The 144,179-nt window shown below is 35.7% G+C and overlaps 8 protein-coding genes and 1 pseudogene across 15 annotated transcripts; 5 read left to right on the forward strand and 4 right to left on the reverse strand.

Moving 5' to 3' along the window:
* Positions 1-512: 512 nt before the first annotated feature.
* Positions 513-23,318, forward strand: LOC109068371 (G protein-coupled receptor kinase 4-like). Of its 2 annotated transcripts, none has more exons than XM_042716822.1 (16): positions 513-882; positions 6,364-6,459; positions 9,111-9,223; positions 9,599-9,676; positions 9,834-9,934; positions 11,583-11,675; positions 11,910-11,973; positions 12,241-12,381; positions 15,761-15,951; positions 16,900-16,937; positions 17,280-17,369; positions 17,454-17,662; positions 19,080-19,217; positions 19,365-19,502; positions 20,243-20,373; positions 22,534-23,318. In XM_042716822.1, the coding sequence occupies exons 1-16, from the start codon at positions 831-833 to the stop codon at positions 22,622-22,624; spliced, it is 1,764 nt and encodes a 587-aa protein (XP_042572756.1). In that variant the 5' UTR covers positions 513-830; the 3' UTR covers positions 22,625-23,318. The 2 variants fall into 2 exon arrangements, with proteins under 2 accessions (XP_042572756.1, XP_042572754.1); XM_042716820.1 differs by having other exon boundaries at positions 515-882; positions 20,243-20,422.
* A 5,405-nt stretch (positions 23,319-28,723) lies between these two features.
* On the reverse strand, positions 28,724-34,793 carry LOC109081661 (sorting nexin-8-like). The gene is made up of 12 exons (XM_042717602.1): positions 34,550-34,793; positions 34,126-34,194; positions 32,936-33,081; positions 32,740-32,860; positions 32,521-32,657; positions 32,338-32,418; positions 32,036-32,196; positions 31,156-31,285; positions 30,879-30,947; positions 30,527-30,658; positions 29,860-30,009; positions 28,724-29,168 (listed from the first exon to the last, which is right to left on the reverse strand). Exons 3-12 carry the CDS (start codon positions 33,071-33,073, stop codon positions 29,031-29,033), a joined length of 1,257 nt encoding a protein of 418 aa, XP_042573536.1. The 5' UTR covers positions 33,074-33,081; positions 34,126-34,194; positions 34,550-34,793; the 3' UTR covers positions 28,724-29,030.
* A 1,236-nt stretch (positions 34,794-36,029) lies between these two features.
* LOC109081662 (IQ domain-containing protein E-like) lies at positions 36,030-47,489 on the forward strand. 5 transcript variants are annotated; one of them, XM_042716823.1, is made up of 21 exons: positions 36,030-36,461; positions 36,711-36,756; positions 36,904-36,949; positions 37,620-37,772; positions 38,345-38,452; positions 38,557-38,627; positions 39,096-39,200; positions 40,211-40,261; positions 40,384-40,454; positions 40,811-40,883; positions 40,977-41,017; positions 41,100-41,269; positions 41,627-41,732; positions 42,135-42,242; positions 42,671-42,764; positions 42,864-42,986; positions 43,068-43,169; positions 45,554-45,648; positions 45,884-46,005; positions 46,276-46,377; positions 46,810-47,489. In XM_042716823.1, the coding sequence occupies exons 1-21, from the start codon at positions 36,412-36,414 to the stop codon at positions 46,959-46,961; spliced, it is 1,989 nt and encodes a 662-aa protein (XP_042572757.1). In that variant the 5' UTR covers positions 36,030-36,411; the 3' UTR covers positions 46,962-47,489. The 5 variants fall into 5 exon arrangements, with proteins under 5 accessions (XP_042572757.1, XP_042572758.1, XP_042572760.1 ...); XM_042716824.1 differs by having other exon boundaries at positions 46,813-47,489; XM_042716826.1 differs by lacking the exon at positions 43,068-43,169.
* Positions 47,490-48,975: 1,486 nt separating this feature from the next.
* Positions 48,976-83,108, forward strand: LOC109082656 (protein tweety homolog 3). Of its 2 annotated transcripts, none has more exons than XM_042716829.1 (15): positions 48,976-49,418; positions 49,756-49,896; positions 60,554-60,723; positions 66,695-66,806; positions 67,370-67,590; positions 67,861-67,956; positions 70,140-70,212; positions 70,969-71,044; positions 72,750-72,805; positions 72,892-72,984; positions 73,107-73,199; positions 74,924-75,060; positions 77,245-77,424; positions 77,893-77,968; positions 80,468-83,108. In XM_042716829.1, exons 2-15 carry the CDS (start codon positions 49,771-49,773, stop codon positions 80,639-80,641), a joined length of 1,683 nt encoding a protein of 560 aa, XP_042572763.1. In that variant the 5' UTR covers positions 48,976-49,418; positions 49,756-49,770; the 3' UTR covers positions 80,642-83,108. The 2 variants fall into 2 exon arrangements, with proteins under 2 accessions (XP_042572763.1, XP_042572762.1); XM_042716828.1 differs by having other exon boundaries at positions 48,977-49,418; positions 49,750-49,896.
* A 1,925-nt stretch (positions 83,109-85,033) lies between these two features.
* Positions 85,034-88,577, forward strand: LOC109082657 (neuropeptide FF receptor 1-like). Its single transcript, XM_042716830.1, has 2 exons — positions 85,034-86,033; positions 86,680-88,577. The coding sequence occupies exon 2, from the start codon at positions 87,058-87,060 to the stop codon at positions 88,393-88,395; it is 1,338 nt and encodes a 445-aa protein (XP_042572764.1). The 5' UTR covers positions 85,034-86,033; positions 86,680-87,057; the 3' UTR covers positions 88,396-88,577.
* Positions 88,578-104,841: 16,264 nt separating this feature from the next.
* Positions 104,842-106,471, reverse strand: LOC109081356 (carbohydrate sulfotransferase 12-like). The gene is made up of 2 exons (XM_019096340.2): positions 106,278-106,471; positions 104,842-106,195 (listed from the first exon to the last, which is right to left on the reverse strand). The coding sequence occupies exon 2, from the start codon at positions 106,097-106,099 to the stop codon at positions 104,903-104,905; it is 1,197 nt and encodes a 398-aa protein (XP_018951885.1). The 5' UTR covers positions 106,100-106,195; positions 106,278-106,471; the 3' UTR covers positions 104,842-104,902.
* A 2,201-nt stretch (positions 106,472-108,672) lies between these two features.
* LOC122135883 lies at positions 108,673-112,581 on the reverse strand. The gene is made up of 6 exons (XM_042716831.1): positions 111,503-112,581; positions 111,098-111,367; positions 110,875-110,996; positions 109,623-109,774; positions 109,441-109,528; positions 108,673-109,165 (listed from the first exon to the last, which is right to left on the reverse strand). The coding sequence occupies exons 4-6, from the start codon at positions 109,760-109,762 to the stop codon at positions 108,791-108,793; spliced, it is 603 nt and encodes a 200-aa protein (XP_042572765.1). The 5' UTR covers positions 109,763-109,774; positions 110,875-110,996; positions 111,098-111,367; positions 111,503-112,581; the 3' UTR covers positions 108,673-108,790.
* A 1,050-nt stretch (positions 112,582-113,631) lies between these two features.
* LOC109081354 lies at positions 113,632-121,666 on the reverse strand (annotated as a pseudogene).
* A 148-nt stretch (positions 121,667-121,814) lies between these two features.
* Positions 121,815-130,938, forward strand: LOC109081355 (BRCA1-associated ATM activator 1-like). Of its 2 annotated transcripts, none has more exons than XM_042716832.1 (13): positions 121,815-121,951; positions 122,185-122,393; positions 122,506-122,660; positions 123,108-123,255; positions 125,408-125,801; positions 127,282-127,401; positions 127,514-127,694; positions 128,004-128,187; positions 128,586-128,659; positions 128,780-128,861; positions 129,229-129,327; positions 129,437-129,606; positions 130,127-130,938. In XM_042716832.1, the coding sequence occupies exons 2-13, from the start codon at positions 122,267-122,269 to the stop codon at positions 130,868-130,870; spliced, it is 2,478 nt and encodes an 825-aa protein (XP_042572766.1). In that variant the 5' UTR covers positions 121,815-121,951; positions 122,185-122,266; the 3' UTR covers positions 130,871-130,938. The 2 variants fall into 2 exon arrangements, with proteins under 2 accessions (XP_042572766.1, XP_042572768.1); XM_042716834.1 differs by lacking the exon at positions 121,815-121,951 and adding an exon at positions 121,969-122,151 and having other exon boundaries at positions 122,215-122,393.
* Positions 130,939-144,179: the final 13,241 nt, after the last annotated feature.

Below are 144,179 nucleotides of genomic sequence, written 5' to 3' on the forward strand. Positions count from 1 at the left end.
ATTTTTCTTGTGAAAATAATTTTCTCATGCCTTAAAATAGCTTGAATGCAACTCTACACCCTTGCCTCATTTACTATACGCGGAAATACTTAAGTATATACTTAAGTGTATCTGATTGTGCAAAAGTGGAACTCTTGCACGTATACTTTAGGTACACTTTAAATATTACATTTAAATACCAATATTATTCAAAGATCATACAATCCTCATAAATATATTTATGCATGAATAGTGAATTAGACATTTGCAATAGTGTTGGGTATTTACTATTTTTGCATAATAATAATAATTATATATATATATATATATATATATATATATATATATATATATATATATATATATATATATGAATATGTATGTGTGTGTGTGTGTGTGTGTGTGTGTGTGTGTGTGTGTGTGTGTGTGTGTGTGTGTGTGTGTGGGTGGGTGTGTGTGTGTTTTTGGCAGTAATGTAAATGCCCTGATGACTCTGAGATAAAGAGCAAGACTGTTGGGTTACATTCTGGTTGTAAGATGATCCCTCCTCCTCCAGAGCTGACGGAGTACGCGAGTGCTGCTCGAGACAGGAAGGACTGCTGAGCACTGAATGCTAACAAGGGGGAGAGAGAGTACATGTCCACGGCGAGCGGAAAGGTGGGGGGTTCAACAGCGAGATATGGAGAAATACAATTAACCTGCAATGTGCCAACGCCAAATTCACGCCGATCACAACCATCCTCACCACCGATCATCATCCTCATCCTCACCGCCACCAACAGCGCGAGCGTCCTCGTCTTTTTTCGCCTGAGTGAAATGTATCGGGACTGCATGGGATCTTTTTTCTGACAATGGAGATTGAGAATATCGTGGCCAACACCGTGCTGCTGAAGGCGAGGGAAGGTAAGAGGCGCGCAATGGCGCAATCAATTATCGCTGAACGCGTCTTAACTTTATCACGGACGCGGCTGAATTCAGCGTCTTGTCGGATCTGAGTATATTCGCCACATCTGTACACAGTCTTGAATGGGCTTTCAAAAGTGCTCTCTGATAAATAGCATCTTATTTAGTATGCTAGTACACACTTAATACGCTCAGCCTCCCCTGTCATACCCCTAATGGAGGTTTCTGTGTATTTTTCCCTGGATTCATAACGCAGAGACCGCAGTGTGCACCCATCCCCGTCTCTTCACCTGAGAGGGAGCTTGAACTGCAGTTGCAGGCCGCAAGGTTGCCCCTCCGTCTGCGCACAAAGGAGTGCACAGTGATTAGAGTTCGCTCGGTTTGCTCCTTGCTGGACCACTTTCTTATATGTGATAAAATAGGTATTACTAGACCACTCGATTCTGATTGGGCAAGCGCGGCATTGAGCGCTCAAATGTGTTATTTTTTTTAATATAAACCCTGTCTGACAGGATATTTTAGCGTTGCCCATGGCAACGTTGCTGCGCTACTTTAATGTTTCATGTATCACTCCGCATCGACGCAAGTTTGGCGAATCAAAAGTTTAGGACAAACACAGTAATACAAACAGTATTTATTTGAAAGTCAGCATGAAATTAAAATTCAGCTTTTTTTGTGGCCTCGTAATTTTTAATTGAAATGTCATAACTGGATTCTCTAGTGCAAACAGCAGTCTTTCTAAATTCACATGAGGCTGAGAATATAATTTGTTATTCACAGTTAATTCACACTTGTCTCGTACAAATATGTCACTTTGTTTCATAATTACAGTGTATACGTTTTTCTTTATCTACCCTCAAAAATGGAAGTGAAATGTGACAGCACACACAGTAACATCTGAAGGGCACGTTGTAACATGAGCATATGACAGCTTAAAATGTTATCTGATCTCATGAAGAAAAAAATACAAGACAAACTAAAATATTTAGTCGATAAAATAATTATTTTTTTCAAATAAAATAATGGTGTTTTTTAAGAATTGAAAATAACCTGACGGCCCCCATTAATGAGGAACTGAATTGTATTGTGGTTAAATAAATGTTCAGCAATATCTTCAAAAGATTTTTGTATTTTGGAACACTTTTTTTATATAATGTTGATATGGTAACTAGTAAATACTGCACATTTTGTTATGTTAGCATGTGTGGAAATATTTAACCTCTTAAGATCCGACAAAACATTTTAGGAAAAAATTATTTTTTTTCATGTCACTACATAGCATAAAAAAAATTAAAATTATTTTAAAAAAAATGATATTTCATTCATAAGTTATGCTACATCCTTGGTAGAGGACATCGGACTCAATTTAAAAAAAAAAAAACCATGAATGAACATGCATAGGCAAAAACAATAGATTTTTTTTTTTAAATCACCAATACATTTTTAGTTTTCATGATTTTTTTTTTTTTGTATAAAGTTTGTATAAAGATATTTCTCAACTATGTTATAACAGAATGATTTGATATACCATTTTTCTTTATGCAAAATGTGTGTAAAATGGCCATAAACATGTTTTCTTATGATATACAATGTATCTATAAACTAAATCTAATTTGCATATTAATGTGTTTTTGGGCCAACATATAATAAAAAAAGAAGTGTAATAATGAGAGTAGTAATTGACAAGCTTTTCATAATAATATATAATAGTATATATATATATAAAGTTTCATAGGAATATTGAAATATAATTTCTTTCCCTGTTCATTTGTTGTGTCTCCCAAAATGCGTAATAAACATGCTTTTAGTCCCGGTGTCCTCATATGAGGACATGTAAGAAATCAACATCATATTATCATATTTCCTCCATAAGAGTGTCACTAAAATTAATATCAGACATTTTTGAAGATGAAGGAGAGAGAGTGGTCACGGTGAAACATCCAAACATTTAGTATCTCTGAAAAGCCCTGAATGTGCTCTGTACAGGACATCCAGACTGTGGCATGTATAGACTCTCATGTGAATAGAAATTGACTAAAATATAATGTCCTCATATGAGGATGCAGGGTCTCAGGAGGTTAAACCATGTGTGTTACAACTACCCCCCCCTGACAAAAATTATGTAATATTAATGTGCGCATGCCCAGTAAGACCTGGTGGCCGTAGCTGTATCCCTTCTAGCCTTAAGCGCAATAAAGGGGCAGTCACACTTTTAATTCAGTTGAATTCCATTCATATGGATGCAAATGTGAAGATGTTTTGCGAATTTGTGTCATGTAAAGCCATATGACCAATATATCAATACTTCATTTGTAATGTGATGAAATTATGAAACTGCAGAGCATGACGTCATATTATGACCATTGCAGCGTCAGAAGAAATTTAGCTTTCTCAAAGTTTAGTGTGACCATGGCTTAATGCCCATATCTCAAAATCTATTCAAAAACCAAGAACACTCAGATGTACATCGTAAAATAGAGGAAAAAATGTGTCCGTACTTCCATTTCATTGCAGCTTTGATATATTCTGTGCATAAAACTTTTGATAAATATTTAGTAGAAGTGGCTCAGGTGCCCCAAGAAAATAAAATGATAAAACTAAGACAGAAGCTTTAAACTTGAGATGAAACCGAAGTAGCCACAGATCTTTTCTACCATTTTGTGGTTTATATCTGAGTGTATTGTATAATAGATTATCAAAAAATAGAAAATGTCGGGGACTTTGTTCTATGCATCAGTTGTTGATTTGATTTTGCAAAATGTACTAAAGGTCAAAGTAATCATGTAGAATAAGATCTATAACATGCTTTCAAAGAAAGTAGCATGAATTTTCATTTCATGCCGATTTTAAGATAATGTACTATTAATCTACTATTACTGTTAATAATTGAGTATCTTCAAAACAGCAGCTTTCAACCTGGGACATAGAGGGCCTCAGCAAAGATTAAAACAATCTGACTAACTTAACCACTTAAAATGCTAAAAGACTTTAAAATGAATGTGTAAACTGACATTAGATGTCCCCACAGAATAATTGGTGTTGTTGTGGTTTTTGCAGAGCATACCGTTCTTGAAACTTCTGGAATAACATTAAATTATGCTTCATTATTTTAACCAATTGACACTCCTAGTTTCTGTTAATAAAAAATTCAGAAAACAAGCAGTATTGTTATCATTACAGCAGAAGTACTCAAAGAAATCTCTTAGCCTACATAGGAGGCAGCTTTGTATAGTCTTGGACAATCGTGGTCTTGGTGTTAAACAGATTGAGAACCACTGCTTCTTTAAAACGCATTTTTTGTTCACAGTTGCGTCAGTAGCTTTCTGTTTTCTTTGAGTGTGTTAGTTTTTTTTTAAAAATTTTCTTCATTTCTTGTCTTGTTATAAGCAAGTATCAGGTTGTGCATAGTTATCTCACATAGGCCGTGGCTTTCAAAAATAGGGCTGTTCTTTATGATAGGGCCGAAAAATGCATATCTGAGGTCGTCTAAAATGATTACATTAATAAAGTTTACAAATGGAAAGGTTTCATCAAATGATTTAGGTATTTAGCATTTTCTGGGATCTATCTTTCCTCAAATGATTTAGGTATTTAGCATTTTCTGGGATCTATCTTTCCTCAAATGATTTAGGTATTTGGCATTAAATTTATTTTTGATTATTTATTTTGTACATTTTATTAGATTTTTGCTATTTTTTTTATTTGATAGATTTTATATATCTTTAAAATTAGATTAATTTATAGAGTTTATTTTTATTTTATACATTTTATATATTTTTAATTTAGATTTATATTTAATTTGTAGATTTTATTAAGATTTTTAGATTAGATTTTATTTTTATTTTAAAAACTTTATACATTAGGTTATGATTCATACGAATGTACAAAGGAAAGCAACAGGTCATTTTTTCTTTTAAGTTTTTCCACTGTTTTTAAACTCCTCATTGCCATAATCTTGCAATTATTATGAGCTCATAAATGCTTTAAGCACAGTAATTTTTTTCATTAAAAGCAAGATGCCGTTTAAAATATTTAGAGCAGGACATGCCAACTTTCCAAAAGTGTTTTATGTGAACTTCCCAAATACATTTTAGAGGAATGCTGAAATGGCATAATCTTTGTGTTTCTGTTTGTGTCAAATAATGAGGAAATAGTTGGAGTTATTGCATGTCTGTAGGCAAATTGATTTGCAGTGAAAGTGATCTGATTTTCTTGTTTTCAGCCAGTCATCTTGCTCTTCTTCCTGTTTATCTTGTTGTGCCATTATGTAAATATAGAAAATATGTTTGTCTACCTTTACATGAACTGTTCCAAAAACTGCTTATAGCCTTGCATAGACAGACCTTTAACTTGTGGCATGAAGGATGTTTATTATAGTCTCTTTCTTTGTCTCACTTCAGCGGGTGCTACAGTAATTTCTGTACTTCTACTGTAGATTGCACAAAGTGTATCATGTGTGAGGGTTTGACTGGTCAAATAGCTCAGTGTTTGTGTATGTGCATATTATTGCATTAGTATTGAGAGAGTGATGTGTTGTCAATGTATAATCAAATGCAAGAATGAACATGTTGTACTATGTGCATCTGTGCAGTCACTGTGAATTTACATCTTAGATCTTAATTAGAATTAGGAGAGACTGCTGTTTATATTAGATGGTGATCACAATGCCACTATATAAGCAAACTAAATATTTGTAATGGATGTAAATGTAGTTAATTACGTTATAAAGTTAGCTGAAGGTTAGATGGGATGCAACAGCCAAAGACATTTGTATGCATGTGTACATAGACCAACAACCGCTCTCTCTCAGACAGATTTGCAAAACACATTGCTATGGGTTACATAAGGAAATGATACAAACAATAAGATGCAGATTAATCACCCACATCTTACCCCAAAAGTATTTGGCCGTCCAAGGGTAATTTCAGAGGCCAGCGGTTCTCAGTCTGTGTGTTTTTTCAAGAGCATGACTTGTATGTAAGGCTGTCTGTAATGTTGCTGGAATTTGCAGTCACTGAAATTACAGTAAATCCTGGAGGATAGACTCTTCTCATTCCTCTGTTTTGAGGAAAACTGTTTTCCCGGGAATGCTTTTGGCCTCAAGACGGCAAGCTTTTGATTACACTCTTGAATGCTGCTTGCATATTTTGCATTAAAACAAGAAATGATTTCTGGAAAACTTGTGTTTCTGGCCTTTGTGACAGGGGGTTATTAAATGTTTTAAAAACATTTTATGTATATGAATATTTTATGTATCCGTTTACTGATTGTCAATAAAGCAAAGTATGTACACGTATGTACACGTTTTTTATTCACACTTGTGTGGGATAAGTCAATGCCAAACAAACCTGTATCTGTCTGTTTATTTGAACCACAGATACAGACTGACAAATAATAGTAAAGAGGCATGGTGTCAATTTTAATTGTAATTAAACATTTACAGTATTTCATCTTAACAGTTTCTCACCTTCTCTCTCATAGGAGGAGGAGGGAAACGGAACGGGCGGAGCAAGAAATGGAAGGAGATGCTCAAACTGCCTCATATAAGCCTCTGTGAGGAACTTAGACGCACTGTTGGTAAGATGGATGTATGAAAGAGAGCATTCAGAAAATGTGCATTCAGACTCGCAAAAACATGGTACTTCACGCTTGAATTACTTTGAGGGTAGGAAAATCCCTCCAAACAGAATTTAGATACGGGTCAAGGGGCATGATTAATTGTGTTCATTTTTTTATCGCTTTTCAAGGTTTTTTTATTGTTTATTTATATAATTAATTGGACTAAACTGACAGTCCTAGTTTAAAGGTATTAAAAATACAAGTTTGTATTTGTATACAAGCAAACAGTCCTAGTAGTGCAGGACTGGATACCTTCCAACCACACTGGGTTTTTTAGTGGCTTAAATGAATGTTTGCAAGTATCCTCTCTCATTAGTGTGATTTGATGTTACTTAAGAGTTGTCCGTCTATATATATATATATATATATATATATATATATATATATATATATATATATATATATATATATATATATATATATATATTTATTTATCAGATTTATAATATTAGCCATTATTAGCAATTAAAACTGTCTGTTGTTATGGGTCAATTTTTTTTAATTCAATTGTTTCCATTAAATTAAGGCTTAAATAATTATGTGCAAATACTATTGCACCCATAATAAATGAATTTCACAAAAAAGATTTTTTTTTTTTTTACTTGTTGCACCTTGTGTACCCTAAAAGGAGTACATTTAAAAAAAAATGTATTTTAATTTGATTCCTTAAAAGGGATGGTTTATTTTGTGGTTGCTAGTGTATTCCTCATTAAATGCTTTAAATTCTTTAGAATGTTGCTGTCAGTTAAAAATGTATTCTGGTGTGTGGGCAGGTGTGTGTGTGTTTGCGTCAGACAGCTGTAGACCTTGGCTCAGAGAGGAAGTCCCGGCTGAGGCCGTTTCCTCTTGGCCCAGAATGCACCAGGCCCGTAGGGTTCCAGAGAGTCCTGCAGCACAGGGCTCAGCTTGAGCTCTGCTCACCATCACTGTGATTTAGTGTCGTGGCTGTATGCTGAGTTTTGCACTTTGTGTGTGTATGGAGGAAATATTTTATTAAAGGGGTAGTATCATACATTTAAAGCATTTATATTTTTTTTCCTAAGGTCCACAAAAATGTTAGTCGAGGGCTTTGCACCTCAAACACTCTGAATTAGGTTTTTCGCCTGATTTTCCACCCTCTCTGGTACATTCCATGATTATTGTACAATTTTGTGTCTGGTGACTTTTTTTTTATTTGCTGTGAGAACTATTATATATGTTGAGAAATTATTATCTAACATTGAATTAAAAGTATCTAATATTAAACGGATAATGATCTTCCTTTTTAAAATAGGGATTTTAGTCCATTCCTCAAAAAATAAAAATGTCATAATTTTGACACAATCTGTTAAATGGAGTGCAACATTGAGGATCAGAAAGTAAAATATATATTTTTTTTCACAGAGGAATTGATTTTTAATGGTAACTTGATAATGATAACTACGAGGTTGTTAAACGATAGTATAAGCTTTTGTTGAAGCTATAAGCCTGCATTATTTCAACTCATTTTTTTGAATAATCGTATCTAACAATGAAATTCCTTTTGAAAAAATGACATTACCCATGATTATGCAAAGAAATACGGTGAGTGAGAGAATCGTGACAAGCAAATCGTGACAAAAGAACACTTTAGCACTTACCCACTTTCATGAAATAAATAAATACATATAAATATAAATACATATAAATATATATATATATATATATATAGTTATGGTCAAATTTTTACATATACTTTGCAGTATCTGCAAAATGTTAATTATTTTACCAAAATAAGAGGGATCATATAAAATGCATGTTAATTTTTATAGTACTGACCTGAAACTGACATTTCACATAAAAGACGTTTACATATAGTCCACAAGCGAAAATAATAGTTGAATTTATAAAAATGACCCTATTCAAAACTTTACATAGACTTAGTTCTTAAAACTGTGTTGTTACCTGGATGGTTCACAGCTTTTTTTTTTTTTTTTTTTTTGTGAAAGTTGTTCATGAGTCCCTCGTTTGTCCTAAACCGTTAAACTGCTCCCTTTTCTTCAGAAAATCCTTCTTTTGCCACAAATTCTTTGGTTTTCCAGCATCTTTTGCACAATTAAACCTTTTCCAATAGTGATTGTATGATTTTGAGATCCATCTTTTCACACTGAGGATAACTGAGGGACTCAGTTTAGATCAGGGTAAACTGAACAGATTTTGTCTTCTGGGAAACACATAAGTATCTTCTGTAGCCTCTGAAGGGCAGTACTAAGTGAAAAAATATGATATTTTTTCAAAATAATGTATGTATCTTTATTCTTTTCAAAAGTTTACACCCCTGGCTTTTAATGCATCGTTTTTCCTTCTTGAGCCTCAGGGACAATTAGAGCCTTTTGTAATAGTGCATTTTGCAAATGCAAATAACATGCATTTTGGATGATCCCTCTTATATTTAATTAACATGTTGCAGATACTGTAGCTAAAAAAAACTTTTGATTTGTGAAAGTTTCACTGCATTTTCATAATACAATGAACTCTTTTCTTTCAAAAGGTCAATTTAATATTTAACAATATGACCCTTTAAAGGAAACTCATCATGTGACAATGATAGGTTTAACCCTCTCTCTGTCTCTCTTGTTTATCACTCTCAGAGAGGGATTACACTAGCCTTTGTGAGAAGCAACCAATTGGTCGACAGTTGTTTCGGCAGTTTTGTGACACGCAGCCCAAATTACAGCGGTGCATAGAGTTCCAGGATGCCGTGGTATGAAACCTCTGCACAAACTTACATATAGTCTGCACCTCTCTTTAACTTCTCTTTTTCTCCCAGAGTGACACACACATACAACCATCTCCATGTCAAAACTTTAATAGTTCTCTTACCTTCACTATAACGGAATACACATTTTTTGCACCCTAATAACACTCATAAAAATAAAGGTTACAAAAGGGTTCCCCAAAGACCCTTTTAGTGAACAGTTCTTAAAAGAAACACTTTTTTTCTTAGTGAAGAACATTTGAATAATCTCAAGAATAAAGGACCTTTTGTGCAACCAAAAGATTCCAATGAAGAACCTTTACTAAATTCTGTGATTTCATCTCTAATTTCAGCATTATTTGTGTGTGTGTGGTTGTTTAGGCAATGTATCAGTTGGCTCCGGATGAGAAGAGAAGAGACGTTGGTTTAAATATTTTAGACACATATTTTAATAATGGGGTAAATATTGTTCTCGCTCTCTCCTACATGCATGTGCACATTGAAAGAATTGCTGAATTAATGATTGAACTTGAACTTGAAATTCTCTCACCCTTTTTTTTAATTGCACCCTATCAACCGCTCTTCCTGTTTTCTCTCCCTCCTCCCCATACTGTAGTCGGCAGCTCATCTACCAGAGATGGCTCAGGATGTGGTTGGGGAATGCAGGCAGAAACTGGAACAGAGTCCCTGTAAAGAGCTGTTCCAGGAGTGTACCAGGTAATAACAATGCTATTTTGAATCAAGCCAGTTCATTTGCCAGCCATCTACTGTAAGTAACAGCTATTTTGCTGTCAAGCAACATTCATGCAACTACTTTTGGTGGAATAATAATCTTTAAGACACTTTCCCAAGTTTGATTCAATATTATACTACCGATCGATAATTTGGGGTCAGGTTCTGAAAGAAGTCTCATACTCACCAACTCTATTTCTCACCAAGGCTGCATTTATTTGATCTAAAATACAGTAAAACCGTAATATTGGTAAATATTTAAACTATATTTTAAAAAGTTATTTTCAGTTTACAGAGTCATTACGCCAGTCTTCGGTGTCATTATCCTTTAAAAACATTCTAATATGTTGATTTGGTGCTTAAGAGAGCTTTCTTATTCTTGTCAGTGTTGAATGATGTGAACAGATGTGCTGCTTAATATTTTTGTGAAAACCATAACAATTTTTTCAGGATTCTTTGATGCATCGAAAGTTCAAAAGAACAGCATAATATTTTGTAACATTATCAATGTCTTTACTGTCACTTTTCAATTTAATGCATCCTTGTTTAAAAAGTATTATTAACTCCAAAAGGGCTAGTGGTGGCGTATATTCCTGATCAACAATTTGTTTTGCTCAAATCAGGCACAATTTTTTGGGGTCATTTTGGTACTTCAAAGACTGTCCACATTATTTTTTAAAAACAAAGTACCACCATGAGAGTAATTAAATATTGCCAGACCTTTAATTTTTTGGGTGAACTATTCCTTTAAGATAATGCAGTAGGCTTGTCCATGTGTTACACATGCTTGTTATTAAGTTTATGTTTGGAATGTCAAGACCGAAGTGGAGTCACTGGTTTATCCACCTGTTTGTGGTGATACGTTTATGGATCTCAGTTTGTGTTTTTTACTGGTATTAGTGTGAAGACTTACGGTTCTAGAATGAACCGTTAGCTGTAGTCATACTGTTTGTCCGAGTAAAGTAAACACGTGACTTTGAATCTAAACAGTGTTTTGTGTGTTTGTGTTTTGCGTCATTCAGTCTTTTAGTTCTGTTTAGTTTAGGCTTCCTTTCTGTTTGAGAGGGGGTGAGGCGGAGTACTTTAACCCTTCCTGTTCAATCTCTATGGGCACTATATTTGTTAAAGTGTATGTTTATGTATTTGAGTGTGATACTGTAGCATGTGTTACATTAGAGGAGATAATCATTGATGATCACACGCCATCATTCAAGTTTGGACGAGTTGCAACCAACAAGTAGAGATGCTGCAAACATAATTACATTTTTCATGGCATACCTTATTTATTTATTTATTTATTTTTTTAAACATCAAGGTACAAGTTGTTTTGTTTGGAGAAGTTTTAGAATTTGTTGCATGATATTCCATCTTATTTTTAACAAAATAAATATTTAATTTATTTCTGTTTGGAATTCATTTATATCAATTAAATGTATTTATTTATGATAAGTAGCTTGTCTGTAATTTAACTCCTTGAATAACAATAATAAATAGCTTGTAGCAAACCGAGTATTATAGCATAATACTAAAATAGAGCCTATTTTGATGTATACTGTATAATTGTCATATTCACGTACCATGGCATTTGTATGGTCTCTGCATCTTCCTCAGGCATTCCTTCTCTTTTTTTCAGGATAGTTCGTGAATATTTAAGCGGAGAGCCATTCTCAGCATATCAGGAGACTATGTACTTTTCCCGTTTTCTTCAGTGGAAGTGGTTGGAGAGGTGAGTAGCATCTCTATCAGCCTTTCTGATTTTATGATGAATTTCACTTTTATGACAGATTATATACTCCTATATACTGTCTGTTTCTAAGTTTTAACATGACCTACATACAGTGAATTTTAGTTGTAATGAAATCATCTTTTTTGCAATGGCAAATTATATTGCATCAAGTTCTATTTCTGAAATGATTGAGTTTTGTGCATTGAATTGACTTGAACTGTATTTTATTTGCAGGCAACCAGTTACCAAAAACACTTTTAGACACTACAGGGTATTGGGCAAGGGCGGATTTGGTGAGGTGGGTAATTTCATTATTGTTAGGATCTGACATGACATATTGGAATATAAAGTGAAAATGTTGTGTATTTCAAAATCATCTTCGACTATTCTAAACAAGTCTGTTATTTTGTAATGATTGTGAGTGCTGTTTTTATGACCTCCCACACAGCAGGACTAATTTATTTTTTGCTAGGTGAAAAAGTGTTACACATAGAAATGAATAATACTTTAGAGAAATTACATGAATAATTAGGTGCACTAATTGCTGCCTGATTCTTTCCACTAGGTTTGTGCCTGCCAGGTTCGTGCCACTGGTAAGATGTACGCCTGTAAAAAGCTGGAGAAGAAACGGGTGAAGAAAAGAAAAGGTGAAGCAATGGCATTAAATGAAAAACGCATTTTAGAAAAAGTTAACAGTAGTTTTGTAGTAAGTACTACTTTCTTTTTATTCCTCATTTTTACTTTTATCTTAACCTGTCATGTCAGTTGCATGCTGGTCTTGTCTGTGTTATTTGTGCCACAAACATTTGACTCCACTCTTTGTGATTCAGTTTCTGTGAGGTTCTCAACAGATGGAAAATATTCCAAATATTTCAGGCAAATATTACTGTACTTATCATGGGATAAATCTCGTCTGGAGTAGTAGTTCATAACGAATAGCTATGACCTCCTGACTAGCTAAATCATAGAGAGATGCAGCTATTTGGCTGTGATCCCAAATATCAACCATAAAAATTAATTTAATATTTGCAGTGTAAAAACAGAATTTAAGCTATTTACATGGTAAACAAATATTCAAACAAAGCATATATCACCAAGCAGTCCTATTACAACCTTGAAATGGTCACAACACAACACATCCCTGATTTGTTCATATGTTCCTCTCATTATTTTCACTAGTACCACTTGTAAGGAATGGTCTATTCCAAGTTTGTTTATTTGCCACTTTGTGATGTTTCAAACAAAAATGGAGGAATCAAGGGATACTATTCCATTGTATGGTTCTCATTTACCCTTTCAATAGATTGCAACTGGGTTATTGGAGTATTTTTCCCATTCACTTTCTCCATTTAAAAACTTCTTGAAGAAAGTGGCTGAAGCTTTGAACCAAACCAGTCAGAAAAATTTGATTTTTCAGTGTGATTTCTCTTTTTATTGTATGAGTTTGTATTATTTATTTTCTTCAATGGAACTCTTTACACTTCAGTATTGTTTATATACTATTAAAGTAACTCTATGTGATTTTGTCATTTTTATTTTTTACTTTTGGACCACTTTTATGATGATTTTTGGGTCATTATTGGAGCAGTTCCCATTTACTTTTACTGAATGGAGAAGAGTGGCCAGGACATTCTGCAAAGTTTCCACAGATGAAAAAAAAGTAAATAATTGTATTTTTGGCTGAACCATTCCGATGCCTTGGTAACTTTTTCTTTTGGAATTCTAAACATTCTACATTTTAAAAATGTTTTTTTTTTTAGGATTTCATTAAAGCCGTAGCATTTGATTAAAAACACAGTAACATGATAAGAATTTGAAATCTTTATATATATATATATATATATATATATATATATATATATATATATATATATATATATATATATATATATATATATATATATATATATATTTTAGAAACTAATTTTTTCCTGTGGTGGCATAGCTACATTTTTAGCAGGCATTACTTCAGCCTTTTTTCATTATCTGCTGGAATTTGGTAACACAGTAAACATTCTAGAACCTCTAAAACAATGGATTTTAAAAGAGAACGTGTACAGACATAGCACACAGTGCCTGCAGTGTAATGTCAGCCTCTGATTCATTCCACTACAGCTGTAGAGCACCTGAGCCTCTGTCCACCCACCCACGCACTAACACACAAGCTCACACAGACACACACGGCCACATACACACACAGGTTAGCTTTGCTTAGCATTGCAGCTGTGTGCAAATGTCTTTTAGGCATGTAACATGCATCTAAATTAAAAAAGAAAGACTGTGTGTGTGTGTGTGTGTGTGTGTGTGTGTGTGTGTGTGTGTGTGTGTGTGTGTGTGTGTGTGCGCAAGAGCGTGTGTGTGTGTGTGTGTGTGTGTCTCTGTGCGCATTCATGATACAGGAAGGAGCTATTGCTCCTCATGAACTACTTCACAAATGAGAACATCTCTGTTTCCTAGCAACGCTGACCAAACAGCAGCGTTAAAGAGCGGAGTCAAGTGCTCTAAACCCTAAACCCACACTCACACACATGCGTGCACACTCACACTCCAGCCCCAGAGTTCATTCAGTATGTATAAACAGACTCATGTTTAAAAGTTGGGGATGACAAGTAAACTCTAACAGTATAAAGTGACATAATGCTGTGACTAATATGAGCTATGTTTGATGGGAAACAGCTTGTGCTGTCTTCACTGCTTCTCTGACTTTGTCTTCACCCTACTGTTACATTGTAAACTAACTAAATAGATAACTGATTATCTGTATGATTATGTGTGTGTGTGTGTGTGTGTGTGTGTGTATATATAATGAAGAGTTAATTTGCAAAAACAGATAACTCCATTTTTATTAATTTTCATAAATCATGTTTTTTATTGTTGCCATGTTTGTATTGTGTTTAATTGTGTTAGTTAGCTGTATTTTTAGTTATTATTATTTAATCAAAACAACCCAACTGCAGTTTGATTTATATTAATTGGAATGAAGGATAAAAAAAAACATGATTTTTGACTATTTTTAAAAACTGAGTTATCTGTTTTTCCAAATGAACTCTTCATATGTCTTTATATAGTTACTTTTGATTGCTCTTGACTTAAATGTTATGTTTGAGGTTGGTAATATATATATATATATATATATATATATATATATATATATACACACACACACACACACACACACAATATATATCTTCATTCTATAGAATTAGCATCTACAGTATAATACACTCCAGCGTCATTTATTTGTTTCAAATTTCAAAACCACTGCTGACATAATAAATGACCCGACTGCTTTAGTTTGTAAGCACTCATATTGGCTCCCATTGGCGTTATGTTTCACATAATGATGTGAAGGGTCCTTTGATAGTCCTCACGGTCTTGTGGAGCTGCAGGTTCCCACAGTAACATCAGCTTCTTGTTTGAGTTCACAGCCCTTTCCCACATCTGTCTACTTCTGAAACCTAGCCACCCACAATGTTGGGTGTAACCGCTGAACAGTAAGAACCCCTCCTTAACACAGCGGTTTTCAGCTTCAGCAGTGGTTCTCCTCACGCGTCACTCAGCAGATCACAAGACATGCTAGTGTAAAATTATAATACACTGCATAATGTATGATGTAGCTTTTGTGGTTTGCGAAAAGTCAAACATCACAATCATTACCACAACTTCACATTTCAGAACATATAATACTAGCTATGAAACTTAGTTAGTCCTGCACTGTTCTATAGAAATGAATGATGCCTTAAATTGCATGACCGAGATGTGTGGTTACTCTATGCTAGTAAAACAAAACTCTAAATAAATACAGTAAAGGAGATGCCGTAATGGCTAAAATCATATACAGTACATTTCCTGTGTGTCTATTTTGGATGGTATAGTTTAGTCTGTTTCTCCAGGCATAACGCTGTGAAGTTTTGAAATGTGTTTCTGCATATTACAGGTGCCAGTCATCCAGATGATTTATGTGAAAGTGTTCACACCTGAAAAAACATCCTCATGAGCTACATTTGACTGTTTGACATGCACCACTAAGTTTCATGTATTCTTTCTTCATGAATAGATAACATGCACCTCTTTTTCCTTCCTAGGTTAGTTTGGCATATGCATATGAGACTAAGGACGCTCTATGTTTGGTGTTGACTATAATGAACGGTGGTGACCTGAAGTTTCATATCTATAACATGGGAAACTCGGGCTTTGATGAACAGCGTGCCATCTTTTATGCAGCAGAGATCTGCTGTGGCTTAGAGGACCTTCATCGAGAGAGGATCATCTACAGGTGTGTTTATTCATCTCAACACACTCACATTTTACAGTGTTTATATGCATTTCACAGAAATCTGCAAATTTTCCGGGATGTGAATGATAAGGTCTACAGATTCTGTCTAGTTTTAACTCAGGACTTTTTTCTTTGTTTTGCATGAACATTTTTTTGAAGATACTGAGCAGTGGAAGGCATAGCGATGTTTGGCTGCGTGATTTGAATATATTTAAATTTTTAAGTATATTTTTGAATGTAAAGCTTTGTTTTCCGTCTGTATTGGCAGGCATCGTATTCTATGCAAAATGAATATAAACAAATTTAGATTTTTTGCATTGTGTCTACGCCTGTAATTCAAAGCAGGCAGATTCAGGAAACAGTTTGGATGGAATTACCTGGTCACAGCAGTGCTAGTAATAGAGCAGGATTATTATATCATCTTCTATCAAATTACTTGGTCAACAGTATCCAGATTTGCACCATGTGTTACAATACTGTTCAAAAGTTTGGGATTTTAATTTTTTTTTAAAGAAATTAATACTTAGTCAGCAAGGACACATTAAATTGATCAAAAAGACATTCATAATCTTACAAAAGATTCCTGTTTCAAGTAGATGTGGTTGTTTTGAACTTTATATTTATAAAAGAATCCAGATTTTTTTTTTTTTTCATGCACCACGGTTTCCATAAAAATATTATGCAGCAAAAACTTATCAGCATTGATAATAAAAAGAATGTATCTTGAGCACTAGATCAGCATATTAGAATAATTTTGAAGGATCGTGTGACACTGAAGACTGGAGCGATGATGCTGAAAATTCAGTTTTGCCATCAAAGGAATAAATTACATTTTAATATATATAATATATATAAAATAAAGTGTAACCGAAGACTTCTCCAAAAAAAAAAAAAAAAAAAAGGTTAGATTTCAGCTGTGTAAAATAATTGAATTCCCTGTTTTTGCAGAGACTTGAAGCCTGAGAATATTCTCCTTGATGACCGTGGTAAGCCGTTTTTATTCACTACTGTTTTTTATGGAGTGTTTTTGCTTCTGTTTACCTTATTTACACATATCTACACTTGGGGGTGGACTCTTGACTTTTGCTAGTAGGGAACAACATAGCAACTACCTAGCAACCACATAGCAAATACTTGGCGTTCACCCAGAACACCTTTGCATTGTGGCAGCAGAGTTTTGCACAAGCAAAATAAAATGTAAACACCTTATTCAGATCATTAACCTCTAAGGGGAACATTCTTTTTACCTGTGCCATTTTTAAGTATGTCATGTTTGAGCATGCTAGGAATGATAATACTGCAGGTTTTAATGAGATGCTGTTCTCCAGGGCACATCCGTATTTCTGATCTGGGACTGGCCGTCCAAATTCCAGAGGGTGAGACGATACGAGGGCGCGTTGGCACGGTGGGATACATGGGTATGAGCCAAACGCATTCCGTATCTCTTAAGCAGTACTTGTCCTGGAGTGTTTGACCTCATGCTTCTCTCTATGTGTTTTTAGCACCGGAGGTCATTCAGAATGAGAGCTACACCTTCAGTCCCGACTGGTGGGGTTTGGGCTGCCTGATATACGAAATGATTCAAGGACAGTCTCCTTTCCGTCGCCGCAAAGAGCGTGTGAAGCGAGAGGAGGTGGACCGCCGTGTATGCGAGGACCAGGAGGAATACACTGACAAGTTCTCTGAAGATGCTAAAGACATATGCCGACAGGTGCAGACCTAATGCTCTTTGGGGTTTTTCTGCTGATGTGACCTTAAAATAATGTCAGAATGGTCATATTTATGAGTTGAGAACACATGAACAATGCCATAGTGGCATTTTAACCAGTGGGAAACTCTTCTACTTTTCAAGTTGGGGCTGTCAAATAAAGAATTATGGGGAATTAAATTGGTATTGAGGTCAGTGACATAATGCTATTTTTTTACCTTAATTAATTCAAAGAAACATAAAAATGTAATTCATAAATGCAGTGCATCTCTATTATTAACCTTATTATTAAATTATTAACTTTTTTTGGCAGGCATTCATATATTATTATATTATTATTTATCATGAATAAATTAAGTAGTTATGTTAAAATATATTACTACTATATGACATAAATCTATGATCAGAAAATCAAAGTAATGTGGAAATAAGCAACATTTATTAAAGAATTTATGATATTTGTAAATACCTTGAAAATTTTATTTAAGAATTTTTTTTTAAGTAATGACTAGAATGTGTATATTCACATGTATTTAAGGTGCAAGGAAAATTATATTTTACTTAATGGTACTCCACATGACTATTATATAATAATATAATATTTTATTAATATTTTAAATTGTATTGTAAAGCTTTTATATATATATATATATATATATATATATATATATATATATATATATATATATATATATATATATATATATATATATATATATATATATATATATATATATAAGCTTTACAATACAATTTAAAATATTAATAAATATTATATTATACTGTATATATTATATTATCATATATTTGTAAAGCTTTTATATATATATATATATTTATATCAGTTTTCATTTTAGCTTTGTTTTATAAATTCTAAAGAATTCTGTTTAGCTTTAATTTATTTGATTTCATAAGTTAAACTTATTTTAATTCAGTTATTTGCCAAAGCAGTTTTTTTCCATTTATTATTTGTTTTATTTCAGCTTTATTTCAGTAAGCAAAACAATTTTAATAGTCTTAGTTTTACAGTAGTTAATGAAAACAATACTTTTTAGAGTCATTCTTTTTAAACTTTTTTTTGAAAGTGCAAGGTTTTTTTTTTTGTTGTTTTTTTTTTAAAGCAGCAGCAAGTTATAAATATCTAAAAACTTGTCATGTGTTTAAACTAGGTTTTATTTTTTGTCCTTTTTGTTATCATAGACACTCAGAATGAAGATGAAATGTTGAATGTTGGCTGTAATATGTAATATTTTCCACATGGGAAAAGTTCATGTGTAGTTGTGGAGGAGTGTGTGTTGTTTAGTCCTCTCTCATGGTGTCATGGAAGACTGCGACCTCAGGGTCACTTTTACTTCCACTGGGATTTCTCCTCTTCTGTGTCAGCCTCACTTCTTCCCCTCTCTTTTCTTGGGCTCCACAGTTGTTATGTAAAGATCCGAAGGAGCGCTTGGGGAGTCGAGGTTGTGGAGCGGCTGAAGTCAAACTGCATCCTATTTTCCGAAACATCAACTTCAAGCGATTGGAGGCCAACATGCTAGACCCGCCGTTCTGTCCTGATGTGAGTTATTCATGGGCATTTATTAGTTTTTACCTGCTTGATTAAAAAGACTTCTATTGGACTAAGCATGTAGGATTTTCTAAGTGGATGTTTTTTGTTTCATATATATATATATATATATATACATATATATATATATATATATAGCCACGTGCTGTGTATTGCAAGGATGTTCTGGACATAGAGCAGTTTTCTACAGTCAAAGGTGTAAACCTGGACCCTACTGATGATGACTTCTACCACAAGTTTGTAACAGGAAGTGTCTCCATCCCATGGCAAAATGAGGTACTACACTCTGGTCACTAGGGGTTAATAATGTTCATACTACCCTTTGGGTCGGCAACATTTGTTAGTATTTTTAAAAGAAGTCTTTTGCTCAGCAAGGCCACATTTAATTAATGCAGTAATATTATGAAATATTTTTGCAATTTAAAACAACTGTTTTCCACATCAGTATATTTTAAAATGTAATTTATTCCTGTGATGCAAAGCTGAATTTTCAGCATCATTACTCCCATATTAAGTGTCACATGATCCTTCAGAAATCATTTTAATATACTGATTCGTTGCTCAAGAATTATTTTTTTTTTAATCAATATTGTAAACGTGCTCTGATTAATTATTTTGAGGGAACCGTGATCCTTTTTTCAAGGTTTTTTTAATCAATAAATAGAAAGTACAAAAGAACAGCGTTTATTTAAAATAAAAAATATTTTATAAAATTATGCGTTTTATAAGTTACTGTCACTTTAGATCTATTTGATTTTATAGCTCTGTGCTCTTATTTTGTCAATATGTCACCTTTTAAGGATTTTTTAGGAGAAACATCTGAGGCATCCAAGTTAAATGAGAGACCACTCCAATAAATCAATAAAAGAGTAGTTTCTTACAACTAATTTTTTTTCTCTAGACATGATAGATAAAACTGTTGATTAGTGTGAATGGTAATGTAGTCGTGATGTGAAATAGAGATGGACTGTGCACTGTACAGTTGTGTATTGTGTGTGTGTGTGTTTGTATTTCAGATGATTGAGATGGAGTGCTTTAAAGAGATTAATGTGTTCGAGATGGACGGAGCACTGTGTTCTGATCTGGATGTGAACAACCCAAATCCAGCTCCCAAGCGAGGATTCTTCTATCGTTATTCCGCCGAGAGGCAAGTGCTAGCGTGCCGCCCGCTGCAGTCAGAGGGGGTGGGGCTTGAGGTATTTTCTGGCTCTTTACAAACAGACCATACTACCTTCATCATTTGATTTTATTGCCTATTTTGCTTCTGTAATGTTACATATTACAACTAAAACAGGATATAAAACAAAAAAGAGTTTTGATTTCATGTCGACTTTAAGCCTTGCAGTATGTATGTTGTCAGTCTCTTTCTGAGTGTGTGTGTGTGTGTGTGTGTGTGTGTGTGTGTGTGTGTGTGTGTGTGTGTGTGTGTTTTTGTGGTGATGGGGACAAACCTCTACAACATTGTTATAAACTGAGCCTTTAATGTAGGTTTATTCTGACTAACCCTAACCAGAGTAATACAAACCTCAGAGCTGATGACTAGTCAGTTTGACATTTGAATTTTTGTGGATTACCACTGTTACTGAAATTATATTAAAATTATTTTATAGTAGATTACACATAATGTGAATAATCACATGCACTCTACTTTATGAAGTCTTCCTGCATTTCATTAAAAATACTTAATCGACACTTGTTTTTTTGTTTTTATAGGTATGTTTTGGTAAATGATTTAAATATAAAATACTACTTTTTATACTTACTTTTATGATGTTTTATAATCATCAAACAAATTTAAATATTAGTCAAAGATAACACAAGTAAACACAACATGCAGTTTTTAAATGAAGGTTTTTATTATTAAGGGAAAACAAAATCCAAAACTACATGGCCCTGTGTAAAGAAGTGTTTGCCCCCCTGTTAAAACTGTGGTTTATCACACCTGAGTTCAATATCTCTAGCCACACTCAGGCCTGATTACTGCCACACCTGTTCACAATCAAGAAATCTCTTAAATAGGACCTGCCTGACAAAGTGAAGTAGACCAAAAGATTCTCAAAAGCTAGACATCATGCCGAGATCCAAAGAAATTCAGAAACAAATGAGAAAGAAAGTAACTGAGATCTATCAGTCTGGAAAAGGTTATAAAGCCATTTCTAAAGCTCTGGGACTCCAGCGAACCACAGTGAGAGCCATTATTCACAAATGCAAAACATGGAACAGTGAAGAACATTCCCAGGAGTGGCCGGCTGACCAAAATTACCCCAAGAGCACAGCGACGTCTCATCCAGGAGGTCACAAAAGACCCCACAGCAACATTCAAAGAACTGCAGGCCTCACTTGCCTCAGTTAAGATCAGTGTTCATGACTTCACCATAAGAAAGAGACTGGGCAAAAATGGTCTGCATGGCAGAGTTCCAAGATGAAAACCGCTGCTGAGCAAAATGAACATAAAGGCTAGTCTCAGTTTTGCCAGAAAACATCTTGATGATCCCCAAGACTTTTGGGAAGGTGTGTGTCCCATTACGTCTGGCGTAAAAGTAATACCGCATTTCAGAAAAAGAACATCATACCAACAGTAAAATATAGTGATGGTAGTGTGATGGTCTGGGGCTGTTTTGCTGCTTCATGACCTGGAAGACTTGCTGTGATAAATGGAACCATGAATTCTGCTGTTTACCAAAAAATCCTGAAGGAGAATATCCGGCCATCTGTTCGCGACCTCAAGCTGAAACAAACTTGGTTTCTGCAGCAGGACAATGATCTAAAACACACCAGCAAGTCCACCTCTGAATGGCTGAAGAAAAACAAAATGAAGACTTTGGAGTGGCCTAGTCAAAGTCCTGACCTGAATCCTAATGAGATGCTGTGGCATGACCTGAAATAGACGGTTCATGCTCGAAAACCCTCCAATGTGGCTGAATTACAACAATTCTGCATAGCTGAGTGGACCAGAATTCCTCCACAGCGCTGTAACAGACTCATTGCAAGTTATCACAAACGGTTGATTGCAGTTGTTGCTGCTAAGGGTGGCCCAACCATGTAGTTTTGGATTTTGTTTTCCCTTAATAATAAAAACATTCATTTAAAATCTGAATGTTGTGTTCACTTGTGTTATCTTTGACTAATATTTAAATTTGTTTGATCTAAAACATTAAAGTGTGACAAACATGCAAAAAAATAAGAAATCAGGAAGGGGGCCAACAATTTTTCACACCACTGTAGAAACACTAGTGTTTGCCATGTTAGGGTGTGTAATCTTCACTACATCTGATATATTGTTACTGTGCTCTTCATCATTTTACAGGTTTGTTTTAGGAGTGCCAACAGTGAGGAGGAGGAGCCATCTTGACTTAAAACCACTCCCACTTCCCATCAGCTGCCAGTCAGAATGCTAAACGTATGAATGTTCAACTGTATTTATGAACTGTATTAAACTGTATCATAATTAAAGAAAAGGGTATGAGTTTAAAGAATTTTGTACATTTGTACTTGAATTATGTGTAGATGTATATTTTCACTAAAGGTTGTATTGTACAAAAAGCCATAGAAATACCACTTGAATGCATATATAATGTTTTTATTGTTATTATTTTTCATCTGTACTGAATATGAAATGTGTGTTTCTTTTTAAGCACAATATAAACCCTCACTTTTATTTTTTAATGCTAACCTCCTGTTAGCACTGCCTTTGTTTGTATGTTAGATTGTCTGGCTGGACAGATTTGGTGCACTTGTTTTGTACAGTGGGGTAAGATAAATGAACATAAAGAAAGGAGTACAAATGATCTATTCATCATTATCGTTTCTAGTGGTCAGCTGAAATGGGTTGATGGCTGATGGTCAATTGCTGATAAAATGCTATAGCCTAAATATACTGTACAGTGGGGTCCAAAAGTCTGACAACACTTAGCAAAATGCTTCTGTTTTTTATATTTCTAATTCAGTACAATTAAAAATTTAAATACAAATTATATGATCAGCATAACAATTTGGGTAAAGGTTGAACTGAAAATTAACCAGAATATTCAGAATGTCATAGTATAACCAAATTTGCTTATTTGATTAGTAAACTACAAAAAAAAAAAAAAAGATTTCACTCAGAAATTGCAAGTAAATTTCTACAAAGTAAGAGAAAGAAACAGTGAATTAAACATGAAATTGTGACGTAGAAAGACTGAAATAGTATTTTCTGTTTCACAAGAATACGAGATGCTTAATGTTCATTTTAGATGACTCTACTTTGTTTTAAATGTTCTTATTCTTCTAAAGCATTCTGTTTATTTCTAGTTTTAAATTATAATGTAGAACCTTAGATTTGCAGTGTAGCCTCAGACTTATGGACTCCACTGTGTAAGTTATGTTTTTGAAACGAAAAATGTCTTTTGACAAAGCTGTTGGTGGATTTTTGTACTGAAACAAGGAAGCGTTAACACTTATGTTACTGATAATGGGAGTGCCCATAGCTAGTGCCAGTAGCCTCAAAATGACCAAATATCAGACAGTTAATTAGCTTGATTGATATATCAGTCTGTTTCTAGTCATGATCATTTCCCCGTAGCTTCCGTGCAGTTCATGCAGCTGTTAAGTATGTCTTATGACCATGACACAATGGTCACATCCTTTAGGAGGTACAGAGAAGAGCACAGGATGTTCTAGAATCTTACAGCGTGAAACAAGTAATTTCTACATCTTGGATCTCTGTGCATCAGGTGACTAATACCTGTTTTGGTCATGTGCATAAACAAGAAAAAAACACACATTTGTTCTAATTTTGAAACAGAAGAACATATTACGCAATTGCCCACTGATAAATAGTTTACAGTGGCTGATACCTGTGCCGATATCTAGAGAACAGAATATATACTAATGTCATTTAAAGAAATAGTTCATCCAAAAATCTAAATTTAGTCCCCCTCATCCAGGTCATCCAAGATGTAGATGAGTTTGTTTCTTCATCAGAACAGATTTGCATTCTATCACTTGCTCACCAATGGATCCTCCTGCATTGGTGAATGGGTACCGTCAGAATGAGATTCCTAACAGCTGATAAAAACATCACAATAATCCACAAGTAATCCACATGACTTCAGTCCAGCAATTAACTTGTGAAGTGAAAAGCTGTAAACAAACCCATCATTAAGATGTTTCTAACTCCAAATCATTGCTTTCAGCTGAAATGCTTTCTCTAGTGTCTTAATCAGGAGAGGAATATGCACGGATCAAGCACCATTTCAAAGTAAAAACAGCCCTAACAGATCTAAATGAATATGTCAGTACATTATAGACTGGTATTTTAGCCAGAAGCAACAGTTTAAGGTTAAAGCGCCTTGATGGATTTGTTTCTTAACTTCAGCTGTTTAAAAACTCATTCTGACGGCACCCATTCACTGCAGAGGATTTATTGTTGAGCAAGGGATAGAATGCTACATTTCTCCAAATCTGTTCCAATAAATAAACAAACTCATCTACATGTTGGATGGCCTTAGGGGGAGTGTATTTTCAGCAAATGTTCATTTTTGGGTGAACTATTCCTTGAATGATATCATAGTACACTATATTTACTAATCCACATAAAATTGAAAATAGAAAATGCTTGTTATTCTTTAACAAAGCTTTTGTTAGATTTTGGACCAGACGCAGGGGAATACCAATAATAAAAGTGACTATAGTTATGGACTGATAATGATAATCTCAAAATGAACCAAATATTGTCCAATGAATCAATTTTGTTGACTGTTTGCTGATATCCACCACATTCAGTTCAGCTTTCTGCCTCTGCTCTCATGGTTACCTTTAGTGCCATCAGGAATATTTACAGTGGTTTCAAGCAGGCCGGTGTAAACCACCTAAATAAGCTTCATCTTCAAATTTGCTCACATGATGGCTCTTAAATGAGCTGTTGATTTTGCCTTAGGTATCATATGTTCAGTTAATATTCCAAATGGAGTAATGAATGATCTGTTAATGATAATCATATAATGTAATTAATGACTTTGCACAGAACTGTGCAATCTGTTTATCATACACATGCACATTTTAAATGTTACATTGTTTATTAATTTGTTTTGCATTTGTGTGTATTTGTATGCCATTATTTCAGGCACAACGAGGTAATGCTTCCATTCAGAGATGGGAATTAGTCTCAGATGTATCATTCCTAAATGTGTAGAGAGAAATCCCACTGAAATGTCCCACTTTATATAGGATATTTTATTTTGATGCATTTCTTTAAAGCAGAAATGTCATTTTTTGATCTTAAATTTTTATTCTCCTAGCCCGTTGTAATATGCAGAGGCAAAATAACCATTCATATGATGATTCCATCTCTGGCGCGATCAAAACACTGCTCTGTTTGTTGGAGCATCCCAACCAATGGCAAGAGTTGGGGGGCGGGGTTATGACACTGCAGCATTGACAGTAAAGCTCAAATGGGAAGCACTGTTTTACCTTTGACTGCTCCATCACCCATATTTGTTTCTATCTTTATGAGGATCTTTATGGTCCCTTTTGCAAAGCTGTGAACTTAAACTCCTCTTCTGTTATTCCCACATGTGTGCATGTTCTACTGTATCCATGGTTTTACAAGAGGAAGAGCACTCACTTTAGTTGACAATAAAATTATGAGTTGACATGGCCATTAAAATGTACTTTTCATTCTCTATAAAAACTCACAAGGCTGTTTGTGTTTTTAAACCTTGTATATTTGAAGATTACACTGCCTTTTCCCTTGTTTTCTTTGATTCAATTATTCTATATATAGCGATAATAAAAAATAATTTAATTTGAATTGGAGTGAATTAAAAGTAGTTTTGACATGTCGTGGCTTAACCAAAAACAGACCCACTTCGTGTGTATTTGATCTATATTTGGCACTTTGTGAAGTTTAGAGACTGTAATTTGTCTATAATTTGACTATAAAAGAGTTTGATGTATTTGGACAGAAGGTTCAAAATAAAGAGATTTAATCTAAAATGTACACAAAAACACAACTGTATGACTTCAGATTGACACTACTGGTAAAAATGATAGAAATGACAAATTATTTCATCTTAACCTTACTGCTGTTTTATTTATTTATTTATTTAATTCTTACACAGTTGATAGTTGGTTTCATTTTTCCTTTTTTGATTGACAATAGTCCACCGCAATTATCTGTACAAAGTACTTTTTTTAATCATTTACTGATAAAGCATTTGCCATAAATGGTTCAGTTGATGAAGCACTGAGCTGCAAGCTTAAAGAAATAGTTCAAATGAAAATTTGCTGAAAATGTACTCACCCTCAGGCCATCCAACATGTAGATGTGTTTGATTATTGTTGGGACAGATTTGGAGAAATGGAACATTCCATCAGTTGCTCACCAATAAATCCTCTGCAGTGAATGGGTGCCGTCAGAATGAGAGTCCAAACAGCTGATAAAAACATCATAATAATCCTCAAGTATTCCACATGACTCCAGTCCATCAGTTAATGTCTTGTGAACCAAAAAGCTGTCTTTATAATAATAAAATTATAATAATAATAAGGCATTTTATGAACTTTAAACTGCATTTGGCTGTGATCTTTATGGTAAAGCATCTTCCAATGGAAAAGTCCATCATCTCTTGTCCTCTCACATCAAAATCCACTGATGTACTTGTTCAGAACTGTTTTGGAATGTTTTTTCACTTGTAAATGGTGTTTATTCTGTGCATATTTCTCCCCTGATTCAGATTTGGACTCTCATTCTAATGGCACCCATTCACTGCAGAGAATCCATTGGTGCACAAGTGATGTAATGCTACATTTCTCCAAATTTATTCCGATGAGGAAACAAACACATCTACATCTTGGATGGCCAGAGTGAGAGTCAATTTTCAGAAAATGAAATTTTTTAAGTGAACTATTTCTTTAATTTGCATGCCATATAATGCCAACGTGTCAGAAACTGGATGCCGTGATGTTTAGATTTTATGAGGTACAGATATGTTGCTCAGAACAGTCTGGTGTTGTATCATACCTGACATCCAGAACTATTCAATTATACACAGCATTTTATAAAACTTATTAATCTTTTCTTGTGTATGTGTGATGCCTGTGGATAGTTTTCAAGATCCGGTGCTTTCTCAACATTAAATCAGCTAGTTTTGCTTGAAAAATATTTTTCCAGGATAATCTTGGTCTTTCTTTGGATTTCTTCAAATGGGCGATTTCTGATTAACTTTTTCATTCATACTCAAATTGTGGCCTTATATTTTAAGGATAACACATGTAATCTTTGAATATTATGTAAGTTCTTGCCAAAATAAAAAAATATTTTGGGTTACCTGAAGAGAGATGTATGAACTGACATCGGGTTCTGGAAGATCTGGGATTATTTATTTGAATATGTAATCACATGCTGCATTAAAACATATTAAAAGAATAAGAAAACAAATGAAAAATAAATGAAAAAGACAAAAATGATGTTGGTCTCAAAGGGTGTCTTTCTACAACATTTTTAAAATAAATATATTCTTCTAATATTCAGTGGCCTCAAAATGTATTTGGACACTTAGGTGGTATTATAAATGTCTGAATATCATTGTTTAAAAAAAAATATCTCAAATAAAGTTTTTTTTTAAATAAAGATACCACAAGCCCACAAAATAAGTTGTTTGAAAAAAAAAAAAATTCCGGTTGTCAAATATTGCACGGACCAATTGGTTAAAAGCAGTGTTATTTTAGTATCATTGAGATACTATTATAGTTTTTATTCATATTTTGAATTAGTTTTAATAATAGGGTTGTGCTTTTTTTTAATTTTTTTTTTTTTTATTTACATTTTTTTTGTCATTTTAAATATGTCTGTATAGTATAGATCAAGTTAAACTCAATGAAAATGAAAAAATGTTGCCTTGGTTCCTATCTCAAATAAAATAAATGTAAAGTTTATTTTATTTTACTTTGGTGTATTTTATTTAAAATAAAGAAAATCTTATGCTTTTTTAGTTAACTAGAGACTATATAAAACAGTTCTAAAGCCGTCATTGAGTCTGTCCTGTGCACTTCAATAACTGTGTGGTTTGGTTCAGCTACAAAATCAGACATCAGAAGACTACAGAGAACGGTTCGGACTGCTGAAAATTATTGGTACTCCCCTCCCACCCTTCAAGAACTGTAAATGAAAAAATCACTCTGTTCCCTCACACCCAAGTTTTCTTTGAACTCCATTGCCATCTGGCCGGCGCTTCAAACAAGAACAGTTTCTTCCCCCAGTGAACAGTTAAATGTTCCCCACTTATACCAATAAAAAAATGTGCAATATCCTTATATTTATTTGTTACCCCTTCATCTAGTACATCCCTGCATCTTACTCAATAATTCCATTATCATTTATAAATTGTTTAAACTTATTTATCTGCAAAAGGTTTTTATTTTTTTATTTTTTTTGCTGTGTGTTTAGTCTTTTGTGTACTGGAAGCTTATGAGTATAATAATCCGCAAGATACTTGGCAATAAAGCTCTTTCTGATTCTGATTCTGATTCTGAATAATCCTGATAAAAAATTATGTGCAAAATTTTTTAACAAAAATGTAGTTAATTTTGAATGCATCATTTGTTAGCATACACTTATATTTTGTATCTAATGAAATGTTATATTTTATGTGTTCAAACATGTTTTGGGGCCACTATTTTCTCTGTATTTACATATCTGAAAAAAGTCATGAAGAAAGGTGTTAAACAGTCAAGAGAAGGAAAACACATGGCATGAAGAAATACACTGAGTTCTTGGGTTTTTGAGAAAAGGCTGGGAATTTCCCCTCATATTTGCTGTCCTGGTTATGCGGGACCAATGACGGCACAGGTCTTCTGTCCTCTGGAGGTGTGTGTCTGAGATGAAGAGCGAATGGAAGCTTCACTAGCACTTTCAAAAAGGTCCTTCAGTTTTGGATGAAGGTCACCCCACACATTACCCATCTGAGGAATGAAAAAAATAAATTAATTAATTAAAGCTGCAGGCAGCAAAAAAAAAGGGCCCTCGCAACCCAGCTCACCGCCACCTGATGGCTTTAGAAAAACAGCGAACGGTGGCCAGTATGCTTTTAAAGTGGTAAACATAAGAGGAATATGCCAAAGTCATTTATATGTGCCAAACTTCCTTCTGCCAGCTGGTGGCGCTATGACTATAACTAAATATTGGCGTGTAGATGTCTTCAGGCAAGGACTTTTATCAAACATGTGAAGTTTGGTGCTGATTGGACATTGCATATTTAGGTTAGTGTAAAACAAAACATTTCATGTTGCCAGCAGGTGGTGCTATGATTATAACTGATTATGGTCCTTTAGATGTATTCAGGCCACGACTGAATCGAACGCATGAAGTCGGGAGACATTTTTGTAGGTATTGGGATGGTACATGTGTCTACAGAATTTCGTACATGTATGTGAAACAGCTCGAGGGGCACTTCGTTGAAGTTTTATACAGTAGGTATAAAAAATGCCCTCAAAAATGTGATTAATTTTGGAGAAGAAAAAGAAGAAGAAACTAAGCAATTCCATTAGGGTCCCTGCACCATCGGTGCTCAGGCCCTTAATACACAGTTCACACAATTTAAATAGTGTTGAATTGATAAAACAATCTGAAGCAATAGAGTTATTAGAAACACACCTCTTTGTGTCCTTGTATTTGTGAGTTGACAAATGTCCCCAGTATTGAAGTCACAAGAGGCAGATAGGTGAAGACCAGCTGGGTTTCTTGATGCAGACACAAAAGGGAGAAATAGCTCCTCATCTCCGTGGTAATAATTGTGTTCTCCTGCTGTAGGATGACACAGAATAATATTTAGTTTCACCTGTCAGTGATGAGGATTTCACGCTTTCTGTAGGTTACATTGTTATGCTAGCTGGTGGCCCCTTTTGTGTGTGTGTGTGTGTGTGTATGTGTTGAATTTTCATGACTTTACATGACCTTTCCAGTCGTTCTTGATGACAACATTTTAGTATTTTTGAAAATCAGTCGAATTCAGACAAATTCGCAAAGGGGCCATTCACAAAGAACACGTTTTTGAATTTCACTCAGCAGTGAATTTTTTTTTTTACAATAAAAATAAATAAAAACATAAATAAATAAAAATGTTATATATATACATATATATATATATATATATATATAGTTTTTAGTACATTGTTGTTATATACTGTAAATGTTCCCTAAAACACTTTTTTCTTTCTAATGAAGATATTGTATATAATATATTTTTTTATATTTCTTATATTTACTTTACTTTAGATTAGTTAAGTGTAGTTTGCTTGTTGGTGTGTTTGCTATGCTTTACCTGTGAGAGTCGAGACTCATGTTGCTCGATGCTGTTCTGGTACTTTAAGTGTGTAGCCACAGGCCCGCTGTGCTTTTCAAGCGCTCTCTGATGCTCTAGTAACACACCACTGTCATGACGATCACACAAGTCCTATACACATAGACATCCAAAATTATTAGCACCTGAATGTCATTACAGTTTAATTTGTGAAGTGTAAAATGACAGTGCTTAGAAATTGGTTCAGTCACACATGCAGAGTAATATATGACCAAACTCCCATCTTATACCAGCTGCATATGGGCCATTAACATCCATTAAAACAATTTTGTGGCAAAATTGATATAAAAAGTTTTGTACAGACAGTACTCACTTTGTATGACTGCAGCTGTTCAAGGAGAAGGTTCAGTTTCTCCACCACCTCATCCTCCTCTCTGCTGCCCTGGTGTGTTAGAAGTTGTTTGAAATACTGTGTTTAATTTCTTTTCAACCAGAGTCTTAATATTGTGGATGTCATGATAACATTGAGGTGCTCTGAAGCTTTTTTGTTCATATGCTTCACTACAGTTCAGTGATCTGCATAACAGCAGTCATTTTTGAGGTGGTGTTTGTGATTAGACTAATGCTCAATAAAGATCATGTTTTAAAACCTGGTGTGCAGCTTTGTCGGCGAGAAGACCAAACTCTCCTGACATCTCTACAAGTGACTTCCTCTGTGTTTTCCACGCTTTGCTCATTGTAGCATTCACTGGCAGGTCTGATGTGTCCGAGCCCAGTTCACTGTTGAAGAGTCAGGTAATAACTGTCATATTTTCAATAAAACATAGCCTACCAGTGCTATTATTATCAACTAAAATCAAGACCAAAAAAAAAACAAACAAAACATGAAAAGCAACATTTCTCATTTATAATATCATTCATAAATTCTAATATCAACCGGTCATGACAAACTCATTCGGTTAAACTTCAAGTACAAAAATAAATAAAACTGAAACATAGATAAATAAACACTCTAAAAGTAACAAAAATACCAAACAAATTTCATTTTTTAAACTAAATTTAAAATCTAAAATCAAATCTATTAAATCTATGAAATATAAAAATAAAATGATTTCAAAATATTAATAAAACATAATAGTATATTAATGGTAATAAAATAACAATAGCATCATTGAATATGTATATTCTGATAAGTGTTACAAACCACCCCATGCACCACAAAAAATAAAAGCAACTAAACATTAATAGAAAAATAGACACTTGTCTAATCAACCGGTCATGACAAACTGTGCAGCTTCATAAATTCTAATATCAACAGGTCATGACAAACTGTGCAGCTAAGCCATGTACATTTGTGGGTATTTTTTATATCACACCTGTTCACTCTATTGATAAATATTGATACTTAATATTTATATTCACATCAATTAATTAAAATCCATATTTCATCATTTATGTTTAACTTAAATGAATGATTCTAAATATTACCATATTTTTAAATATATATTCAGTTCAGTATGGTCTGTTCACCTCAGGTCTTTGCCAAACATGAGCAGATCTGTCGAGTTCTCCCGTGAACGCTGAGCCATGCGCTCCGCTACATCTCTGAGTTTATTGAAACTGCTGTGGATGTTTGCAATGACCTCTCGATTAGCGGCAGCCTGGGTATGTATGTCCTCAGGTAGGTACACTTAAAAATGACATGCAATATTCATTTTGTGTGTCAGTTTACTTTCAAAAACTGGTACCAGTGGTTCTTTGATATATACCAATAACATGGTGTTTTTCAAAGAATATCATGGTTTTTTAATTTCATGTTAGTTTTAACCCACCTTGCCATGCAAGGCCATTTGGGAGGTCAGAAACTCATCACCTGTCTTTTTATATGCATCACGCAGCATATTTTGAACCTCCTGCAACACACAAAAAGGATGAACTTCGAAACAAACAACAATTATCATGTGTGGGCAAAATATGAATCAATTATACTGCCATCTGCTTGTTTGAGGGCTTACCGCGCTGCTTGCTGACAGAAAGATGTTGACCAGCTCATCTCCTGCCAGGACTGGATGTCTTATCACCAGGGTCATAAACCTTTGTAAACCACGGCGGCGGCTATCATTGAACTCTCGGTCTGACATTGAGTTCAAAACTGAAAATGACCAGCAGAGAGTTTTAGTTACACAAGAGTGTAGATTTAAGAAACAAACTCATTTGCAGAGAGTTCTCCTCACCTCCTTTAAGGATGCGTTTGGGGGGCAGAGGCGGGACCATCCTGTAGATGAACTTTTGCAGCAGCAGACCATGGAACACCTCAAAATCACTGTACCTGCGCTGAACCGGGATCTGGAAACACTATATAAAAGCAATGAAGTAGTTAACATTGTATAGGGAATCAAAATGGCATAAATAAGTACAAATTGAGTTTACCTTGCTAACAATACGGTACTCCACATGTTTGAGAAATGGCAGTCCTTTCCTTCGAAGCTCTATCTCCACCAGTACACTGTCACCCAGTTCCTTTAAGGATAGCCCATCCACCACAGGGTTTTGCTGACCTAGATGCATTTTCACACCTGACAACAAATGCACAGGTTTAATTAACAGTGTTTAAATTATTCAGTGACTGGTCAAATTGTTGAAAAGCGCTATGGGAAACTTTAATGGCATAATTTTTTTGAGGTTCATTTTACTCCACCCAGACTCAATTATCAAAGAATTCTTAAAAACTGCATTACAGGTTACACAAAACTATTAAGCAGCCCAACTTTTTCAACATTGAGAATAATAAGAAATGCTTCTTGAGCAGCAAATCAGCATTAGAATGATTTCTGAAGCATCATGTTACACGGAAGACTGTAAGGAGCAATGATGCTGAAAAGTCAACGTTTCCATCAGAGGAATACATTAGGAATAAATTATTATAAATTTTAAAATACATCAAATTTAATGTCACAATATTAGTGTTTTCACAGTATATAAAATAATGCAGCTCTAGTGAGCACAAGAGACTTCTTTTTTAAACGTGATAAAAATTTATTTATATGAATACTGAGGGTCAGATCCCACCGGGAAAAAAGTCTGTTATTTGCTATAGTCAGTTATCTTTACTCTGGACATTAGAGGATGATTTCGCATTTGAAAATAACTGTGGTTGATTAACTGAAAACTCAATATCCATTTTGTATTATATAATGCTCATGCAAATCACAAAAAAAAAAAAAAAAAAAAACATACAGGGAATATTGTGATGGATTTAGAATCATCCCCAATATGGTTTAAGTGAAGCGTTTTAATCTTCTGTAGAACAAAGTGACCTGTTTCACATCAGTGCTTGAAATGAGCGACCATGGCTCTTTTTTGTGTATAAATAACAGTGAGATGATTTATATTTATTGTGCATAATGCTTACTGATAGATACATGTAAGGCAAGAGTTGTGATTTTGCCATTTGGCATCTTTTAACATAATTTATTTCTATTTGTTGTATTTCTAAATGATTCAGTGTTAACTCTACATATGTATCTTAAATGTAAATACATCTATGCTGTCCGTCTCTCATGTCTCGGTGTGTAACTAATTAGGGTCTGTAAGCTCTTTGTGAATATAGGATTTGTTACCTTGTCACTGGGGCAATGGGTGATTTCAGGTGATCCTCAAGTTTTGATTGAACACTGGTATGCACAGGTCTGTAAAAAAATAGATGAAAAAATGGCTATTATAACACAAATATAGCTATATCTACGACAAAGCACATTCAACATTGATTTAATGCTCTTTTATAATACAAAAAGGCATCACAGCACTGAAATCAGTATGCCTTGAATAATAAATATTTATATATATTTGCACTTTAAAAAGCATCCAATGAAACATAACATCTAAAAAGCAATATAATTTAAAATATCTTTTATGCACTTTATTTTTAGAAGTCTAATGCATGTCAAACATGTAAAATTACTCTCCATAAAATGCACAGCTCACACAAGAACATAATGATTGTTTTTCTTGAGTGAAGTGATTTTAGGATTTCTCATTACTTACAAGATTGCCGATGTGTATGAAGCTATCTTCAGTATCCCAAATAGACCTTGGTTTGCACCTGGACTGCCCTTTTCACGCTTAACGTCTGACTGTGGCTGTATAACACTAGCAGATCAGATCTCAGTCTCATCTCTCTCCCTCCCTCTTTCTCTCTCTCTCTCACGTTGCTCTTTCTCTCCCCTTCTCTTTGCATCCCTCAACACACACATATTACCATTAATCACCTTAAGAGGATAGGACCTCTTTAAAAAAAACATCACAGCCTCTTGGAAGGCAAGCTGGAATTAAAGCTTACGTAACTGGGTTATAATAATGAGAGTGGCCTGGCGAAAGATTTAGGGTATTTGCACAGACTTTAAAAGCTTTGCAATAGAGCTGCTTGATAACTAGTTTCAAGCAGAGAGGGTGACTCAGGTCACACATTCATACTCATTGACAGAATAGCGTCTTATTTGAATAAATAATCATAGTTTTAGATAAATTATTGGAGAGATTGTAACAGGTGGCTTTTAATACACTCAAGTAATCCCCACACCAAATCCATCTATGAGAAGTCCATCTCCATCATCACATAATGTAATGTAGCAGTACTAAATGACCAATGGAAGGTCATAGACACTGCTTTTTCCCCACAGTTACCATTAAATATGAAATTATAACAGCAGAGCAGGATTATGTCCCCCGCAGCGCTGCAGCTGTTCACTGTTTCCTCTTTCTGAAGCATTTGAATGTCCTTTTTACCCCCTCCAATTTTATTTAATTTGATAAATTTGTTTGCCAGATACTTTATTGTCTAGAAGATTAACCCTTCAGCCATACACTCTCAGAAATAAAGGTACAAAAGCTGTCACTGAGGTGGTATCTTTTCAAAAAAGTACACTCTTGTTCCTATTAGGTTCTAATATGTACACTTTAAGGTAACAAAATGCACCCTTTAGGTAAAAAAAATTGCCTTTTGAGAAGGTACCTGACAGCTTTTGTACCTTTATTTCTGAGAGTGTACTAGAAAGCTTACTTTTCTATCTATCTATCTATCTATCTATCTATCTATCTATCTATCTATCTATCTATCTATCTATCTATCTATCTATCTATCTATCTATCTATCTATCTATCTATCTATCTATCTATCTGTCTATCTGTCTGTTTGTCTGTCTGTCTGTCTGTCAACCTATTTATTATATTTGTGGTAAGACAGATGCATTCATGGCAAGGCTATAGCTAATGTATAAAATGTTAGATTTTTTTGAGCACAGTTTCAAGTAGGTTACATTTTGACATAAGTGACACATAAAACGCCTATCTATCGAAAAAAGAAAAGACAGAAATAACCAAGTGGTATTTTAAGAATCCACAAACTACATAATTAGATTCAATGAATGGTGCTGCACTTCAAACAGACGAGCGCTCAATCACAATGTGCGCAAGCGTTGCGCAGAGCTGACGCACGCGAGCACGTTTCATTTGCTGGCTATTGTCATTTTGGTTACTAAACGACAATAATGCACATTATATCAGCACAGCGAAGAGAGACGCGAAACGACGCTGAGCAATATTATTGCGTTTATAAGCCATATCGACATAGGATCTGCTGCTTTTCTTAACAACGGCGACATCAGGAAACAGCTGCATCTTAGGAACTTCTTCTTAAGAGCCCCTAATGTTACCCATGTCAATGCTCTTTTATGCTGTTTTATATTAGGATTGATACGACTCGTTGACATGAGAAAAAATAAGATTTCCTGCTGCATCATAATAGCCTACTCGGACATTACAGGTCGTACCTCCACGAGAAAGTATTATGGTCCTATTGTCTGTAAAAGGTGATGATAAAATAAAAACAGACCATCACAAAAGCTATAATGTCTGTAGTAGCTGGAGAACTTGTCACTGAAGAGGAGGTAGAGGATCTGGTAAGTACATAACAGTTTTCATACATGTTCTGGACTGCAACATTAACCAACATTACCATACAATACCATGATTTTTGCAGATGTACTATGTCTTAGGATACCACCTCTTGCAGAAAGTAATGCAAATGCTATATAATAATCATTATTTAGGAACATTGCTTATATTGACGTTTAATGTTATGGAATAGTTTGATAAACTGATAAACTGTTTAGTAATATATTAATGTATATATAATTTCTTTGTTTTCGGCAGAGGACAGTCTCTGTAGCAGCTATGTGTCTGACACCGAAAAGGTGAGATGGACATTTTTAAATACCCCCCCTCCCCAAGATTTTAGGCCAGCCTGTTTACTTAGTTTTACTGAATCTTTCATTCTTCAATCTTTGAATGTTTGTGTCAAAAGGTACTTATATGTGTCTGATTGTTGGATTTCTTTTTAGAAATCAAGAAAAAAGAAAGTTTCAGGCAGACCAACTCCTTCTCCTAGTAAGTTTAAGATTTAGAATTCAGTTTAAGATCTATTGCATTTCCATGCCTTCCACACAAATGCTACCATCTTTTTCTGTGTATTACTGTATCCAGTGTTGGGAAAAGTTACTTTTAAAAGTAATGCATTAAAATGTTGTGTTACTCCCTAAAAAGTAACTAACTGCATTACTTAGTCACTTTTTATGGAAAGTAATGTATTACTTTACTTTTGCGTATTTAATTATTGCAGGTCTGCATTTCAGTGTTTTTGTTCATTTTGAGAAATAATGAATCGGTTTTTGTGCAGGTGATATAAGTAAATGCATGTTTACATTTATTCTAGAACTACAGTAACCATCATGTTTGCACAGTACACACAATGCATCTGCGCTTGTTCCTGATTTTTCTTCATATGGGGACAGAAGAGCTGTCGGTTAAAAAATGGAAAAAGTATTTGAAAAAGTAACTCAGATATTTTCTAAAGTAATGTGTTACTTTACTAGTTATAAGTAATCTGATTACGTAACTTGTGTTACTTGTAATGCGTTACCTCCAAAACTGACTGTATCAACACAGCATAAAAATTGTGAAAATTGCTGTATTTGCTCATTTAATTATGGAGTACTAATGCAACTATATACACTACACAAATGCTTTTAAAATAATAGATAATTTTCTTTAAATAAAGGGTCACCATACCTGAACAGTGCAAACTTGCATCTGAAGAGAACTCCAGTAGAATCGTGGAGGACAGTGAAAGGGACACAGCTTCAAAACTATAAAACCTCTCCGGCTGGTACACCAAAGGACATCTGGCTGCACTTACAGAATGATGGGCATGGTCTGTCCCTTATTTTATTTTAAATTTTTTAATAATGTAGCTAAAATTTTACACTGTGTAAATGTATGTAGAATGTATCTTCTGCTGAAAAAGATGTAGATAGGTTTACATTATAAGACCCAAACAAAGGGCAAATCTGCACAAGATTAAATTGCTGTTATGCTTCTCAGAAAAATGTATCTTGTTTTAAAGATATTTAAAAATGACTTACTGGAAAACTAGACGAAATAGCTTACTATCACAGAAATCACATTTGAAGGTCGTAAACCTTTTCATCTTTTAATATTGGATCGGTAACAAAGAAACACTGGCTCAGGATCAAAATGCTTTGCTACATGCACTTGAAAGACATGCAAATGTAATTTATTCCTATAAAGCTCACCTTTTCATATTTGAGAAATGAATTTCTAAGGCCTCTAAATGAAAAAACCCTGTTGTACACAATCTACTACCTGCACATGCCTTCTGTCCTTTCAGTGCATACTTTTTAGCAAGTAAAAGACCTAGTGTAATTGTAAAAATGAAACAACTGATGTTTACTTGATCAAAAAGTAAAAATTTGTATACTTCAGGGACATTGTCAAAGTCTCCAAAAGGTGCGGATTACAGTGTCACACTCGAATACTTGAAGGAGGCCTTAGGAATGAAAAAGCCAAAATATTCCCGCTCTGCATCCAACGGTGAGATAAAACTATCTATAGACATAAACCTGAATTGTCCATTTCATAGTAAATATTATTTTCATTTTTGTCACCATGTAATTATTTTTACAACTCTTTGTCAGGTTATGTCCCAGGGACCCCAGACTACAAAGATAAGGAGGAAATGTATGATGAAATAATTGATCTAAAAAAGGTGAAGTTCACCTCTCGCACACCCGCTCGCTTACGTATGAGTGCTTTTGAGAATGTGTTTTTAGAATTTGGATTACATCCGACAGCATGTTTTCAAAGAATTGGGCTTTATCTCAACTGTCATATTATCTGTCCTATATGTATATCAGGGATTAGTGGTTAGGATTAGTGTGTCCCAAATCATAATTTGTTAAAAATAGTTTGCCAAATGTTCCTGGATGGTCTGTTATTTTTGCTGGATTTTTAGGAAATGTGTTTTGGGCTAATATTACCCACAATTCAAGTGGAAGAAATGGTTCTTAAGATGTATTTTAGTATTGCATAATACTAGCAATAGTATTAGTACTAATAATGGTATTGCAAATTTTGTCTGTTAAGATGGATTTACTCTTGTGCTTTCCCATATGTGAAGTAGAGGTATGCACACTGAAGTTTCATGCACCCATGTGTTTGCTCTCCATTTTCTCAGACTGTCCAGTCCCAAAAGGCTGAATTGGACAAGATAAAAGCCAAGCTGCGGCGTCTTGAAGAAGAAAGCACTAAGAAAGACAGACAAATCGAACAGCTGTTGAAGGTGATGAACAAATCTCAGCAAATCCAGCAGCAGAGATGAGTTGGAATAGAGGATAAGCATGCTTACGTCACCTTATTGCGGAAATGAGTAGTTTAGTGTGAATGTAGCCTTGTGTGAATGCAGAATTGAATTGAATTGGATTTCACATCACACGCATTAACAACACTGTAGCGTAACTGCAAAAGCAAGCATTTCTTGAATGACAAACTTGATTGTTGTGAAATCTAAAAAACATTATTTGTAGGGTGGCATTGTCATTTGCATTTTTAAAATTAAATTAAAGAAATTAATACATTTATTTAGCAAGGATGCAGCATTTAATTGTTTAAAATTGACAATAAAGACTAAAGATTGTTAAAAAAAACTATTTCAAATAAATGCTGTTCTATTGATGCTTCCTGAATCCTGAAAAATGTTTCACAGTTTCACAAAAATATTAATATTAAGCAGCAGAACTTCAATTGTTATAAAAATAAGACATATTTCTTGAGAACCAAATCAGCATATTAGAATGATTACTGAAGGATCATGTGCTAGAAGAAAACAGAAAACAGTTCTTTTCTTTTGAAATAATATTTCACATTATTAATGCTTTTTACTGTTTTCTTTTTACTGCAGCCTTTTTGAGCATAAAAAGGCTTCTTTCTGAAACACTAAACACAATAAATATTACTAACCTCAAAAGTTTGAGGTTAGTTCTCTCAGAGCTTATTTATTTAAAAAAATAATTGGTAACACCTTATTTTAAGGTGTCCTCGTTACACGTTACATGTACCTACACTCAACGTGCTACGAATAAATCATGTTCATTCAACAATTTATTTTTTTGAGTGTACTGTTATAGTAACAAATAATTATACATAATTACATGCAAGTAACCCTAATCCTAAACCTAACCAGATAATACATACATGTTGTTAACTAATATTACTCATTACTTAAATGTATAATTTCACTGTAACAAGGCACCTTAAAATTAAGTGTAAACAAAATGTTTATGATATATATAGGACCCAGAGTATGTGAAGGGTTTAGTGGACAGAAAGACTGATCCTAGATCGGTGAGTATGCCATTATAAACATTTCACACAAGCTCACAATCACAATTCATCAGATCACTGATTCTTAATTTGATGAATAATATAATATGAAAAATGGGTTTCTCTCTTTTTGGACACACCAGATCATTAACGGACTAAAACAGAGGATTCTACGATTGGAGCAGCAGTGCAAAGAAAAAGAAAATGCCTTAAGGTCTGATGCCAAATTCATTTATATTATACTGTCATGCAATTAATCATGTTATGGTGAATAAATACAGCATGAATAAACTCATTATAGCTTAAGTGTTACTGGATAAGTGGAGTCTAATTCTAGGTCATTCATAAAATAAGCACATTTTTATACTTCTTTGTACAGGCTGTAAAAATCATTACTTATTCTAATGACGTTCTTGTGAAAATTATGAATTTCTATTTACATTTTTATTTGATTTTTCAAATTTTTATTTATTTATTTATTTTTACTAAAAACTAGATACTTATGGACCCCAGTGTTTGTTGTATCTAAAATGATGAATTGTGTTTTGAAGAATGAATTTGCCTTTACAGTCAGCTTCAGAGTGACGTCAAAACTACCAACACACAGGAAATGAAGATCACTGTGGAAACCTACTTTGAAGAGGTATTTTACATTATTCTATATATAACTTCTGTGTGTTTTTACTTAAAATGAATACAAATTTAATTATAATACAAATATATTTTGAATTCTTAGGTTCAAAGATTGCAAGCACTTTTGGAGTCAACTGAAAGAGGGTGCAAACATTGTTAACTATACTTGTAATTTGATGGTCCCTTTGAGCTTAGTCTTTTTCTCATTCTCTTGTTCTCTGTTCAGTAATAAGGCAGAGAGCAAAAACATCAGGCGGCAGAATAAGACCCTAAGTGCAACTGTTCTGAAACTCATAAACACTGTTCAACACCTGGAGATCGAGAACCAGGAGCTCAAAAATGAACTGATACTGGAAGAGATGAACATGATTGACAGCCCTGCGTGCCGAGCCAAGGGTACTTCAATTTACAAAAGCACATCTAAACTTAGATTTACAGTAGAACTGGAAACACTATTTCACCAAATGTCATTTACTACAGACAGCTGCTGAAAAAACTCACTTAATCCAGCCTAAGATAGTTAGCTGGTTTTAGCTTGTCTCCTGACCTGGGGTGCATTTCCCAAACCCATAGTTGCTAACCTGTTAGCAACTTAGTTGGCAATGGGAAATTGCATTGCAACCAACAAAGTTGCTAACTTAGTTAGCAACTATGGTTTTGGGAAACGCACCCCTGGCCAGTTTGGTGTTTAACTGGTTTGGCCAACCGGCCAGCTGGTCTCCTAGTTTAAATGTGGAAATTCTCTCAACACAGAGATGGAGTCATCTGTGATTAAAGAGAATGATGTGCATTTGAGGAAGGCAGTTAAGAAGCTCGGAGAAGAGAAAAAGGAACTACAGGAAAAGCTAACCCAGAGAGAGTGAGTATATTAAAAACATCACAATATCATATTCTTCAGAAACCATTCTGATATGATGAAGAATATTCTGGTGCTCAAGAAATGTTTTATATTATAACCCATGTAAAAAGTACAAGAAAAACCATTTGTGCTGCTTAATATTTTTGTGGAGACTGTTTTTTTTTCAAGATGCTTTAATGAATAGAAAGATCAACAGAACAGGATTTATTTGAAATAAATTCAGAAATATTTTCATATTTTGTTTTCTGAAAAAAAAAAAAAAAAAAAAAAAAAAAAAAAAAATATATATCTATATATATATATATATATATATATATATATATATATTATATATATATACCGGTATATTTCTGAAATATTTAAGAGCAATTCTGATTGCAAATATTTTTTATTTCTTATTAGCGAGGAGCTAAAACAGTTATTTGCTGAGAAGGATAAGAGTCTGAAAGAGGTAGATATTTTGCTGAAGGAACAAATCAGAAAACATGAGGGACTGATGCAAACACACAGGTTTGTAATATAAAAATAACGAAGAAATCACAAATTAAACCTAGTGTGGTGATGTTTTTGCTCATTTCTGAAGATGCTTACATGAGTTCTCACATGACTCTATTTCTTATGTGATGATACTGTTGTGGGAGACAAAACCTATTAAACCCTGATTTACTTTATCTATGTTGAATACAGAACATTCTTTTATATCTGTAACATTTCTGTGACATTTTATTGAGCGAACAACCTTGGTTATGTGGGCAGAAAATAAAAGTCATTACAAAGGAATAGAAAAGAATTACATTTTGATGAAAGATTATGAAAACTGACTTCCTTCTGTCTTTTTAGAATAACATGCATTGATGAATCATGATAAATATGAACATGGAAATTTATATTTAAAAAAAGTAAGTAAAGTCACTTTAGATATCATGTTTTATTTACAGGCAAGAGATGGCTGCACTGACCATAGAAATCAACTGTTTAAAAGTGAAACTAGAGGAGGAAAGAAAACTCAGATTACTACAAGATTTAAGTCAGGTAATACATCTAAACTCTTTCTTTAAGAATGTACACACACAGTTCACTCAATGCAGATGGCAACTCATGCATATGAAATCCATGTTTCTCATCTCACAGGTTCGGGACGGGTCTTTGTCATTCACACGCACAGAACCATTGTCGTCATCAGCGGTCGTACCGATAGAGAAGAACAGAGCAGCTAAGATCATCCAGATGCACTGGCCCTCACATCGAATACAGGTTGGTACAACACACTGACATACTGTACACCCACAGTGACTGTAGATTATTCATATCTCCTTATTCTTCTACTTCTCTTAGGATCTAGTTCTTTTACAGTCCTGTCTCAGAGGGCATCTAATCAGGCAGAGGCAGTTAGATGGACAGAGTCAAGCAGACCCAAAAACCATCCCTGTTGCCATGGTAACTATACGTGGCCTTTTGATGGGATGTTTAGTTATACATAGTTTGTTTCATGCATAATATGTTGTTGCTGTGCTTAAGTTAGTCAAATCCTATATTTTTTTCAAATCCTGTATATATATATATATATATATATATATATATATATATATATATATATATACAGGTCCTTCTCAAAAAATTAGCATATTGTGAAAAAGTTCATTATTTTCCATAATGTAATGATAAAAATTAAACTTTCATATATTTTAGATTCATTGCACACCAACTGAAATATTTCAGGTCTTTTATTGTTGTAATACTGATGATTTTGGCATACAGCTCATGAAAACCCAAAATTCCTATCATCAAAAAATTAGCATATTTTTATCCGACCAATAAAGAAAAGTGTTTTTAATACAAAAAAAAGTCAACCTTCAAATAATTATGTTCAGTTATGCACTCAATACTTGGTCGGGAATCCTTTTGCAGAAATGACTGCTTCAATGCGGCGTGGCATGGAGGCAATCAGCCTGTGGCACTGCTGAGGTGTTATGGAGGCCCAGGATGCTTCGATAGCGGCCTTAAGCTCATCCAGAGTGTTGGGTCTTGCGTCTCTCAACTTTCTCTTCACAATATCCCACAGATTCTCTATGGGGTTCGGGTCAGGAGAGTTGGCAGGCCAATTGAGCACAGTAATACCATGGTCAGTAAACCATTTACCAGTGGTTTTGGCACTGTGAGCAGGTGCCAGGTCGTGCTGAAAAACGAAATCTTCATCTCCATAAATCTTTTCAGCAGATGGAAGCATGAAGTGCCCCAAAATCTCCTGATAGCTAGCTGCATTGACCCTGCCCTTGATAAAACACAGTGGACCAACACCAGCAGCTGACATGGCACCCCAGACCATCACTGACTGTGGGTACTTGACACTGGACTTCAGGCATTTTGGCATTTCCTTCTCCCCAGTCTTCCTCAAGACTCTGGCACCTTGATTTCCGAATGACATGCAAAATTTGCTTTCATCCGAAAAAAAGTACTTTGGACCACTGAGCAACAGTCCAGTGCTGCTTCTCTGTAGCCCAGGTCAGGCGGTTTCTGCCGCTGTTTTCTGGTTCAAAAGCACACGCCTGTGCACGGTGGCTCTGGATGTTTCTACTCCAGACTCAGTCCACTGCTTCCGCAGGTCCCCCAAGGTCTGGAATCGGTCCTTCTCCACAATCTTCCTCAGGGTCCGGTCACCTCTTCTCGTTGTGCAGCGTTTTTTTGCCACACTTTTTCCTTCCCACAGACTTCCCACTGAGGTGCCTTGATACAGCACTCTGGGAACAGCCTACTCGTTCAGAAATTTCTTTTTGTGTCTTACCCTCTCGCTTGAGGGTGTCAATGATGGCCTTCTGGACAGCAATCTTACCCATGATTGCGGTTTTGAGTAATGAACCAGGCTGGGAGTTTTTAAAAGCCTCAGGAATCTTTTGCAGGTGTTTAGAGTTAATTAGTTGATTCAGATGATTAGGTTAATAGCTCGTTTAGAGAACCTTTTCATGATATGCTAATTTTTTGAGATATAAATTTTGGGTTTTCATGAGCTGTATGCCAAAATCATCAGTATTAAAAACAATAAAAGACCTGAAATATTTCAGTTGGTGTGCAATGAATTTAAAATATATGAAAGTTTAATTTTTATAATTACATTATGGAAAATAATGAACTTTTTCACAATATGCTAATTTTTTGAGAAGGACCTGTATATATATATATATATATATATATATATATATATATATATATATATATATATATATATAGATAGATAGATAGATAGATAGATATAGATGAAATCAACATATTTATACATAAATAGATATACATATATATAGTTTTTTTTTTTCAAATAAATGCTGTTCTTTTGAACTTTTCAATTTATTCATCAAAGAATCATAAAAAACATATCATGGTTTACACAAAAATATTAAGCTGTACAGCTGTTTTCAACACTGATGATAATAATGGGAAATGTTTTTTTAAGAACCAAATCAGCATATTAGAGTGATTTCTGAAGGATCATGTGACACTGAAGACTGGTGTAATTATGCTGAAAATTCAGCTTTGCATCACAGGAATAAATAACATTTGAAAATATAATCAAATAGAAAACTTATATTTAAAATGATACTAATATTGCACAATATTACACATTTTTTGTGTGTTTTTATTAAATAAATGGCTGTTGAGAATAAGATAATTTTTTAAAAACTTGTACAGTTGTTTATATATATTTTTAAATATGATGTTACATCGAATTATTATAGTACTTGTCCAGAAACCATCGTGATTCCTTTGTTGTGCTTAACCCTATGTATGGTCAAAAAATTCCTTTTAAACTTCTTGACTATGTGTTTCAGAGCCAATCAGATATGAATGTACAGGAAGAGGAAATGACTCTGCTGCAGTCTGTCTTTAGGGCTCATCTCAAACGCAGCACTCTGACGATGGACAGGTGATATAGATGGTGTATACACTAAATAACTACATCAATACACACTAGACAATTAATTATTATTGCACACTTCAATATTTATACTATGATTTACAGTCAAAAAATAAACCTTGCACAGGTGATTGTTTTGGTTAAAGTAGGCAAGTCTGCAGTCACAACAGTTGGTGTGAATGAATATGGTTGCATGCATGGCCAGGTGGTCTCCTGACAGCCATATGATGACTTGACATTACAGAGCATCTGCAGTAACACAGTCTGCATCTTCCATACATCAGAAAAAGCTGCATCTCTCCACTCCTCCACTGCTGCCCAGAGGCTGCTCACAGGCCGTGTTTGCTAACAAAATACAAACCTCAGGTGATTATTCATCTGAAATAATGTGCTTTGTTCTTGCTGAAGAGATCGATTTGGACTCATGCTGCTAATATCCCTGCTTGTTATCTAGGATCAATAAGACTTTGTTGGATTTCATGTTTAAAACCTTTTAATAAACCAAAACTTTTATGTAAACAAAGATAGATACCTGCTTATCTTTATAATGTCTTGTACTGACTTCGCTTTTAAAACACTGTGACTTGACTTGTATTGAATGTTTATTGTAATATGTTAAATGTAATACTCTTCCAGGTGTAACTCAGTATAATAGTGAGGAGACTGCAGAGGAACTACATCCTGCTAATAATGATAAGATGACAAGACAAGAGCTACATGACAAGAGCGCAATACCAGGTTAGAATACAGGATATCTGTAACTCATTCCTATTACACTACTTTTTTTTTTTTAAAGAAATTATAATTTTTATTCAGGAAGGATGCATTAAATTGATCAAAAGTGACAGGAAAGACATTTATAAGGTTTCTGTTTTAAATAAATGTTGTTCTTTTAACTGTCTGTTCATCACAGAATATCGAAAATATCATGGTTTCCAAAAAATATAATATTAATATTAAACAGCACAAAAGTTTTCAGTTGCTAATAACAATAATAATTTGTCTTTCAGAGACATTAAAAAGTCTTACTAAATCCAGTCTTTTGAATGGTAGTGTATGTCTAAGAAACCATTATATATTTGAATAATCTCTGATAAACTACCTTTATGCATAAAGTATAATCATTCATCTGTTTCGTGTAATAAAATCTATGATTTTGTTGGTATTAAGCAGACCTGAAGTTCCACCAACAGCAACAAGCCAATGAAACTCCAAACACCGTCGATTCAGACGACTCTGATGACATCATTGTGTCTCCTTCAAAGCTGCTGGGAAAAAGAGAACAATGCTTAAGTCCGTTCAGTGCTAATGACTTGATTTAGCTTCTTTATTTACTATTAGGAGCTTTTTTTTCTCACATAGCTTGGAACACACACTATTACCTGAGCAACTTAAAGTGGAATTGAAGCGGTAAAAAAGTACTATATATGGGCAATAATGACTCTACAGAGAAGAACATGGATCATGGATGATGAACATTCAAACATGGTTTTGACACACTTTATTATTCTTTGACTTCTAGGTACTAAGCCTTCAAATAAGGGACAAATTACAGAAGATGCGTCTTTTCATTCCAAAAGTGCCTTTTGTTGAATGACCATTTTTAATGAGGATCAGGGATTTAATATTCTTCTTTTCATTGTAGATCAATATACATATTACACTTAAGCAGGATATCACATAAAATATATTTAAGCCATTTAAGTGTGCATTTAAGGTACACCTCTGATTGATACAAAAGGTACTATGAATCTTCACAAATGTGAGTGATGTACGCTGTATAAGACAACTTTGTTCAGATTGGAGAAAAAAAAATGAAAGTAAATACTGTTTCACCTTAAATGTTGTCAATGTATATGTATTGAGCCAATAGGCCATAACTTTTGTCCTTTATGCTAAAGTATGAAAATACCGTTTCCTCATTTAGTCTAACGTCCTATCTAACAATGGATACCTGATTATTAATTTAATCTTTTTAACCAGTTAATATACATTACTTCTCCTGTCCATTGTGATGTATGCTACTGGATAATGGTTAAAGGGATACTCCACCCCAAAATGAAATTTTTCTCATTGATCACTTACCCCCATGTCATTCCAAACCCGTAAAAGCTCGGTTCGTCTTCGGAACACAATTTAACATATTTTGGATGAAAACCGGGAGGCCTGGGACTGTCCAATAGACTGCCAAGTAAATAGAGGTGTGAAGGTCCATAAAAGGTATGAAAGTCGTCGTCAAAATACTCCATCTGCCATCAGACGTGTAATCTGGGTTATATGAAGCGACGGGAACACTTTTTGTAAGCAAAGAAAACAAAAATAAGACTTTATTCAACAATTTCTTTATCAACAGTCTCCTCTATGTCTCTTCATATCACTGTATGCTCTTCTGTATCATCCGCGCCACAAGGATGCTGACAAAGGAATTGTTACAAAATTGCAGCATACCGGTACATAAACACAGAGTGACTCAAAGTTGTCACAGGCCAGTTTTGCCTCCCGGTTTTCATCCCAAATATCTTAAATTGTGTTCCGAAGACGAACGGAGCTTTAACGGGTTTGGAAAGACATGGGGGTAAGTGATTAATGACAAAAAATTCATTTTGGGGTGGAGTATCCCTTTAAGGATAATGTTTTTTTTTCTTTCTGCACAAATTCTACCTGATATATTTTTTTACACTTTGGCAGTATGTACACATAGGAAAATGTATATTCATTATAAACATGCGCATGGAGTTTGAAGCCTTCAACTAAGAAAGAAAACAGTGTTTTGGTCCATGTTAGAGGTTTAGACCTTGTCAATGATATATTTGAACATTTTATTTGTATACTTGTTGCCTAATTTATTATTATTTCGGTATATTACACAATTCGATGATTGAATATTGGGTATTAATAGGGTTAAAAGTCTTGCATAAAAAAAAAATCAAATATAATATTTAGTTTGAATCTCTTCAAGCATCTTGATGACAATTTGTTAAAAAAGAATAAATGATATATTCCTGATTTGATTGTACGCGTATTTGCAAGTTAAAAAAGACCAATCACAATTTAGTACGAAAATAAATGCAAGAAGGAGGACCAATCGGATCAAGTTATTATGCAAAATTACAACGCATCATCGCTGTTGCAGAATTTATCAAACTTCACCCTATTTATAACGTAAACGTATAACGTATTTTAAAAACGTTTATACTATTCTTATATGTAGTATTATAATTTAGGTATACACTTGAAGCAATTAAATAGTTAAAAAGCAGGAAAACTGCAGAAAATTTTTAAGAACAATGAAAAATACAGTATGTGGCCACTAGAAGTCAGTAAACATATGAATCCATTTGTGTATCGTCTCGAAATACATGGCCGTGGATGATTGACAATCACGCCCGTTTCTTACTGTAGGCTGCTCACAAATCACTAGTTAACCCTCGTATCGGGTGATACCATCGCGTCTGTTATGCACCTCAATTTTAACGCTTCAGAAATACCCAAGCGCTAGTCTCGCGCGTCTCCTGGAAGAAAGCGTCGCGGGACCACCTTAAAACAAAAGCGGCAGTGGACATCAAAAGCGTTTAAAGCTCTTCCTTCAGCTCCAGCGAGTGTATCGCTGGATAACATGCAGACGGCAGTGACGCAAGGGCTGCGTTGGACAAGCTGAGCACAGAGAAACCTGCTGCTGCTGTCGGTTCTCGCCCAAAACATCGACGAACAGGAGCTATTTGTCTGTTGTTGAGATTACCGCAGGTTTTTGCTGGAACTATGGTTTAGGCTGATAACGGGTAAGTATGGGTTCTTCATAACAAAAGCCTGCATGAACGGATTGCAGTTTCAGTCCTAGCAAATAAACAATGCATTTTTCTCATTCATTATTTGAATTAAGAACATATATAATATCTGAGTAAGAACAGCAGATGTAGCTAAATATGTGTGTTGACGACGAAATTCTGTCTATTTGTTGGCTTGAGGGTCTTTGGTGCAGATTTTAACCCCTGCTTCACTGGAGGCAGCGTGTAAAGACACACTTTAAAGGCATTTGATGCAATGCGACGTGCTATAGCAGCTCAAGTCTGGAACTGGCTGCTGAATGCATCATCATCGTGTCTTTTCCAGTCCCAGATCTGCGTGAACACTATGGCTGCAGTGGTCAATTATTCTCCGCCGTGGTGGGTCAACCTTTTCCATCGCCTCCCGCACTTCAACCTACAGTTTCAGCAGACCAGCAGCGATTTCCGCCCGGAGGACTCGGAATATCAAAAGGTAGGTCGAGTTCAAGTGCTGCATGATTAGGAAATACGTTTGAGGCAACATCGAGATCGATGTGTGCGTGCAGAGCGGCAAGATCTAAGGATGTTTTCGAGCATGACGTCACCCTCTCAAGGCTTTTACTGCAGTGTGACAACTAGTTAAGGTTTTGAGGTACTAGTTGGCATTCAGAGTGTCACATATTCCATATACGGACAGCTAAATGGTGATAATTACATTTACATTTATGCATTTAGCAGACGCTTTTATTTAAAGCGACTTACAGTGCATTTAGGCTATACATTTTTTACCAGTATGTATGTATGCAACCAGTATGCATGTGTGCAGAATAGTCAATGATAATGCAGTCAGACAGAATTTGACAGTTTAAAAGCTTTTGACCCAGTAGCTTGATTAGTACTAACCTAGCCTAAACTACCTTGAAAATCCATGCTGGTCAAGCTTGGATGTTTTTTTTATTTTTTTTACACCTAAGAGTGGCATTGATTTGTAATCAGTTTTAATGACTTCACCATCTTACCCAGCTCCTCATGTTGCACACGAGAACAAACTGTCCAATCAGTGCGCAGTTACTGTCCAGAAATGAAGTTATGCTTAGGAGCTGTGTGGAGATATTCAGTGTTTGTGTATTTACCCACCCACAGAGACGGATATCAACACCATGTATGAGACATTATGTGCCTTTGCATATATGATATAATGCATTTCTACATGCATATGCGACATTTGGTCATATGTATAATGCAGAGGCATCCAGGATTGCTGTTGTATCTCAGTTGCAGCATCATTAAGGGAATGCTGCCAAAAATTGGAAAAGCAACCTGTCTGTCACTATGATTCTTGGTGTAAACATCAAATTACTGTAGATGTTTTAACATCGTAGCTGATCTGCTCTGTGCAGTGGTGTTGTGCATGATGTCAGCATTACATCACGCTATCAAAATGGTATTACCATGTTTATTAGGTCATACACCATTGTATATTCCATAATAAGTTCTTATTAAAATAGCGTATTATTATTATGGAAATTATTCAGTATTCGGTTGGGCGAATTTAAACCTTTTGATGATGTTCTTGATATTTATGTGAACGCTCTAAAATTCCTTAAAATGGAGATATTTTTAATTCAATTTAATTTTGGTTATTATTATTAATATGATTATTATTATTATTATTAGATATTTTTAACCATAATTTAAACCAAACAGCCATTGATGCTAGGTATATACAAAAATAAAAATAAATAAATAAATAAATATATATATATATATATATAAATATATATATATATAAATGATATATACTTAATTATATATATATATAAAATGATACTGAATGAATCAAAGTTTTGAATCATTTCATTGAATGATTCATAGAATTAATCAAGCATACGAACTCTAATGCACATTTTACTGCTTACATTTAATTAAAACTTAACACTCATACCTGTGTGATGATGACAATACTACAGGTCCTTCTCAAAAAATTAGCATATTGTGATAAAAGTTCATTATTTTCCATAATGTAATGATAAAATTAAACTTTCATATATTTTAGATTCATTGCACACCAACTGAAATATTTCAGGTCTTTTATTGTTTTAATACTGATGATTTTGGCATACAGCTCATGAAAACCCAAAATTCTCAAAAAATTTCTCATCAAAATTCTCAAAAAATTAGCATATCATGAAAAGGTTCTCTAAACGAGCTATTAACCTAATCATCTGAATCAACTAATTAACTCTAAACACCTGCAAAAGATTCCTGAGGCTTTTAAAAACTACCAGCCTGGTTCATTACTCAAAACCGCAATCATGGGTAAGACTGCCGACCTGACTGGCCATCATTGACACCCTCAAGCGAGAGGGTAAGACACAGAAAGAAATTTCTGAACGAATAGGCTGTTCCCAGAGTGCTGTATCAAGGCACCTCAGTGGGAAGTCTGTGGGAAGGAAAAAGTGTGGCAAAAAACGCTGCACAACGAGAAGAGGGTGACCGGACCCTGAGGAAGATTGTGGAGAAGGACCGATTCCAGACCTTGGGGGACCTCCGGAAGCAGTGGACTGAGTCTGGAGTAGAAACATCCAGAGCCACCGTGCACAGGCGTGTGCTTTTGAACCAGAAACAGCGGCAGAAGCGCCTGACCTGGGCTACAGAGAAGCAGCACTGGACTGTTGCTCAGTGGTCCAAAGTACTTTTTTTTCGGATGAAAGCAAATTTTGCATGTCATTCGGAAATCAAGGTGCCAGAGTCTGGAGGAAGACTGGGGAGAAGGAAATGCCAAAATGCCTGAAGTCCAGTGTCAAGTACCCACAGTCAGTGATGGTCTGGGGTGCCATGTCAGCTGCTGGTGTTGGTCCACTGTGTTTTATCAAGGGCAGGGTCAATGCAGCTAGCTATCAGGAGATTTTGGAGCACTTCATGCTTCCATCTGCTGAAAAGCTTTATGGAGATGAAGATTTCGTAGATTTGTCAGCACGACCTGGCACCTGCTCACAGTGCCAAAACCACTGGTAAATGGTTTACTGACCATGGTATTACTGTGCTCAATTGGCCTGCCAACTCTCCTGACCTGAACCCCATAGAGAATCTGTGGGATATTGTGAAGAGAAAGTTGAGAGACGCAAGACCCAACACTCTGGATGAGCTTAAGGCCGCTATCGAAGCATCCTGGGCCTCCATAACACCTCAGCAGTGCCACAGGCTGATTGCCTCCATGCCACGCCGCATTGAAGCAGTCATTTCTGCAAAAGGATTCCCGACCAAGTATTGAGTGCATAACTGAACATAATTATTTGAAGGTTGACTTTTTTTTGTATTAAAAAACTTTTTCTTTTGGGTCGGATGAAATATGCTAATTTTTTGAGATAGGAATTTTGGGTTTTCATGAGCTGTATGCCAAAATCATCAGTATTAAAACAAATAAAAGACCTGAAATATTTCAGTTGGTGTGCAATGAATCTAAAATATATGAAAGTTTAATTTTTATCATTACATTATAGAAAATAATGAACTTTTATCACAATATGCTAATTTTTTGAGAAGGACCTGTAGTTTGATAAACCAGGATCTAGTAAACTTAAGGGATAGTTCACCCAAAAATGAAAATTCTGTAATTTTACGCAGCTATGAGAATACTTTTTGTGTGCAAAGAAAACAAAAATAACAGTTTTATTCAACAATTCATCTCCTCTGCGTCACCCTGGCACCATTTCAGAGAGTATCCACTGAACGTAAACAACATATGCTGTTCTTTGTCAGCTGTGCCACTCAGATACGTTGTCTACGTTGTTTATGCATTGATCTGAACGAAAACAACTGACACTAAATGACACTGATGTGAGCTATCCCTTTAATGGTCGAAAAAAAAAGAACATTAAAATCATCGTGAAGTTGCTTAATTTTAGATTTTTTAAAATTGTAATGAAACTTACATCACCAGAGAGAAGTCTATCTGTCGTTTCACCAGAAGATCGGATTTATGACATTTTGATTAGAAAATACAAAGTTAAAATAAAAAAAATAAAAATTGCAACCATAAATTGTTAGTAATAAGTTCAAAAATACACATTTCAAAAATAGAGTGAATTTTTATTTCATGCAGACTTTAACAAAATTATATTTTAATAATTTGTGAATATTATATACATCTTCCAGCCAAATTGATTGACTACCACGGTTTTACCATCTGACACCATTATTGTACCATGGTGCTGACAGCCTGCCATATTACTTTTTTTTTTTAAGTTGTTTTCACTGTTTTAAGAGTTGGACTTCTTTCAGACAGAAATGAAAATCATGGAGACCCAATTCAAGATCATATGTCAAGTAGGGCTGTTTACTGTCCACTTCATAAAATAAGGCTTTTTGTCAAAGCAACCACTCTCCAGAGGACCAGTAGGAAATGGCATCCAGCTGCGTGAAATTGCAGCCATGGTTGCCTTTTCTCACTAGCTATAGCTGTCACTGACCACATCCAGAGCTCTCCAGCGCTGTATGGGAAAATGGCCAACAACAGTCACTTGTTTCCAAAAAGAGAAATCCACGATGAAAAGAAACTCAATGCTGCGGTAATAGAAATTGATCTCCAAGGTTCCAACATTGTGGTGTGGAGAGATCAGATGAATGTAATTCAATACTGCAATGCATCATCAATTTGTAAAGTTCCTTTAGAGACATCGGCTCATTAATCTCAGCAGATTCAGTTGAATACGAATGCAAAAGCTCTTGGCTTTCATTTTTTGCTGTGAATAGTTTTCCAAGGTCGAGATGTATTTTAAAGTGATTGCTTTCAACTTTCAAGTGAAACTGGTGTGCTTGTGTGTCAGCAAGGCCTGGTTTATCTGAGATGCTTGGAGATGAGCTTGGCCTAGTTGGTTGGCTTGTTGGATCTAAGGTCACAGGAAAGCCACGGGGTATGTGGGGGTAAATCTGTATGAGATGAGGTCATGACAAGCCCTTGGGTCTGTCTGGTCTGGCAGAGCAGAAGGGAAGAGACTGAGGAAGAGGAGGGGGCTGGGTGTCGTTATTCTCTTTTTGATAAAAGATGAATGCACCCCTTTCTGTGGGCTTCTGTGAAAATGGGGTTTAATCCCTAATGTATCCCAGAGTGCTTTGCAGCCATCCTTTTGTCAAATAGACACATCGTCTTTATGCCAGTACCCCCTCGCTCTCATTCTCACACTCTCATGCATGCATGCTGGGACATATGGGGGTCTGCACTCGTTCACACTGACTCTACTTTGCCAGTACAATGGTTTTAAATGCTTGTAAATATCTGCTGTGGTAGTTGATACATAGATTAATATATATTTTAAATAGAGCTGTCAAACAACTAATTGTGATTAATTGCATCCAAAATAAAGGTTTTTGCTTACATAATATATGTGTATTGTGTATATTTATTAAGTATATATAAATAAACACATATGCACGTATATATATATATATATATATAAATATAAAAGAAAAATGTTATGTTTGTAAAATTTTATTTAGTTGGGTTATTTTTCTTCTCTTATGCTCACCAAGGCTACATTTATTTGAACAAAAATACAGTGAAAACAGTAATATTGTGAAATATTATTACTATTTAAATGGAGTGTTTTTGATTTTAATATTTACGTAAAATATCTAAGACATTTATATATCTTATTTATTATAGTTTATTAATATATCAGAGTGTAATGATTATTGTAACAGCAAATATTTCATGTTGATAAAGTGCTCAAGAAACATTTCTGATTATAAATGTTGAAAACGGCTGTTCTGCAAATTTTTTTTGTTGTAGTTGTGATCATTTCTTTCAGGATTTATTCGATTTTTATTTATTTATTTATTTTTATGGACAATGTAAAAGTCTATACTGTCGCTTTTGATCAATTTAATTAATAAAAAGTATTATTGTCTTAATACATAAATAGTCCTGCAATGTGGGATTTTTTTTAAGTAGTCTTTTATAGTTATTAATATGGGGTCATAAAAATTGAATTTTTAAATAATTGTACAATATGTGTGTACTTAAAAAATGCTATATAAAAGTTATAGTTTTAGCTGGAATATAGAGTGTCTTTTTTAACAAACACTTTTGTAAACAGATTTTTCAACAGACGCAGCATTCCAGCTCTACTTCTTTAAATGGGACAAAAAAGGCACATATCATGCACCCATGTGAACACACATAGCCAGTGCCATGTCAGCATTATTCATCCCCCAATGCCTCCCTTCAACCACCCTTAAAACTGTGCTTACATCCTGGCACCGATAAGAAGACATTCATATGCACTTTTGGATTGAAAACATCTGTGCAGTGGAGGGTTCACTTGGATCTAAGGGCACTCAGCACAATAGTTTGTCTGGATCTTGCCCACCAGTAGCTGCCAAAACATGTCAGCACTTTGTCCTCCTCTTTTCTCTGTACTTCACATGGACCTCATCCACATCCACACTGTGTGTCCTTGTGTCTCTCTTATGAGAAGATAATAGCGATTGTCTGATTTACTAATGAATTGTTCTTTGGAATCAGTTCTTTTTAATGAATTAATACACAAAGTGCCTGTAATTCGCTTTACAGCTTTGTTTGGGAAATAAATAAGTGGGTGACACATGTTAGTACAACAAATAAGACAACTTTTTACAGTATGTATAACTTAATTGAGAACATGGATATACACATTAGTATTTAACTGAATATTTAAGCCTGTTTTGCAACAACAGTATAGCATAGCCACACAAGGACTTCTGGGAATACTGTTAGAGAGATAATTCACCCAAAAATATTTTTGTCCATACAATGAAAATCAATGGGGTCCAAAACAGCACTGGTCCTGGCTTTCATAGTACTGTATTGAAAAAAAGAAAATATCAAAGTCCTGGGCCAATTTGTACATTAAAAAATTTATTTAATTTTGCATATATTCAGTTAGAACACAAAAGACAAAAAAGGGAATCTGCACACCAAACAAATTCAAGTTCAAGATCCATTGAAAATAAGTATTTTATTGATGATTATCATGTAAAGTGAGAAGTGCACTAAAAAAGTGACTGTGCACAAAAAGAATAAAACAAAAAGCACATGGTTCTACACTGCTTAAATCTTTTACATTTTAAGGCACTAGTTGGAAACTAGGCGTTTGGTGTGTGAATTCCATTTTTTGTCATGTATTGAAAAAAGAAAAGCATAAATTATTTTTTTAAATTATATATTTATTTGATATTCAGACATCTCAGTATTTATGTGCATGCACTGAAACTTAAAAAAAAAATATATATTTTAATCATTATATTAACCAAGGCATTGTTGCTGGTATATTTTTAATACAGATTTTTGTGTGTGTGTGTCAGAATTTTTGTTTTTATATGAACTATTTCTTTAAGTGAATCTGAATCTTTTTTAATTGTTTTGTTGAAACCAAGTGTCCAAATGAACCAAATCACTACAATGATTCATGACACTGTGATTGTTGTAGATGTTGTTCCTATTAAATTGTAGTAGCTAAACTAAAGATGCAAGTTTTCCTCCTTTACCATTATTTGTGTACTAAAAAAACCCTGCAGTCCCTTTGTGGAAATGGGATTAGCAGATGCTGTACATCTGTTTTGGTTGGTATCAGGCTTCTGTTTTCTCAGCATTACTGTACTAAAGATCTTTTTTTGTCTGTTCTGCAGCCAGAATGAGAGGAACTTATGACTCTTTCTAAATCTGCAATAATTTGAGAAGATTTCTGTTTGCTGAAGACGGCTTCTACAGCTGTTTCCGTTCTCATTTGACGTGTGGAAAAAGCACTTTTTTTTCTCAGCAGGGAATGTTGAAATAATTAAAAGCATGTTGGGCAGGAAAGGGGCCCAGATGGCAGAAAGTCACGAGTAGTAGCGATGAAACGATTTAGACCAGAACACTGCACTTTACACACACACATACACACAAACACTGAGCTGAGAGGAAAATGTCATTGTGCTTAAGTGACTGATTACTGTTTTAGCTTAACTATTATTATTTTCTCAGTACAGATGGGGTTAATAAAGTGAATTAAGTGTGGTTTTGTTAATAAGCGGAGTGTGCTACAACATATTGCTCAGTAAAAATCTGTTGTTATTGACCAGATCCTAAAGCTCTAGTTTTATACTTTTATTTTACACAATTTTTGCTTCAAATATTAAATACGCTGTACTGTAAGTAAACTTTAAGTACAAAAATAAACAAATGAAGAAATTTCTCTTATTTTGTACTTTTATTTTTTTACAGTATTTACTTAATTCAAATATTTTGTGATGAATTGTTTATTATGATTTGTCCAAACCTGAGATGGATTGTGGGACTGACACAAATCAGTTTTGTGGTTACTGTTGATACTATTGCATTGTTTATATTTACCAGTTCTACTGCTTAAAAATAATTACAGAAAAATTTTGACTTTAAAAACATATTTGATTTGCACACACACATTCATAAACAATTCGGGTTTGGTTTTAAGGCATTCCTGTAATTAGATAATTCCAACTTCCTGCCTTTATTACTGTGGAGTCAGCCCAATACAATCTTAAATTCAATCTCTCCCTCCCTGTGTCTCTGAGGGCAGGTAATAAGATAATTACATTTGAGAGTTGCAGACTCCCTCCCCCATTCCCATCCTCTCCTGGATTTTTTTGTCTAGTCTCTTCTCTTTGGTCTTGATTGCTGCTAGTCTCCTTTTGTGATCACAATAAAATCATCTATACCTAATCTTCATCACATGTCCAGGAAACCTCAGCTTCGTAAACTTGGTTTAAAAACAATAGAAGCCTATGGTATATCCTCATTTAGATTTGCAACGTAAGTGTGTGTGCGTGACAGCTGATAATGAATCCTCTCTAATCTCTTTACGGATGCTGTCATTGGTGACTGACTCAAATGAGCTTTGACACATCAACAGACAGAAACCAACATCAACTCGCTCACAGGTCCCTCAATCTCACAGACGACCCGGGATGGATATTAAAGTGAAAATCTCATGACACCAGTTTTAAGCCATAACACAATATCTCAGCCCACTCAAGATAACAGAGAGCATGTAAGTCTAACTTTAAGGGTGAAAATTACATCACTAAGTGTTGCTGCTGTTGGTCATTCTGCCATGATGAGAGTCTGTACAGGGGCGAATGTATATCAAACTGGGTCAATCTGGGCATTTGAGGACAAATGAGTGATCTTACTCTATTTCTTGAGTGATCCTACTCTGAGCATGTGATTATCAGCAGTTGGATGATGCTGCGTTTCCTTTCATGCCCTGAATTGTCTTTCAGTGAGGTTTGTAGAATAGAGGTTATCAACATTTGGACTCAAAGGTCCTCGACAATTCATTTTGTGATTCCCAACATTTCAGCCGCCATATGTTCTTTAATAAAAAAAATACGTTTTTGAGGGAGATCTTAATTGTATGTTGTTTTAGCATTAATTAAATGAGAATATTATAATATATGAATAATAATAAATAATATTTTAAACAATTCTTGTTTGCACTAGTTTGCTAGTGAACCACTGTTTTAAAATATGTGACCCTGGACCACAAAACCATTCTTAAGTCGCTGGGGTATATTTTTAGCAATAGCCATAAAAACATTGTATGGATCAAAATAATCGATTTTTCTTTTATGCCAAAAATCATTAGGATATTAAGTAAAGAACATGTTCCATTAAGACATTTTGTAAATTTCCTACCGTAAATATATCAAAACTTAATTTTGATTAGTAATATGCATTGCTAAGAATTCATTTTTACAAATTTAATGGCGATTTTCTCAGTATTTAGATTTTTTTGCACCCTCAGATTCCAGATTTTCAAACAGTTGTATCTCGACCAAATATTATCCGATCCTAATAAACCATACATCAATGGAAAGCTTATTTATTCAGCTTTCATGTGATGTATAAATCTCAATTTCGAAAAATTGACACTTAAGACTGGTTTTGTGGTCTTGGGTCACATACTGTATGTGCTTTTTGTAATTAAAGGTGTTTGCTAAATTTACACTTAATTCTTGTTATATAATCTAAATCGATGATAAGATTAGTCATAAAATTAGATTAAATGTCCAAAATAAAAAATAAAATATTCCAGTAATAGGCGACCTGTTCCGTTTTTAGAAGTACTTATGATAGACTACAAAACTTATCAAATCTGGACAGATTTACTGTTATCATCATACACTGCATGATTTTCTAAGAAATCTGTCAACTCGAATCTGCAGACTGGCTCACATTTCCAGCAACGAGCGTCAGCTTGTCCAGACTGTAAATCTGGGCCAAAGTCGTGTAGTGTATTCCAGCTATTAGCAACCCTTGCCCTGGCAACAACATAGAATGCTTTGCATGAGCAAGCATCGCTCAAATTGACTTCAGAAAACAAAAGGCAAAAATATAGGCTAGTAAAAGTGTAGTTGATATAAAAAAAGTGTATTGCAAAAAGAATGTGCTGCTTTAGTAAACAAAGGACATCCCCAATATGTTCCATTAAACAAAAGGAGGCTAACTATTCCTTATCTTTGTATGTTAAAGAAAAAGACAGATGTGAACTACCTAAAATAAGAAATGCTTTTCAAACAGCTTGTTAGTATCAGACGAACATTCAGAAGATCATTTCCTTTTTAGGGGTAGATTATGGATTCCTGTGATTTTTGATAGGAACGTTGTTCCAGAACAAACAAGGGATGTTGATTTAGTATCATATTTATATCCTAGTTCTTGGCACCATGTTGTGTGTGTGTGTGTTTATGAGACCAAAAGAAGTCTCCCATGTACAGCCTGACCTACATTTGCTGCATATGGAGAAAAATCTAGATCATTCATGACACTTCTGGTTCAGTGGAAAAGCCTGTGGATGTAGATCTGGATTAAACATGCAGGACTCCTGAAAGAAACTCCCCTTTTATCTAAAATCAGAGTGCTTCCCATCCAGAATAGCAGTTTGTATGAGTGTAATAGTCTTAAACAATATGTTACTCCAGATTACAGTTAAAGAAAACATGCGATAGTGTACAATAACACAATATTTTGATTGGAAGAACCAGCATTCAATGGCCTCATTGTGTTCCTAATTGTTCACAGTTCATTTACTGCTACACTAAAAACAATGGAAGTCTAAATGACTCAATTTCTCTCTCTCTTTTTGCAGTCTGTGTTGTTGCTAGGTGCAGTAGCATTGGTGTGCTTGGCGCTCGACCTCCTCTTCCTCCTCTTCTATTCCTTTTGGCTGTGCTGCCGTCGCAGAAAGAGCCAGGACTCGCCCAGCGCAGACTGCTGCTGCACCGCTTGGTGTGTGATCATCGCCACGCTCGTGTGCAGGTCCGTGGTTTGCACTCTTACACAGTTAAACATGAAACACTCATCGCTGCCTCCACACACACATCATGTGGCCTATACACATCATAAGTTCTAGTTTATTAGGCGTCACGATTGGACTTCCACACAAATAAATCTGTCAATGAAATCCATCCAGTTGGGAACATTTAGGCTGTGCTCCTAAACCTAGAGAACTGCCAACATAGACAGAAAACTGAAATGGAAGCTTGATGTTGAAAAAGTAATAGTTCACCCAAAAATGAAAATTTGCTGAAAACTCACTCACCCTCAGGACGTCCAGATGTAGATGGGTTTATTTCTTCATCCGAACAGATTTGGTGAAATGTAGCATTACATCACTTGCTCACCAATCGATCCTTTGTAGTGAATGGGTGCCGTCAGAATGAGAGTCCAAACAGCTGATAAAGTGTACAAATGCAAGAGACTTAAAGGAACAGTTCACTATAAAATAAAAAATGTTGTTATCATTTACTCACCCTCATGTTCTTCCAAACCTGTATGAGTTTCTTTCTCATGTTGAACATAGAAGATATTTTGAAGAATGCTGGTAATCAAAGAGTTGATGGTCTCCTTTGACTTCCATAGTATTTCTTTCCCTAGAAGTCAAGGGGGACCAACAACAAATATCTTCTTTTGTGTTCAACATAAGAAAGAAACTTATACCCTCATGTTGTTCCAAACCTGTGACATTCTTTCTTCTGTGGAACATAAAAGAAGACATTTTGAAGAATGTTAGTAACCAAACAATGTTCTGAGATCTATTATATGTATTATATGTATAAAAAGCCATTATTCACAATGTCTTTTATGTTCCACAGAAGTAAGAAAATCATACAGGGTTAGAATGACATGAGGGTGATGGAATATACATTTTTTTAGTTTCCCATTAAATCCCATTAAATATCTGCCAAGAGAGTAGTAAATTCTTAGAGAATAGTAAATTCAAACCGGAACCTTCAGTCCAAAAAGATAATGTATTTGTTACCAAAAGGCCAAAAAAAAAAAAAAAGAACTAAAGAGCTCTTAAGTAATTGCTGTATGACACATAAATCATGTAACGCATATGGCAGCTTATTAAACGCCTAACCCACGCTGATGAGCGCCGCTGGCCGTGATTCATTTGAAATAGTAGGTGTGTGTTTCTCCTTGCGCAGTGTGAAACGGATGGTACCTCATCTGTATTTTTAGGTATAATCCCTGTCTGGTTCTCAGGCGCACAGGCTTTGCTTTGTTAACCCTTTCATTGTTCAGGATATGTCCTGTTAGAAAACTTTTCACAATCCATATGCTGTTACATTTGATTGTTGGGTTAACAAGCCTCCATCTGCTTTCTTTTGCTAAATCAATTACATTACCTTAGCTGACCTTGACATTTCAATGTTTTAAACAGTTTTTATAGACTGACATGGTACTATATATATATATATATATATATATATATATATATATATATATATATATATATATATATATATATATATATATATATATATATATATATATCAGAAAAAGATTAAAGAAAAAGATATCTAAAAAGAACTGCTTGTTGTGACCTGAGATTTTAGGCTCCTTCATTTATGTAATTAAAAAGCTGTGATTGTAGCAAAAGGATTTTACACGGTTCTGTTCTAATTAAAGATGTCTTTTTTTTTTGTGCACAACCCTATGAAGTGAAAGCTCATTTTAGTTACTTATGCCATTTTAGAGATAAAAAAACATTCACAGGCATATTTGGTAATGTAAATAATAATAATAATGAAAACAATGTACATCAATAATGATTATTAATGCCTTTGCAAATAATCATTGTAAATACATTGACATTCAGCTGCTGAAGGGGAAAGCTCTTATAAAGTAAACAAAGTTACATTAATTTGTGTAAATAATAAGCCATAATTTTGCATACAAATTTTAGACAGTTTTGTTTTCATGAACTCTTATTGATTATTGTTCTAATTGCTTTTAGGTTGCTTTCTTTGTCTTCTGTTCAGATTATTTCTGGTGTCTCCTCCCATTTGTCGCCCCACAAGGGTCATCAGATGATCTCCTCCCCTCTGTTCCACCCCTTCTGCCTTCCCTTCCTCCTCCTTTCTCTCATCTGTCCTATATCTGACTTCATGCTCTGCCATTCAACGCTGTGATTGACAAACAAAGAAGAGATTATTTGCCTTAGAGAGAGAGATGGATGCAGAAAGAACCAGAGAAAATGACAATGATGACTTGATTGATTGAGGCAGATGCAGATAAAGCTTAACTGGGAAAAGAGAGCGAGTCGTGGATCAGACTGGGCCCATGGCAGAGATGAGAGATGTCATGCTGATATGATGGCTCAGATGAAACACATTGTGGCTCATGCATCATTAAGCACATCAAATAGTGCACACATGGACTAATGCACACATGTGCACATGCTCCATTGAGTGACCGAAAACACCAGAGCACTCTCCTAAAACCCTGATCTCCCTAATGTTATATTTTGTGCCTTTAGTAGCTCAATGAATGTGTTCTCATTCAGAACTGTTCAAAATACTCATTTTTGAAAGAAAATAGATGTATCCATGAAGCAATATTACATATGATTTATTTTCAGAATTTTTTTTTTTTTATTGCTGCAATGACAGATTTTTTTATTTGTTTGAAGCATAAAACTAACTAAATGTATCATTTTATTTCTCGAAACGGTTTAGTTACCGATATTCTTCAAAATGTAATTAATTAATTATTTTTAAATAATTTTTGAAGCATATTGAGCATCCCTAAAAGTACTAAAAGAACATTTAATGTAATCGTTAAGAGACCAGAGCTGGTAGTTTACCCAGTTTGAATCATGATTCAGGTCAGAAGAAATATAAAAAATTTTTTTTTAGTTGTTCTCAATTTTATCATTCATTAATTAATTAAACAATTCATTCATTAATTCTGAAACTTTTTTTTAAATAGTATTTGATTCAGTTATTTTTTTTACAGCATAGACATTCTTGATATTGTTTTACACCGCAAGTGTCTATTAGAAAATAAAAATAAAATGATACATTTAGTTTATGCTTTAAACCAATGAAAAATCTGCCATTGCAGCAAAAATTTTCTAATAACAAATCTTATGTAATATTGCTTCACGGATAAATTTATTTTGTTTCAAAGATGTTTTTGACACTGATGTTTTCACGTTTACTGGAAATAATGAGACAAAGCAACTGATCAAGGTTTTTTTTTTTTTTTTTTTGCAACGTATGTTGTCTATGATTTTGTCCTGGTCTCAAGAAATTTACCGCAGATAAAAATATTTTCTTCCTCTCTGTATTACGTTCTCTCTTTTTCTCTCTGTCGCCCTCACATCAGTTTCCCCCCTCTCTCCCGGCGCTGCCCCCTCTGTGCCTTGGTGATGTTGCCATAGCAACAGAATCAGATTTTGAACACTGAAGCTGCGAGATGAATAATGCACTGCAGGTCTCTCTGCCAGTGTGTGTGTGTGTGTGTGGGCACTGTGTATATATGAGTGCTATAGCCGCAGAGCATCAGTATTCAATATCTCTTATCTAACACTGCCAGATTCTCACAAAGATTGTGTCTGTTTTTTATGTATTTATGTATCTGTGTCCACTGTTTAATTGTGAGTACTTTACGTCTTGTTTAATGGATGATGCTTTGGCTCAGTAATTGACCCATCAAGCCAGAATCGATTCTATTTAAAGAAGCCAGGACTCATAAAAAGTAATGGCTTATTTTCCATTACAACGACTTTAACCTCAGTTGATCTTGGTAAGGTTTGAAAGTCTGAGGTTTTTTGTCCCGACTCACATTTATGTTTGAAAGTGACCCATATATAGGGCCTTTTGCACCGCAGGAACCTTTTCATAGTACCCGAACTAATTGTGGAACTACCCAATTTTGGGAACTAGGTGCGATTTTAGTACTTTAGTTGCCTTTTTCGAGAACCAAATTAGCTCCTACTCCGGAGCAGGGTCTAACCAGCACAACTGGTACTACCCGTGACGTAAGTGGACATTGATTGGCCAGACGCGTCCATCACCCGCCATTTTTTAAAATGCTGTATAACATACTGTAAACATTGTGTCAACTTATTTAGCAAGTATGAAGAACAGCGCTAAATATACGGACATATACGGAAATGTAGCACTGGCAGTTGTTGTTGAAGATTCTTAGTCCTCCTTTCCGTTTTTTCAATTGCTTTACGTAAAACACAAGACTTGATCACAGGGTCTTCCATCCCAAAACAACATCCCCGATCAAAACATCCCCCATCACAGCATCCTCCATCCTCCTGTTGTTAACATTGTTGAAAGCCGTGCACAAATGACATCGCTGTTTTTTTTCCGGCTTACGTCACGTCCTATTACACACTGTCGGTGCGAATGCAACCCTTTAAATGGTACTGGGAAACAGTTTTTGCAAAATCGTCCCAGTACTTTAGTACTGTACATTTAGTTCTGGAACTAAAGCTGTGTGAAAGGCCCTCATGACATCGGTTCAAGCCGACCACATTTCTGAATCAACGTAGACCTGCACATTTAATCAGAATCAATAGAGCAAAACCACAATATTCTGTACTGAAATGAAATTAATATGCTATTGTATGTACTAAAGTACTTGAAAAAAATGGTACTTTTACAAATTAACACAAGTACCTCTGTAATTGAGGTGCTCTGTTAAGATGGTATGATTACATTACCATCTTAAATCAACACTGTAGCACTTATGAATCAAATATTGTCATACTCATTATACTTTAACAACCAGTTTTGAATGCAGTTACTATTATTCTCCAAACAGAACTGTTAGCATATGTGCCAACTCATGCGATCTAACAGACAGAAATGCAAGCAGATGATTGTGGTCAGTGCTGTTAGCGTGAGGGGTTTTTTGGGTAACAGTGGGAAAGCCTCGGTGAACCACGTGACTCCTGACCTTAACAAAGAATGACAGCTTGACCTCTCTCTCGATATCTCAGTCTCACACACTCTTAAGCTTATAAGAGCTGACCTGCTTAAATCCTCTTGTATTTGAGGGACAGAGAAAAAGAGTAACACATGCAGGAAAATGTGCACATGGCATCAGATAAAGCGCTCACGCGTACACACTTAAACCGCCCTGAGATAAATGTACCTGAAATAAATTAGTGCTGTCAAACGATTAATCGCATCCAAAATATAAGTTTTTGTTTACATACTATATGTGTGTATACTGTGTATATTTATTATGTATATATAAATAAAAATGGATGCATGTATATATTTAAGAAAAATATGTTGTTTATATATTAAATAAATTTATATATAAAATAAAATAAATTGTAAGAATATAAATTTATATACATGTAAATATTTTCAAAATATGTACTGTATGTGTGTGTATTTATATGTACATAATAAATATACACAGTACACATACATATATCATGTTAACAAAAACTTTTATATTGGATGCGATTAATCGTGATTAATCGTTTGACAGCACTAAAATAAATGCTTCATTATCGCACATTAATTCCTTTGTGTTAATTTGACCATATAGTTCTTACTGTAATAACAAATGTTCAAAAGACTAAATGTCAGCTTCATAAAGTGTTTAAATGGACTGAATGTTTTTTTTTTTTTTATGTTTTTGAAGTCTCTTTTGCTCACCATTTCTACATTTATTTGATAAAAAATATAGTAAAAGAAATATTATGAAAATTTAAAAGAATGTTTCTGATACAAGCTGGAAATTTTGGGAAAGCACGTGGATTAGTTTTATTGTCTTTGTAAAAGTAAAAACAACACTGTTGGTTCAACCAAGTTCTGCTCTGCTAAACTGGCCATTGTCGTGTTTTTGTAATCAGAATAGCGTTTCAGAATAAAGACATTGCTTGTGTGAGAGTGTTGATTAACAGCCTATATAAAAGAGTCTGCCACATTCACATGAGCTAATTCCTGTTTTGATCACTTTCCCGCAGTGCTGGCATTGCAGTCGGTTTCTATGGAAACGGCGAAACCTGCGATGGCGTGACACGACTGACATACTCTTTGCGCCATGCTAACCAAACAGTGGCAGGCATCGACAAACTGGTGAGTCACTGATGTTTTTGTTTGTTCTGAGCTGGGGACATTTTGCCTTATCCATGTGTTAAAAACATACTTAACTGCACTTCTGTTGTCAATCCTAAACACTTAACTACTTTTTTCAAGCACTTTACCACCATTGCTAGCTGTTTTACAGCCCTGACTAATAGCGTTCCACGGCATACCAATACTAAAGTACTGTGGTGCCAAAAATGTACCACTGTCTCTACTGAACTCCCCACTGCTGCGGCTAGAGTTCATTGCCCTTTGCTGAACACTTTAACTCAGATAAACACTCTACCTCTGTTGCCAAATACTCCACTGCACCTCATAGCCATAGCTAAAAGCCCCAGCATACAGGGTTATTAAATGTTAATGCATTCATAAGGTTGAGGGTTTAACTGATTTGGTTGACTTCTTGTAGGAGGTAATTATGTGTATCAAAATATCCATTAGCAACTGTTAGAAAGCCTGAGAGGTCATCGAGGCCTAGTTTTCATTCAGTGAAAGCCAAAATAGCCTTTCAAATGCATCCTCCATTTGATAGTGTACTTGTTTATGTGTTTTAGGTATCAGAGAGCACCAGCAGTCTGAATGACACCCTGCAGGACGGTTTGGTGCAGCTGGAGACTGTGTACTCCAAGCATACAGACTACCTGTCCATCGTCCAGAAACTGCAGGGTCAGCTGGACGAGCTGATCAATCTGATGGTGGAGGTGCCTTTCTGGAGCAGTACGGATCTCTCTCTGGATCACCTGGCATCCATCACTGAGCAGTATGACTGGTACAGGTAATTAAATTAATTCAGTCTAGTCATCATACTACAAAGGTATTACCCAGATAGTACTGGTTTCTAAAATCCTGTTGGTTTTTTACAAAGAAGTAGTCTGGTATGATTTGTTTTCCACGTAGGAATGACTAAATGTCCAAAGAAGTAAATTAGGATTTATGGACATACACAATAGAGTTTCTCAATAATAAAGTCCAGACTTGTTTTGGATGGAGTTATAAAGACATTTCCAGCCATCTGGAAGAGATCATGTGTATGTGTGTTTTGTAGGTGGTTGGGTTATTTGGGTCTGCTGCTCTTTGATGTTATGATCTGCCTGCTCGTTTTGGTCGGTCTCATACGCAACTCAAGAAGCATCTTGATCAGGTAAGTGCAGAGATGATTAACACACGTTTTTAGTTAATAACACACACAATAGCCACCCATGTAGTCTATTGCAAACAGGTTCCTAAAGAACCTTTTCTATACCTTTAAGAAACAACATATTAATATTGGTTTTCTTTTTTATTTAGTGCCAAAATTTATCATTTTTATTTCTATCCAAAATTACACTATTTTGCTCAGTATTACCCAACATATATGTATTTATATGCTGATTTGCTATCTGTGAAACAGTTGTTATTGTTACCTAAAATGATTAAAACTAAAATTTTCATTAACTAAAACAAAGCTAAAATAAAATATTAGATGTAAAACTTGAACTTACTAAAATTACAAAAGTAAACCTGAATTAAAATGAATGCTAAATAAAAAAATAAACTAAATAGAAATTCAGAAAAAAAAACCTAAACAAAATTACTAAAAGTTAAAGTACAGTTAAAATAAAAATTGATATGAAAAGGCTAATTTAAAGCATTCATACATACTATATTATTATATAAATTATATAAATAATACTAAAATAACAGTGTTATAAAATCTAATTTTAATAATATTTATGGGTGTTACTGAATTCGGCAGGATGGTTTGAGATGTGACATGACAATATAGGGAGAATCACAAGCCGGGTTTCCATCCAAAGTTGCGAATTTAACTTATGTGCAAAACTGGAATATCGCACAAAACATTTGTGAACAAGCACTGTTTCCATCCAACGATTCAAAGAGAACAAAATCATCCTCTTAACAAACTGGCACTATACATCACTAAGAAAAGTAGGAGAAGCTACTGAATATAATTATTTTCCTATATAATAAATTACTTGCACCTCAGAATGAGTAGACTAAACACAATGAATGCGGTTATTGCTTTTGGAGGTGGATGCTGCTGTTTGGGAACACAGTCTTTTAACAGTTTTGGGAGGCAGTTATACAGAAATACTTTGCTCGGGCATTTCCGAATGACCATATAACAACATTTCAGATGCTTAGAAACAAGAACGGTCCACTGGTTAGTCAGGATTTACCGTCCAATAGTACAAAGTCACATGACTTTTTTGGTGCGTTTGGAGAAATTTATTCGCTAAATGCATTTTCATCTCCCATTATTCGCATTAACCCTTTTTCGCACATGTCAGAAACCACCTCAAGCGACCATAAAAACTTTTTTGCGAATTAAGGCATTTTTATTCGAAATTCAGCATTTCCATCACTCGATTCTGATGTGATACTTTAAAAATGCGCATAAAAGAAGGGTGATGGAAACCCAGCTACAGTGAGTGAGTGACCTGGAATTAAACTCTGAACACATATCAGTAGAATTTAAGGAATGTAATTCAATTTGACTCTTACAACAAAGAAATATCGAAGTGTAAGGAAAGTTAATAAAGAATGTCAGAATGTTGATATGCAGGATCATGTGATATTTCAGGAAACAACAAAGGGACTTTCATGTTTTCCTGGTGGATTGCAGGAGGTGCCTCAGATTAAACTGCACTACCTGAGTTTACAGTTTCAGTTTGGAAATTTTCAGGTTGGAAATCGTTGTGTGAAAATGCCTATTTTTAGCCTGTAACTATGCAAAATTGAGATTCATTCTCTGAAAGCCTTTAGAAATGGTGAGAGAGAGAGAGAGAGAGAGAGAGAGCACGAATCAGAGAATAGAGTTGGCAGAGGAGAGAAGGATTCAGGCAAAAAGAAATCTATTTAGTCTAGTAGGGAGGGTGAAGATCTCCTCTTGATTCACTCTGACTCACTTTTTCACTCCTTCTGCTGCAATTAGACACCTCTTCTGCCGCGTGTTGTGTACATGCATGTTTGTTTGTGTTTATATTAGTGTTTTAGGGCGCATGTGTATCTAGAAGCACATTTGGTGAGTGGGAAGTTGTTTGAATCCCAAAGATGTTACTCACCATGAGCCTAAACAAGTTTTAAAAGAAACCAACTAGAAAATATCCATCAACAACACAGAAACATTTCGGCTTTGCTTACAGGAATAACTAGACACTCATTCACCTAGTCCCACCATTAAAAGACTCAAATGACAGCCTTTTTTTGTAGAGAAGAATTAAAATAAGCACTCTAAAAAAGTGTCCGAATTTTTTCCATTGTAAGCGCATGACTGTAAACTCTATATTTTCTGTGGTAATGAATAATCTCTTTCTTCTTCAGTGTTTGTTTGCTAGGTGTGCTGACGCTGGTGATCAGCTGGGCTTCACTTGGGCTGGAGTTTTCTGTTGCTGTGGTGAGTATATTAGCAGAAACACCTTTAATTCACTTCAAATTTTCGCCAATATATTTCTGTTTGGTTCTATGGCTGTTTATAAAGAGTAGAGATAAATTATGTGGGGATTATTTTCTTCAGGAGAATATATAATAAAATAAGTATATACACTACTGTTTAAAGTGTGGGGGCGAAAAGATATTTCTAAAAAGTCTATTATGTTCACCAAGGCAGCATTTATTTAATCAACGGTAAGATTATTACAATGTAAAATAACTGGTTTCTATTTGATTATATTTTAAAATGTAATTTATTCCTGTGATGCAAAGCTGAATTTTCAGCATCATTACTCCAGTCTTGAGTGCCACATCATCCTTCAGAACTCATTCTAATATGCTGATTTGATGCCGAATATAGTTGTGAAACGTAATATTTTTGTGGAAACCGCAATGCATCATTTTCAGGATTTGGTGATAATTAGAAAGCTCAAAAGAAAAGCATTTATTGGATGTTGAATTTTTTTTTATAACAATGTGAACGTCTTTCCTGTCACTTTTGATTAATTTAACGAGTCCTATCTGAATAATATTAATTCCTTTAAAAGCCAACTGACCTCAAACGCTTGAAATTGTAGTATGTTTGAAGTGAGGATTTTAGAAGCATTTTTATAAAGAAAAAGTGATGTCAGTCGTTTAAATGTGTTTGGTTTTAGGCCTGTATTTTAATTGTTTGTGTTGTGTATGTGATACATGCTTTATGTGTTGTTCTCTTCCTTAGACTGCCAGTGATTTTTGTGTTGCCCCTGACTCTTACATCACTAAAGTGACACGTGAGAATGCAGTTATCAACCAAGGTATGTGTCCTTAAGTCAAGTTGAGTTTTTTGTCCTTCACACAGTTTATGCAGGGTTCACTGGTCATTTAGATGCTTGTGACAAGGCTCAGATCACAAAAAACCCCACAACGGCATAGACAATTAAATACAGACAGAAACAGATACATAACAAAAGTAGTAGAAGCACTAAATAGAAGTACTAAATGCATTTGTTTTGCATTTTATTATATATATACACTGATAATTCAATGCATTGTCCAAGACTTGAACTCAATACTCCCCACTGAAAATGTGTATGCTCACAATCACTCTCATTCACTCACTTAAAATATCCTGGAGCATTGCTGTGCAGAGGAGGCTTTCTTAAAGGGTGTTTATGTACAAAGCAGGTTTTGTATCTTGCTCTCAGACCTTGGCTTTCCTGGACAGACATGAATGTCATTGCTAATTAGTTCCCACAGGGGATACAATTCATGACCCTCTCAGTCCCTACACAACACATTCACAATGAACACTCATTCACACTTGCATACACACTTGTGCTTCACTGCTGGAAGCATTCACATTTCTCTTTGTTTGTCTTTGTTGAGGCAATGGGAGGTGTGTCTGCAGGCAAATAAATTTTGTCAATAATATTACATCTGTGTATTTACTTCCTCCTGCATATTAATTTTGCTGACACATAAAACACTTCTGTTCAAAAGTTTGGGGTCAGTAAGGTTTTTAGAATAAGAAATAAATACTGAATATCTGAAGTGACAGTAAAGCATTATTAAATAACTTTTTTTCTGTTAATCAAAGATTCAAAATTCAGCTTTTTCAGAAAATTTAACTTTGTCATAGCAGGAATAAATTATGTTTTAAAACCTATTAAAATACAAAGCAGTTATTTTAATTTGCAATAATATTTTAAAATATTACTGTATTTCTGGAGTAAAAGAGATTATTTCAAACTCAAAAAAATGTCTTACAGACTCCAAACCTTTTAAATGGTTATGTATGTTAATATATAACATCATGTAATTAAAATAAAAAAATAAAATTAGTTTACACGATATTTATTGAAATTCACTCTAGCTAAAATTGTGCCATATTGGCCAGTTCATCGGTTTCTTACAGCGACGTTTAATTTTCTTCTATTTTTATCTTATCCATCTGCACCCACTATGAGTGTGATTATTTAGATTGTGAGGTTAATTAATCATTAAACCTCTGCCCGAGGTCATTCCACTGCTGCTTCTCTCATTCTCTCTCTCTTGTCTCTTTTTCAAACACATGAACACATAGTAATAGGGTTCAGATTCATGCAGCGCCTTTACAGTCATCTCTCTCTCACATACACTCATACTCACTTACACACAGAAAAGAAACTTGATATCCTAACAAATGAAGCTAGTTGGCATTGTCAGTAATCTCAGCCAGCTGGCTTAGTAAATAATGAACTAGCGGGTCACACTGACTCAAGAGAGGCAGATGCACGCAGTGCTTCCAACAGATTTACTGCTTGGTTTTGTTAGTTTACATCGGCTGTTTTCGTTGCAGCGTGATTTCAACAATACTTCAATATCTGATCAAGAATATCTTTGTATTGATCGACGCAAGATGAGTGGAGTGATTGGGAAACCTATCATTATGTGATGTCTCACATTTGAGGAGTAAATAAATGAACATATTTATTGTTGGAATTCATTTGTGTTGGTTATTATCTGTGTTATATGTGTTAGATATCCTGCAGTATTATCTGAGGTGCAGCATGGGACAGACCAACCCATTTCAGCAGGTACATAATTACTCTTCCTCTGCTCTCTTTCTCATTGTCTCTCTTGTTCTCTTTTATGAATTATAAATCGATCCTCTGATTTGCAGAAACTCTCCGGAAGCCATAAAGCTCTTGTGGAGATGCAGGATGATGTTTCCGAGCTCTTGCGCTCAGCTATTCGAGAATTCCCCAAGACTAAGGTGTGAGATTGCGGATGTACTCAGTACTGTACAAGAAACTCAGTACTCGGTACATATTCTGTGCTTGGTGTATGGATGTTAATTTGTTTATGTTCTTTGTCTCTCTGTGGGTTGGTTATCAGAGTAACCTGGAGGAGATGCAGGCGGTGTTAAACTCCACTGAAGTCAGTCTCCACCACCTCACTGCCCTGGTCGACTGTCGCAGCCTGCACATGGTGTGTGTGTTAATATGAAAAATATACACAATTTTTTGATTACTTCACTTTCAATGCCTTTAAACTGACAAGTAAATTCTGTGTAATGACAAAATGATGCATTACACTTTTAAAGCTGCTACATAAAATAAATGCATCATTATTATTAAAAGCCATGTTAAAATATGTTGCCTCTGATCCACCTTACCCCCTGATATCTGTGTTTTACAAAAACTTTATTAGAATTGTTCAGTGTAGTGGAAATCACACCACAAATGTGGGACAATCAGTTTCGAAATGCATAGTAAAATGTATTCAAGACATACATTACTGTCAGTGTTGGGCAGTAACTAGTTACAATAATAATATTACTTTGCGCAGTAATTAGTAGTGTAACTAATTACTAATAAAATTTCAGTAGTAATATTACAGTTACCATCCATAAAATAGCTAGTTACTTAGTTAATTTTGATGCCTGAATCCCTACTGATGTAAAGTCCAACAATCCAATAATTCCTTGATTTATTTTTATAATTTTCATGACTCATGAACACATGAAGTCACCAGTACAGCAGGCAAGCTTGGAATATGGAAAAGCTTACATTCATTAAAATGTTGCCATTACATTGATTTTGTGAGAAGAAAAGATGATCTGAACACCAGTGTATAAGTTGTGGCATTACTTTACTCTTGCATTACATGGCTTGCCCACCCACATCCCTCTGATCCCTATATATAAACTGTATTACTATAATTAAAAATCTTTTAGAAAATTTTTTTTTTTACAAACTTCTGCTATTTCTTTTGTTAAAATATATAATTAAATATAATTGTATATGGGGAACAGAGAAAGTACAGCTACAATTAGCTTCAAGCTACACATGACTATTAATGAGTGTTTGTAATAACTTCTGACTGCGATCCAATGTGGATTTTGGTCAAATGATGAGGCAGAAATATATTGTTAGTAACATTTCAGAAGAATTTTTGGGTAAGATACGCAATTACAATTTCTGTGGGGTGTGAAGGAAAAGTAATATAACTAGTAGTGTACAGTAGTGTAAGTTATTACTGTTGTCAGAAAATAATAAGTAAAGTAATAATAGTACTTTTAAAGGAGTAATTAGTAACAAGTAATAAATTAAATTTTTGGGGTAACAAGCTCAACACTGGCTACCGTTAAAAAGTATAGGGTAAGTACGATTGTGGAATTTTTAGTATTTATTTATTTCATTTTTGTTTTTGAGAAATTAAAATTTTCTCCGCAAGTACACATTAAATTGTGAGAAAAATTGACAGTAAATAACTTTTTAATGTTACAAAATGTTTCAAATAAAATTTCAAATAAATGCTGTTCTTTTGAAATTTCTATTCATCAAAGAATCTTGAAACAAAGGTATCAAAGATTAATTTTTAAGAATAATAAAGTTGAATTTATATAAAATAAAGTTGAATCAATTGTAATAATATTTCACAATATTACTGTATTTTTATCAAATAAACACAGCCTTAGTGAGCTCAAGAGATTTCTTTCAAAAACATTCAAAATCTTACTGACCACAAACTTTTATATTACAAAAAGTGGCAGAAAAGTTTTTGAAGCTGAACACTCATATTATTACTTCCCATGATTATGCTTGTACTACCTGTGCAAATGCATTTATGCCACTTCCTTTAAAATGTTGAAAGACTTCCAAAGCAAGACTTTTCATATTACTGTTCATCATTTTTTTTCTTTCTCACAGGACTATGTGCAGGCTCTCACTGGACTGTGCTACGATGGAGTGGAGGGGCTTATTTATCTGGTCCTTTTCTCATTCGTCACTGCGCTAATGTTTAGCTCCATCGTTTGCAGTGTGCCTCACACTTGGCAAAGCAAGAGGTGAGAGGGCAAGGGTCAAAATGCTGGGTTGAGGAGGGCAAGGTATATTAAACGCAGCTCCAGTAGACAGGCAAGGACTTCAGTTCATGGACAGAGAATTGACTACCAGACACATGTTTGTTTCATGCTTTTATTTTCACATCTGCTCCTTCTGTTTTCACATATTAATCATCTTCTCATGACTGTGTGTAGCTTCTGTTGTCTTGTCGTTCATTCCTCTTTGTGTCATAGATTTGGAAAACCCACTGCTCTATAGTATGTGTGAGAGACACACTTGTTTTGTAGTGCTCTATGGGTAATCTAAATATAGCTTACATATATAAAAGAAAAATAGTAGTACATTTTGAGCAGAGTATTTTGAATTACGGCAATGGAAGTATTTGTTATTTGACTCTCAGTACAGCATTTGTCTGCAATAACGCTTGTGCAAAGGGAAAGAACAAAGAGACCCTATTCTAAATTCTGTGCTAAGGCAGACTGACATTTCTATGGAAGATGCTGCCTCCCTTTGGACTATCTTGAAACTGCAAGAAAGGCTTATGTGCATTTGTGAAGAGTAAAATCATTATTGAAACATGTTGGTGATGTGATTACACACTGGGCAAGCTGGTCCAGAAAAGCTCTGTTAAGAGTTACAACTATGAAAGATATCTTGATCAAAGTGGCCTCCAAATCTACACTTTCAGAGATCCACTATTTCTTTTTTTATTCCCTTTCTTAAATGCGCCCCCCCCCCACTTTTTTACGTTTCAAATCCGATTCATAGTGGTTGTTGTTGATTTAATGCATGACTTAAATCACTGAGAGAACGTTCAAAGGTTGCTGAGGACAATCCATTGGACATGCAATGGAAATCCACAGTAGTTTTTGTGAGATTCTTGAGTTTACTTTATTTGTTTCTGACTAGCATCCATGGCTGCAGGATTGTTTTTACTTTTCATTTTATTTTATTTTTATTTTTTTCACTGAATTTGCACATTTATTGAAGCAATTACATAATAAATGAAATGGAGATGCTGCCCCATTCCAAATTGACAACAAGACAATTTTTGTTGTTGTTGTTGTTGTTGTTTAAGCATCCTGACTGCCAGTTTTACACTTGTTCTAAAAATGCCCAGATGACTTAGTTTGGAATATGAGTAATGAGCTTTGTTTTTCCATCGGCTAGCAGATACACTATTTCCTAATTAGTATTAGTATTCAGTATACCATTAGAAATCAGTAATATGAAAATTTACTTTTAAAATCAAGCGTTAAGGACAACAAGCGCTTGACGATTAGATTACCAAGTAAACATTGTGGAGAGATCAAATCAGTAGTGATTTTAAATTAATTATTTTTTTTAAATATTTATTTTCATATGAATATTATATAAAATATAATATACACTATAATTCATATTTGATTTAAAAAATAGCAAAAAAATTATTATGATTTAAAATAACATTTTTCTATTTAAACATATTTTACTCCTGTGATGGCAAAGCTGATTTTTCAGCAGCCATTACTCCAGTCTTCAGTGTCATACTGAATAAATGAGAAAGTTCAAATGATTTATTTGAAATAGAAATATTTTGTAACATTATAAATGTCTTTACTGCCACTTTTGATCAATTGAATGTGTTTTTGCTCAATAAAAGTATTCATTTCTTTCAAAGAATAAATGTTACTCATTCTGGACTTTAACTAGTAGTGTATTTATGATATTTTCATTTCAATTTCAATCATTTTATTTTTATAGTCATTAATAAAATATTATGCAGTATAAAAAATATTATGCATGTCCAAAAGAACACATTTTTGGCTAAAAGTTATTGAAAGACTTTTATTTATTCTACTCAATGTAAATGTGGAGTTTGAGAGAAAATTGGATCTGAATGCACGTATTTCTTATAAAGCATGCAATGATTCTAGCTTGAGTAAGATTTTTTTTTTTTAATTTCTATAATATATTTTTTACAGTATATACAATCATGAACGTTCACTTTGAAAGGGATGACAAAGATAAATCTGGGAAAAACAAATGCATGAATCTATTATCCATCAGTATGCTTTAGAGTCATTTTAGGACTGGCATGAAAAATGCTTTTAAAGAGATCTTCACTAAGTCCAGTGAGAGGAGAGACCTTTTCCCTCCCCTCTGACCCAGGGACACGTGTTTCACCTGTGCTAATTTGTCCGAAGGTCTGAGGAGGAGGATGGCGATGAGACTTCGGCCACACTTGGCCCACGAGCGCCGCACGATAACCTGTACCGCGTACACATGCCTAGCCTGTACAGCTGTGGCAGCAGCACCTACGGCAGCGAGGCTAGTCTCCCCGCTGCGGCACACACTGTCAGCAACGCACCAGTCACTGAGTACATGTGAGTGTAGCATCGCTAACCTCATCCTAATGCATGGGCTGGATTTGAAGGACCTTGTCGGTATTACAGGTCCTGTAACATAGGCTCGCTAGCCTAGATTACTGCATGGGCTTCAGATCAGTGGCTAATACTGCATGGGTTTTACTTCTTGATTAAAGTTATTATATATATAGAGCCCCAAAATGACGTGTAGAAACACGTATAATATGGCATGGGAAGTATAAGTAGATAATTCAGCTTGTGCAATGAGTTTTATTATATGATAGGTAATGTTTTACGCAACCCAAGCGATATCTATCATGATCTATATATATAGCGCATAGTGGTATCACTCAGTGGTTTTGCGTATTACTCCTACCCTGCAGTTCAAAGCTTTCTGTCAGATTTGTAAAGTTTAGTGCATCGCGGTGTGGAAATCCCTCCCTTGAAGAGGGAGTCAGAGTAACTGGTATCTCGTTTGTGACGCAGGAGCCAGAATGCTAACTTTCAGACCCCTCGGTGCGAGAACACGCCACTCATTGGCAGAGAATCCCCCCCACCGTCAGTAAGTGCACAAGCACATTTACACAAACACACATGATTTTAGGTGTACAGTCGTTATTTAGCGCTGTGTCACACATTCAGAAACATTTTTAGTAAAAGGAATGGATCTTCTTGAAACCCTGCCCCATGCTTGACATAACTGATTTATAGTTCTTTAGATAATCCAGAAAACAGGAAGTTAGTGTTATAGTATTTATGCTTGTCTCGTACTGATGAGTATGTAATTACCAGCTTTGACAACTGTAAAACTTCACTTTTAGTGTAGTTTTATCATATTGATGAACATTGTCAACTCAAACACACACACATAAAGAGTCTTGAAGGTCATTTTGGCAGCCTGTATGCGACGCTAATCGTAAGTCCTTACAAACAGCATGGTAAAATAGATCCAGCCAAATTTGTCATCATTTGCTTATTTTTTTCCTTGGAATGTGAAATAAAAGGTTCTCTTTTCCATACAAGAAATGGACGTGGTCCACCCATGACAAAAAGGCACCCTAAAAGTTGTTTATACAACAAGTGAAGCCTAGCGATAGCTTTATGTGAGGAAGATAGCTAAATAAAATTGTAAGATATCATTTCACTTTAATTTACTCTATACCTTCTATACAATATCTTTTCAGTACCATGGGGTATTATTATTACAAACATGAATGTGCAATCCTTTAATTATCTGTCCACAAAGATCTTGGAAATCTTGGAAATATGAAAATAATTTGTAACATATCACAATTCCACATGCATGTTAAACTCACACAGCTTGCAAAGATGGAGTCTGCTGCATTTACTGTGAATGAAGCCACTCTGAGATTATAAAAACGCTGGATCATGAGCTGCTTGTGTGTAAAAATAGTGATGCGCTTCACCCTGAAACATACAGTGCAACTGAATATAAACTTAATTCATTAAAATACACTCTGTCACCTTGATGTCAGAGTAAGGAGAAAGCACAGTTGGTACCAGTGTACTGGTGCTGTGGAAAATGAGCATTGAAAACCTTTCAAATGTTCAGAATCTACATATATCAAAAACTGATACATCTAATAGTAGTTAAATATATAAAGGAAGATTTTCTGCAAATAACAACTTAAATTTCGGTCTCTTCTCTCAAAGCTATTGTAGACCATTATAAGATCTGTAATATAATGCATCGTTAGTGTGGACTACTTTTAGGGTATATTTATGGCCTTTTTTTGGTGCTTAACAGTGTCCATTTCCGTTCATATATATTGTATGAAAAAGGGCTGCATGAACATTTTGCTAAATTTCACCTTTTGTGTTCTATAAAAGATTATTTGTATGGATTTGGAGAAAATGGTGGTAGAGTATGAATTTTGGGTAAACTATTTCTTAAAAATGTTTTCTGATATGTCATTTATTTCGCCTCCTATTTTTAAGTCAAGGCCCCTCACTGAGTGGAAGTGGGTTTTGCAATGCTACAGAATCCTGGAGTTTGCATGATTGCATGTACAGTCAATGACAAGACCAGACAATGCTTTTCCTGGTTCATGCACTGTGAATAAGGGAGCACTGTAGGGCAGCTCTTTTAATCAGACTTGGCATGCGAGGGCATCTTTCATTCTCCCACTAGTTTGAGTTCAGTAAACGAGAACACTCAGACCTCTTCTAAGCGCAGCTCTCACTCCGCCTTACTTTCTAGGTGTTTTTTCCTTTTGATTTAGTGATTACGGGCCCTGGACGTGACGCATGCATATTCAAACTCCAGACTGGAGAGACCACCCAAGAAACCATGTATCTTTGAAAGGATGTAATCTGATTCTCAATAATGTCATGGTCCAGGATGCTGCTTTTTGGTGTCTGTTCTTGCTGGAATTGGAATTGCTGATATATTATGGAATAGTCTCTCCTTCTCTGGATTTTACGATTCAAAATATGCATGAATTTTGTCTCTCTCACCCAACTGAAAAACATCCCTCATGCATGTCTGTTTGGTAAAGTGTCTCAGGTTATAACCCCACCCCTAAACAGCTGTTAATATTATCCCACATATAACTGCATTATCTATACGTGCCATTCTCATCTACTGTTGTTTTTTCCCCTATTTGTCATGGTCTTAACTTTCCTTCCTTTCTTTCATTTTCACATTAATTGCACTCTTTTTAATCAAACTTGCACTTAAAAGCCAATCGTGTGGAGAAAAATATCTTATAATGATAATATGCTTCATCACAGTAACTCTTGGCTTTAAAAAAACCCATCAGGCTGTCCAAATGACTGTCAGTTTGTCTGTTACGCATGTGAGTGAGTTAGTGAGAATGACAGAAAGAGGTTCATATTTATATGTGCTTCATGTTTGTAAGAGCTACAGCTATACTCTGTCCTAATGCCATTTAGATGCTGTAACTTTTCCTCACTTGGACTAAATAATCGTGCCACATTAGGAAAAAAGTTTTTCTATCGTATTGTGAAAATAACTCTTCAGAATGATGTGATGGTGTGTTCCTTCCCCTTTTCCTTGTTTTCTCACCCTGTTTTGCAGTACACCTCAAGCATGAGGGCCAAATATCTGGCAACCAGCCGCCCAGACCAATCCAGGCCATCAGAATCCCAAAATGGTCTGGAGCCCAACATGCGACCAGACCTAACCAGCCGCTCAGCTCCAAACAGCCGACCAAATTCAGCTATCCACCGACCCCACTCCGCCATACATTAACTATCCTCAAATGCATAACCAATAGTCATCTACCTGTCAGGTCCACCAGTATGAAGTTTGTCTCCACATCGATGTTCAGCCCAGTGAAGAGATTCACCCTAACATCTTTATTTGATTGGAATCAGTCATCCATGCTTACCTACTCTAGCTTCTTAAACACTCCATTCTGCCAAATTTTATTCAAACTGCCCTTTTTTTACTCCCCTATTCATCACAGCAACTACACTGCCCTCTTCTGGAGGACTCCTCTCAGTCGTCAGCACAGTAGCTCTTATAATACCCTTACAGAGATTCTCTCAGGGCAGCCATATTGGCAAGGACTGCAGGACCACATTATCACAGGATAATGGTTTATACCACTCATTTTTAAATCTCTTGCCTTGCTGTGCAAGATATGTCACTATGACATTTGATTTTATGATGGAGTTCTATTTTTAAATGTTTTGCAAGATTACATATAGTTCAGTAAGGTTTTAAAGATGCAGCTTTTGAGCTTTCTCTGCAGTTCCTGACAATATGGCAGCATTCTACTACTACAGCCACAATCCAAGGTTTTCATCATTGCCATTTGACGTTAACAGAGATGTTTACTCGTTTACAAATGTTCATGAGTTAACTGAATCACATACTTGTGACTCTGTGGTTAAACAAACGTTCCTGTCATGAAAGGCCACTCTTTGTATTTACAGTACAGTGCAATCTCTGGTGTACCACAGTGTGAATTGACAGCCATCAAGCCTTTGAGCCATTATGCACATTCAGTATCTTATTCTAGAAGGGAAACAGTTGCACAGCACACTTTTGGTGTGTTTGTGTGCGTGGCATGTTTGCCTTGTGCATTAGTGAGTGCGTTTTAAAACAGCACAACTCACGAGCTTTGCTCTTTGTAAATAGTAAGTGTTTTTGTACTTTAAAAAACGTCTAAATGATCAACACTACAAACTCAGTGCACTAATCTTCTGTGTAACAGTGCAGTGCAACATTTGCCGTGGCTTAGAGCTGCAGTAAAGAATACCTGTAAGAAAAAAATTGTCAATGAACTCTGTGATGAAATAATAGTACATGTTTTGTAGACATATCACTTGAATTTGTGAATACACTTGTGGGTGCTCGTGTGTATGTGCACACTGTAAATGTGAATATTTCTAATGGAGGAAAATTAGCTTAGAGTGAAAAGGTGAAGAAGGGATACCTGGACACAAAGAGAAATGCCTCCCCACTGCCCCACATGTAAATCTTTTTTCTGTTCAGGCTTGTCGTCCAGGCTACACTTTATTTAGCAGGAGATTTTTGTTTTGTTTTGTAGTGAATCGGAATGAATTTTCATCACGGCCAGCCTTTTCCTTATTCCTGTTTAACATTAATGGGGAAACACTTCTCTGTGGTGTTGATGGATCTGCAATATGGACACTGGACCTGTGCCACTAACAGGACTTTTGAGGTTTCGCCAGCTTTCCGCGGGAGAAAGGTAAAAAAAACTAATTGTGAAGAAAGAAAAAAGCGACGGGGACAATGAAACTAAGGAAATTTCCTCCTTGTCATGCAGTCACTAAGTAAGACTTGTGTGGATGTAGTGTAAGATAACCTAGCTGTCTTTACCAAGTGCAGTATTGTTGGTTTCATTTACTTGCATCCAGTGTCATAAGACTGACATAACAGTGTTAGACGTTGTCATGGCGCCAGTCAACCGCTAATGTTATCATGCATAAGATGTGGTATCTAATGCCACTTTCAAAACATCGCACCTTGATTCTTGAACGTAGGTGTTCATTTGATTTTAATAAATATCATTAATTACATTAGCAGGTAGAAATGTCGTTTTAAACTGGAAAATGCTATAATGCTGTATCTTTTATGACTTTGAGACACCCTCAGTCAACTGAGGTTTGGTGTTGTTTGAATTATCTTTTTGTGTAACAAAAGTGAATGCTGTGTTTGGATGCCAGCAGGAAAGGGCTTGTATCCCTAAACCTCAAAGATCATGCTTTGACAGTCGTGTCAGGCAACCACTAAAGTTACGATCCTAGAAAAACACTCATGCACAAAAAGTGTCAATGCAACACTAGATGTTCCACATAAACACTGAATATTACAGAGACAGTTAATTATTTTGCAAGCAACACAAATGGATAACCATGCACCTTACCACTCAATAGACAATGGAAAATTGCTCTTTTTACAGTATTTAGATGTATTAAACCACTAACCATCATATAGAGACAATCCAAATGTTCGGATCTATGATTCTGTACAATATAATGCAGTTGCATGACTGAAGGAAATATGAGGAAGAAATATTCTGCCTTTCTTAACATTTTCATACTGTAACCTTTCTTTCTGTAAATGTACACTTTTTTTCTAGCGTATTCTTGTTAGCTTTCTATTGTATAGATCATAACAAATGAGCCTACTTCTTTTCTAAATGTGAATATGAATGATTCGTCATAAATTGATGTTTTGATAACAATTCTTATGGATTTTTTCATGTTTTTTATGTTGTTTTTTTGTTTTGTTTTGTTTTTTCATTTGTGATTAAGATGTTGTACATGTCAGAAAAAAATGATTTTCTGAGCCTGGATTCAATGTTTTAATAATATATTAAAATGAACTTATCTGGTGCAGGGTGTTGAGCATCAGTGCCTGAAGAAAAAGAAAAAGAAAATCACTTGGTCAAGGTATGCATTTATCAAGGTATGCTCTACAAAAAAAAAAAAAAAAAAAAAAAAAAAAAAAAAAAAGGGTCCTGGAATCTTAATGCATAAAATGGAAAGAAATAACCTATGAACGAATGCCAAAGTTCTGAACAGAATTTGTACACTTATTTGTTTGAGAACTGCATGTAATCTGGACGTACATTTAAAAATAGACTATGTTGTAGTACAACTAAAAAAAAAAAATTGCAGTTGGGCTGCTAATAAACCGCTGTATGTTTAAATGCCATATAGAAAAATAGTCTAAACGTGTGTATTTTTCCTGGGTTGCTGTATATACAAAATTATATAAGATATCATAAGCAAAACGCTAAAGAATTTCGATATTGCTAGCATGACATACGGTTTTAAAGGGTTAGTTTAAGCAAACCTTTAGGCTACATTTATTAATAATTAAAATATGTGGTTCCAATAATATATAAAGCAGAATTTTCAGGCTTTTCTTTTTCATATACTGTAGCTTGCTAACGTTACCTTGCTAATGAGGAGTTTGGCTTTATAGCTCATAAAAAGATGCCATTAAACAGTCAGTGTATAGATTTTGTTAATGAAAACAAGTCGTTGTCGGTGATGAAGCCTAACGTTACATTCTGAAAGTCACTGTATAAAGTTAACATGAAAACGTTTCTGTATTTTCAATATTATCTCAGCTGAACTATCAAAACCCAGGTACACAACAGTACAACCACAGACTGTATGAGTACAACACACTGAACGAATAATGTGTCTGTATGACAAGCTCGTTTTTATTCACAGAAAGAAAAAAAAACATTTTATAATTCTTCTGTGATATCCTCACCTGGCTATGGTATGTCACTTTCTGAAACAATTTAATTCTCAAACAAATAAAAGTCTCTTTAATTCCTTGGAAAAACCGTCGCGTGAATCAAGAGTTGGTCAATTGACGGTTACTTTTTGAATCGTGCGAGTGCCAGAGGATTTTTTGGCGCGTTCACATGCGCCGCTCAGAAGTGACGAACACGGAAGCGCAGGGGATAGATCCAGGGGGCAAGGAAGTCGACCGGAAGTTGAAGTCGGCCGCGTGCCGCCATCTTGTAGCAGAACTTCACTTGCGTTAGCATCCCATTGACTCCCACCCCATCATTTTTTTGCGTCACTTTGACAGCGAATAACTTTACATCTGAGGCGTTTAAAGATCCATTTGTCCATTATTTATTTCTAAAGAACACGACACAGGGCTCCATTACCTAACATTATGGCCCCGTAAAACAGTTTTGTGTAAAAATAGGCTAACGATTCCGTCATAACCACTCGACTCTCTGTCGCACAGTAGAGAAATTACCATACAGACAGGAGGAGAAGCTCGCATGCAATCGGGGAGACGTCAAGAATATGGTGTACTGGCGTTACATTTTAAAATACTATACAAAATAATTAAACAATACTTACTCCTGCTCACTCAGGCCAAAAAACTCCCCGCTCAAGCTCCTTCTCTGCAAGATTAACGATGGCAGTTTGCACGCACAGCTAAGAAGAATTACATCTGTCAGACAGGTTGCTGACGTCACAAGCTTAGTTTGAGTCTCACCAGTGCTAAAAATCGCATGCTTCACTTGCAGAGTTCCAATGGGGTCGCTGACCATTTCTTTTACTGTCTATGGATAGATCAAAACAAAACAACAGTCACTAATTAGATTTGTAAAGAAGAATGTATTTCGATATAAGCCAGGAAGATACTCGTTTTCTTTTGCTAAAGTAAGGAAAATTTGCTTCCTTTGCTCCTGTTAACAAACGTTGGTTTCCACGAGACTCACCAGCGCATGCGCAGCACTGACCCCATACCTCAAGCTCCAGGAACTGCTTCTGTGTACAACTGTTGGTGCAAGCTAGATTAAAGTGATTATTATGTTTTGAATATGGAATATATCTTACAAAAATGCATGGAGTCGCTACAGGAGGCCTTTGTTCAAATCTTTGTTCAAATGGGGGCATTTTATTTTACTTCTTTTGGACTGAAGCACTGCAACACCCACTGAGTGCCATTAAACAGCTCGAAAGATCAAAGACAATTTTTAATATAACTCTGACTGGATTCGTCTGAAAGAAGAAAGTCATATACACCTAGGATGCCTTGAGGGTGAGTAATTTATGGCCTAATTTTCATTTTTGGGTGAACTAACCCTTTAAGCATCCTTGGACCATTAACATATATAACGTAACAGTATTTTTATGACAATAGTTTATTATATTGTGGGGAACGAATATTTTTGAAATGGTAAAGTATGCAGTACTGAATTTAAAATGCTGTGAGCACTGTGTCCAGACGGATGTAGGCCTGTTTCAGTAAAGAGAGGCGGATTTTTACAGTAGGGGAGAACTGAAGTGGGGTGGAAATATTCAGGTCACCGCTGTTAATTTAATGATACTTACATGTAATGGATCTACATCTTAAAGGACAGGAGGTTACAGGAAGAATGCACAGCTGGTGACCGGCTGTATTGCAACCGCGAGGAGGCGCACGTGCGCAGCGATCGAAGACGATTAAAGACGAAGCTTGAACCTCGAGCGGTAACTCATCTCCTTACCAGAGCTCGTGAACAGGTAACTGACGCACCACAGCGCTGGATTTAATGGAAGTCTGCTGGAAAAGGCACGTTGATGTTTACCTGGAGGATATATTTTAACTTTTGACCCACTGGAAGATTCAGTGTTTGATCAAAGTAAGTACCAATTTAAAATTCAACTCTACGTAATTAGCTGTGTACTGTGTAGACTGGTGAATGTGTCGTGGGCTAGTTTTAAAATATATTTTATATAAAATTATTATTATTTATAGCATTAGGATTTTAATCGGGGGTGTAGTGTTTTAATAAGCTGTTTATGAATCATAAATGCTTTTAAATAAATCTTACATTTTCACTAGGATTTACCTTCGTCAACATACATATTATACAATATTATATTTGATATACAAAACAAAAAAATAGATAAAATAAAATAAAAATCGAGTTTTAATGAATCACTGTATTGTACTCTGTATTTAATTACACTGCATTGTAGCCTACCCTTCATCACTACATAACATAATCAGTTTGACAGGTGAATTGGTAAACATTAAGCTATTGTTTATTGCTTTAATTTTCAATGTAAAAACCTAGTCTTAATTTAAACTGCTAACAGCAGTAAATTAGCACAGTTTAATGTGGGAATCTCAGCTTCCCTTATACACACTGAAAGTATAAATAAATGAAAGGATTTTGAAAGCTTTTACTTGTGAGCATTTGTGGCTTTTTTCCTTTCTTTTCAGGGGTATGTGAATAGATGTAGCCTATGTGCATGTATATTTACGTGTGTGTATTTTTTCAGGTCATACGTGATACAGATTACCTTAATGTTTGAAGGAAGAAAACAAAGAACGAAGAGGACGTACACATATTAGATAAAGAAGAGGGTCTACTATGCTCTTGATGTCATCTGTATTGTTTGGGAAAATAAATGTGAATACTAATACTGTATTTGGTACTGAGTGAGGAAGAGATTTGTTCTGAGTATTTAAAACGACGAAAGAAAGAGCAATGGATTTGACATCTTCTGTTTTTCTTCATTGTCTTCAGTCTTTTTTATGCATAAATGGAAACTTTGGCACCTAAAAAGTAAATTAAAAATATGTAGTTTTATTTACGTAGTTTAGTTATGATGTAGTTCAGTGATAGTTCACCCACTCAACATCACGGGAAAACCACTATGAATCTGACCCCAGATCAGCCACCAACCCTGCTCTACGACCTTCCCAGGGCATTGGACCTTCAGCGTGAACCACAAAACAAGAACAGGTCCGCTCCAGCCAGCTTCTTCAACAGCACCTTCTTCTTTCAGGATAATGCAGCTTTAGAATGGCAGCTGTTCCTCACCATCCAAGAGCCTGGCACCATTATTTTGACTGTCCTGTACTCTATTTCCTTCCTTGTGGGTTTTTTTGGCAATGTCATGTCCCTCAAAGTCCTACTGAGCCAGCATGGAAGCATGCGACTGTCTGGTGCTAGTGCCACCCGTTGCCTGCTGATAAACTTAGCGGTGTGCGACCTGGCAGTGGTTTGCGTGTGCATGCCTGTCACCCTGGGCCACCGCATCTATACGCCATGGGTGTACGGCGACTTTTTGTGCAGGGCGGTGCCCTTCACGCAAGCGGTGTCTGTTTCCTCCAGTGTCCTGAGCATCACGGTCATCAGCATCAGTCGGTACTATGCAGTTCACTCACCGCTACAATCCCGCGCCTACTTCACTCGTCGACGCATCCTCGCCTCTGTCACAATTGTGTGGCTTGTCTCCTCAGTGATCTGCATGCCAGTCGCAATAGTTACAAGGCGTGATGAAGTAGCTTTGATCGAAGGGCTAGCCATCGTGTTGCCCGTCTGTGGAGAGGTATGGCCTCAGCCGCGCTTGCGACAGGTGTACAATGTCCTGCTGTTTAGCGCCCTCTACTGTCTACCTGTTGGGTTTAATCTCACTTTAGCCTTCCTCACATATCGTCGGCTGCGTAGCACTGGTTCTGAGGGTCGGTTCACAGAGTTGGACCCCCGTTCCCAGGCACTTCATGAAACAAGGCTGCAGGGGCGCAGGCAGATTGCACGTATGGTTGCAGCTTTGGTGCTGCTGTTCGCTCTGTCATGGTTGCCAATGTATGTGACTGATATTTGGCTGGACCGTGAGTTGCACCATCCACCAGATTGGCTCCTTCAGACCAGACCCTTTGCACAATGGCTGGGCCTCACCAACTCTTCTCTCAATCCTTTTTGCTACTGCTTCATTGGTGACCTCCACCGCTCAGCCAAAGCTTTGCGTTTGCGCCTCTGTGGCTCGTCCCCGGCCTCGGCGCTAGCTATGGCTTCTCTCCCGAAAATATTCAACCTGCAGAATCAAGATAAGTCTCAAGCGGGCGGTGCCAACAACTCAACCAACTCCTGCGGGGAGGACATTGGGAACCTCAATCTGTCGATGTGGTGGACTCAATCTCGCACATGTGAGTCAATGAGCTTGCCATACCACTTAGGAATGACTGAGGCAATTACACTGGATACATAGCAGATCTGATGCACTGCTGTGGACATTTGCTCTCAGATGTGTTGTGCTTTGTGCTTCTAGAAAACTGGATTTAAGGGTTAGTTTGCAGAGAAATCATTTAAATACTCTCATGTCGTTTCAAACCTGCATGACTTATTTTCATCTGTGAAACACAAAGGATGATATTTTGTTCATATAATGAAAGTCAGTGGGGTCCAAACAACGATTGTACAGACACAAAAAAAATAAATAAAAAAAATCATCAAGACATTTTCAGAATATCTTTTTTTGTGTTCCATAAAGAAAAATCATACAGGTTTGGAAAGTCATGAGGGTGAGTAAATGATGATTGAATTTTAATTTTTGAATGAACTATCTCTTCATGTTTTGAAAAAGAACTTTAAAGGGGTCATATGACACGATTTCATGTTTTCCTTTCTCTTTGCAGTGTTACAAGCTGTTCGTGTATACTGTAGATAAGATCTGTAAAGTTGCAAAGATTAAAGTCTCAAACCCACAGAGATATTATTTTTAAAAGTTAAGACTCAAACACGCCTTCCTGAAATGCCTCATTCAAACACGCCCCAACATGTCTATGTCACTGTGTTGGAAGATTTCCATAACACAGCCCAAATGTATACGCAAAGAAGGAAGGTGTAACTTTTATTCATGCTGTAGTATTGTTGCCGCCGCCATGTCGTGGAGACTCTGTTTGTTTCCAAATATGGTAAGAGTCGTAACATTTCTGTCACATGCTTGAGGTATTCGGCCAATCACAACACACTGGATAGCTGGCCAATCAGCATACACCTCGCTTTTCTGAACGATGAGCTTTGCAAAAATTGACACGTTTCAGAAAGGCGGGGCATAGAGGAGCAACAATAATGTACAGTATGTTTAAAATAATGTTTTTGAACCTTAAACCGCATAAACACATTTCATTACATCAAATACACCAAATAATGTATTTTTTAGCAGCATCATATGACCCCTTTAAAGGAGTGAGGAAAAAATGGCAAACAGTATTTTTTTTTTATTTTTTTTTATATTTGTCTGATTTTATTTAACTGTTCTTTCCAATATTCTCAAATGGGAATGGTGCTGGTCTTGTATGAGGATTGAGTTTCTTTTTAACTCCGTACATTTGTTGAAATTGTTTAATGGCAGAGTGATTAAATATTTCATACTGCAGGTGGAGTAGATGTAACTGTTTAGATCTCCTGTAAATGTGCTAATAATATGTAAAAAATATCTTGCCATTGGAACTTATTAGGGTCCCTCATAGCAATCCATTTTGTAAAGGGATAAAATGGTTCAATGCAGAATGTGTATGGTCGTGTTGCTAGGTTTTGCCTACAGCAGTGTCTTAGGATAAACCAAGTTTAACATCATTAAATGCTGCTCCTATGTCTGGCAGAGCAGTTTAATTAAAATTATTATTTGAGTGAAGCCCAGACACATATACGCACTCACACCTACAGTCCTTGGTGGAGAAACACATGGAAATGTCTTTCTGTGTCTTTCTCGCGGCTTCTCACCTCCTCTTCTAAATGTGGAAACCATCTGCATCTCAAGTCATCACCCTCTTCTAAGTGTTATCAAACTGAAGTCAGAGCAGAAACTCTAAACTACACTACCATTCAAAGTTTAAAGTCAGATTTTTTTAAGAAGTTGATCTTTTATTCAGCAAGGATGCATTAAATTGATCAAATGTGACAAAGATTCTTACATTGTGACACTGAAGACTGGAGTAATGATGTTGAAAATTTAGCTATCCCATCACAGCAATAAATACATTTTAAAATAACTGCACACTATTAATCATTAGTTAAGCATTAGGAAACAGTTAATTCATCATTTATAAAGCATTAATAGACATTAATAAGCAGTTTATAAATACAGATATAAATGCTTTATTACTTGATTTAAAAGCATATCTATAATGTATTTAATAATTGTTCTTTTGCATACTTTATAATGATCAATTTATCATTTCTAAATGAAGTATAGCATTATTTACAACCAGTTATAAAGAGTTGTCAGTGGTTCATAAGATCACTTAGAAATGTAAGTAAATGATTAATAAAACTATTTAAATGGCATTATACATCTTATTATTCAGACATATAGTTTAGTTACTTAGCTAAATGGTTTATTAACATGTATTTTCTACTGTAATTCATGGTTAATTTCAGGTAGTTATAAAACATATGTATTTGTTAGTTAACTATTTTTGTGAGCTCATCTAAAGTGAGGACTATTTATGCCTTGTAAAGCTGCAAATGAGATTTAAAGGCTGTTAATATTTCTATGTCTGTATCACTGTGTGTTGTGTTTGTTTGTGTTCCTTTTCCTGTTTAGAAGATAACTGAGCCTTTAAATATCCTTTAAAATGCTTTACAAGGCATAACTAGTCCTCACTTTAGATGAGCTCACATAAATAGTTAAACCTGACCACTACTAAATGCTTTAAACTACCTGAATTTTACTACTTTAAAAACAATTTTTCTTGTGATCTTATGAATCACTGGCAAATAACTGGTTTGTAAATAATGCTATACTTCATTTAGAAATGATAAATTGATCATGAATAAAGTATGACAATAAAGTTATTAAACACATTATAGATATGCTTTTAAATCACAGCATTTATATCTGTATTTATAAACTACTTATTAATGTCTATTAATGCTTTATAAATTATGAATTATCTGTTTACTAATGCTTAATTAATGATTAATAGTGTGCAGTTATTATAAAGTGTTACCGTTATTTTAAATTGCAGTAATGTCTCACAATATTACATTGTATTTTTTGATCAAATAAATGCAGCCTTGCTTAGCAAAAGAATCTTCTTTTAAAAAATGTAAAAATCTCACTGTTTGCTCACTGTGTAGAAACGAAACTCACTTGAAAATTACACCGAATTCAAGGTCACAAAATATATATATATTTTTTTTGATTTGGATAATACTTTTGGTAAAATTTTTAAACAAATCTGAGACTCTAGCTTTTTTCTTGCACTACACTGGGTAATTGGCTTTGCACTTTAATATTCTGTGAGGAGGAATGCCCTCTGGTGAAAAGATTCAATATTTTATTGACTTTGAAATGTTATTGCAGCAGTTGCATAAGAGGCTACAGTAACTAAAAAGCAATTTGACAGGTATGATGGAGGCAGACCTATTAGTGAAATAAAAATAGACTGAGATTTAAAATTTTATTGTTTTAAATGTTTCAGTCATAAGCTGAAACAACATCAATAAAATTTTGCTGTTTGCTGACATTAAATTTACTGTTATGTATACCTCAATACTCTGTTTTAGTAGTTTTTTGTTTGTTTGTTTGTTTTTTACAAACGTTTACGCAGGTACTTATTTTTTCCATGAATATGAAGTATGAATGTTTTCTGCAATAAAGTCAATTGTGTGAGGTGTCTTGTGTATAGGTTCCTCTCTCTAGGCATTGCAAAGTATGTATTGTTGAGTGCAGATTCAACAATCAATAGCATAAAAGCATTATGTGTCACAGAGCACATTACCTAGAATTTGTCAAGAGAACTTACAAACTACTAAATCATATTCAGTCCTTCCTGCCCTTCTCTCACTCGCTCCCTTTTTTCTCTTTCTTACAAGCAGCCAGGGTCTCTTAAGTGACTTGTAGTGCAGCCTGGGAACAATCAGGTAATTTGATTGATTCTAATGGCTTGAATGTGGATAGCAGATAGAAATAAAACCATTGTGCTGTCACTGTATTTAGCACAGGAACATCTTGTATCATGATAAATGCATTTAAAAGACTTCTGGAGATGTCCATTCTGTTCCTTTCTTTTGTGCTTTATCCACCTCTCAGCTGTTCAGGCTACCCACCAACACTTTCCTTATAGGGGTAATGTGGCGTTACTAAAAAGAACATTAATTTGTGTATTTGGTGTAATGCAATGTTTATGTGATTTAAGGTTCAAAAAACATTATTTTCCACATAATGTACATTATTGTTTCTCCTCTATGCCCCGCATTTCTGAAATGCATCGTTTTTTTTTACAAAGCTCATCATTCTGAAAAGCGAGGTGTGCTCTGATTGGCCAGCTATCCAGTGTGATGGAAATGTTACGCCCCTTAATATACTGTGATGCCGTCTCCCAGCACGATGAGACAATACCAATAAAACCCATTACAAACAAGGCATTCGTTGCACCCAGTGGGTACATAATTACTGATTATAATGACTTATACTGTGTTTTTACGCCTTGCGTATCGGGCCTCGTAAACATAAAACCATGTCTGCATTTGTGAACAGAGAAACGACAAACAACAAGCGCTACTCTACACTGCTTAAAATTCACGTTTGAATCATCAGTGGCAAATTCTTTAATAATACACCAAAATACTTTCTGATATCCTGATATCAAGCCTACATTCAACCTTGAAAGTGCAGAAGTGATCTGTTTTTGTCAGGCTTAAGCTATAATTTTGCATTAGCAACAGGTATGACTAATATTGTTTTCTTCTTAATTGCTTTTCTTCTTTTTCATCAATCAAATTTCAAAACATACACACATATATTGCCTATTAAAAATAATGACTGTGAATTCTGCGAGCTGGCAGTCCTGAGCTGGCGCAGTCATACATTATCAATGAGTTCATCTTCATCGGCACAGTCTCTGTGCAGATTAATAGTGACATTTTGCCCAAGAGATATGAATGTGGGTAATTTTAGGTCGTAGTTGTGTGTGTATTTACAGTAGTTATAAATACACACATGACCAAAGTGTACACCCAAACTCTACACCCATATTGTTAAACATTTTATTTAAAAACCATTGGTGTTAATATAATTGGACCTCCCTTTGCTGCTTTAACAGCTTCCATTCTTCTGGGAAGGTTTAACACTAGATGTTGGAACACTGATGGAGGAATTTGGTCCTATTCATATAGACAAGAGCATCAGTGAACTCAGACAGGCACTGATGCTAGGTGATGGGTCCTGGCTCGCCTTTTCAATGTTTAGGTGTTCAGTCACTTATGCAGCCTGGGCCAGACTTTGTTCTCATCTAAGTAGATTATTTGGCAGTATGCATTACTTTTTTATTATACAATAAGTGCATTTTTTAATGTATAGTATATACTATCTGTGCATTCACATATTCTGAGTCTATAACTGACAAAACCTATAATTAACAATATGTGTGTATATGTAGTGAACCTGTGGTGGTCCTAATTCTGCCTTCTAGTCTCAGCATCAAACTGTTAGTGTTGTGTAACTCTGAGGTTTGAGCAGTTGTGTTGGGGAAGCACCTTAAAATTGTAGTTATAAACTATAACTAAACTATAAGCTAGAACTGGTGCATTTTGGGGGTAGAAGAAGTAAAATCTTAAATATAATACTATTAGATGTGATCAGATATTAGATATTGATCAGATCAAATATTAACTAAATATTGTTTAGATCAATCAAATCAAATATGCGGCTTAACAGAGTATCATTTAAAACAGCAAATAAATCATATGAAAACAATTTAATAAGAGTAATTAGAATCGGAATTTCAATAAGGTAGTTCATTTTAAAATCATAATAAACATAATTAAACTGTGTTAAGTATCAAATAACATAAATTAGTTAACTCAAATATTGGCAAAGCTTGTTTACCTGGGTTGAATATTTTATTGTAACACTTGGTGTTTACATGCAATACTCATATAGAAAAAAAAACAAAAAAATATAAAAAAAATTTTAAATAATATACACAAAAAATTTTTTGTAAATATTTAATAAAATATTTAAAAAAAAAAAATAAATTAAAAAAATTTTCAACTAATGTATTTTGGCCATCTTTTGTATATTTTTGAAAATATATTTTAAAAATATAAATACATTTTTTAAAGTCCATTTAAAATATATATTCAGCCCTCCATATATTTTTTCATTCCAAGAAAAGATATTTGAACATATTTGAAGAAAAATTTTATTTGTTGTCTATAACAAGTGGGAATATGAAACACAGTTGAATGAATAAATAAATAGATAGATAGATAGATAGATAGATAGACAGATAGATAGATAGATAGATAGATAGATAGATAGATAGATAGATAGACAGACAGACAGAAGGCTTTGCTGTAGGATTGGAAATGTATTTTCTTGCCCCTGACATAAATTCTGAAAACTATTTTTGTATATGAAGGTTATTATAATTCAAATAATAATAATTCAATGACCTTCACTGTTTTACAACACACACACACACACACATAATATATATATATATATATATATATATATATATATATATATATATATATAGCATATACTTAAAATATATTTTGGCCAGAAAATATTTGCTGTATGGGTATAAGGAAACATATTTTACTTATAGTTTTTAGAGGATACACTACAACATCAACTCTAAGCGATTCTAAAGGTTTATTTACAGCAAGAGAAAACACTGCAATGCCATTTAAACATTTAAAGGTTCAGGTGTCATGAGACTTGAGTGAGACAGAAACTTGTAAATTGCTTCTGCGCTTTCAAATGATGCAAATCTGACAATTTAAAATCAACAGTAATCCCAAAGAGAGTAGAAAGGTATAATGGGTACTGCAATGCATTCAATTAATTCAATATACAGACGTCATGCATTACATTAACAGACTGTCTCAAAACTCTAAAGACTTTATGTATTCTTTCAGTCTGTCTAGACAATGAAGGAGAGCGAGAGAAAGTCTGATTGAGCGAGTCCATATTCCCTCACCATAAACACCACAGAGCTGTGAAGTCTGTCACAACTAATTGTCAGGCTGCCAAACTCACTATACATCAGCACTGCATCTGGAAATCCAGCAAATCAATGTACTTAGCCAGATGATGCTGATTGAGGATGATGGTGATGTGAGCGCTGAAGTGGCTGGACTGTTCTTGAAAGATTGATCTGTGACAATGCCAACTAAATATTTCACTTCAAGGAGCACTCAGAGCCTATTCTCCCCATTTTGACTGATTAAACTGTTCTGTCTTATGAAGTTAGAGCTGCAGTCGAGATAATCACTGACTCCCCCACCTCCCTCTGTAAAGTATTTGATATTTTTCACTTTTAGCACTTTATATTTATACTCATGATGTTCTGTAATTATTAAAAAAAAAAAAGTTTTTTGCACAGGTGCATTTTTATAAAGATATTTGTTAATAATAATGTTACAAAAAATCTATTTCAAATAAATGCATTTATTTAAAATTTTCTGTGCATCATATAATCCAGAAATGGTTTCCACAAAAATATTAAGCAGATCATCAGTTTTCAGCACTTATAATAATAAAAATGGTTTCTTGAGTACCAAATCAGTATGATTTCTGAAGTATCACATGCCACGGAAGACTGGATTTATTCGTCTTTACCATCACAGGAGTTACATTTTTAAATGTATTTTAAGAGAAAAATGTTTAATTTAAGTAATATTTTACAATATTGTATTTCTGATTAAATAAATGCATCTTTTGTGACTATAAGATAAAATCTTATCAACTCCAAACTGTATGTGAAGATAATTTAAATATGTGGCAATATTATCATGAAAACAAAGCACTGAGGGACCATTAAAATCTTGCTAGTTAGAGCAAAGTTACTGAACTGTTAATTAAAGTTTTTTGATTCCTCAGGGCATGCTGTGTGATCTCATCATTTCTCACTTTCTAAAAATCTGATGAAAATAATCAAATTGGCATCCAGCAGTGTTTTGATTAGATAAAAAAGTTTTCAACTATTTTGAGATACTTACTGATCTGTTGATTAGGTTGATGAATGGAATTGTTGAAAAAAAAAAGTGAATGCATTAAGTTCATCTACAGTGACTGCAGGACCTGTCAGTGTCTCAACCATAAAAATATGACTATTTCAAAAATAATTAGTAAATGCATAAATTACAAATAAATAAAAGATAGTAATATAGTATAGTAAAAAAAAAAATCACTTAATTAGTTTAAGTGACATTGATTTTGAATGGCTTTTATTTGTTAATGATCATTGTGAAACACAGACTGTAATATATACTTCCTCCGGTCTGGGGGAGGCCAACCTGGAAGCTGTATTCAGCACTCTCGCTTTAGCTCTCTGCAAAGACAGTCATCATGGCGTTTCAAAAGTGTACAGAAGAAGCACTGAAGCAGCCACAGGAGGCATTCTCGCCATCTCTGTCAGCTTTCCCCTGTTAAGATGGGGTCACGTCAGCCAGCTTTGTCTCCTCAGGGTGTAAACTTTATCTGGATGTGTCTGCCATCGTGATCACATCTCCTGGAGTGAAGTCTCACGAGTTTAAGGGTGTAAGATTTGCTCATTGTTGAACACTGTTGGTCTACGTCACTAAAGCAGTAAGCCACGATATTATTCTCTGTAAACTATATCACACAATATTCTTCTGGCTGTGTAATGGAGTAGAGATGAAGATTATATTCTTCTGAAATAGTCACTTGTTTACCAGGTGTCCATTTGCATTGCAAGAGCATTTGATTATTGCACATAGTTTTGATTAGCTAAATCTACATTTTAAAGGTTAAATGAGAATATTATTATTATGATTGTTTCAGAAGAATCACACTATAATTTGCATTTTTATATGTTGTTAAAGTCATGTAAAAGTTAATTTAAACAGCACATTAAAAAAAAATTAGAGAGAGTGAAGTGTGTAATTTAAAAAGCAAAATATTAATCAGGAAATATTGGATATGGTAATATTGGAAATAAAGTTAAAATAAAATAAAATATTATATATATTAAAAATATATATTATAATTAACATAATTTGCTTAAAGCTCCAATATGTAGGAATTTTGTAATAAAATTTCCGAAAATAACTTGCACAGTGTGATATATTTCCTCCAGTTGTGTACTTACAATATCTCAAAAGTCTCCAAAGATTTTTTATTTCAGAGAAATTCCGATATTAAATAACTGGCCGTCCCGGAAAAAATATGTCGCCTCTCAGTGACGCAATGTCCGCTCTATACTTTTTTTCCGGTGTAGACCATGTGATGTTCCACCCACTGATCTATATATATTAGATCAGTGGTTCCACCACACCGGAATATCACATGGTCAAATGCGGAAGTGGTTGTTATGTTATAGCCGCGCGTATGGTTTGGTTGTCGTTGTTATGGATCACGATAACTCTTTGGCGAGTATTGAAGTGCCAGTAAAACGAAAGTTATATTGCTCTTTGTACTAAGGTAAGGATTTTTATCACGTGTGGTGACCGAGATTATGGCAGTACAATTAAATACAATCGGATATGTGTTGTTAAAAATATATTTAGTCATTACTTGCAAATGTTCGTTCAAATTTACTTTTAGAACGATTGGTTTGAGCACCTTAAACAACACGGCATTAACCATAAACACGTAACACTGCACAACATTAACCCAACAAATCATTTAACAAATAGCTGTAAGTTATAACGGGATAATATAGTATAACATTTCACGTTCCTTGCAGTACATTAATTATGATGACATAAAATAATACGATCATATATACAGGTAATACAAAAACAAATAAATTACCTCATCCGTGATCATGATTCGTTTATCCAATTTAGATACATTGCTATGGTGAAAACGCATTAAAAACGACATCTCCCATCGTCACCTGCTTCATAGCGTCATCAAGCTTCGCCTTTGTTATTGTTGGAAATGCGCCCTCTTGTGGTCAATTACAAAAGTCACATACTGGAGCTTTAATATAAAATGTAACTATCATTCATATAATTAATAATTGCAATTATAATTATTAATTAGTAATAATTACAGTGAAGGTATGCGTTATCATCTGGCTTGTTTATATTTATTTCAGATATTTTCTTTAAACAAAATAATATCATTAAAGAGTGGTGTATTTCATCATTCATTACAATGATATAACTGCACTAATGATGAAATATGAGTCTAAACAGCTATGACCTTCAAACACTATAACATGTGCTGGATCTGATACACCCCCTCCTCACACTTTCAAATGAGACACTTTCCCACCTGTTCATCCATCCGTTCACTGATTCTTTAGAGACCCTGGGCTTCCTCTGCAGCATTATCATGGATATGTGAGTTGTGTCCATGTCACTTTTGATTAAACCACAGCAAATACTGCAATGCATTTTATGACTAATACTAACACTAACAAACATAACTGCAACAGGATAAATGCTTTGTAAGACATTAAAATATGGCATCATGGGAGTGGCTTTTCTCTTGTCATTCACTCATTATGTGTAGACTGTAGATTAGCTGAGATGTGTGGATCTAGTCCTTAAAATTTTTTTTTTTTTTTTTTTTTTTTTTTTTTACAATACTATTACAATTTATTATTTCTTTACTATTTCAATATAGATTCCAAAATGTCATTTATTCCTGTGAAGCAAAAAAATGTTTTTAGCATCATTACTCCAGTCTTCAGTGTCACATGATCCTTCAGATACTTCAGCTTAAGTATTATTGTTGCTCTGTTATTAGTAATGCTTCTTATTATTATCAAATATCAATGTTTTTCTGCTTTTTGGAGAGTAAGTTTAATGAACAACATTGAACTGAAATCTTTTGTAATGTTTCTACTGTCACTTTGATCCATAATTGAATGCACCCTTGCTAAATATTAACTTTTTTTCATTTTCTTTTTATCTTACCACAACCATTTCAATTGTAAAGTATCACAGTTTTCACAAAAATATTAAGCAGCAAAAAATGTTTTCAACATTCTCAGAAAGTCAGAACAGAGAAAATCTCCCAAATGAAGAACAGTAACTAGGAGTGGTTTCCTTTCACATGCCTTGAAAATAGTTCATTCTTTTATTAATTAAAAATTTCAGTGTGTTTTATGATTAACTTGATAAACATCATGCTCTCTCTTATTTTCTTTCCTCTCAGCAATCTGTTTTCCTTCCTGCCTGTTAACACAAAGATTTACCACATACTCACCAGGTCTACCTTTCCTTGATTCCATATTTTCCTCTCTCTCTTTCCTGCCTCGCTGCTTGGTGTTTGTCTAGGAAGGCGGCTTCAGCTACTGTATGTCCACACTGGTGTTTAAGCATGTTAAGAGGGTGAGCATCAAATCGCAGCCATAAAAAAAGCCTAAAATCAAACACACACAGCCTCAAGACATCGCTGCCAACACATTTGTACAAGACGCATACACACTTGCCCAAAATAAGCCTGAGAGACATTCAGTCACCACAGTCACCTGACCCACCAGTGATAACATTTAAGGACAGGAAGCAGTGAGGACCACCCAATGACCATCCAGAGCCCTCAGGCTTGGTTTCGGATGGTGTGCTGCTCTTATCTTCTTCATAATTGCTCAAGCGAAGCATTCCCTGGCATCTAGGACTCTAAATCTTATAAAATACAATCAAATGTCAGGTTTATTATCCTCTTTTATTCACTTATCTTCATTCACAGTTCTGGGTCATTGGTGGATTTATTTCTCAATATCACCACTTAAAATTGATGTAAAAATTCTTAATGATAATTCTAGGTAAGGCCGTTGGCACAAATTCAATGTAAAGTTTAGCTAGAGGTAGGTAGCAACTGGTTACATGTAGGCTAATCTGGATTAAGTAACCAGATTACAAAAATCAAGTAGCCTACTTGTAATTATTACATTTTATAAAGCTCATAATCAGATTACAAATACTAAACCCCTTTTGATATGAGATATTTATCTAAAAAATACCTCTTAAGGAAGTGAATATTTAAATTTAACAACACGTTTACAGTTCAGTGTCGCTTAATGGTCAAATTGACAAGCAAGTAAACAAATTAAATATTCCTACTTTTTGTGTTCAACTGTTTAAATAATTTAATTTACATTTGTATGATTTATTAATTAGGCTATTAGATTTTTATCAACTCACCACTGCAGTTCTTACATTAAGCCCCATTTGGGAAACCATGGTTTAACGTAATGCTTAATGCATTTTATGATGTTGATATGATAAAAAAATAAATAAATAATAATAATAAAAAAAATCGATAAGGTATATTTAATGGTAGGCTAAGTTTTATACAAGTTAGATAAAAAAAAAAGTAATCTAAAAGTAATCTAAAAATCATCAGAATACATTCCCAAAAATGAGTAACCTAAATCACAAAACTCAGTTTTTCATGATAAAATTGTGATATAGGCTATAAATATAGAATAAAAACATAAATAACACCAATACACTATTGCGGCATTCCCTTGTTTCAGGACTGTCTGTGTGCACATCAAAGATATTCCAATAAACACAGCTCAAAAGCTCACTTCACAAAACTTTAACATCTAGCACAGTTTTATTATTTGTAGAATATGAAATATATGTATACAAGCATTTCAGTCAAATATAATTTATGCAATATGTCAAACCTGGGGGGCGGGGGGAGGGATCAAGTATCCGGATTCCATGGGAAAACCGCAGACTTGGCAACCCTTCTATGTTTCACCGTAGCTCTCAGACGAAAGCCACATGTATTTGAGGCAAATTCTATTAATTTCACCACAAAATTTGCTGGAATTTTACCCAGGTAACATGTGCGGACGAACATAAATGTATGTAGCTGGTTTAAATGACTGTGACACAGCCGCTACCCATGGGAAAATTAAAATGCTTCCCAGAAAAAAGGAAAGTGCTCTCAAGGCCCGAGGTAAGTAACACAAAGCACACCTACGCAGACTTGTCCTAACTGTTGCTCACATGTAAGCAGGAACGCAAAAAAATTGTAGCCTGGGTGAGGTTGAAGAGGTTAAAGAGCCGGGTATTGATTCTGTCAGTGCACATTTAGTTGGTCTGAAATCAGGGCTGGATTGCTTATTTCTTTAAATGGTTTAAGCAAGGGCAAATCTCTTTAGGAAGGACTAAAAAGAACTCTCATTTGATACTTCCTCTCACAGACACAACAATATTTGTTTAATATTAAAACATATTTTCTTAAATTCTCATCTAATAGTTACATTTGCTGGGTACACAATATCATTTGAAACAGCTGTCATCACACCACACAATATTCACATCCCTGTAGAATCTAATTAAGATTGAGCTATCCAAATATGTAAATGTCAAAACCTTTAGGGGGTTTTGTTTTTTCCTACCACAGAGATATTTTATTAATGGATTTTTTTGCTAATTATATTTGTAAATGACTTACGGCATTTGTTTTAAGCGTTTGATTAAGTTTTAATCAGTTTTCAGTGTTTACACTTAAGGCAAGGTACTAGGGTTTTCATAACGATGCAACTTAATGTGAACTACTTAAACTGTTCTCATGTGCAGAGCATGAAAGGATCACAGGTGCACAATATGAACCCAATTAATTGAGACAACCTGCAAAATTTATAATGTTTTTGCAAATGATATACTTTTTTTCTTGGTTGGTGCTCTTATGCTGCTTCTGTCAGACACAGAATATGTGTTATCTATCCTAGGTCAACCCTGTTCCTGTGGATCTATTTTCCTGCCAATTTTATTTCCAACCTGCATCAGCACACCTGGGTTGTGTCTGAAATCACATACTTCTTTGCAACCATCTAAAAAGTATGTTCTATATATGTTGTGTGTAGTATGAAAATGCGTATAGTGTGCATGTATGTGCATGTGCATGAAAAATGAGACATGAAATCAACGCAACATGGTGCTAAAACATAAACTGCTTACCTCAAGCTCTTATCCCTTCCTCTTTCGCCGCTTCCACTTTTTTCACCACACATAAAAACTACAACTGCCAAAGTGTGATTCATCATGCTTATTTTGTTTACCACTTGTGCATGCTGATGAAATTTTATTCTTCTATAGAAACGTGCGCCATAGCATACGAGTCAGTAGATGTCATCATCGTACAGTCTACATGCAGGTCCCACCAAAGTTTATCAGATCCATGTTGCACAGTGTAGAAGGCTTTAGTTACATAAAAAGTTAGACTGGTAATTTGTATCTGAAAAAGAAGAACTGGCTAATTGCTAGTTGACTAAACTAGTTTTTAAGACATAGTCTTAAAGTATCTATGTTTATGCATCTGGACCCTGGGCCTGGTCACTGTGCCTGTGTTGTAAGCTATGCTTTTTTCATGTCTGAAAATTATAATTAGGCTTATTTTAATAATACATGTTTTGTATGTGTTTGCACTTAAACATATTTTGGGGACAGATGTGTAGCCAAAATCTGTCAGAACCTTTTGATAAACCTTTTATTATCAGTTTTTTTTTTTTTCCCAGATAGGCGGTTCCTTGAAGACTTGCCCATAAACGGCCACTGTTATGATTGGCTAATATCATTCCATAGGTAAAAGTGTCAATGCCTTCTCAGAGTTGCATGTGAAATGCATTGTGAAGCATTGTGATGTAGCTGCTGTCAAATCCAATACAGCTGGCTTAAAACCGTACTTTGTTTACAAAAGAATCTGTGATCCGGGACATCATTAAAATGAACCATCCACTTGTTTTTGCCAGTGTGGCTCTTCTGAAGGCTGTACAAAATCTAATGTGCTGTTTAAACCAGCTGGTCAAAGCAAACATTCCACTTCTGACAAACCTATGCTTTTTGGGGCAGTTGTGGTACTTGGATGGGTGAAATGCAGAGCACAAATTCTAAGTATGGGACACCATACATACTGTACTCTTCCATTTGTGCTGTTGTCTGGAGTAGCATGTGAAATATGCCAGAGATTGAAAAAACATCTGTATATGGTAGACAGTGATAATAATTGGTTTTATTTGCTTTAAAAAAAATCTTGACCTTATGAAAAATAACTGTAATGACATTTTTTTGTCCCTGTTTTGTTCACTGTTAGCAGAAAGTGCGACCAGAAGGATCTGCACACTTTCTTTATTAATCCTGTTCTGTTTCTAGTTCATTCACTGATCTACATTATGTCGCAACAAGTGGGAACACTTTTCAGGGGGGTGAAAGAATGTACTGAACTAAAGTGAGAAATAATGGAAATGAGTCAGCCAGGACAGGGGTCACAAGAAAACAAAAAATTGCTTGCATCCTGTTCCTGTGGGTGACTGCAGTTGCCCATTAGTACTGACCTTTATTCTAAAGCATCTCGTAGAGGGGACAACTTTAAAAGAACCTGCCACACAACCTTTCAAGCTGTCATACAGCAGAAGCATAGGCAAGATGAAGAGGACAGTGGTTCAGAAGGCTGGACTTGATGCTGAATTTGCCCTTGACCTTTTTAGACTATTCAGTTCTAGTCAGTTTGACGGAGAACACAAATGGAGGTTTTTTTTTTGCATAATGGAATGCACAGTGACCTTTTCATCTCTTCACTGGTAATGAAGGAATATGACTAAAAACAAAACACTCAGTACCATTATTTATTGCATAGTCCAGTTTAACTAGTGAACAGATTACAACAACAATATATTTTGTATTTCTTTTTGATAATCGCATTAAATAATAATATATAATAATAACAATAATAGTAATAATATTCATAATCTAGGGGCAGTCGTGGCCTAATGGTTAGGGAGTCGGACTTGTAACCCAAAGTTGAGTCTCGGTACTGGCAGGGATTGTAGGTGGGGGGAGGAAATGATTAGATCTTTTCCACCTTAATAATAATTTAATTAGAAGGGTTATATTGACCTATTAATACCTTTTACATCTAGATTGTAAATATATATTTTTGCTATTAAATTTTTTTCAGAGGTAAATCAATAACTGTCTCCAATTATTTTGTTCTCTCTACTTTTGGTCAGAGATGTCGTTTCAAATAAAAACAAGAACCTTCACTTTCACTGGGCCTTTGATAGCTGTCAAAATATGCCTCATTTCATAAATTCTACATTTGATTTTTTTTTCTAGTATTAAAGATTCATAAGTTCAGTCAAATTTCAGAACTCCATCTGAGTGCTACTCACAGGGCTGACTGTAGTATTGCTCTTTCTGCAACAAATCAATGGAAACACACTGCATCCTTGTGGCCAAAACAAATGAATGCTTTGGTTTGGTCAGTAGACGTTGGTCAGGGTAGAGCCATATTTAATTTTCGACAGGAATAAAAATGAGGCTGTGAGGGACAGAAGTATGACAGTTGTACTGTTGTTTAACAACATACTGATTGTTCAGCTAACTTAACATCTTTCCAAAATGTAGTAGACAAAATGGTTTTAAATGTAGAAGACAGTTACATGAACTAGTAGGACCTTATGCACTGCATGCCATTATTTTCATTCCTGTCAAAAAATCAGTATGGTGCTACCCATAAGGTCTATTCCAACCAATTTAGATCATTCAGTTTCATTTAATTTGTAATTTTTCTGTCATTTTATTACTAAATTCCCACGAGTGAAACATTAATCGGGTTGTTTTGATTCAAATCATTCATTAGCAATACAACACACAACAGTTTTATAACAAGTTTTATATAAAATCTAAAAATGTCCACCTGACAATTCACTGTTTTAGTCAAATAAATTAGAAAATGTTGAAGCACCGAAACATCTGTACAATCAATCTTTATTTCACATTATATACATGTAATTTCTTTTAAAGGACAACTGTTTCTGTCACTCGTCCAGAAGTGTCTCAGGTTTGTCATATCCAAATAATCTGAAGTCTGCTTCATAAAGATTGTACAGTTTTCTCCTGTCAGCTACTGAAATGTTTGTAAACCAGTCTCGTTCCCAGTTTGCAGCTGTCCTGTTGCGGTACCCTGGAGGAAAGCGAACCTGATTTTCCATCCCAAGAATCTTCAACAAATGTTCTGTATCCTCATCAAGTGTTTCCAGTTTCCCAACAAAGTCATACTCAATTTGGCACGGATGGCAGAGTCTGTACATCTGCTGCCAATGCTCATTGAATGGCTTCTCCTCTTCAGTCTGTGGATCTAACAGGTACTTAATAAAGTGAGTAAAGGACAATCTGATACCTGCGGCGAAGGCTTCTTTGGCAGAGTCAGGGGGCTTTGAGATATTAGCATAATGTTGAAGCATTACAGAGCCAAACTGTCTGTAAAAATCCTCATTAGGCAGAGCAAACTTGTTCCGGAAAGCAGAAATAAGTCGTACAAAAGGATCCCGTACAAAAAGGAACTTAGTGTAATTCTTCAGTTTGTGATGCATCAAAGGATGAGAGAAATGACCAAACAGCTTCCAAAACTTGTTAAATGTGAGATGCAGAGTAGCATTGTGGGATAACGCTGATGGTATGTCAAGAGGATCCAGATACGGAGCTCCATCAGGTGCCTTCAGGCTCTGGCTGAGCACAATCATGACTCGTTTCCAGTTGGTACAGGCTACCTTTGGTACAAAACAGTAAATAACACCATGATGATCATCCACAATAAGATGGTCCAGGGCTTTACTTGGAATCTGGTCAAATGTCTTAAATTTTCCAGGGAAGTTGAAGCTGCTATTGGCTGAACAAAGTCCTCTTATTAATTGCCTACGATGTGCTTGACGCAGTTCGAGGTGTGTTGGAAAAGACTGCGTAAAAGTTTGTGTTAGGTTGTTTGGGCCTTGATCATGTTTTAGGTGAGTTGTGATGATTGTCAGGTTTGGTCTGACTGACCTGCTTGACTCTTTCCAGAGAAATGAATCCTCACTTATCCAGTGTCCAGAAGACATGTTTGTGGGTAATGCAGGAGATGATGAAGCCACGTGCAGATAAAAAGTCCCATCTCTCACGTCATCCCAGTGAACTATTATGAAGAATATGATAAATAATGTTCCCAACAGAAGGAAAAACTGCAGCTGCTTTAGCATTTTCACTGGAAACTATTGAATGATGTGGAAACTATGGAAACTACCCAGCTGGAATATGTAACATAATCATCTCTGCAATGAGTCGAGTTGAGAATTCTGGAGAAAAACAAAAATTATGACATGTACATTGCGGTTTCATTCCAAAATCTGTTCCCATAAAGTATGATCCATCACTCACCTAAATCTTGTCTTCTTGTGCTCTACATTTCAGAATGTTCCATGTGCAAACTGTTAAAGAGGGCACGAATGCTTGAAGCTACATATGTAATCTCACAGTAGGGTGTGAACACAGGAGAAATGCTCCGCCTTTCAGCCAGAACTAAATCATATGCTGTTATTCCAGAGTTCTGCCTCTCTTCCACAAATATTCACAGGAAACCACAGCTTAAAATAAATAGACCGGCTTGTAGTGTCGACTTCAGAATGACAAAAAAGGGCCACCAACAGCATTGTCACAAAATAGCAGAGTTATTTTATTTCAAAATAAATTTCAATGGTTCACTTGTGTACTCGGTTACAAAAATAACCGAACCCCCGAGATCAAGTGGCCTCTCATAGGATTTCAGTGGGATTGTTTTTACAGTATGTGAGAAGGGAGATACAAATTCAAACACAGAGATTACTCCTGTGTTATTTATATGAATGTTATTTTACACTTTAAAAGGGAATTTAGAAAACATTTACATTTCCTTTTTTAATTTAAAATTTAATTTCTTTATTTTCATCATTTTTTGACATTGTTTTTTTTCTGAGTGATTTATTACTTCAAACCTTTTTTTAATACAGTATTTGATTATTTCCCTATAAGCACCATAGTCTTTTTCCCTATTCATTTAGGCTGTGTGGTTCACACTCAATTTTTGGGATTGACAACCGCATTAACTTGTGTGAGTCTCGAAATGTCCCATTCACACAGCAGCTTACATTAGCATCTCAAATACTGAACATGCAATGGGAGTCAAGCCCGTATCCAGTCGAGCTATGAGTTCATCTCTCAAATCTTCTTTAACCGACAGCAGCTTTTATATTTGGGTGGAGTGCGGAACATTCGTGTCGCGCAAAGCACACAAAACTGATGAGAGCAGCTCCACTACAGTAACTGGATGTAAAACCTTCAGATGACACACAGCTCATATCTGCGTTATTGTTAGTTACCTAAACCACATGTGAAAAACCGCAACATATACAGACACGTGTTTGTGAGCAGATCTCTCACACTTGTCCAGTCCTGTTCCGTTCACACAGCGTGAGCTTTAAAATGCGTTTATGAGTCCTGAAAATTTCAGAGTGTCACTTCTGTAAATTACGGTATTGTGTGTTAACATAACCATATTAAGGACTCAAATTCACAACCGTATTCTGCTGCTGTGTGAACATGGCCTTATTTACGTCACCTATAATATTATAAATAAATATTATATTATACAAAAAAAAATACTATAAATAAAAATACTTAATGTCAACAATCATGCAAATAAAGCATTTCTGGATTTGAAAGAGAGAAATGCAATGATCCATGAATCTCATGGATTCACTTAAGACCTTGTTCCTTGTCAGGCCATATCAGATATGGTTACATTATTGTGGCTGTATTAATATAAGTGATTATTAAATAAAGCCACATCTAAATGATTTAACTAGCCATAATTTTATTAGAATGCATTAAGGGCACTGGTTCACTTAAAGAGGTACAGAATAACATGACATGTTAAAAGGTTTAGATAACAGCTTCATGCTGTGGTATACTGATATAGCCTATATCATCTTTTCCAATGTAATATGCACATTTTGATTATTTATCCAATAGTTGTACTGATACGTCATTAAACAGTGATGTAACCTGATGTTGCTCAACACCAGACACACTCAGTTTGACTAAGATTGATTTGGGATTGGTTTGTGCCTGTGTCAGTTTGGTTGACTTTTATTCAGTGACTCACAGCTGTTATTACACTCAAAAATAAAGGTGCTTTAAAAGGTTCTTCACAGCAATGCCATAGAAGAACCATGTTTGGTTCCACTAAGAACCATTCAGTCAAAGGTTCTTTAAAGAACCATCTCTTTCTTACCTTTGTGAAACAGAAAGGTTCTTCAGATGTTAAAGGTTCTTTATGGAACCATTTAGACATTTAGAAAATGAAGACTCTTATGTTCTGTCTTACATCCAAACAGAGTGCATCGGGATTGCTTGCAAGTCATTGTTGACGGAACAGCTGCTCGAGCGCTAAGAAAATGGAGGACAGCGTACAACCGCTGAGGGCGGAAACTATAGCAATGCAGGGCTGTCAATCAACCCCCGTGGCCCAGCCCTTTGCAATGTGACGTCACACTGCATGGTTTAAATATGATTCAAAAATGAGGAGTGGGTGGATTTTTATCATTGTGGGATTGTTGTGTTCACACACTGCCAACACACATTTATGCCCAAACACTATGTAAAAGTGGATTTTGCATAATAGTTGCCCTTTAATATTTTTGTGGAAATGATAATTTTTTCAGGATTCTTTGATAAATAGAAAGTTTAAAAAGGACAGCATTTATTTGAAATAGATTTTTATTTATTTTTTTGCAGCAGTGTCACTTTTTATCAATTGAATGCATTCTTGCTGAATAAAAGTATTAATTTCTTTGTATATTTAGCTAATTCAAAACTCACTAAAGCAACAGAGATGGAGGTACACATAGATGTGCTCATACCCTTTCGCTTGCTTCAAAAGATCTGGACTGTTTCTTGTGCTGGTTTCTCTCAGAGAGCTCCATTCTGCCTTCTGATGTCTTTAAGTCCTGTTTTGACTGGGACTTGCTTCCATGTCTTGGGGGGTTTCTTTTGACCTCAGTCGACTCATCTGCCAAAGTAGAATCTAGACTGTCCATGCTCACTGAGGACTTGAGCCCTGAGGCCAAAGCCAGACCAGCGACTCTGGAGTTGGTCTCCTTTGCTAGGTCTGAGCGACGTTTTGCTGCAATGACTGAGATGCTCTTGGTGTCACTCACAATTTCCCTCAGAGTGTCTGGACTCACAGCTTCAGTAGGACATATAGGAGTCAAATCCTTAACAGCACAAACCTGCTCAACGACAGTCAGCCACATTACAAACTACAAATCTGAGCAAAATCAGTTGTAGTCTTATTTTAAAATAGATTAAGATCTGGGAATGTCCAGTTACATCAAGTTTAGTTCATGTTTACCTTTTTGATTTGATTTACTGATACTTTCGTTCTGGTAGTCAAAAGTGTATTGTGAGACTGTCTCATGTAAAGTCATTTGTTTACATGGTAAAAGATGAAATGATTCTGTCAGTTAGGGTGGCTCAGAGTCTATGAGCGCTTCTGTGTATTTACCTTCATTGAAAGAGTTGGGCTAGTAGATAAGTGGTGCCGTCTCTGTGGCTTAAGTTTAGACAGTGATTTAAAAACTCTGTTACTGTCACTATAATAAGGAAGATAGAAAATATAAAAAATGATCAAAGCATACTATATTCCAATTGAACATGGCAGTCTACTTTTCTCATTACACACTTTACCTGTCATAATCCAGCCCAGAGGAAGAAGAATCATGGGGATGTTTATCTAAAGGACTGTACTTCCTGTTGTTCTGCTGTGTTTTATCTACATCTTCTAAATCAGAGATCACACCAAGTCTCATTTGGCTGGCCATAATCATAAGAGAGTGATCCTGTATAAACAGAAATAAATCAATACAATATTGTTCAACAGTTTGAAATAAGTATGATTTTTTTTTTTTTTTTAAGAAATGAAAACTTTTAATTCAGCAAGGATGCATTTAATTGTTCAAAAGTGACCTTAAAAAGATTTAAAATCATGCTTTCCATAAAAATATTAAGCAGCATAACTGTTTTCAACATTGATATAATAAGAAATGTTTCTTGAGCACCAAATCATCATATTAGAATGATTTATGAAGGATCACATGACACTGAAGACTGGAATAATGGCTGTTGAAAATAAATTACATTTTAAAATATATTATAATTAGTGCTGTCAGTCGAATTAAAAAAAAAAATAATTTTACTGAAATCAATCGCGATTAATACTACATAACATTAATGTTTTTAAATATACTTTTATATTGCAATAAATTCACATTTAATCTTCAAATTAATGTAGAAACAACATGAAGACAGTATATTTTTATATTTGTTTAAAGGCATCTTTTTTTATGACTAAAGGCGAGCATCACTGATACCAATACTACTGATGTCTCTAGGAAATTGTTCTTTTTTTATTTAACCATTGACTATGTAATGTTGACTGTACTAACATAACAGTATAGTTGATAGCAATCAATTTTAATATTTATTAGACTTTAAAAAATAACAACTAATTTAAGTGAACTTAAAACAATCTTTGCATAAACCCATTACAATAAATATAGAAAAAGAATTATACAGAAATTGAATAAAGTAACCAAACACTAAATTCTAAATTAAATATAGATTAATCCTTAAAGCTACAAAAGTTTTTACAAAAGATTTCCTTTTTATTCTTTTTTTCTAGACATCACAGCAGCCAGGATATTAGGTTATTTGGCTGCTATTACTTTAAGAGTTGCCCCTGCTGAATGTGACGTGGATCTGATACACATTCGTGCTTTAATATGAAATGATACAGGCTACAGCACGTGCTGCCGTATTTGTGTGTGCAATTGCAGAGCAAAAATCTTACTGACCTCAAACTTTTGAAATGTTTATTTAAAAAGCAAATTAAAGGGAAAGGTAAATGAGGAAGAAAGCAAGAGATCAAATAGAAGCTTACAGCTCTGGGGTTTGTGGTGAAAGTATGAAGGTTGAATATTTGGTCAAAGATTCCATCACTTAATTCACAAAAGTATGGTGAATAAAGCTCTTGTAATTCCTCAGGTACACAAAGCCCATGATCTGTGGACAGAATGAAAAAAAATATTTTTTATGATTATTTACCAAATGTCAGATGCTATAATCTGTCTCTTAGACATCAGGTCACTTCAGTGACCCACAACCTTGAACCAGAGCCTTCTGCTGGTGTATGATGTCATCACAGAGTGTCCGTTGCTGCTCATGGTGCTGAATGATGAAGTCTTTTGTTCGGAGAACATTTTCTTTGCAGAGAACAGTTGACTGGATTTCAGTTTTTTCAAGTTCCAGCTCATGAACCTTACAAAGCAATGTCAGAATGTCTCTCTGCTCACGGTTGCTTATGCGTTTAGGAAGCAACTCCTCAATCTTAGATGACTTTAGTTCATGTTCAATAATTTCTCTTCCAATTCACACTGAAATAAAGGAAGAAACACAAGAGGGAAAGAATTATTATTATTATTATTATTATTAATACCACTTATTTAAGCTGAGGTCCTATAATGGCATGCTTAGACATTTTTTTTATATGAGTTTTATATGAAGTATACTTCTGTCACTGCTTGACATGTCAGATGTCCATTCGCTGTTATGACTCATTCAAAAAATAGAGTCTTCATTATGTAATGAACTTAATTACTTCAAGCTCCATTGTCTTTCTCTGTTCAGCCAGTAGTGGGCCAATCTCCTCTCAAGCTGCTGTGACATACTGTGGCTCCTCTGGTTCACTCCCTTGCTCTTCCTCCTTGTCTCTGTCTGTTTTCTCTCCAGTTACCTCATCTTTCCCTCGTCGGGCACATGCTCGATCACACTCTCAACTACCAGATGAGGAAAAGAGACAGAGGGTTGTTGTGAGATAAAAAAAAAAAAACCTGAAATACTATTAATTTAGGAGAGGAGACTACAGTATGTATAGGAGTATGGCATTTTTTACTACATAGATGTTTTCACATGGATGAAACGTTTCTTTTATAAAATTTTATCAATCATCCTGCAAAATATCAAGTGGATTTTGTTATAATGGGTGATGGTGTAGATTTTTAAGTAATGAAAACGATATAAGGTGGTAATGACACAAATAAAAACACTTTACCATTTTTACCACTTTACCACTGCTCCAGGTGTGTGTTCATGGTGTGTGTGTGTTCACTGCTGTGTGTGTGCACTTTAGATGGGTTAAATGCAGAGCACGAATTCTGAGTATGGGTCACCATACTTGGCTGTATGTCACGTCACTTCACTTATAAACCACTAATCAATGTTGTTTTAGTATAACTAAATTTAGTATATAAGATACTATTATAGTTTTTAGTCATATTTTGAATTTCATTTTCATTTTAGTTCAAGTTTAGTGATTTAGTTTTTTTGTCATTTTAAAAACTTTGTTAGTTTTTATTAGTTGTCTATATACTTTTTTTATAATTATTTTAATAAATGTTAAACTAGCTGTAAATGAGAAGTGTTGCCTATATATGTGTGTGTATGTATATAATTTTAATTCCGTTAAAAGGATAGTGCACCCAAAAATGTTATCATTTTCTCACCATCAAATTGTTACAAACCTTTAAGACGTTCTGTCTTATAATGAACACAAACAAAGACATTTTGAAGAATGTTGGTAAACAAACAGTTGGTGGTAGACACTGACTTTCATAATATGGAAAAAAAATACAATGGAAGTCAAAGGTTACCTTTAAAGGGGTCGTATGATGCAATTTCAAGTTTTCCTTTCTCTTTGGAGTGTTACAAGCTGTTCATGCACAGATAAGATCCCTAAAGTTGCAAAGACTAAATTCTCAAACCCAAAGAGATATTTTTTATAAAAGTTAAGAATCGTCCACGCCCTCCTAAAACGCCTCGTTTAAACACGCACCCACATGTCTACGTATGTCACCATGTTGGAAGATTTGCATAACACCGCCCAAATGTTTATGCAAAAAAAGGAGTAACTTCGATTCTCGCTGTAGTATTGTTGCTGCCGCCGCCATATCATAGAGACGCTGTTTGTTCCGTTGCGAAAGCAAAAATACTTTGTTTGGCCTTCTAAAAGAGGAAGACATCAGTGGTTAAGTTGTATTTACAACACTGTTCCAGAACAGTTCAAACCAAATATTTGTGTGTGTGCAACGCATTTTACAGAGGACTGTTTCATGAACCTGGGAGATGTAGGCTACTCTCAACTCACAAGCTGTAAATATGTTTTCATATTAAAAGAATTTGCCACTGATGATTCAAATGAGTTTTGAGCAGTGTACCACGCTTGAGGTATTCGGCCAATCACAAAGCACTGGATGGCTGGGCAATCAGCATACACCTCGCTTTTCAGAACAATGAGCTTTGTAAAAATCTATGTGTTTCAGAAAGGTGGGGCATAGAGGAGCAACAATAATGTAAAGTATGTGGAAAATAATGTTTTTTGAACCTTAAACCGCATAAACACATTTCATTACACGAAATACACAAAATAATGTTCTTTTTTGGCAATGTCATATGACCCCTTTAACTGATTGGTTACACACATTCCTCTTCAAAAAAATAAATAAAAAAATAAATAAATCTTCTTTTGTGTTCAAAAGAATAAAGAAATTCATACAGTTTAGAACAACATGAAGGTGAAAAGTAAATAAATCATTTTTAGGTGAACTAGCCCCAACTACTTTTTATTGATCTGCGACTTCTGATTTATTAGCAGCTGCAAGAATAATAGCCTAGAGTGCAGTACACTGTAAAACTTTTTTTTTTTTTTTTGCCGTACAACCCAGAGTGTTTATGATTATGATACAACTGGCAGTGGGTGGTTTCTAGAAATGCAAATAGGTCTACCTCAGCACCTTCGAACCATCTCCAAATCAGCTGAACTACCTGGGGGAGGAGTCTCCACTTCCACTTGTCAAAATAGTTGAGGATGCAAACACCCTGTTCTCTCAAGGTAACAAGGGCCGCCTCCGAGATTTTGGTGAAGACACGGGGCGACAGGGACAGCCCGAAGGGCAGGAACTTGTACTGATATGCCCGACCCTGAAAGGTGAAACGCAGGAATGGCCTGTGTCGGAGGATCAAGACATGAAAGTATGCATCCTTCAGGTCGATTGCTGCAAACCAGTCTTGGGGACAGATGCACTCAAAAATGCGTTTCTGTGTCAACATTTTTTGGTACCGCTGGCTGCTGGGTCAGCCGCGGAACACAAACAAAACAAAACATTCTTCACTCGGCCCTCCTCTGGGGGAGGGAGTGGTGTGGTCACCATCTACCAATGAGCAGTGCCCTCCATCTCTGGGTCGCCCATCTCAGGGCCTCTTGCACTTGTGCATGGCGCCAGGTTTGGCGGGGGCCTGGACAGGCCGGGCTCCCCTGCCTGTGACCGGCTCCACGACACTGCCTGGTGGAAGGCTGCTGCGTGAGGGCGGACAGAGGGTATGCTCTCAGCGACAAGCAGGCTGAGGGGCTGCAGCCGGACTGGAAGCAACAGGTTTCCCTATGGTGCATGATGTGCTTAATCGCCTCAGTCTGCTTCTGTGCCGCCGAGAACTGCTGGGCAAAGCTCTCGACTGCGTTGCCGAAAATGCCAGTCTGTGACATGGGAGCATTTAGAAATTGCACCGTGTCATGCTCTTTCATATCAGCCAGAGATGGTGCTCCTGGACCACTTAGATTCTGAGATTGCTAGATCGTGACTCCATCACGTTTTATGCAACTCCGAGATGGGCATGGCCCCACAAAGAAAACATGCACCATCCACAAAAGCTTCCTCAGCGTGGTTAATGCCCAGACACGTGAGGCAGTGATCGTGACCATCCTGAGGCGCCAGGTAACAACTACATCCAGAAATGCACGCCTGATAAGACATCTTTAAAATGAGGCGATCACCTGTGTTGCTCTTTTAGAGATTGCTCTTTTATTGCTGAAGCACGCAGGAGAGCTGGCCACTGCACACTCCTGGTGTGCCTGTCTACACGGGGGATCTTAATCTTTTTTCCTGTGAGACAGTGACCACTGCTGCTAACAGACATAACATCCGCACTCGCTGCAATCACTCGAGAGGAAGGAGAGCAGTAGTGATGCCCCTGCTGACACTTATAAACATGCTGCAAGGTGTGGCAGCCAGATGCAGATCTCACAAGCCAATGCCCATTGGCTCGTTTAGTTACACTCGAAGTGGATTGGTCTCTCTGGCGAAATTCTCAATTCGTCGGTCACCAACGTGACGTTGAAAGTGACCGACTGAAAGGGAACAACAGTGCTTTCCGTGTACTTCGACTTCAGGTCTCAAAGATTAATGATCTCTTTACTGATAAAGAACTCGAATGTTTCCTCTTCCCAGTCCTACACATTACTGTCCTGTTCATCTGTGTCCACACCTGAGAGATAATAATTCGATAATATAACTGATGGAAATACATGTTAGTAGAGTATGAGGATGATAGAAAAACAATAAGGAAAAAAAAAGGATAGTGTTTCTCACCTCCTCTGAGCTGAAGGTGCATCTCCCTCTGTTGGTTGTAAAGCTGAATGGCACTGTCTTTGTACCGCCTGTATTCTTCCATCATCAAAAGACGTTTATCCACTAACTCCTGCATCAAGAGCATTATGAAAACATTAAACATTAATAATATAAATAATACGTAAATGCTGACAAGTCTTGGTTAGTCTAACGCAGTACACATAGCAAGGTTTTTTTTTTACAATAAATAAAAGAAAGCAAGTCGAAAGAATAGAAAAACAATACAGAACGCTACTGTTAGAGGGTCATTTTTTTATAATAAATAAAAGAAAACAAGTAAATGGAATAGAAAAAAATTGAGAACGCTAGCGTTACAGGGTCAGATTGTTTTAAATAAAAAGAAAACAAATAGAAATAGAATAGAGAGTGCTAGTGTTAGAGGGTCAAGTGTAAATGAAAGAGATCTGTTTTTAGCCGTTTCTTGAAGATGGCTATGTATATATATATATATATATATATATATATATATATATATATATATATATATATATATATATATATATGGAAATACAGAGCAAATTAATCAAAGCCAATTAAACAATGTATATTTTTAGGAAAATATATTTAGAAAAAATAAATGCACAGAAATTTAAAATAAATGAATAACAATGATAAATAAATAATAAGTAAACAATGGATGGATAATTAATTAATTAAAATTAAAAAGACAAACATGTCAATGTGATTAGTTACATATTCTATTGAAGACATTTCTGTTATAATGATTTTTATATCTCATTAAAACGTATTATTAAAGAATTATAAAAAGAATATCGAGGTAAACACCTTTACTCAGTCATTACGAATTACGAAGGAAAAAACAACTGACCTTAGAAGCCTTAGACTGGCTCAGTCTGTCCTTTTGCTCAAAGATTTCTGAGTACTTCTTGAGATCCTTCTAATTGCCTGTTAAAATAAGGAAAACCTTCATGTTAAAATTTTTATGGGTGAGGCTCTTACAATGCAAAATAGTGTGTAGATGTTACAAATACAGTAGAAAAGACCATCACCTTTATTTGCTCTTGACTGAGTAATGTAGGAGGGCATGGTCTCCATAGCAACTGGCAGAATCTGTCTTTGTTGTTCTTTTGCAGAAGATGTCCCTGGAACGTCCAAGGCCAGTATGCATTGTCCACCTATATACAGAGTACATAAATGTATGCACAGCAAATAAAAAAAACCTTTATGAGGATAAGCATAAAGTAACTTAAGGAACTGAACATGTCATATTACCTTGTGGCTCCACCAGGAAACAGACGTGAACACATACCTGCCTGTAGGGTCCCACTCCACATCAGAGGCCATGTAATGCTCCGCAATATACATAATTGTACAATCCGACGTGTCCACAAATGCAAGAGCTCCATTCATACTGCACAGAAAAAAATAAATATTACCAGTATGTGCCAAGCAATAAAGATTTAAAAGCATTTGAAAAAAAAAAAAATCATAATAATAATAATTTATACAATAATAAGGATATAAATAACAAGGAATTTTGTGCACCAAATCAGCATATTATGATTTCTGAAGGATCATGTGACACTGAAGACAGGAGTAAAGATGCTAAAAATTCAGCGTTGCCATCACAGGAATAAATTACACTTTAAGTTATATTAATATAGAAAATAGTTATTTTAAACTGTAATAATAATTCACAATATTATTGTTTTTACTATATTTTTGATCAAAAACATACAGCCTTGATGAGCGTAAGAGACTTCTGTTAAAAAACAAAACAATCTGACATAACACCAAACTTCTGAATGGTATTTGCAATTTAAATACAGTACAATAAATAAAATATAATATATTAACTAACCTCCGCAGTCCCGCCAGTACCATGAACTGACCTTAAGGACTCCAAAAGATACTGTTGGCCTGCTGCTTATCAAACATCTCTGGAAAAACCACAGAATATTCACAAGAATTATTATTTTTTTAATACCAAAATTCATTAGGATAATATTACTAACATAGATTGACATTTTGTCCAATATACTATAAAATGCTCTTTAAGGCCTTTAAGAATATGTAAGGTCTTCGTTATCTTTCATCTCTACCACATCAATAGGAACCTGTTTCTCTCTCATGAAGAAAATCTCAAAGTTTGTGATGACACCCTGTTGAAGAACAGAAAACGAATATGAAAACAAGTGATTAAATCCTATAAAGACTTTCTACAAACACACGCACACCTGTGTTCCTCTGGGTGTTCGGTCCACCTTCACACACAAGTAGTCACCCTGCTGTTGCCAGTGAAGCTTGCAGTCCACCACGTTGAAAAGATTGCGCACCCGAATCTCTAAACAGGATGGGAACTGCATGAGTGTTACCCTGGCTGGAATGTCCTTGTCTGGACCCAAAAAGCAATGATGTTGTCTCCCGAGGACCAAGAAAAATCTCTGTCGAACAGAAAAAAACAAAACAAAACAAAAAAAAAACTTTTGCGTTGCACTTTAGATTTTTAGGGTTTATTTAACTTTAGGTTTGCATAGATAATTTGTAATGATTCAAAGTTACTGTTATAGTTATTTTGTTGCTCTTATAGTCATTATTCTGTGCAGAATGAAATCAGTGTAAAAAAATTATGACTTATTTATTTTTTGGGTGAAATCAGGGTTGTTACAGTCCATAAGGGTTATTATAGTAAATCATAAAATAATGTTGCTTAAAAAATAAATGTTAACTAAAATTAAATATATAAAAAAACATACATTTATTTCAGCTAGTGATTTCTTTTCTTCATTAAGTTCGATTTCCAAAATAATAACAACTGGAAAAAAAAAATAATAATAAAAAATACAAAAACTATACAGACATATTTAATTAAACAAAGAATAATAAATATGGCAAAACAGTAAATTTACTAAACGTTTAACACACACACACACACACACACACACACACACACACACACACACACACACACACACACACATATATATATATATATATATAGATATAAAATAACAGTCAAACTATTTAACAAATTATATCGGTATCTCCATGGCACTAAAATAAAACTGAGATGAATTATGCCTTTCTAGAAAACTGCAGAGGTTTGTTAAGACTTACTTTATTCCACTTATTTTCAAACTCTTCTTATCTAGCAGACCCATTGACTGGAAGAAATGAACAAAGGTATAAATAAAAATTACAAGAGTAAATGCAGCTACTACATATTAATTAAAGATAACGCATTACTGGGGTTTCATAGATACTCAGAGTGTCTTGTGTCATTCTGGCAAAGAACTTTCCATCTTGACTCCACCTGTGAGAGAACCAGTTTAGAAATTCTTATTATCTGAGTGAAAGGTACACAAACACGAACAAACAAAGGCTAATTAATACACTCACTTAAAAATAGGCCAGTGTGCCGAAATCTCTCACAATGGAAGCCACGTTTTTTCTGTCCAGTCAGGATGTCCCAGATGATGATGGTCTGAGAGTCCTCTTTAGTGTCCATCAGTGGGCTGAAAGTCACCACATACCTGACGAACATTGTTAATGTGTTATTCACATGCGTAACTCTGTAATAGCTGCTCTCGCTCTCTTTCTCAGGTGTTTACCTCTCGCATGGGGAGAGACACCCTGGTGGCTGAATCTCTGTATCTGCTTGAACTTCTCTCCAGCCCATAGTGCAATTCCCCGGTGGTGAAAGGTTGCCAGATATGTTCCTTTGGTGACCAGCGGACGTAAGTCTCTGTCCACCGCTAATAGTGTAAGGATTAAACCGCATTTATTTGCTTGGTAGAATGACATGAAAAAGTAGTCAAAATTAAGTGTAGACATCCAAAAATTAAACACTTTTGATCACCAGGCTTGTAATTAATACTGTAAATGAAACACTGTGGATGAGCAATTTGAATATTACTATCCCACCAATCCATGTCTAGATGAAAACCTCTAAAGCAAATATCAAATTTTTATCCTTTCAAAAAAACTGGGTTTCGAACACTTACAAGTTTAAAGCAAATCAGTTGTTATTGTTAAATTGGTTATTGTTTATTACATGTAAAAGAAATGTTTTTGTTCATTTAAATAAACCAAAATTAAATAAATATTAGATTAAAAATACTTAAACTTAAAAAACAAAAATTAGAAATGTTGCTTAAACAAAATAATTTAAGTGCTAAAACTAAAACTGAAATAAAAACTTTAAATAAAATCAAAATAAAAAAAAATATATAAAAAAGAAATGAAAAAAAAAAAACGCACAAAATTACTAAAACTAAGTAAAATGAAATTAGGATTATATTAATATTTTAGCATATAAATGATACTAATAATACATATATAACATTAAACATTAAAGCAATATAAAATAACTAATATAATAACTTATATTCATTATTTAATAGTAAATAAATAATACTAAAATAACCCTGAAACATGTTTGTTTTAAAGGAAATGTGCTCACAGCTCTCTCTTCAACCAGGATTGGCTCCTTCGGGTCACTGGAAAATATGGCAATTCGCTCTCCTGATTCATAGATTACACTGTATTGATCACGACAGTCTGGATCCTCAAGCCAGTGCCTCATGTTGCCCTGGTATACAGTGACAGAAAATGATGTAATGCCATTGTCATTGGCTAAAAACATAACAAAAAGGAATAGAAAAGGCCAAAATTTTGCACACCCATAGTCCAATAATCTTGAAATGTCTTATTCCTGGAGTTTTACAATACCAAGTTTAAGTATAAAGACAATGCAGGCACACATAAATCTTTAAAGCTAAGCTTTTTTCCCTCTAATAATAGAAGCAGAAGTATGTACAAAGTCTTTAAATGGCTGTTTTTCAGGGGTTTCCCACGGGTCACTAATATTCATGTACCTGAAAAACACACAGATAAATGCTCCGTAAGATCTGAATCTCTAGTGAACCTCAATATTTGTATAGTAACAGAAAGCTGTATTTTTTTCAGCTCGCGAAAAACAGTCATAAGCCATTCATAACCAGTTATAATCTTCTGAACATATGAAAACCTCTGAAAACATACTTATCAAAATCAGTGAACAGATTGAGTCTGAATGTGTGCTGTTTGTCCAGTTTGTAACCATCTGCATTCTTAACAGCTTCCAGAGCCTGGTTTGGGGACGCGTACTCCAGAAAGACATACCTGAGAACATTTCACATTTGAAATCATGGTCTATAAAAAAATCTGAATCATTGCAATCATAATTAATAGTCTTATCTGATAAAATATAAAATTCAAGTCAGTAACTCACCCTTTTGTCGTCCCTGCTACTTCAGCGTAAAATTCATTAGTGATTTTTCCAAACTTGGAGAAGATTTTATGGATCACATTTTTCAGTTTCTTCAGACGTTCAGGTCCCACCACGACCACCGAATCAATCCCATCAGCCTCCAAAGGTCTCTCCCTCAAAACATAATCCAACAACTCTGCACAAAACGACACAGATAACTAATCACTCACAAGCAGAAATTGGGCTCCTGGAAAACATTATATTTAATACCTGCATTAAAATTTAAAACGTGTTTTATAATATAAATCCTACAATTGCCGTACAGTAAGTAGAGTTTATAAATATATAATCACAATTATAAAATTATAATAAAAACATTATTATTTCTTCAAAAGTGTAAAAACATAAAAAACTTAAAACTTGTTACCTTATCTGGAGTCAGTCATTTTAAATAATAGTCATTAACCAGTTACTTTAAATGTTTCCATGTAAAGAACATTTTAGGTGAAGTATATTTTCTAATGTTTTATTTATTTAATGGTTTTATTAGTATCATTTTAATAAAATTATCACGTGATGTCGTAATATACAAATTCATAAAACATATTGTATTCAATTTCAAATGTAATATTGTTTTGATGAAAATAACTGTATTCTGTGCAAAATATGACAGGATGCCTATGACACATATTTTGTGTCAAATTATCAGAAATGTTCCTTTTATTCTAAGCGGAAACAAATACACAGTAAAGAAAGATGTCATAATATTATTGCGCAGGTATTTTTTTTTTAAATTAATTTTTTTTTTTTTTTTTTTTTTTTTTTTTAATTTTTATAGCAGTTAAATAGCAGTTTTAGTTGATCTGATGTCTTGCGTTGAGTCCGCGCGCCGCTGTACCTTCATCATCGATGTCATCCACAAAATCCTCCGGATCGCTGAACGAAGGCTCCTCTTATTCATCAAATTCCGACTCAACCACCATATTTACCATATCTTGCATTTGACGAGCTGGAATGGTTGTGTATGATGCAGTGTGTTTGGTTTTAGTTACACAGCTAACGATAGTAGAAATGCATCAGATAGTGTTGATGCTGGCTGCCTCCTGACTGCGCAGTTAGGAACTCTCAAAGCGTGTGCTCTAACCATGCGAGTGAGTGTGTGAGGCGGTTACGCTATTCAAGAACATTAAAGTGCACCGGATTTGCGCATACTCCGCTAGAAGCGTCAACGCTCAGGATGTAGTTTCGTATGTCCCGTCCTGCACGCCGTACGGTGCGAAAGTACAGTAAGTGCAGCTAACTTTTATATCAAGCTGTTTTAAATGTGATAAATGGGTGTTTTTTCTTTATTGTAGTTACGTTCAGAGTGAAGATGTTTTTCCACTTCCTTTTGAAAGTCTTGTTGTACAGGACAGTTGCAAACTCTTAAAAACGTTTGATAACGTTTGAATCATTTGTCCATACTTGCGTACCCTGTTGTGTCAAGGTAATTTACATATTTTATTGTTGCTACTTCCAGTATGATTTGACCGAGTACTACATTAAACAGCCTTGTCCTGTTTGGAGAAACTATGTGCTGGTGATCGAGGGACTTTGATATCATGGACAGTGACTGCTTATCTTTGCTGCCAGCGGTCTGCCTGGTCCTGGCCGACCCAAAGCAATCTCCGCCTGATGACACTTCTTTAGAGAAGCTGCTTGATTGGTTCAAAGAGCTGCACAGCCAAAGTAAGTAACCTGGGATCAAACTGTTATTTTTTTGATCAGTTGAGAAGTTTTGGTAGAGTAATATATTGGAGTGTAGTACGTATCTTTAGGTAACTGCTATGTGTTTCTTCAGGTGATGGACAGGTGCTTTTGCAGCATCAGCCGTGCCTCTTGGAGTTCATTTCCAGTGTTTGTACGTCTAAAACCACAGATCCTGCTATCCTGTCTTTCACCCTCAAACTGACCGGACTTCTGGCAGCCACAACGCAGGATCTCCACTTGTTTGATGTGAGACAGTTCCCACAATATTTTCACACAAACATACACCAATTAATTTACATCACAAATTAAATAAAAAAAAAAAAAAAAAAAAAAAACAAATACAAACAAATAAAATATTATATATATATACATATACATAAAAATAGCAATTTCTACCCAATAAAATATTTTTCAGCTTGAAAAATATGAAAATATGTAATGTAATGTTTAAGATTATATTCATTTACATTGTTTTTTTCTATATTTAATTAATTTTATAGTTAATTTATCTTATATTTAAGTCACTTTTGCCCTCATTTGACGTTTGCTGAGGGCCTCTGGTGCCTTGATTGAGAACCACTGGTCTAACACACACACACACAAACAACAACAAAAAGTTCAATGATATACTTTGCAGTTTGCAGCATTTTCCAATAACATCCGGTTTATGTGTTGTCTGTTTATGGAGATCAGGAGGGAGGTCTTTTGGTGTATGTGTTTGAGCGGGAAGCCTGGGGTGTGTGTGATCTCTGGGAGGATGCCTCGGTTCGCAGTGGCTGGCTGCAGGGACTGTTGAATATGCTGAAACACCAACAAGCCTTGGGCTTCATATGTGGAAATGGTGAGAACAGCTTCAAAATTATACAGAAAGCATATAGTCAAACCAAAATTTATTCAGACACCTTCAACATTTCTCATAGTTTATTTGCTATAGTTTAGAAAATGGTAATAAAATATGACAAGAACTCAGAGTTAAACAAATTCATCATAATGTCATAGAAAGGTATGTAATGAATTAGGTTGAATTGCTGTCAGCTGTTAAATTTAATTAAATGGGGCATATGATGCGATTTCAGTTTTTCCTTTCTCTTTGGTGTGTTACAAGCTCTTGGTGCATAAAGAAGATCTGTGAAGTTGCGAAGACTAAAGTCTCAAATCCAAAGAGATATTCTTTATCAAAGTTAAGACTCTGCTCCGCCCCCCTAAAACGACTCTTTCAAAACATGCCCCTACATCTCTACGTCACTATGTGGAAATATTTGCTTAATACCGCCCAAATGTTCACGCAAAGAAAGAAGGCGTGGTTTCAGTAATCACAGTTAGTGTTGAAGCAGCCATGTCAGGGAGATGCTGTGTAAATAGGCAAAAGCAGTTTATTTCGCCTTCCAAAAGTAGATGCATTTAGAAATCTTTAAAATTACTTACAACAGAACAGCAACACATTTTATGGACTACCGTTTCGTTTAAGTATTTGCTATTGACTGTTCAAATGTGGAGTTTTGCATGTCGTGTGTGTGTGTGTGTGTGAGACAGAGAGAGAGAGATAGGGTCACACAGTGGGTCCAGCTGTCTTAACCGTCCATGGCTTGTGTACTGCAAACACATACGAGCTTCATCACTGTGTCTGTCACACAACTCTGTTACCCTTTTGGGTTTGAACTGACGGTAAAACTAAGGATATTATTAACTGTCTTTACATTTATTTTGAAAGATGAAGCTGCGATTATGGAAAGGGGCGTTACATTTCCGATGAGTGCTTGCGGTGTTCATCCAATCACAATACACTGGGTCAGCTGGCCAATCAGAGCAGACTGTGCTTGTCAGAAGGAGGGACTTTGTAGAAAATAACGTGTTTTGAGAGAAGCGGGTCATAGAGGAGCTACAATAATGTACAGTATTTGAAAAAATATGTGTTTTTTTGAACATTAAAGCATGTCATCATATTCTGTTACTCCAAATACACAAAATAATGATCTTTAAAAAAGCATCATATGACCCCTTTAAACAGTTAGATAAAATCAATTTAGGTCATTAATTGCATGTCGTTCCAAACCTGTAAGACTTTGTTCATCTTCGGAACACAAATATAAAGGTATAGTTCACCAAAAAATTTTAATTCTGTCATTAATTACTCACCCTCATGTCGTTCCAAACCTATAAGATTTTTTTCATCTTCGGAACACAAATTAAGATATTTCTGATCCATTCTGAGAGCTCTCTGACCCTCCATAGACAGCAAGGATCTTTACACGATCAAGGCTCAAAAATGTGGCAAGGAGATCGGTGAAATAATCCATGTGACATCAGGGGTTCAACTGTAATTTTACAAAGCTACAGGAATACTTTTTGTGCGCAAAGAAAACAAAAATAACTTTTTTCAACAATTGGACTCTTCCGCGTCACCCTAAAGCGCCATTTTGGAGAGTATCACATAGGTAAACAACATATGCTGTTCTGTGTAAGCTGTACCACACACGGATACGTTGTTTATGTTTTTTACACTTTGATCTGAACGTAAACAACATATATGCGTTGAATACATTGTTTACGGAGGTGATACTCTCCAAAATGGCGCTGTAGGGTGATGCGGAGAAGACAAATTGTTGAGTAAAATCTTTATTTTGTTTTCTTTGCGCAAAAAAAAGTATTCTTGTATATGTGGTTTAGATTGCAATGTGATAACAACTGCTTTAATTTAGATAGCAGATGAAGTACAGCAGTTTTTTAATAGTTGTGAATAAATTAATACTTTTAAAACTTTTACATTTTAATTGCATTAAATTCAAATCCAAAGTGATAGTGAGATAGTGATAGTGTACATACACATGCATGTGTCATCACACAAAAGTAAACAAATTGTGTTGTTTTAATTCTAATTATTCTAGTTAGTTGCCTGTTTGCTGGTTTTTAGTGTAAGTTGAAACAATGAAAATATATTATTGAACTTTTCAAGCTTTTCATACATGGTATTATGAATGCTGTTGTGTCCACAGGACTCATCAAAGTGATTCTCCAGCTGCAGAATGACAGGAGTCTGTTTGTTGCCTGTTTGACTAATCAGCTTTTAGTGCATATCCTAAATTTCCTCACATCACCAAACATGACCAATGGCAGTGATGTTGTGGGATCAAGTGAATCATCTTTGAGGCCTGATTGGGTTGCGGCCTCCTCTGAGATTATGAATGCTGTGGTTGAGGCGTTGAGCTCAGAGGATCATCCTCAGGTCCTCCAGGGCTTACGGCTTCTGTCACTGGTTCTCTCTAAGTGTGGAGAGCCTATCATAAGCACGCTGTGGAAAGATGTGCTAGTACCCCTGGAAGTCTTGGTCAACAGGGGGTCTGAATCATTGATTCAGACTCTGATAACTGTTCTAGAAGCTGCTTTGGGGTGAGTTGAACGGCAGATTTGTTACATTTTATATATCTATTAATTGGAGTTGAAATTTTTTTATTAGCAAAAGAATTACATTATAATAATACATACACTAAAAGTCAAAAGTGTGGAATAATTAAGTATTAAAAATACATAAAATGTAATATGTAATTTCAAAATTCAATAAAAAAAATCTATTTTAATATATTTTATCAAATGTATTAATAATGTATTCCTGTGAATGCAAAAATGATTTATGACACAGAAAATTTGAGTAATGGCTGCTGAAAAATTTGCCATCCCAGGAATAAATTACAAATGTAAAATACATTTGAATGAAAATTCTAAATTGTAATAACATTTTGCAAATAAATTCAGCTTCGCCATCAAAGGAATAAATTACATTTTAAAATATATTTTAATAGGAAACCATTGTTTTAAATTATAATAATATTTCACAATATTGTTTTTTCCCCCTGTATTTTTGATAAAATTGGTGAGCATAAAAGATTTATTTTAGAAGCATTACAAAAAACTCTGTTTTACATTCCAAAATTTTGACCACTGGTGTATATTATAATTATATTATAATGTAATTATTATGAATGATCTCAGATTAATATTTCTTGTAAATGCAATTATTTGTTTATTATTTACTATAAGTAGTTTCATGATAATGAAACGTACTTTATCCCTTACATATTTCAATAGGTTACAATAAATAATCTTGTTTATTCTAATTTTTGTAGTTAAAGGGATACTCCACCGCAAAATGAAGATTTTGTCATTAATCACTTACCCCCATGTCGTTCCAAACCCATAAAAGCTTCGTTCGTCTTCGGAACACAATTTAAGATATTTTGGATGAAAACTGGTAGGCTTGTGACTGTCCCATAGACTGCCAAGTAAATTACACTGTCAAGGTCCAGAAAAGTATGAAAAGCATCGTCAGAATAGTCCATCTGCCATCAGTGATTCAACCGTAACGTCATGAAACGACGAGAATACTTTTTGTACACAAAGAAAACAAAAAATAACGACTTTATTCAACAATTGCTCTCCTCTGTGTCTCTCCAAATCATTTTGGCAAATCTGAGCAGTACGCAGATGGCAGTCTCAAGCCTACTTCATCCAAAATATCTTAAATCTTAAATGTTCCGAAGACAAACAAAGCTTTTACGGGTTTGGAACGACATGGGGGTAAGTGAATAATGACAAAATTTTCATTTTGCGATGGAGTATCCCTTTAAAGTGGCAATATAATGTTTTTTAATGTTGTTGTTTTTTTGCACATTTTACATTTTCCTTTTACGAATTATTGTACAGTACAATATTACTACAGTTTATTTCAGTTCCTATTTTAACGGAAGACTATACAACAATGTACATTCTATAATATGTACTCAGTGTTATTGTCAGAGATGCTTTTGTAACTTGCTATTTAATTTAAACAATTAAGGCAAGGATGCAGGGAAATGATTATTATTTGTTACAGGACACCTCTGCTCAGCCAACCAGAGTATAAATTGGAGGAGTTATTAGAAGCCATGTTGGGTGATGGAAACAGAAAGGAGTGTTTTCATTGTGCGGCACTAATTGTAAAGCTGGAGAAATGGTGACTACTGTAGACTTTTATGCATATACGTATCGCAAAACACATACATTTGAAATAGCAGTCTATGTATTGTATTATTCACTCAAGTTTTCTCTCTCACTTTATCCTTTAGTCCTGAGGTTTTAAAGAGGAAGGCTACGGATATCATCTTGCTTCCCCTGCAGTGTGTGTCAACACAACCTCAAGCAGAAAAGGAAATTAATGTAGTCCTTAAGGAACAGCTATCCCAGAAAGCCTCATGTATTTCCCTCCTCATGCAGAGTTTATCAAGCCTAGCTCAGCTGGCACACACAGTAAGTAGACTTCTGCTTAGACTGTCACTCCAAAATTTCTTAGGGCTGGTTCACACTGAACACTTTTTTTGTTTTCCATTGCACTGCTTTTTTACTTGTTTTTCTATGTAAATGTGCTGTAGATGAATGGACATTGTATTAAATTAAAGGTTCAAATTCAAAATGTTTCTTGAAACCTTAGGCTGGTCTATATGCATTCTTCAGATTTTTTCATTGTCCATGCTGATTTCGCTGTAAAGTCTGTGGCAACAGATTTCAATATTGTAATGTGTGTACTATACAATGAAATGTGCACCTTTCTTTTGTTAGAAATACCTCTTTGAAGATATTTCCATTCACTCGATCACCAGTTCTGTGCTGTTGCTTCTGAGGATGTGCTCTGGGCATTGCCCCACCTCTTTGCTACATAGTAATGCATTCACTCACCTGATTGGCTGCTGCAAGGTTCAGAGGTGTGGCCTGGATACATTAGGTGCACTCAGTGTATATGAAGGTGAGGCTGTGATGAGTAAGCCATATTATAAAAATAAAAGATATCCTTATCAATATACACAATATTTTTGCATAAATACATTAAATAAATGAGTAGATACATGAAACAACCTGATTAAACAATGTATATGTGTATTTTGTAGTTGGGAGATGATATACGCTAGCAGAAATATCCTTTTAGTTTTGCCCTGGGTTATAGATTCAACTTCTATTACTAAAAAAAAAATTAAATCTTATCTAAAATACAATTCATTTATTTACATTTATGAAAAATAAAAAAAAATAAAGAAAAAAAGTTTAGAGGTCAGTGACAGCCCTGGTTTTGGCATCATTGACCTTGAAAGTGATCGGTGTTGATGTTGAATGGTTTTATTATCTGATTAATCTTTCTATATCCAGAAATCCTGGATTTAAGGAAGGACATATTTGGTGTCCTCTTGGACTATTTACAGAGTCCAGATTCCCATGCCACAGTAAGTATGTGCATATTCGTATAATGGATGTTACTAAAATTAGCTGCTTCAGATTTTTTGCTTTCAAAGCTGATTGGTTGTTGAAAAACCTTATTTACTTGAAGCTTTCTGTGATTTCCGGTCTTGAAGAAAACATTTCAGGCCGTTAAGAGGTGGATTGTGTGTTCGCCTTTTCCTGATCTCCTGCAGTTTATCAGCCATGGTGAGGAAACCTTTATGACTTTTCTGTTAAACAAAAAAGAGGATATTTTGAAGAATGCTGCTCACCAGACCATTTTGGGTCCCATTGACATACATTGTATGGTCAAAAAATATGATGGAAATTCAGTTTGGTTCCCAACATTCTTCAAAAGATCTTTCTTTGTATTCCACAGAAAAAAGAAAGTCATACAGGTTTGGGATGACATGAGGGTAAATGGGGAAATCATTTTTGCATGAACACACCCTTTAAAAGAAACAAATATTGAACCTATTGTTTTGAAATGAAACAGCTTGATGTGCCGACATTGTAAGTTATTGTGAATATTTTTTCAGTGGATGGTCATGAAGCTTGCTTGTGTGTTTTGCAGACCTCTTTCCTGTATTGGAGAAACGGATGTGTGATTTGCGATGGGAAGTGAGAGACTCCACACTAGAGTTTATCACCCAGCTGACTACTGCTCTCAATGGTACCACAAGCATATTTATCTCTACACTTATGTTATTTCAATTATAGCTGTGTAGACTATTTTAGTGATCATTTTCATTCCTATTATTGTACTTGTCTCTTTCTCCCAGGTAACAGTGGTTTCACTGAAGCTCTCCACACCAGCGGTATGGTCTCCGTTCTCCTTTCTTCATTGGCAGATGCAGAAGGCTATGTCAGAGCTAGTGCTGTGGCTGCTGTCGGGGAGGCAGTTACTGCTTCTTCACATCAGATGGTGCTTGTGAGCAATAGCAAACTTCTGGTGAGAAAATTACTCATGGTACATAATTCCAGCTCTTCAAATATGATCTTTAGAATGGTCCTGCATTTTTCTAAAGTGATACTTTTTATGATGGATGGACACAGTTTATTTTGCTTCAAAATCTCACCACCATTCACTGCCATTAAAAAGCTTGGAAGTGGCAGGACATTTTTTGTCCTGTCCTAGGATGGCTTAAGGGGGAGGAAATCATGGGGTAATTTTTGCTTTTGGGTGAACTGGCCCTTTAAACAACATAATTCATAAACATTATGTTCTTCACTATGACTGCTGCAACCCAGCAGTTGACCAGATTTGAGTCAACTGGTTGGCTTTGATGTGTCTTTAAATGAAAAGTTTGGACCACCAGTGTGTCTACAACACTTTCCTGATCTTGTCCAGAGGCGTAATTGTAGCTTATTGATAATTTTAATGATCTGAAGCTTGGCAGCATGTTGATATTCTTGGTTTTGTTTAGTTTCTCAGTCTAATCACACATTTTTTATGTAACATTGGAATTTAGGATGAGGCTCTGGTGCAGATGATGGCCATTCTTTCTCAGGACACCGAGGGCTTTCCTCGTAGAGCAGTTGTCCAAGCTTTCACATCATGGCTGAAAGGATCACACCTCATAACGGCCTTGGAGTTGTCCCTGAGCTCCGTCCTGTCACTGGGAGGCAGTGATTTTGACTGGGAAGTGAAAATGCACACACTGGAGCTAGCAGAAGTATTGATGGAAAAGACACTGACCTGCTGTCCGTACGCAGTCCAGAACTTTGGATCCTCTGAAGAGACGCGCTTTACGCAAGCCTTGATCAAGTTTAAAAATTTTGGGCTGTTTGACTTACTGTTTAATAGCCTGTTTGACTGTGACAGACCAGTGTGTGAGAAAGCCTGTGCGCTCTTGGTCAAACTCAGAACACTTACAGCTGAGACTGCAGATCTGGATAACAGCCTTCTTGTCTTAAATGTATGTGGGAACAGATGGGGGGATGAGGTGCAGAGAAGATACCTCAACAAACAACAGGCCAAAGCATCTGTGTCTGTCACGAATGGAGTAACAGGATCTGATGAGGGAACGGACTGTGGTCTACACTGCACCAAAGACATTAGCTTACCCAAGATACTGCAGATTCTAGATCTAGATGACATGCAGAGGATGTTGACATTAAGTAGTGATCATGTTGTAAATTCACCCCGATCACTAATGGAGGACATCCTTTCAGCAGCCCAGCATAGTGAAGAGAATATAGTGGATTGCTATTGAGAATATACTGTGTAACAATTTGAGACCTTTTTACAGCAGTTTAATAAAGGAAGATATACAGTCTTAAATCTCATTCGAATTTTACTTTTTTTTTCTTTTGGCCACTGTAAAATGTCAAGATTTTCCACAAAAGTTTCCAAGCTTTATTGTCAACCAAACCCCTTATGTTAAATATTTAATTGAAATATCCCCTGATATTGAGGTCATATTAGTTAATATTTCAGTAATTTAACATTGCAACATTATAATATACATTATAACATCCTTAAAAGCCATTAAAAAATAGGATAGTCTTAGGCTACAGTCTACTCATTTACACAAAGGCTCTTATGCATGCTATTGTTATTAAACAGTCATTACATATACATACATATATATATATATATATATATATATAATATAATATATATATATATATATAGTATATATATATATATATATATATATATATAAAATATATATATATATAAATGTTTTCATTTCGGTTCATTATAAACTCCTTAAGATTTTAAAGTCAGTTTAATAGTATTGAAATTCAAGCTGAATCTAGTATAAAAAAAGGTTCTAATTGCTTAAATATTTTTCTATGAATTAATAAGTTAGCATGACTTTTTCATCATAGCATTTTTACGACGAGCTGTATTCGTTTTCTGAAACCAAGCACCCACTTTTTTCTTTAAATCTATTAATCGCTCGCATATCTCCTACAACCTTTTTTTTTTTTTTAAGGGAGGTGCCGTCAGGGATCGGTCAAAAGATAATAACACCATCATTAGAGTTGCCAATTAACTTCAGAAATGGAAAAACTAATAAGGCTAATAGAGGTTCTTTCTTTTATTATTTATTTATAATGTTTATTCTTGAAGAAAGTAAGTATTTTTTCTTTAATAAAACAAGGGACAGAATAAGGGACGATCCAAATATTGTATGTACAATAATATAGGCCTATATCTGCCTGCAGTTAAAAAGTTATCATATTTGTTTTGATTCACCCATTTATGTAGGCTACAATTATTCTAAAAATAAAAATAAATAATGTCATAAAAAATGCCATCGGCCTGAATAAATTTGACCATTATAGAATTGGGGTAGTAATTTAGGATGTGAAAATACAGTGAAATTACAAATGGCATGGGATTTTAAAGCATAACAACTGAAGGTCTATGAAACCTTTCTATGATGCATTTTTTAAACAATGGCACTTAAAGTTTTCAACTAAAATATTATTTCAACCATATAGCCTGTGAATAAATAAAAAACATACTTTTCAGTGAAAGAACAATGAGAGTGTAGGTTGCTTCTGGTGTTTGGATTTGTACTTCAATATTAATGAGCTCCAAGTTTAAGAATAGCCTACACTAGTTTTTTTATTTTTTTTTTACTCTCTATTTAACAGCATTAGCTCAATGAAATACGTTCCTTCAGGTAGACTGAATGTTTTCCTGCCTTGCTAAATGTTGGGCTCATGATCAATAAGTTGTATTCGCTCAAACTAATTTAGTAAAACCAAACCACGGAAGGTGAAGCGGGAGCAGCTGCCAGAGGACTCCACTTGGTCTTAAAGCCTTCCTCAAACGCCTGTGATCACAAATAACAATGATTTTCGCAAAAATGTGTCACGGTTCATAGATCTGTGTGTTCATTCTGCATGTCTGTTTTCTCGTTATCTGTCTGATTGCTCATTCAGCATTGCTCCGGCAATCATTGGGCTGATGAGCTAATCAGCGTGGCTGCACCTGATGCTGGTTCTGTCCTGTCTTTATCTGTCTTGTGGTTGTTACTGCATGTTGTCAGGTCATTTTTCGTAGTGTCGATGCTGGTCTTGCTCTCAGTCCTCAGATCTCTCTTCTTGCTCTCAGCCGAGGAGATCGCCCAGTGTGCTTCCACGGCTGTTCCCAGGAATATTCTCTGGGTTGGTTCGGGTCAGTGCCTCATAGTCTCCGTGTTTCAGAGACAGCTCTCCAGCTCACCAGCTCACCTGTTCACCAGCTCACCTGCTCTTATTTCATGTACCCTGCTGTTTTGCGTTGTGGCAAATAAACTGTTATACTTGCAATTGGATTTTGTGTTCTTTTACGTGACAGAACGATCTGACCAAGATGGATCCAGCAAGTATGGCGGAGCTAAGAGACATTCTCACCAGCAGCAATAGTCGTTTTGCACAGCAGGAGGAGCAAATCATGGCTACTGGTCCTGCAGTGCAGGCACTCGTCACGCAGGTCTCAGATCTCACCACTCAGGTCAGACAGTTAAAACCTGAATCTGCCCAACAACCCACTGCGCTTAATCCTCCGATGGTTTCACCTGTGGATATCACCAACTGACACATTGAGCCCCGTCTACCGCCTCCAACTGTTTATTCTGGTGAGCCCCTGTTATGTCGTTCATTTTTGACCACTTGCTCTCTTCCACATTGCTCTCCAGCCTTCGTCTTTTCCTACAGAGGAGTCCAAAGTCGCTTTTATCATCACACTGCTTTCTGGACGAGCGGCTCTCTGGGGAACAACGGTGTGGGAACCAAGGACACCATTGCTGTTCATCTTTCCAATTATTTTCTGAGGAACTCAGGAAAGTGTTTGACCAGGCTGCATCTGGCAGGGAGGCGGCAAGGGAATTGGCGGAGTTACGCCAAGGAGATCGATCGGTGTATGATTATTCTATTGAGTTTCGCACATTGGCGGCGGAATGCAACTGGAACCAAGAAGCGCAATGGGACATGTTTAAGCATGGATTGGCCGACCGGATCATTAAGGAGATTTACACCCCGGAATTACCCACTTCACTCGACGGATTGATTGATCTGGCCATTTCCGAGTGGACACCAGACTACATCAGCGTGGACCAGTTTTGCAGCCATGGCGGAGAAGACGACCGATCACCGCTTCGATCCTGAACCCATGCAGGTGGGCAGAGCTCACCTATCTCGAGAGGAGAAGACAGGTGTAGGAACCTGGGGCTGTGCCTATACTGTGGTGCCGCAGGTCACATCGCTGCACAGTGCCCGGTAAAAAAACCAGAGCCCGTCAGTAAGGAGGCTACTGACGGGGGGAGTCACAACTCAGAAGTCCCTCCCCACGGTAACTCTGCTCTCGGTTCAAATACGGAGGGGCGGGACATTTTCTCTTGTAAAGCCTGGGGGATTCTGGCGCAAGAAGGTAATTTTTTTGGATTGTGGGGGACAGCGTCTAAGCTGGCGATTCGTGCAGTCCCACTCAGTCCACCTCATCTCAGTCAGTGCCCTCTCAGTGGTCAGTCGTCTTCGTTCACCCATCACCCATGCCACTGAGTCAGTGAGTCTTATCACTTTGGGCAACCACACTGAGACCATTTCTTTTTATTTGACTGATTCCCCTTTGGCTCCTGTGGTTTTGGGTCACCCCTGGCTAGTGTTACACAGCCCCAATATAAACTGGCAACTAAGCACAGTCTCATCCTGGAGTGAATATTGTCATGCATGTTGTCATGATCACTGCTCCGTCTATTCTTACTGTTGATGACGTGCATATAGAGAGAGTAATAACCTACAAATATCAGAATATGGATAGACGAGAAGTTGGCATTTGATGTTCATATTGATTACTTAGTAGAAAGATTAAAACCAAGATTGGGCTTTCTCTTTCAGCAAAATTTTTTTTCCTTTGGAGCTAGAAAGAAAATTCACAGTACTTTTTTACCCATTTTAGATTATGGTGATATTATTTATATGCATGCTTCTATATATTTATTAAAAAGATTAGATTGTATTTATTCATGCTGCTTTGCGTTTTATAACACCAATGCTTGTTCACGTACACATCAGTGTTTTGTTATATAACCGTGTAGGCTGGACCTCCTTACATCAAAGAAGGAAACACATATATTAGTATTTACAGTAAAGGCATTGTTTGGTATGCTGCCAAATTACATTACTAGGCTTTTTTATGAGCTGTATTAAAAAGAACTATAGCACTAGGATCATCGATTGGCATAAATAGAAGTACCTAGGATACACTCATTCTCCCTACATGGAAAATCAGCCTTCTCCTACTTTGCTCCTTGGCTGTGGAATGAATTTCAAATTAATGCCTCAACTAGAAAGAATTTCCTCCTTTGAATGTGTTTAAAAATATATGGCGATGTAAAATGACGTGGGTGACTGTTTTAATTAATTGTGTTGAACATTATGATTAATGTTATTGTATTTACCTTGTCTGTTTAGAATTAGTTTTTTTGTTTTGTAATTATGTGAAATTTTAATACGACCATCTTGGCCAGGACTCCCTGGAGGAAGAGATTTATTTTAATCTCAATGGGACCTTCCTGGAAAAATAAAGGTTAAATAAAAAATAAAATGCATCATGTTTGTTGTCTGCTTGCTCTTCTGTGTCTTGTTCTGTGTTGCAGGATGAACATGTGGATCTGTTAAACGTGCCCGCGGAGTATCTTGACCTGAAGGGAGTGTTCAGTAAGTCCCGGGCTGCTTCTCTTCCTCCACATCGTCCTTATGATTGTGCAATAGATTATTGTCAGGTACTTCTCCGCCTAAAGGCAGGTTATACTCACTTTCCGTACCGGAGAGGGAGGCCATGGAGAAATAGATTTCTGATTCTCTTGCAGCCAAGATCATCCGTCCTTCTTCTCCTGCAGATGCAGGATTTTTTTTGTGGAAAAGAAAGATGGTTCCCTGCGTCCTTGTATCGACTATCGAGGGTTGAATAGTATCACGGTAAAGAATACCTACCCTTTGCCGTTGATGTCTTCAGCCTTCGAGAGTCTGCAGGGTGCTTCCATTTTCACAAAATTGGATCTTCGCAATGCCTATCATTTGGTTCGCATAAGAAAGGGGGATGAATGGAAGGAAAGACCGCTTTTAATAACTCCAGGGGGCATTTTGAGTATCTTGTTATGCCATTTTGGCTTTCTAATGCCTCCTGCGGTCTTTCCAGACATAGTCAAGGATGTGTTGAGAGACATGGGTCGATCAGTGTCATATGGTCTACCTGGATGACATTTTGATATTTTCTCATTCTCTCCAGGAACATTGTTCAGCACACCACGTCAGGGTAGTGCTTCAGCGGCTGCCTAGAGAATGGGCTTTTTGTCAAGGCGGAGAGAAATGCGTTTTTCATGCACAATCTGTTTCTTTCTAGGGTACATCATATCATCCGAGGGACTACGCATGGATTCCAACAAAGTTCAGGCTGTGGTAGATTGGCCAACCCCAGATTCCCGCAAGGCCCTGCAAAGGTTTCTGGGCTTTGCCAATTTTTACCGGTGTTTATTCGCATTACAGCCAGCTAGCCGCCCCTTTTGACCTGCCTTGACCTCCGCAAGATGACGTTCAGGTGGTCTAGCGTGGCAGAAGCCGCGTTTCTGCAAATTAAAGAGTTGCTTTGTTTTCAGCTCCATTCTGGTGCCCCTGACCCCTTCCGTCAGTTCGTGGTGGAGGTTGATGCTTCAGAGGTGGGGGCTGGTGCGGTTCTTTCCCAGCGTTCTTCCGCGGATGGTAAGGTTCATCCTTGCACGTATTATTCTCATCGTTTTTCTCCTGCCGAATGTAATTATGACATTGGTAATAGAGAGTTGCTGGCAGTTAAGCTCGCTTTGGGAAGAATGGCGTCATTGGTTGGAGGGTTCGGAGGAACCTTTTATAGTTGGACCGACCATAAGAACCTTGAATACATCAAGTTCTGCTTAAAAGGTTAAAATTCTAGGCAAGCTCGGTGGGCCTTATTTTTCAGTCGTTTTCGTTTTCAATTTTTTATCGTCCAGGTTCTAAGAACGTTAAACCTGATGCCTTGTCCCGTATTTTTGATACACTCTTGAATGCCCGTTGGGGGGGGGGGGGTCCTGAGTTAAACCTGGTCTTATTTTTGATAAAATCTGAATTGCCCGTGACATGTGACCCATCGTGGTATTGGGTATGACTTGGGAGATCGAGTCGAAGGTCCGTAGGGCCTTAGAAGGGGTAACGCCTCCGCCTGGATGCCCACCGAGTAGTTTATTTGTGCCAGAAGAATTACGGTCCGAGGTCATCCGTTGGGGCCATTGTTCCAAAGTAGCTTGTCATCCAGGGGTAAATCGTACAGTATTTCTTGTCAAACAGCGGTTCTGGTGGCACTCTATGGCCCGTGATATACGTCATTTTGTTTTTTTTTTTTTCTTGCTCTGGATCCTCATGCCACCTTCTAAGGTTTCCAATCGACCCCCCTGCTGGACTCCTTCAGCCGCTGTCGGTTCCTTCGAGACCCTGGTCCCACATTTCGTTAGACTTTGTTTCGGGACTCCCGCCATCACAGGGTAACACGGTAGTTTTGACCGTGGTGGACCGGTTCTCGAAGGCAACTCATTTTGTTCCTCTGCCCAAATTACCCTCAGCCAGAGAAACGGCTGTTGCTGTCATTGATCACGTCTTTCGTATTCATGGCCTCCCGGTAGACGTGGTCTCTGACAGGGGGCCTCAGTTTGTTTCCAAATTTTGGAAAGAATTTTGTCGTTTGTTAGGGGCGACTGTTAGTCTTTCTTCTGGATTTCATCCCCAGAGTAATGGTCAGACGGAGAGAGCCAACCAAGATTTGGAACGTATATTGCGGTGTTCGGTGTCTCAAATCCCATCCTCTTGGAGTCAGCAACTCTCTTGGGTGGAGTACGCACACAATTCTTTAGCAGTGTCATCCATAGGCCTATCTCCGTTTGAGTGTAGCATAGGTTACCAGCCACCTATCTTTCAGAGTATGGAATCCGAAGTCGCGGTCCCCTCTGCTCACGCCTTTGTCCAGAGGTGCCACCGCACCTGGAGGACTACAAAAGAAACCCTCCAAGTGGGGGCGCGCACCAAGGCCCAGGCCGATCACCACTGGTCTGAGCCACCCGTCTACGTCGTTGGTCAAAAAGTGTGGCTTTCATCTAAAGATATTCCTCTCCGTTCCGTCTGTAAGAAGCTTGCTCCAAATTTATCGGCCATTTACTGTCACCAAGATGTATTAGTCCAGTGGCAGCCGCCTCAAACTTCCTCCGGCGTACAGGAGAATTCATCCCGTCTTCCATGCCTCCAAATTAAAGCCCATTTTTTTGTGCCACCATTAATCCGCCTGTCCCAGTTCCTCCACCGCCGCAACTCGTAGATGGGGAACTCACTTATTCTGTAAAACGTATTCTGGACTCAAGGCGGAGGGGACGCGGATTTCAGTACCTGGTGGACTGGGCAGGGTTTACGGTCCGGAGGAGAGGAGTTGGGTTCCTGCTAGGGACATATTGGATCATTCGCTTATCGATGATTACAATCGCCAGGTAGGTTCCTCTGGAATCACCAGGAGGCGCTCCTAGGAGGAGGGGTACTGTCACGGTTCATAGATCTGTGTGTTCATTCTGCATGTCTGTTTTATCATTATCTGTCTGATTGCTCATTCAGCATTGCTCCGGCAATCATTGGGCTGATGAGCTAATCAGCGTGGCTGCACCTGATGCTGGTTCTGTCCTGTCTTTATCTGTCTTGTGGTTGTTACTGCATGTTGTCAGATCGTTGTTCGTAGTGTCGATGCTGGTCTTGCTCTCAGTCCTCAGATCTCTCTTCTTGCTCTCAGCCGAGGAGATCGCCCAGTCTGCTTCCACGGCTAGTCCCAGGAATATTCTCTGGGTTGGTTCGGGTCAGTGCCTCATAGTCTCCGTGTTTCAGAGACAGCTCTCCAGCTCACCTGGTCTTATTTCATGTACCCTGCTGTTTTGCGTTGTGGCAAATAAACTGTTATACTTGCAATTGGATTTTGTGTTCTTTTACGTGACAAAATGATGATTAATTATCAATTGATAATTTGTTATTTTGGTCTAGTGAAAATAATAATATGGGCTGCGAGAAAATAATGAATAAAAAGAGAACGGCTGCTGTGAGTGCAGGCATGTTTCAACCCAGTATCATGACAACACACCGTTCCTCGCAGCCAAAAAACAGACTGAATTCAGTTCAGCTGGAGGGGGCTGGGGGTTTTGGGGTAGTTCTGTATAGCTTGTGGGGGTCGAGATAAAGGTGTGAATTTCTTGCTCTTTCATATGGACAGTGTCTTATGCCTTATGAGGGTTTCAAACTTGCAGAACAGGTTTTAGGACATACTGGTTTTAGAACAACTTTAAAGAAAGGTTTGATCCACTTCAAATGTTGACTACTGTATAGCACAATAAAATTTATTAGTTATAACTTAATTTCAGAGGAAGTTGCCTTAACTCAAAAAAAAAAAGATGCAAACTGTTGCATTAGGGCTGGGCGATACAACTATGCATGATGCAACAAAAATCCCAGATTTTTTTCACAAAAAAAATTTGATTTACGATTTAAATTTTTTTTGCCTCCCTACTTAAAATCAATATTCAAATGACAAAGAAATTGTTCAAAACAAGTTTTAATATAATTTTTTATCATTTACCAGTCAAATTTATAACTGAGACAAGATGATTAATAAAAAGCAGTAACGTTATTACCTTAATGCTGGAAATACTTTTATTTATTTATTAATACTAGCCCATCATGCATCTAACCATCCACTCTGCGTTAAGAGCTGTTCAGATTAAAACTGGCAACTCCGCAGTGAGTCAGTGTCATGGACGTAGGACAGACCAAGTGTAAATCAATTTTTTAGTCTATATTTTCATCTCGTTATGCCCCTGGTTTAGGTTTTGTATTTATTTTTATTTCTTATATCAATTGTTTGTAAATATAGCAGACACTGTCTAACCGTGTCTACACTAGACGGTCTTGTTCATTTCGTAGGGCGAAACATCTCTCTCACTTGGCAGCAGAGTATGTGAGAGTGGAGCAGTAACAATTTCCCTCCAAGCTCCGAGCATTTAATAATCACTCCGCTCCGCGTTCATTGATACCAGAAACACCCTCCGCCTTCACTCCATGGCTAAAGTTGAAATGTTATGTTCATAACGTAGCCTATAAAAATAAAATAAAATAAAAATAATAAATAAATAAAATAACAGGAGAGTTTCAAAGGGGATTAGGCTATTGTGTGCAAACTTTTTTCCTACCAAACACCAAACTATAACATTGTCAGCATTAAAAGGTATTTTATTAAAAGGTAATTGCTGCTTTCTGCTGTGCAAATTTTGTTTGTGATGAAAATAACAGTACATTCCAAAGGTCCAGTGTTAGAGGGGGCACCCAAAGGGGGGGTGGGGGTGTGTGATTTCTAACGGGAACCCCCCCGGACTGTGTCTTTTTTTTACGCGGGGAATGCAGAATGTGATTTCTACCGAAGGGGACCCTAAAATGTTAGAACCAACAGCCTCGTGCATATAGTGTGGTTGTGCTTCAGGTGATCCTTAGAGTCCCAGCTTTAGGTCCTTTCTGACTTCGTCCCCTCCACTCTCTCCCACTTGTGTGCTTTCTGTACTGTCCTGTATAAACAAAAACACCAAAAATAAATCCTCATAAAATATCAACTTTGATATTGTGAAATATATTTAACTGAAAACTGAATGCAAAATAAATCACACAATATTTTCACTTTACAGTTCAGTAACAGTGGGGTTGGAAACAAAGTGCACAACACTACTAAAAAACACTTATTTAATGTATTCAAATGAAAGTAGTGTTTACTTAGCAGTGTTTTCAGAGCCCCCAGTTACACTGTTTTAATCAGAACACTAGAAAGACAGTGTAGTAAAACAAGTAAAATCAAATTAAGTAAATTTTTATTAAACTAAGTAAAATCACAACATATCACAATCTCTACCAGAAGTGACAGTGCAATGTAGCAGATGAACAATTTCTTACCAATGTGCCGATAATAAGCTGGAAATTACGATAATAAGCTCGTTCAACGTTGAAATTACGTTGTCATTATTTCAACCATATTTCAACATTGAAGGTTGGTCATGTGCCGGCAGGGAAAATACTGCTTATGTATATCAAAATATCGGAAATGTGTTTAAAAATCATATCACTGTTATTGAAAATAAATTATATTGCGATACATATTGATATTGAATTATTGCCCAGCCCTACCTACAACCTTATTTCAACCATATTTCAACGCTGAAGATCAGTTATGTGCCGGCTGGGTGGTGACGGACTTGAATGCAAACTGATTCTCTGCCAGCAGGAGGCGCTGTGAGAGCGGTAGAACCAGCGGTTTCTCCAGTATTGGCTGTAATCAAAGCAGCTCTGCTTATGAACGCTTCTTTATCAGATAAAATGAAAATGCCATCGAAACTTTTCTGAAAACAGTCGGTTCCCTTCAGATATACATTCATATAAAACACCCGCGATATGTTTTGATTTTGAAACGTGCAGTGCTCATGTTTATTCAACAAAGTCAAACACCACAAATAAATCAATGTATGGGAAATACTGCTAATGTATATCAAAATATCGGAAATGTGTTTAAAAATCATATCACTGTTATTGAAAGAAAAAATTATATTGCGATACATATTGATATTGAATTAATTTGTCCAGCCCTACCTACAACTGTCACTGCAGAGGTGGCACAGCAGCCACATTTGAAGTGGCATTTAGATGTATTAAAACCATAGATGGCCATCGCCATCTTGGCAGCACGTCACTGCTCAACTCTCCTGGATAATCAAAAATGGGCAAAAAGGCGGGAGCTGGTTGCTGAAGCCACGCCCACCTAGCTCAACGGCAGTCATAGATATATACACTAGATGTCGCCTTGGCTATGGCAGATCATTGGAACGAATGCGTCAATAGCATAGACAGTAAAAGAAATGGACACAGCGACCCCGTTGGATTCAACGGAGACAAGTGAAGTCAATAAGAAGCACGCACTTCCTGGGGGTCGAGCATACTGAGAATAAAAAAAATCATCATGATGACGTAAATGTCACGTGAGCAACCTGTCTGACAATTGTAAGTCTTCTAATTGCTGTGCCAAGAGAAATCTGAAGCACCCACCAAATCTTGCAGACGTTGTTGAATAATTTTGTCCCGTGTCTTTTATGGACTCTCTATGGGCTTCTCCCTTGACTTCATGCCTCCACGTCCCCCCGATAGCCTCATTGACAGTAAAAGATTGCCTGTGAGCTTCTCCTCCTGTCCATGCGGTAATTTCTCTACTGTGCGACAGAGAGTCGCAGGTTATGACGCAATCGTTAGCCTATTTTTACAAAAACTGCTTCTACGGGGCCATAACGTAAGATACAAGGTAATGGGGCCTTTTATACATTTTCGTGTTTCTTTAGAAATAATGAATGGACAAATGGAGTCTTTAAACGCCTCAGATGTAAAGTTATTCGCTGTCAAAGTGACGCCAAAATGAATGGGAGTCAATGAAATGCCAACAGCAGGTGGGGGTCCACTAGCCAATGGCGGCGCCCAGGGATGCTTCAATAAAATATGAAACCCTGCCCCCCTGTAAGAATTCTAAGTCTGAGTAGAAGAGTTTTCAAGTGAAGCCAAAGGGAAAAAAAAGGAAGTGAGAGCTGAAGAAAAGAGAGACCAGAGAGTCTCAGAAAGTCAATCGTATTCTAATGTGCAGAGTGCATACCTCTATCTTATATACTGTTCCAGACACAAGTCTTCATCTGGACTATAATTAATAACACATGACCTTTAAAAATAATCTAGACAGTGTCTCGACGTCGGACCTCTTCCTCTTTTTAGATTCAAAATATCATGCTAATAGTTCTCAGAAATATTGGCATAAAGAACAATACGTTAGGGCTGTGCAATTAATCGAAAAAACAGTTCGATTTTGATTTTGGCCTTCAACGATTATGAAAATACAGTAATCGAGATAAAACGATTATTGCGCCCCATTCCGCCCACTTTTGCAGCGCTGTGCTTTCGTTCCTCCATAAAAGCCCAATTTCACATGCAAATCAGTAAAATCATGTAACGTGAAATTTGCAAAATGGGACGTGCTTGATTTATCGAAGTATATTTATTCATGTTTTTAAAAGCGTGAACGAGAACTTGCGCTGCTCCTCAGGAAAGGAAATGCGCTCAGAGACGGAACTGAACACGTAAAGTCATCTTTTAGCTCAGGGTGCGCGCCTGAACGGTCATATACATGCAAAAACATGTCAAAATGCTGCGCTTGGTGATTATTCATATATACCTTCGTTTGCCATGTAATAAATGAACGTAAAGACTTGAGAATGAAAATATGCGTGTAACAGTAATTTGGACAGTGACAGCGGGCTATGTTATATTGTACATTTGATTATTCTGATGATTTCTGTAGTAGTCTGTACCACGCTACATGAACATTTTCATATAAACTGCAATAAATTCAAAACTAAAGCCAAACTAAAACTGAAATGAAACATTAATAATAAATAGTATAGTGAATAAATGAAATAATCATACTGCTTGACTTGCATAAAAAAACCCATTAAAGTACAGAGTAAGATACATCTGGGATATGTGGACTTCTCAGAATCTCTCTCATCACGTGGATTTCTTAGAAGCTCTCAACACATGGAGTAAAACAGAATACGTGGACTTTTTCTCAGAATCCCTGTCACCACGTGGATTATTAAGAGCTTCAGAATCTACAAACAAAAAAAAAAACCATAAATCCACAGTATTTAGTGTACTTCAAGGGACATAGCCAAGTGAGAGCAGAGTAAAGGGCCTGGCTGAAAAGGTTTGTTCCCGTTTTTTGTTGTTGTTGTAAACTGTTTCTGTTTTTCCCGTCATGTCGTAGCTCATCAGATACAATCGGGGGAAACAGTCAGAACCAGTATGTTTGGATAAACTTGTTCAGGTGGATGTTTAACTTAAGACTCATCTCCGTTAGCCAAGAATGCTGACTGAAGTTAGCATAGAATGCAACCTAGAAATAGATGGAGACTGAACTCGGCCCCCCCATGCCAGTCGGAGAAACTATTGAATAGAGACCAAAACAACTGTCCACATTTCCAACATCTTACGATCATATTACATTGATATAAATTAGGGATGTCAACGATTAATCGACGATCGATTAATTGTCGATAAGAGATGCAATCGATTAAGGCTGTCAATGGTCGATTAACCGCTTTAATGTTGGGCTGCGTGCGGCTCATGCGCAGAACACGTGCGAGCGGCTGTGAGTGACGGTGACGGTAGCAGTAAAAACATCATCATTCATTCACAATGTACAAATTAAGCTTTTAACGTGATTTAAACTTTAAAGTAGCCTACATTAAAATAGAAACAACATAAAAGTTATTAAACATAAAAAGCATATCATGCGCTTTGCAGGGTTGCGGGACACAGGACAGAAAGTCTATCCTATTACTTGTTAATTCGTTCCTACGACTTATTAATTTGTGGCAATTGTCCCCATTTCATTAATTTTTGTTCCCTAAATAACCCATG

Source organism: Cyprinus carpio, chromosome B1 (genome assembly GCF_018340385.1).
Source record: "Cyprinus carpio isolate SPL01 chromosome B1, ASM1834038v1, whole genome shotgun sequence".
NCBI classification, from domain to species: Eukaryota; Metazoa; Chordata; class Actinopteri; order Cypriniformes; family Cyprinidae; genus Cyprinus; species Cyprinus carpio.

Excerpts from the sequence above, each read along its gene's own strand:
- LOC109068371 (XM_042716820.1), top strand. The coding sequence starts at position 831 with ATGGAGATTGAGAATATCGTGGCCAACACCGTGCTGCTGAAGGCGAGG. Across the intron at positions 11,974-12,240 it reads GCAAGGGCGGATTTGGTGAG|GTTTGTGCCTGCCAGGTTCG; the intron begins GTGGGTAATTTC and ends TCTTTCCACTAG. Across the intron at positions 19,218-19,364 it reads ACCCGCCGTTCTGTCCTGAT|CCACGTGCTGTGTATTGCAA; the intron begins GTGAGTTATTCA and ends ATATATATATAG.
- LOC109081356 (XM_019096340.2), bottom strand. The coding sequence starts at position 106,099 with ATGCTAAAGCAGCTGCAGTTTTTCCTTCTGTTGGGAACATTATTTATC.
- LOC109081661 (XM_042717602.1), bottom strand. The coding sequence starts at position 33,073 with ATGCATCTAGGTCAGCAAAACCCTGTGGTGGATGGGCTATCCTTAAAG. Across the intron at positions 32,658-32,739 it reads CAAACGCATCCTTAAAGGAG|TTTTGAACTCAATGTCAGAC; the intron begins GTGAGGAGAACT and ends GGTCATTTTCAG. Across the intron at positions 32,419-32,520 it reads TTCTGTCAGCAAGCAGCGCG|GAGGTTCAAAATATGCTGCG; the intron begins GTAAGCCCTCAA and ends TGTGTGTTGCAG.
- LOC109081355 (XM_042716832.1), top strand. The coding sequence starts at position 122,267 with ATGGACAGTGACTGCTTATCTTTGCTGCCAGCGGTCTGCCTGGTCCTG. Across the intron at positions 128,862-129,228 it reads CCTGCAGTTTATCAGCCATG|ACCTCTTTCCTGTATTGGAG; the intron begins GTGAGGAAACCT and ends TGTGTTTTGCAG. Across the intron at positions 129,607-130,126 it reads TGAGCAATAGCAAACTTCTG|GATGAGGCTCTGGTGCAGAT; the intron begins GTGAGAAAATTA and ends ATTGGAATTTAG.
- LOC122135883 (XM_042716831.1), bottom strand. The coding sequence starts at position 109,762 with ATGATTATGGCCAGCCAAATGAGACTTGGTGTGATCTCTGATTTAGAA. Across the intron at positions 109,529-109,622 it reads TCTGGGCTGGATTATGACAG|TGACAGTAACAGAGTTTTTA; the intron begins GTAAAGTGTGTA and ends TCCTTATTATAG. Across the intron at positions 109,166-109,440 it reads GCCCAACTCTTTCAATGAAG|GTTTGTGCTGTTAAGGATTT; the intron begins GTAAATACACAG and ends GTCGTTGAGCAG.
- LOC109082657 (XM_042716830.1), top strand. The coding sequence starts at position 87,058 with ATGAATCTGACCCCAGATCAGCCACCAACCCTGCTCTACGACCTTCCC.
- LOC109081662 (XM_042716823.1), top strand. The coding sequence starts at position 36,412 with ATGTCTGTAGTAGCTGGAGAACTTGTCACTGAAGAGGAGGTAGAGGAT. Across the intron at positions 37,773-38,344 it reads CTTACAGAATGATGGGCATG|GGACATTGTCAAAGTCTCCA; the intron begins GTCTGTCCCTTA and ends TGTATACTTCAG. Across the intron at positions 42,243-42,670 it reads GGACTGATGCAAACACACAG|GCAAGAGATGGCTGCACTGA; the intron begins GTTTGTAATATA and ends TTTTATTTACAG.
- LOC109082656 (XM_042716829.1), top strand. The coding sequence starts at position 49,771 with ATGGCTGCAGTGGTCAATTATTCTCCGCCGTGGTGGGTCAACCTTTTC. Across the intron at positions 49,897-60,553 it reads AGGACTCGGAATATCAAAAG|TCTGTGTTGTTGCTAGGTGC; the intron begins GTAGGTCGAGTT and ends CTCTTTTTGCAG. Across the intron at positions 72,806-72,891 it reads AGACCAACCCATTTCAGCAG|AAACTCTCCGGAAGCCATAA; the intron begins GTACATAATTAC and ends TCTGATTTGCAG.